Consider the following 116,255-nt stretch of genomic DNA (forward strand, 5'->3'; position numbering starts at 1 on the left):
CTCTGGCAAAGCACAGCTCAAGGAGAAGCCTGTGCCCTGCCAGCTCCTGTCAGATCAGGCCGAGGGCAATTAGGGGACAGATGTACCATGCGTGGTGACAGCAGCCACCAGCTGCTACAGAGCCTCAGCCCGTGGAGCTGGGGGGGCAAACCCACCCAGGTCTGTGTGAGCCCCCAGGGAGAACAACCAGGGGAGTGGGAGGGCAAAACCCCAGTGGGAGACCAAAGTAGGGGGGAAAAATCAAAATTACATTGGATAAAGTCCTGTATTCAATGGTGAAAGAGCTCAGGTAAGACAGGAATAGTTTATTGAATGTGTTTTTATCCATTTAGGACAGTATTTTAGAACGGGGTGGGAAACACAACGGGCTCTCTGTGTCTCTGGGGCTGTGGTTATATCATGCTTTCGATGGTAATTTCTCCAGGGCCAAGAAAACAGATTAGTACACAAATCACTTTCAGTTTTACTCCATTTTGACATTTCAGGGTCTCCAGCAGCTTGGCATCACTCTGCGAAGCCAGAAATATTTGTGTGTTAAAAGTGTGTTTTGAATTACAAATATTTCAACGTTCACAAGAGGAAATTTAGGGAACCAGGAACATTCCTAGGCACAATTGCCAAGCAGTTTTTGGTGCAGGGCAGCCTCCTTAGGGGCATGAGGAGGATGTTGTGCCATAAGCACGGCATGTGGCTCCTTCTGTTCAGCCTCTCTGGAGTGGCTGGCTGATCAGGAGAGCAGATTCTCCTTGGGAAGCAGCAGTGCTGAGCTGCTGCAGCTCCAGGCTGAAGGAGTCCAGAGGTGCCGACCTGCATTTAAGTAAGGACAGTGAGGGCAAACTGAGCTGGCCCTTGGGATGACACAAGGGCATTTCCCCTCCAAGCCAAGTCTGCCACCATGCTGGTGTGTGAATTCACTCCTGGTGAAAGGTGCCAGGCTGACATTCAAAATATGGGGAGGAAGAAAAAAAGAGCCTTGCTCTTAATAATTCTTTCTCTTCTTTGTGCTGATGAAGTACAATGGGACATTTAAATCTGATTTTTATAACATTTTGCATTGCTATAGATCACGGTCTGACCTGAAGAAGACACTTTGTTCTGACTACAATGATATGATATTTCATATTTTAGTATTTTTTTTGTCTTCCCCGTAGTGTTTCTGTTGCATTCTGGCACAATCTGGGCTCCCTCCAGTGGTCAAGGGGCTCCGGGCTCCTGGCGTGGTTTGCCCAGGGGCTGGCACGGGGTGGCTTCGGGGCTGGCACCGCAAATGCCAACGGGAATCATGCCAGGACTGTGCTTCTCTCACCCCGAATCCCCCGCTGTGGGCATCCCAGCGGCAGCAGGAACATCCCTGCTCCGTAACCCGTGCTCCCTTCACGTTTCAGTGGAATGGCCTGAGCAAATAAAGATTCAGGCTCTGGATTTCCCTGCAGTTCCCAAAATGTTCGCTGCAGAAGGGGGAGAGGAAACGGGAGAGGAGAGAGAACTGGAGCAGGTCTGCTCAAAGACCCAGACACAACAATTTTTAGCAAAAAAATGACTCCTTTTTTTTTTTTTTTTTTTTTCCTTTTCTTGGCATTCCACTCCTCCCGTGGTATTTCTAGACCAGATCCTGACTTTCTCCTGCAGAAGCAGTTAATGTGGTTATTGTGGGGGACGAGTCTCTCTGAAATGTGCCATTTCCATCTCCCCTCCCCGACACAATTCCCGGCGGATCCCGGGGCTCGCTCAGCCACGGGTGCATCTGAAATCCCCGAATCATTTTTGGAGGCACCTGGGTAGGACGGGGATTCCCTCCGATGGCCAAGAGCCCAGCGGGGCTGTGCGGGAAGGTGTCCTGGAGGGCCGGGCCATGTCCATGGAGCCCCCGAGGGTGTCAGCCAGGTGTGTCCCTGCAGGTGTGTGCTCACACCTCTGCGCACACTGCACCCGGTGTGTGTGCTGGACAGCCGTGCACACCACATGGGTGTTCCAGAGAGAGGGATGTTTAAGGAAAGGGATGCTGGCAGAAAGAGGGGGGGCTCTTGGCAGCTCGGGGTGCAGCAGGAATGTTTAACCCCGCTTTGCACCCCTGCACCAACCCGCGGGGGTGAGTGAGGAGGGGTGAGGGGAGCCCCTCTGCACCCTTCACACCCATTTTGGGGGGCACAGCTCTCCTGCCACCCCCGTGCCCAGGGGCTGTGAGGAAGGGTGACTGCACCTAGTGCCGTTTGCCCGGTGTGTGTGAATGCACAGACCCCCATCTGCCCGGTGTGTGTGCATGTGTATGTGTGTGTGTGTGAATGCACCGACCCCCTTTTGCCCGGGGTGGGAGTGAACCCCCCTGTACCGCCTGGGGGGGCACAGCTCTCCCGTCCCCCCCCCCCCCCCCGCGGGGATGTGCGATGGAGGGAGGGGTGAACACTCCGGTGTGTGCGTGTACGTGTGGAGCCCTTTTGCACCCCTTTGCGGGGCGACAGCCCCTCCGCACCCATTTTGGGGGGACACATCTCTCTCGCCCTGTGTCCCCCCACCCACGGGAGGGCTGAGCTGCCGCTCGCCCCGCGGTTGGCACGGTGCTGTGTGTGTGTGTGTATCTGTGTGTGAGCACCGACACCCGTTCCCCGGGTGGGGCCGACCCCCCTGCACCCCTCTGGGTTGGGTTGGGGGGGCCCAGCCCCGCCCCCCCCCCCCGCGCGGCTGTGGCGGGAGGGCGCGCGCGCCTTTGGCGGGGGAGGGGGGGGTGCGCGCGGGGGAGGGAGCGGGGGGCGTGGCCCTGGGCGCGCGCGCGGCCTCGCCGCTGTTTGGCTGCGGCCGCCGCGCTCATTTGCATATCGGCGGGGGCTGCCCCCCCTCCCCGCCCGCGTCACGTGGTCGGAGGGCCGGGCCGGGGGGGGAGGGGGGAGCGCGGCACTTCCTGTTCGCGGCCAGCGCGGGAGGGGGCGCGCGCGGAGCCGCCCCGCGGTCTCGCGCTGCCTGGCGGGGCTCTGTCAGTCAGCGACAAAATGGCCGCGGCGGCGGCAGCGGCGGCAGCGGCTCCTCTGCTCCCCAGGGCGGCACCGGCGGCAGCGGCGGCGGCGCGGAGGAGCGGGGGACCGGCCCGGCAGCACTGAGCCCGGCACCGCCTGCCCTGCGAGCGGACGAGGCGAGAGCGAGCGGGAGAGACGGCGAGCGGCGCTGCGTCCCCCCCCTCCCCCTCTGCACCCCGGCGGACCGACCGACCCTGCCCGAGGCGCTGCTGCGGTTCCCCGGGGACACGCCGCCGCCTCGGCTGCCCCGCTCCCCGCCGCCCACCCGGGTCCCTGCCGGATCCCTGCGGAGGACACGGAGAGAGCCGCGGGATCCCCCCCCCGCCTGCCCGCGGATCCCGCTGCGAGCCAGGCACACAGACTGTCGGGTTTCCCCGCTCCCTCCTCCCTCCGTGAAAAGACTTTGCTGGATCCTCCTCCCCGGATCCCCTCCCCGCGCTCGCTCCTTCCTGCGGGAGCGGCTGCTGGATCCTCCTCCCGGCCCGGATCGCCCGCGGGGTCCCTGCGGAGCGCGGACCCTCCTCCCCCGGCAGACACCGCTGGATCCTCCGCCCCCCGGAGCTCCCGGCGGGATCCTCCTCCTGCCCGCAGCCCCATGTGAGACTCCGCATCCCCCCGTGCCTCCGCGGTGGTGGTTTATTATTTTTTTTCTTTTCCCCCTCCTCCTTTTATTTTGAAGGGGGGATCCATCTTAAAACTCTTTTCTGGATCCCAGATTCTCTTTTTTGATTTGCACTTTTTGAAAAACCCTCAGATGCTCCTCCATGTGGACTGAGAACCCATCAAGACACACACACGAGAACTCATCCCGATCAACTCCAAATCCTGGCTTTTCGTGGGTTTTGCTGCAACACATAAAAGCAAACTTGTATTTAAGACACACTCGTGCAAAAATTTAGCTGGGGACTTGAACGTGTATTTTGGTTCCTTGGTCTTGGTTATTTTTTTGTTGTTTTTCTTTTTTTTTTTTTCTCTTTTTGCTTCACTGGAAACCAGAAGCTTGTTTTGGAATTGGACCTGCTTTTGCTGCACTTCTCCTCTGGGCTGGATAACACTGAAGCTCTTTGCTTTTCTACTTGGATAGTGTTTTCCTGTTGATCTGTTGGGTTTTTTTCATCTCCTGTGTGGCAGACTTTTTTTTTTTTCCCTGAGGGGGGTAAACAAACGACGACAACAACAACGAAAAACTTAATTTTTTTTTGGCCGTGTGAGATTTTTTTCGTATTCATATTCGTGAAATTACGGGTACACTTACAAAAAATTAAAAAAAAAAGCATTAAAATAAGAAAGGAACACGTCAGAAAGACCCCTACACGGTAGACAAAATACTCACTTGTTTCCTTACAGCAAGACTGAATCGAAAGCTGCCAAAGAGCCCCATAAAGAAAAGACTAAAAGGTAAGAAGGGGTAAGAGCCTCTCTTAATCCGGGCATGGTAGAAGTTAACAGGGGAAGAGACCTGCAAAGCCGGAGCATTCCTCCTTTTTCACAAGTCTAAACTAATTATTATTATTTTTAAACTGCTTATTACGCAGCGAAGCAAGAAACACCCCAAAACATTTAAAAATCCATGTTACTCTTATATGATTTTTAAAAAATGACAACAACCTCCGGATTTTATTTTATTTTTTTTTAGTGCTAGAATTAATTCCGTATTTTTTTCTCTGTCCGGAATCGCTGCTGGGCCCTGAACAGCGAGCAGAAAGTGCCATTTGTGAGCATGCTGTGCCACTCAGACATGACATGAAGGCGGTTTCTGCTGCAAGGCATGACCGTGTGCTCTTGCTTTAGAACTTACACGTGTGAAAATTATCGCAGAGCGCCTTGGAAATGATCCCGGGGCTGGAAAAATGTGGGCATGGCCAGCAGTGCTGCCCTGTGGGCGAGCACATGAGCTCCAGCTTTGTCCTTCATGGCTGCTTTCTTTTAAAAGTTAAAATATCTAGATTTGTGTTATTTTTCCTTTTTTTCCCCCAGCGTAATGAGATTGTGAGGATCCGCAGTAATTTTCTCCTGAGTGTTCACAGAGAGATCTTGGTCTAAAGCTGGAATGTCCAGGGGGAGAGGGAATATTAAACAGAGTTTATTCCTCTAACTGCAACCCAGAAGGGGAGGAAAATGGGGAGGGCTCAGTTGTTAACCTGAGAAATCTTGAAACACTGGAAGTTTATTAATTGTTCGAGGCTTCTTTGTTTGTATCACAAGTTTGTGTCAAAGGTTAATCTTCTTAATATGTAATTAGTTGAAGGTTCAATTATGGGATTTATTGAACTCAATTGGGTTTTCCCCCCTGTTTTCCCATTAAAAATAATACTGCAGGTCTTTGTGGCTAGTTTATTTTCTGCTACAACTGGAGTGTATCTGCGAGAAGAGATTTATTCAATTATTCTAACAGCCAGTTTAAATTTAGAAATCATCTTTGGGACGTCATCCCCGTGTCTGTTGCATATTTTTCCCTCTCGTTTGCATATGTATGTATCTGGCGAATTATGCTAATTTATGTACAGAAATTTGCTGTGGACATTAGGCCGGTTAAGGTAATTAAAATTCCAATAAATCCCGCTGTTAGTGGGCTGGCCGGTGGTGCAGAGCTTTAAATCAGGTGGGTGTCGGTGGTGCTGTGGACAATGCCAGAGCGGAGGAGCAGCACAACATCTGCACTGCTGCTGGATGCGCTGGGAGAGCGAGGCATGGCTTCCAAATCCTGCCCTCCTTCCCTGCGGTGCGTGGCGGTTTTTTTGGTTTTTTCTTTTTTTTGGATTCTCCTACGACTGAGAATTTAAGTGGAGTTTCCTCTGGGATATTACATTTTTAAAAATATTAATTTCGAGAAGGTAGTGGGAAGGTACACACAGGTTCTCACTGCTTCCCCTGGTGTTTTCCAAGGAAATAGGAGGTGACTTGCAGTGGGTGCAACCTGTGCTTAGCACATCACAGTTTCCCAGAGCCGCTTTCCTCGGGTTCAGCAATCCCTGGGATGTCTGGCTGGCTGCTCCTGTGTGTTATTTGTGAGCTCAAAATGGTGTGCTGAGCAACAGCCCCCGGATGCGCTGGCGTCCCTGCTCTGGTTTCTGGAATTCTTTCCCGAATGTGAAAGCATCAGTGATAGCTCAGTGAGGAAAGTGCAGGTTCGGGCTGCCCTGGGTACCCTGTGCTGCTTCTTGGGTGTTGGATAACCCAACCTAGCTGCTTCTGAGCCCGGGACTCAGTCTGTGAAAAAAGCTCTGGTAAATCAGATTAATTTGAACTTTTTTTTTAGGGAAAATGAGTGCTTAAGGGCACCAGCAGTAGTGTAATAATGCCTTGTGTGGCTTTATCCTTATCTTCAAAGGGGAAGGGATCATTTGTGACTGAAATGATCTGCCTGGCTCTCTGAGATGAGGAAGGTTCATTACAGTGCAGCCCCCGGAGAACAGGTGCTGCCATAGGGAAAGCTGCTGCAGCCGGGACTTGCTCCAGGGTGAAAGGGATGGCTATTAGTAGGGGCTGTATTTTAGGCAATATTTTATACTTTTGTCTAAAGGTTTTGTTTGTAGCAGTGAAAGAAACGAGACAGGCAAACCTTTTTATTGAGAGCTCCAGCAGGATATATTTAGGATATATTAATGTTGCTGTTCTGTGTGTGGATTCCCATATTAACAGATTTGAGTCTGGGTATCCATCAGACTAGGAACTGTTGTTACACGATGGTTTGTGTGTGCTGTACATCAGCTTTCCAGCACATGGAGCTGTCAGCGTGCAGGGCATCAGTCCCAGTCTGGGAATGTCCTTGTGGGCAGCCTTGGGCTGTGCCATTTCCCCGCTGGCCACAGCACAGTGCAGTTTGCTCTGGGACACTGCCCTTGGGCTAAAATCCATTTGGGGACTTTGAGGTTCACCCTCAGCCGTGGCTTCTTGTCTTCCTCCAAAATCTCTCTGACCACCTGTGAGTGGATGGGCTTGCCCATTGCCAAGCCTGCTGGACCTTGCTGGGATCAATGAAAACCCCACCTCTGCCTTCATTTCTGGGATTTGTCTTTTCTAATAAGGTAACACCCTCTGCTTTTGATGAGTTGAGATCTTTCACTGATGTTTCAGGTAATTCTGTACTCTTTTTGCTTGAAAGAGGTTTCTAAAACTTGGAAAATAATGAGATGGAATTTCCTTAAAATGAGAAAAACATAATTGGGCATAAGACTAGTTTTGATCTGAAGATTCTTTGTTGAAGTTCTCAAAGCTCCCATATTCCATACCTTGCCAAGTATGAACTAACAATAAAACAAGATGAAGTGAAAGGTTTTGTCAAGCAGGGACATATAATCTCCTTGTGTGGTGGAGCAAACTGTTGCTCAGTGGCGGTCTTGCAGAAAGCATAGCTTTAAATTAGTCTAGAGATAAAACCGCTTATTTTTCAGTTTTTCATTCACTTCATTCAGAAAGGGCAGGAATTTATTGACAGAGTTATTGCCTGCAGTTCACTCAGAATGACCTACACTTCTGCAGCCCGCTCAGATGCTCCACGCCATGGAGACTCCTTTTCTCTTTGCTGTTACATTTATGAAAAGCCCAATGGCAGCGCTTACTTTCAGTTTTAGCTGTGAAGACTTAACCAAGAGCGGGGGATGTGGGAACGGGTAATATGTTAACTTAGCAGCTGGCCTCGCCGAGATAAACATGCGCTTTTCCAAATGCTGTCATCTGGCCCCTTTCCAAAACAAGCTGAAGGAGGAGGTCAGGGGTGGAGCCATCCCCTGCTTCAGTAAAAAGAGGCTTTCATTTGGAAAGAATTGCCAGATCATATTGACTAAAAGAACTGCAGATTTAAAATAAAATGACCAGACCTTTCCTGGGTAAACCAAAATGGTCTCTCTTGATGAGTTAAATTTAAGTGCCTTGTTACAGTGCTGCTTCTCTTTGAGGGTTCAGCAGCTTCAATGCAGAGTGCATATTTCTGGGTTTTTTTTATGTAAGACTTTGAACCTGACAGCTGATGAAAAATGTATCATCTTTGGTTACAGTAGAGACCTGCAACACAAAAGTGCTATTGTTTTAATTGTTTAAAATTCAGATTACAAGATAATGGTAATACCATTAGAAGGTTTCCCCTTGGCCCAGAAGCTGCAGGTAGGAGTGTGTCGATCCCTCAGTATTAAAGATGAATGATAAGGAAACCTCTTAAATGCCTGTGACGCTGCAGTCTAGCCAATTTAGGATCAGCTGATGCCTTCTAGTGATAATGGCTTGAGGTTTTCAGCTGTATTGTGAAGATATCAGCCAGGGCAAATAGTGTTTAGAAGTATACTTTATTGAATGGGGAGATGATCTAGAAGTGACAGTAAATTGCATTACTAAATGATCTATGTGCTCTGCGCCGTCTCTTCACTGGCAAATGCTGTTGGTAAAATGAAAGATGGTTATTCTTAATGTATGAAAGCAGAGGAATCCAAGTATTATTTGATCTCCCTTTAGGAATCTGTGCTAGTTGGGCAAATTGTCAACTGAAAGCATGGCTAAGTTGTACATCTTAAATGCCAAAAGCAGATGTACTTAGGCTTATTTGATCATTCCTTAATCATGGTTAACTTCACTGTGGATTCCCAAATACAGTTACACAACTGTGTTTTCTGAAACTTCATTTGTGCACCTTCCTACCTTGTCACTACTATGTTTTGAAATCTCCCACCCAAGATGAAGATGTCTGGATTTGATGTAAACAAACTGCTTGTTCTTGCACAGAACAGTCACTGTGCTCTTTGAGGTCGTGTCAAAGATGGTGGAAAATGCAGCACTGCTCTGAAATATGCATCTGATTCTTTTGTCTTTTTTTAGAAGAGTAGCATGTCTCTCTCTTCCTCCCAATGAAAAGGCTTCTGTCACTGAAGGCAGTGTAAAATAACTGTTCTTGTTCGGGGTACCAGGCAAATCTGAGTGAGTTTTGCTCTCAACCCTGGGTGTGAATCAGTGCTGTAATTTTTCAGCACTGAGGTCTTGAACGTAGTTGTAATTCAAGTTCATAAAATATTAGAAGCCCTGACAGTCCTGAGGTCTGGTTTCTGGAGCTCTTCCCCGTGGGTTTGCAGCCAAGGATGGCTGAGAGGGAGAACAGTTATCTGTGCTGCAGCAGTGATGGTTTATGGCTGGGTGCCCAGATTGTCTGGCTTTGCACACAGCTTTATAGTTTGCCTTTGAGGGCTGTGGAGGAGGTGGAAGTCATTTGTAATAAACAGCTATCTGCAGCCTGCTTTTTCTGGGGTTGGAAATGTACAGCCATTTAAAAAATTGCAAACTAGATGTGCATTTACTTGGATTTCAGTCCGGAACTTCTATGTTTTAGGAGCTCGGTTATGAGAAATGGTAACAATTGCTTATTGCTTTGTACTGAAAATACCTAATATTTATCCTTTGGATGTTTGGGCTGGTTTTTAAGCTCTGCATTGCTAGACAAGGAGGTTTTTCAGGTTTGATTTTTTTTTTTTTTTTTTTTTTTTTTTTTTTTTTTTTTTAGAGAGAGAGAGAAAAATTGACTTGTCAAATCGGTTGGCATCCTTTGTGGTAATTAAGCCCCAGAGAAAAATATGTTTATATATCTCAAAATAGTTATCATGCAGCTACCAGCTATAGGCTCATTTATGAAAAGATAACAGCCACCCCCCTTCCACCACAAGGAAAACAACCACCCTGGGCTGTGTTTAGTGGCTGCCCATGGGCGTTTTTGGGGGGAGATCCGTTCTTCTCACCCCTTCTCCCAGTTTCTTGTTCATGAGGTCTGTGCATGTTTTCCCATGCTGATTTTCTGGAGGGATGGTGGTGCTGTCTTTGTTATGGTCTTGGTCAAGAGGAGTCTCTTAGAATGGCATTACCTGGTTTTTCTTAGATGTGCTGTTTTCCTTCTTATTCCTCTCTTCCCTTCCTGTGTTCTGTATGTACAAAGTTCACAATTTTCTCGCTCATCCTGCATTTCCAAGCATCCTGGTGGGAAGTGGGAGAGCTGTTTGTTTTGGTGGGGGGATAGGGAACACTTGCTGTGGTTTGGATACATTCTGGGTGGTCAGTACGTTCACAGATCGATTGTTAGTCCAGGCTGACTTCTGCCAAGTCTATTTTAAGCTCAGCCAGATATCTGTGTTGTGTCAGTCTGATTTCAGTCCTGCTCAAACCTCCCGACTCTCAGGTCTTTTAGCTCTTCAGAATTCCAAAGTGTTTTCATGGCTGATGCTCATGTCATTCATTGGTGCTGACAATGGAGATCCTTGTTTTTAAACAGTAGCTGGTTACTGGTAAACAAAAGAGCATCGACCCAGTGCTTTAACACAAACCATTCTAGAAAAAAGGAGCAGTTCAGGGAGAATGCCAAGGGATAAAAAATCAGCTGTACAGATGCATAATGTGCAATGTCTCATTTTCCTGTGTTCCTACAAGGTCAATAATAGACTGTAAAAGGTGGTCTTGGTGGTGTCTGTAATGTTTTTACTTGAACTCAGTGTATCTACACAGTAGCCTTGAGGATGATCCTGCACATGAAATATGAAGCTAAAAACTTCAGTAGCATAACCTAATGCAGGGTGTGTGTGTAAATCAAGTCTCTTTACACAAGTGTATTACCAAAGGCAGGAGCAGGATTCCTCATTATCCCTCTGCTAACATCATTCTGTCCATCTGCAGTTCTCAACTTTCCTCTTCCCTCAGTGTTTTCATCACACTTACCAAGTGTACAAACTTAACAGAGGAGAATTGCTTCCAGTGTTTGTGTTGTCTGAATTTTTACCACATTGTCAGCTTTGAAATGGGTGCTGCAGCTTGAAATTCTTTCTCTTACAAAAGATGTCCATCTCTGCAAATCTAATCATCCTTATCTCCTTATGCTGCTGTGACTAGAATGCTGTAAGTGCCCAGAACTGTACCTCATTCCTGTTTTGTGATGCAGGAAAAATTGCTTTTAGTTAAAAATAACTTGTTGGTATGTGTGCTGTTCACATCTTCCTGCCTATGAAATTATTTGGTTTCTCTTTGCTGATGTAAACAATAATGAAGTATATGTTTATCTTAAGTCTTTCAAAAATAAATTAATATGGAAGATGCAGCATCCTCTGATGAGGAAGGAGGAGAGCCTAGTGGTAGCAAACTACATGCTATTTAATGTTTTCTAATATCATAATAAAATGTGTCTGATCCAGGTGTGGAGCTACATTTGGTCTCTCACAGTAATAGAACTGCTGCTGTTAAGGAGCAGAGTCTCTGTATAAATAGCACTGTTTCAGGTGAAAGATTTATTATCTGGGACTTAGTGGAGCTTGGTGAATGTGTAATTTTTGCTATTTCTATTCTTCTAATCAATCTCATAGAACTCAACTCCTTCACTTGAGAAAAGAATGGTCCAAGTAAGTCTCATTACACCAACAGTGCATTAGAGATGTCAGTCTTTATACTCTGCTACCACATTTACATATAATAATTGAATAAAGCAATGGTTGGCTTAGTGGATGGATGTTTGCGTAGTGATTTGCCTAAAAAAAAAGACCCTCAACTTTAATTTTTTCTTCCATTTGTGAGAATGAAATGTACTTCACGAATTTCCAGGTGAAATCCTGCAGTGATGACAAAACTCATTGCTTTTGAAGCCAACAACCCAAACTGATAGATACAATCGTTTTTATCTGGGTGATATTGGAACGCTGATAGTCCAACTGCACTGAAATTGTGCTTCTATCCTGCCCCATCCCCAATCCCTCAGACAGCATCCAGACAAGCAAGAGCTGCTCTTTGTGGAATTCTGTCTGCATCTACTGATCAGATAACATACTTGGAGACATATTGGTTATATTTCTGAGAATATTTGCTCCCCTGGGTGTTTCTTACACTAAATGAAGGCATAAAATAGTTATTACTAAGATCATAATTGACCATAAATTGATTTCCAAAGAGGTATTTACTGCAACTAGTTTTCCTGTCCTGGAAGATCATTTATGGCTATTTCCTTTCCCCAGCTCTGCCCCAGCCTGTCTCTCCTCCCCCATGGAGCTGCTATTCATTTGCTAAGTTGAAAAATGGATGGTGGGCCATTGTGATGCTGGGTGTGATATTCTAATTTATGCTTTTGCTATGGAAAGTGGAGTAAAGGAGCAGAGAAGTTTGTTTCCATTAAGTTCATCAAGTTTTAAGGATTTACGCTTTCAGTGCTGCAGAGCTAATCTTTTAAACCGTGGTAGGTTTGTGGAAGGAAAGTTGCTGGTATGGATTATGCTGTTTCCTTAATTTTGGATGATAGGATATATCTTTGACTGAATCCAGTTTCCAGCCTAAAGATAGGTACAGAGTAATTGTTTCTTATCTTACTCAAATTATGTTGCCATCTTAATTTTCAAAACAGCCTTGCAGCTGAAGATACAGTGGAACAAAAACTTGAAAGCTTCAAAATGTATTAAAAGCTTCAAAAAGTATTTTCTTTAAGTTAAATGATATGATTATGGTGAACAGCATTTTTTTATTTTTGTAGTAAAATACTGGGAGTGTATAAAGTGCACAAACCAAGTAGATTTTCTTCATTTGTGTTTAAACTTTCCCAAATTTGCAGTGCACAACTTTGAGTACAGTTTATTAGTCTATAGTGTGTTTTGTCTTCCTTGGCTCAGATCAAATTTGGTGTTAACCTCCTGCCGAGAATTCCAGGACCCCTGACATTTTATTGTGACTCTTGATTAGCTCACCAGGGTTCCTGCTAAGAATTCTTCTTTCATTCATTTGATAAATTGAATTCCCTATTCACAGTGCCTTTAAATAGAATGGTATTTGGAAAACTTGAAGACAACAGCTTGAATGCTCAATGAGCTCACTCAGCAAATTTGAAAATGCAGAGGAAGGAAATTATGGGTTTGTGTATTCTGAAATCTTCTAAAAGAGTAAACATCTTACAAAAACTTCTATCTCCATCATCATACTTGCTTTAAGTGTTTTTCCCATTTGGTTTCTAAGATAAGGAGTTCTTTTGATGTCTCTTTTCCCTTTTTCATGTTGTTCTGCCTTGTTGTGTCAGGAGCTGTGCACTCACCTGAGCTGTCCGTGTGGGAGCAGGTGTGATGAGGTGACACAGCACAGAGGGACTTCAGCTGCCCAAGGCAATGTGTGTGTGTTGTGGTGTGGAGAGAGAGCACCTCATCCTTCCCAGCCTGGGCTCACAGCATGAGGAACAGTGGCCTTGTTTTTTCCTGGTTGTAGGTCTGGAGACACCCCCTCCCTGTGGGGCTGCTGTCCTTTGATTCCCCATCCAGCTGTCTCCTGAGCTCGCTGAGGTTGGGGCTGCAGCAGTGTCTGCATCTCCCTCCAAGTGACTCCTGAACAGCTCAGTGCTGTGGTAGCAGAGACTCCATCCTCTGGCTCCCTAGAGATTGGCTTCTACAGCTTCTGCCACACATCTAAGAACTGATTTTAATATCACAGGGAAGCCAGGGCTGGAGGGAGCCTTAGGTCATGTCAGATGGGCAGATGAGTGCTCAGCTCGAGTGACTATGTGTGTCTGGTCTTTGCTGCTCTCACTGTCCTGCTGCTGTGTGTTGGTGTTATTCCTGGACATGCCTGGTACAGTTTCCCTGCCTGTGGGTAGGAATGAGGGCAGTGTGTGCATTTTTCCACTCTGCCTGTGGCAGGAAATGTGCCTGAGCAGAGGTGTTGCTCACCTTCCTGGTCCTGTTTAATCACATGGAACCACACATGAGCATGGCCACCCAATGGACCTGTGTGCCTGCAGCTGCTGAAAGCTGGGCTGCTTCTGCTGAAGGTGTCAGCACCACCTTATCCCAGAATAAGCACAAGAGCAGCACCATAAACATACCTGTCTCCAGGGGAAATTCTGTTTCCTACTTTTTGATGCTGTTGGTCGTGTTGTTCAGCCCCATTTGTGTGAGAGCACCAACCTGATCTTCAGCTCTGGCAATATGTGTTTTCACTTGCTGCTGACAAAGTGATTTGGCTCAGAAATAATTGAATACTGGCACCTAATTGTGATAGAAGGGGCAAAGGAGGATTAGGTGTGTTGGAAATCTCTACAGGCAAAAAGGTGTATCGTTGTAGTTACACAAAGAGACTTTTCAGTTGTTTTCAACAGAGGAGCATAAAGGCTTAGCTGTGCTTGCTGGAGGGCTCTGAAGGTTTGCTGCCCAGTGCTCCCAGCTGTGACCTGTCCCTCCTGACCCCATTGTCCCTCCAGAATGACAGGTGACTGACTGGCTCCACCAGCCTGTCCCTGGGAGGGGTCAGCTCTGAGCCTGCGTAGCAAAACATCCTGTGGAGCTGCTGCTCCTGTTCCAGTTTCCTGAGCTCCTACATTGCAGTATTCCTGTGCAGCTGCCCCAGGAAGCAGTGCTCCTCTAGAGTGTTCTTGGAGTTCAGCTACATACAGCCAGCAGCTTGCCTGTGGATTGCTTCTGCTCCTGGGTCAGCTAAAGGGTGACACTTAGTGAGGGGCTTTGCCTCTGCTGGCACAGGGCTCTCATCTCCTGAAGTATTTACAGAAACCAAAATAGCCAACAGTATCTGGAGAGACAAACATGCTGTGCTCTTGCTGAGCTGCTGGATTCCAAAGCTGTTTTCCTTTGTGCATTATGTCCCAGGAAGATTGGGGACGAGCTGTGGAGCAGATGCCAGATCAACTGCGGGTAACTATCACCAGGCCTGGGAGGGAGGCAGTGCTGGGACAGTAAATCTGGCTATCTGCACTCTTCACACTGGCTGGTTTAATTTTTCTATCAGCCCATGTTTGCTGGGGGAGGAGAGTTGTTTTCATAGCATGTTTCTTGCTGTTTGTAGCCTGCTTTGAGTGATGAATTTAATGCAAGCTTTTTTTTTTTTTGGAGTGTGGGGCTTTTTTCTTTCTGTCCTTGTATAGCCTGAGTGGTGCCCATGGTGGGGTACTTAAAGTCAGCAGATTGAGTGAGCAAATTCTGGTGTGGTTCATGCCTGACATGCATAAATGGCTGAGTTTGGTGTACAGTTCTAGCCCATGCCCAGATTTTCCTACTAACTCTTTAAGCTGCCCCATGTTGGAGCTTATATGTACACGAACAGGCTTGCACTGTGGAGAGCAGCACCTTCACAGGAGAGGGGATGAACCTGTGTGGGGCATCCCTGTGGCATTATCTCCATGAATCTCTTTATTTGGATGGGAACTTCCATGATTGATCAGGTGATTGTCCTCACTTGCTGTGCTGTGATTGGTATCATGTGTCTTGGAGTGCAGTTATCAGATTGCTTTTAAATAAAAGGTGTCTGGATGATGAGTTCCAAGGGTGCAGTTAATGCTTTCCTGCTGCATGGGAACAGGCTGGAGGCAGGCTCCACCTGAAACAGGGATGTGTGAGTAGGAAATCCTCTGCAGTGACAGCTTTGCTCTGCACATCCACTCTGGTGTGCACTACTTAGCAAAGAAGGGGTAACACACACCTGAAACCTTCCTGGTTGTGCTCCCCTCAGTACCCATCCCTCTCAGCTAACACACCAGCAGAATCTGGAGTGTTAACCAAAAGGAAGTCTCTAGATGAAAAACAAAAACTCCAAGCCCTGCAAACGTTCACTGGGACTTGGCAGTGCTGAGATCTGGGCTCTTCAAACTTCTGCCTTCCCAGTCATAGTTCATCTGCATCCTTAGTTTATAAAACGTTTTCTTCTCTGGAATTTCCCCCCTCTCCCAGTCATTGGTACTAACCACTAGAAGCTAAATCAAGGCCAGGTCGGTGTGCTTTTGAGAAATATCTTGAATTGAATGATAGTAACTACCTGTTCTGCTTAATTTTGTTCTAATCTAATCTACTTGAGTGGTTATTTACCTTACATGTACGTAAAGGAGGGTTAACAATAAGTTAACATTGGATTAACTGGAAACTTCCAGTGGGAGCCCAGGTCCTGCAGCACACACCAGCTGGAATTCTCCTTTTCTCTCCTTGGGGTTCTGCCAGGATTTTATTGCTCTTCAACCAATATTCCAAAGTGGCATCTCAGAAACACTGTGTGCTAATTCTGGAAATGCAGCCTTGAGACAGAGCATGGAACAGAAGCTCTTTCTGATCCTGGAATTTCGATTTTATAGGTTGTAGGAGAAGGAATTTTAATTTAATCTCTTGGACAACCTAAAATCTGCCTCCAGTTTCACCAATTTTAATTGAATGTGTTGCTTTTCACACCATGTTCTTAGCTAATGCTGGGGTGTTTTTGGTTGGTTTTGAATGGCAGCTACACTGTGCTCCTGCAGAGACTCCAAATTTGGTGGAATTTCTAAGTGGCTGCAGGAATGCAGCTGCTGCCCCTGTTCTGGAGATCAGTTTTGTGTTGCACACTTCAGGATAAGTTCACCAGGAACTGGAGGTATCAAAGTCCCAGCCCACATCTGTTAGCAAGTGGATGATATCTTGATGTTTCAGAGAAAGGAATCTTCTGTCAAGGCAAATAATCTGTTAAGGAGGGTTAATTGCAGCACAGGAACATAACTGGACAGTGAGAAACCTCAAAACATGGGATCAAGAAATCATAAATTGAGGTCAACCAAAAACTCTAATTGAACTTCATTTATGACTCCCCACAGGAGCAAATTTGCACCCAGACTTTCAAATTGCAGGGTGTTGTTTCAAGCTGTGTGCTCACATCTGTGCATGTAACTGTTCCTGTCCTTATCCTGTCCACAGTGCTGTGGCTGGGGGGCTTTTCCCCCATAACTCCTTTAAAAGGAGATTGTAGGAATTCACTTTGTAGAGCTGGGTGGAGGCCTCCAGTTCCCTCTCTGATTGTTTTTGTGTCTAGGAGTCAACGTGGCCTTGTATAAGTGTTGCTTCATAAAAAGAAATCTTCTTTTCTTTTTGTGTTTTTCCTCTTCTCCAAATGTGTATTTATAAAGACTTGGTATACATTTTAATGTTAGGGCTTTTTAGAATGCTGCAGTGTGGAGGATTTTTCTTTTCACCTAATCCAAATCTTCTTTGTTGCAATTTAAATTCAGTGCTACTTACCACAGCTAAAGGAAAAAGATTTTACTCCATGCTTCTCTTCCTGTCTTTAACACCTTTTTGAATAACAGGGTTTTGTTCTCTTTAGATTAAGTGAATCCAAGATTGAAGTTTTTTCCTAGGGCCTGGACTTTTTGATTTCCTTGGTGCTGTTTTCTGGTCCCTTGCTGCAGATAGTCCCAGACTGGACCCAGCACAGCAGCTGATGAATTTCTGACCATCTGTGGCATTGTTGCTTTGCCTTTGGAGTGAAATCCCCTGTAGCACCTGCTTTTTTTCCTCCCCAAAACTGATGTTCTACCACTTGTTCCCTGTGCTGTATTTATATAGGATTTTTCCTGCCAGACATGGTACCCTGCACCTTTTCTCACTGATCCTCTGCCTTTTTTCTGCATTTTGAGTTCATCAGGGTGTTCTGAATATTGTCCTTCCTTAACTGTTTTGCAGCCCCATGACTTGATATATTCTGGAAATTTAAGTAAGTGGACACATTTTTCCAGCAGCAAAGTGGTTAATAAAAATTTTGCTGCTGAACATGTGGTGCGCTACAACAAAAATTCACCCAGTCCCTGCCTTGTGGGAGGGGTTTTGTGGGTTTTTAACTGTAATTTTGTTATGTACCTTAAAATTATTAAAAAATAGTTCTTAAAACTATCCAATAATAAAGCAATGTTATTCTTACTAACAAAAGTCTCCATGTGGATTGAAAAGTCAGTTATGTAGTTGGGTTGCTTCTCTTTCCTCTTTTTCAGAAATACCTGGGACTAGGCTTTTTTTTTTCTCACCACAAATAATTGTTAGTTTTTGCGGATGTTTTTCTCTCTTCCCTTTTAAGTTGTATGCACAGTCTTTGCCATCTGCTGCTCTTCCAGAGTGCCATCCTTGCTTTAAGGTAACCTGCAGTGAGTCAGGCATGGCTGTCCCTGTACTAAATGACAGCAGCCCCAGCCAGTGGGGAAACATCCCATTTCCCTGGGAATTTTTAACTGTTCTTACCTTTGCTGGCCTTACTTCATCTTTGAAATGGTAGCAAAATGTTTAGCTCCATCTTGTTTTCTTCCCTGCCATTTCATGTGAGTTTTTTCTGAGAAACCAGATCATTCAAATTTTGGGTAAAGGGACTTGTAAACACATCTTGAGTGTCCTGCCTGGCGCTTTGGGAAGGGAGCCAGAATGGACCATTGCAGTGTTGGGAGTGGAGATCCTGGGACAGGAGCTGTGGGTGCTTTGCTGCCCCTGGCACCAGCTTGGCCAGAACCCCATGAAATCCCTGGGAGAAATCCCTGGGAGAAGTGTCGTCATCTGCGGCTCCGCACCGGTGCCGGTGGTTGTTGGCCATCTGTTCCCTGCTGACCTCTTTAGGGAGGGCTGAAGCAGAAAGAAAAGTACTGTCACTTCAGCCCTCTCAGGGTCATCTGTCACTGCTCCCCCTTCCCCACTCAGAATCAAAACTAATATTTCCTCTTGCATGTTAATGAAGCACTTAAAGGTTGATTTGTTGTTGCTTTTTACTCGCACAGTGCTCGTATTTTTCTGGCCTTTCTCGATTAGTCCCCCTGTGTTTGTGCTGGGTTTTTTCATATTTCCTTCTTATTTATTTGACCTAGTTTTGCATGCTGCTTTCTTTTTTGAGGTGATTGGAGAGCTTGTAATTAGGGACCAGCTTGACTCTTCTTGATTAATGACTGAGCCTGGATATCAAGGGAACAAAGCTGGCACTTTAACAGTCACACCAGCTCCTTCCCTTCACCCATATTTACTCTGGAAAGGTCACAGAGCTGGGCTGTGTAAAGATAAAGCAGGAAACAAAATTAGCAATAGGCAAATACAGAATTTTGGTTTATCTGTTCCAGCACTTGGGAAAACAAGCATTGCTGATGACCTCTTGCTTTGTGCAGGATTCCTGCCATACATGTGGATATCTGCATTGGTGTTTAGATTCCTGGTGGTTTCCAAGAAACAGCAGCTGCCTCTTCATATGGGACAGTATTTCAGGTGTCCTGAAGGAGTCAAAACCTGCCTTTCCAGAGCCTGATGTTCTTTTTTTGATGTTAATTTTTGATCCCATTTCATCACCACCCTTCAAACTGTTTTCAGCCACTTCCTTCTTACAATCAGATCTTGAAGAATGTCCTAAGTAGTAATTTTCTTCCTTTCTGTTTGAAACTGTTTGATACCAGATTTGGAGAACTTGTCTTTGAGAACTTGAGTCTGTTCTGTCCAAACCCTCTTTTATCACCTGTAACAACACATGGATCTATTAATTCCTTCCATAAAGCCTCCACAGCCTGTATCTGGATGATTATTTGCCAGTTCCTTACAATTCTAGTTTAAAGATTTTCTTTTTTTCCATTATTTTCCCTCCCATCTGCACTGTTAGGAAAAATGTCTGTGCAGGAATGCATGATGGCCTCTTGTATGGTGAGGGAAGTTAAAACCAGAGCAGTTGTGTGCAAGTTGTAGGATTTCTGTCAGTAAGAGCAACTTCCACAACTGTCAAGGGAATTTATTCCAGCATAAAGTAGGATTTAAGGTGCAAGAGGTATCTTGGAATTGAAGTATGGTGACAAAGACATCTGTGGGCAAGGATTAGGAATGCTGTGCTGAAAAGACAGTTTTCCTCTGTTATTAAATAGTGTCAGTATCTTGCATATACAACAAAATTAATGAGGTTGTTGAGGTTTGGAGCAGTGTGACAGAATGACAAGAGAGACAGGTCTCTGTTTATTCCTCAATTACTGCAAAAAATTCTGAACTCTGAAACACTGCATGGGCAATAACACAAATGGACTGTACCTGAAGGTTGTTGAAGAACACTATTCCCAAAGGAATATTGCAAAATGCTGTCAGAATGTCCCCTCAGTGCTGATCCCCAATACCAGCTGTGCCTTGAACTGTGGAAGCAATCCAGCTAGAAAACTCAAGTTCTTACTTAGCTTAAAAAATAAATCAGCCTAGATTTGTTAATTTTTTAAAGGGATTTGTTAATTTTTTAAAGGGATTAATAAACCTTTCAGCAGCAGGCACTGGCAGGCCAGAGTCACAGTGCTGGAGATGTTGTGGCCATGACCTGCAGCTCCTCTTGCTTTCCTGTTCTGGGAGAGCTCTCAAGCACATGCACTTTAAAGATAACCTTGGGTTAGGCTTGGGTTTCATAAGCGATTTGCAATCTGTGAAAACACCACTTCATTCTGTAGTAAAACTCCTTGCTCATAAAAATGCCTCCCAACTCAGATCCATATGGAAGAACAAGGCAAACTCCTCCAGGGATATTCTGAGACACTCCTGCTTTAGAACATGAGCTTTGTATTCATAAATGTTTTAGCGTGTTTCCTGCAATAAAGATTAAATTGTCGCTCAGGAAGTAAAGCTGCAACATGTGCTTTTGACAACGTAATCCAACTTTATATAGCCATGTTTTTATTGTTTTCCTTTTGTTTTGCTCTTAGATGACTAATTTCTGCCTAAAAGTGACAGCAAGGGTTGCCATCTGAGGCTGCTTGGAGCTTTATTTCTATTTTAAGCATATTTAAAGCACATGTATTCAGAAGTGTCATTATGTAAATCAGTTTTGAAAATTGAGCTCCATTAAAAATTACAGTATCATTTTCTGAGCTAATCTGAGGCTATTTTAATCTCAGAAATGAAAAAATAACCCCACAACCAAACCTCAGGTGTTTGTGAGGAGTGGCATTTCTACTTCTGATGTTAGAACTGGTGTGCTAATATGGTAATAAAATATGTTATATTCTTGGTAGAGCAAAATGTTTGCTCTTCTTGGATTTGGAAAATGCACTGACATCATGCCTTGCCTGGAAGCAAAAACTGATAGTGGAGTCCTGTGTAAGGAATGATTTTGGCAGTGGTGAAAATTGATCCCCAAAGTTGCACACTTTAAAGGCTTGGCTGGACCAAGAAAGGTTGGACCAGGTGATCCTTAAGATCCCTTTGAGCCTGGTATTTTAGAAAAAGAACTTGATATCAAAAAAAAAAAAAGAGTCCTAACAAGGAACTTGGGTAATATGTGCTTTTATAGCTTAAGGAAAACTCTGCATGTGAAGCAAAGTGGTGGTGGTGGTTTGTTTTTCTGTGTGGTTTTTTGTTTTTGTTTTTAAATACTGCCCTGAGTATTGAAGGGGATTTAAATGTAACTGTGGTGTTCTGGAATTGCTGTAATGGCGTGAGGTTTCTTAAGTACTAGCAAGAGGAAACCAAAAAGTTTCTCATTTTACATGAACTTGTTTCATTCACCTGCTTTCAAAAAGCAAAAAAAGCTGAACTTCCTCTGGCAATAGTCTGGCAGCTTGGGGGAGTTCACTGGAACAGGGCCTTTGTAGAGTCTGCTGTGACTTGGGTAGGGAGCACTGCAAATGAAGGGACTGGATGTTGTTTCTTTGTAGTTACTGAGATCCTGGGGACTTCTGTTCTGCACTGAGCTAACAGGAATAAAGGCAAATCTATTGCAGTTTCAACTCCGTTTCTTTTGGCAACCTAAGTCATCACTTTTTGCCAAGTCCTGGAAGAAGCCATTTCAAAGTAGAGTTTCAAGCACCTTTGTCTTAAGTGCAATTTAACACAGAGTGCAAATCCCCACCTGCAGTCCCTAAGGGTGGATGTTTCCCAAACCTCAGTTTGCAGTACAGGGTTTAAAAGGTGGCCCTTTGAACTGGCATAAGCTGAGCAGTTGTGCAGGTGGTGAATTTTTGGTCAGGAGGTGGATCAGTATTTAAAAAACAAAAGGCTGATATCATTTCAGCTGTGTGGACCTCCAGTGGTGCACCAAGAGCTCCCAGATGTGCCCAACCTCTGGCTGCTATTCCAGACCCCGGGTCTTGCCATATCTCACTTCTGTAAATAGTCTGAGTGCTGTAAAGTGTCTTAAAAAGGCACTAACACCTAAATGTAGAGCTGTGAATTGCTTGCTGTAGTGTTTATAGTTTGGGGTGACACAGGGAAAGGGAATCTGCTTTTAATTTAGTCTGGAGCTCTGTACAGGGTCTGTGTAAGCATTAAAGCATCTGCAGTGGCCAGGATCAGTATTTTCAGTGGAAAAGCCAAATCCCAGAATGCCCTTCAGCACCAAAATATCAAAAGGCTACCATGTTCCTTTTTTTACAACAAAGGGAAACTATGTAGGAAAATGCAAACTTATTAAGAGGCAAAATGTTTCATGTTTCAGTGTGCAAAATATGAAGAGTGGCTTTCGCCTTTAGGTAAAGAACAGTCCCACACATTGTGACCAAAAAAAAAAAAAAAAAGAGTTTTGTAACTCTTTTTTACAGCAGAAAATCCAAACAAAGAGGAGGGAGGGGGACTGCAGGCTTTGGCAAGTGAAATGTAAAGCAATAGTAAATTAGGCTAAAAGTGGTCTTGAGGAGTAATTGGAAGACATTGAATCTAATAATAGTGATGTAATGGCTTCAACCCATCAGAAACAGGCTTCTCACAAGATCTGTAAGGTTGATAAATGACCAGGACCTGAAGAGCTGTCAAGGAAGATAAAGTAGTTATAGAGAAGTAAATGAATTATTTGCATTGGTATTTATTGAAAAAGATGTTGGGGAGGGTCATTGCTATAACCATTTATTTCAGTGATGGACATAGGAAGCAGAGAAAAGAAGGTTTCAGATAGGTTTTCTTCTTGATTTGAAATGACTCAGGTTAATTTTTAATCAAAATGATACTGGAGCAGTCTTGTTTTGCTTTAATGCAAATTCTTCAGCTAGAATTTATAGGATGAGGACAAAATATGATTATTGGAATTCATCTGGGCCTTAGTTTACAATTCTTGAGAGCAAAATTGATGTGTATGGAAAATTAATGCAGCATGTGTTTGATCAAAAAGAGAAAAATAGTTGCAAAGTAATGCACTTGCTCATGATTTTCAAGGTATATTGTGAATCACAGCTGCTGAAAGCCAGCAGAACTTGCATTAATTACTTGGGTTTGTTGCTTTTTTTTCCCACTTTCAAACTTTCTTCCCTAGAATATGCTAATATTAAGCAGTGCTTATGAATGATTGTGAAAAGAGGTTCCAAATAAAATCTATCCCTTCTGATTTCTCACTGCCTGCTGTTTTATTTATTGTGAGTTTCAATTTTGGAACAGCTCTTTTTTAGTGCTTTTATTGCAGCATTAGAAGCAGCCTTTTTTAGACATGAGATGTAGAAAGTTAGCAATGCAAATATGGATTATTCACCTTCCTGGAGAAACTTCATCTTACTGAAAAGCTCTTCCTAACCTTTGTTTTTATCAGGGAGAAAGAACAAGAAACACAAGAAGAGGAACATTTGATGGAAGAAAAGAAAAAGAAAAAGCAGGAAGAAAAGAAAAAGAAGGAAGGTGCTCAGAAAAAGGTTTGTTCATGTTCCTGTTGCAATGGATCCCTTCACTTTTCAGTGGGAGTGTGGGTACTGATGCTGCAGCTTCACTTGTGGGGGTGAGCCTGGCACAAGTGGCCATTGCCACTGGCTGGGGAGAGGCTGTGGTCACAGAGCCCTGCCCAGGCAGCTGTGCCAGGCCTGGGGCACTACCCCTGCTCTCCAGGCCCTGCTGGGAAGGGGCTGCTCCACACCTGGCTCCTGTGGCCACTCCTCTGCCAGAAGTACAGTAATTTCACTATTATAGGCTGCACCATTTTGACTAAAATTTTGGTCTGAACCCAAAGTGTGGCTTATATGTGGACAAAGAACGAAAAGTTGCTGTTTTAGTTTGCAGGACTGCTGAGAAAGGCAGGAGCTTCTCTTTGAAATGGAGAATGGAAACCCCCTCCCTCCAAATTATTATAATTTGGAAATCAAGGGGCTTTCAGGCAAAGACATGGGAATTAGGAATAACAGTTCTTTTCTAGGGAAATTAAAATAGAAATACAGTACTACAAAGAAACAAACCCCAAACCCCAACAAAGTCAGAGTACAACCTGACACCTGTCAGGCAGGGTGTTGGCAGCAGTCCCATTCCATGGTGGCTGCATCCTCCTGCAGTGACAGATGTGGCTCAGCTGGAGCAGTGCTCCTGTAGCAGGTGCAGTTTCCCTCCGGAGCTCCAGTGGGGATGTGGAGAAATCCGGTTTTCCTCTGGAGTCCAGTGGAGAAAGGGGCTCCCTTAGTGTCCCAAAACCTCTGTTTTTATCTTGGTAAGAAATGTTGGGCTCTTCCCCCTGGCTGGGGCAACTCCCAATGCGATGCAGTAATTTTATCAGTGCCACAGTGGGACTCAATGGCCATGAGCAGAAAATGACTGGCTGGAGGAAGGATGGGTTGTGAAAAGATAAAGAACAATGCCCTGCCTGGTTTCAGTGGATGGCCCATTAGCAGAATATCTCCCATGGAGGTAAGGATCACTGCCCCCACCCTCAACAGATGGTGATAGAACAGATACCTTTTATCACACCCTGTATTGTAACGTGCAGCTTGTAATCGTGAAATTACTGTACCTGCATCAGTCCCAGAGGGATCCCAGGCTCGTTTCCACTGCTGGGCATTGTTCTCCCTCATTTTCTGGATTGCACAGTTAGTTTAAATTTGAAATAAGAATTGATTACTGTTTTTTCTTGTATAAAAAAAAAGGAGTAGATTCCCAGAGTAAAAAATAAACAGGTCCTCTGTGAAAGCTGCTAAGTGTGGGTGGATTCACAGGGACACTGGACAAAGTCACAGGGGTTAATTCTGCTGAGACCTCAAGAGTTCACAGGCAAGGTGTGGGTCCAGAAAGCCTCTGACCCTCAGGAGAGGGTGCATGAGGCTGCTGCCCTCTCTTTTCATTCTTTACACTGCTTCTGTGGCATTTGATTCTGCCTTCAGTCAGACAGAAGTTGCCATTCCCACATTCCTATCACATAGAGTTAAACTAACATTCTCTAGTCCCTAAATGAGGCAAATACCTGATTCATGTGAGCAGTTTCTGCAAAAAGTTAGGCCTGCAGCCCTATAATTATTAGGTATAACTTGCAGTATTGACAAGTAGTTGATTTGTTTTGTTCTTTTCTTCTTTCAGGCTGCTGAACAAAAAACCAAAGGTAAATTCATGTTTATTCTTTGTGAAATGTTTGCTATTTTTATAAACTTGTTTAAAAAATGTGCTTGTACTTTTTGTTCATTGTGTCTGTTTAATGAGGGGAGTATATCTTAGTAGGATTGTTATGTTCCTAAAGTTTTATTGGGATTCTCAGCATAAGCTTTGGCTTATCTTGCTGGGTATTCTGCAGCAGCTTTTGACAAGAATATATGGATTAATTTTCTGTGAACCATAACACAGCATGTGTCATCTCTTTTGTCAAGACAGATGCAGTTTTCCATTTAGTTGTTAGTAGTTATTTATCTGTTTCAAAGACAAGTAATTGCCCCTTTCCCCTTGCACAATTCAGCTCAATTGAATGTGTAAACTCAATTCATGGAGCTTAGGAGAAACTATTTCCCCTGCTGCCACCACTGCCTGTTTTTCTTTCTGTGTGGGTTTTTTCTGCCTGGGAAGTGAGTGGAGCTGGATTGCAGCAGGGTCAGGAAGCAGCAGAGGTAAGGAATGCCTTCCCCTTCGGGGGCAGTGGCCTGCCAGGTTCCCTAGGAGAAAAGGTAATGAAGCTGTGCCTTTCAGAAAGGTGAGGAGAGAGGCAAGGGAACATCTCTTTTCTGCAGCTGATGGCTTACAGATCTTTTTGTGTGGTCTGTCCTTTGATTTGAACAGTTTTGAACCAGCTCAAGTGCATTGTCATTTATTGGTGGGTAATTAGGTGCCAGACAAGCAAGTGGAGCTTCCCAGAGTCCCAAAGGCTCACAACTAAAGAGCCAAGCCTAACATAGGGGGTAGACTGAACAACTTATGTTTCAAACACTTCTTATGATTTAGTCAGCTGAAATTAAATATTACTTCACTAATATGAATTCAGAAAAATTAAGTAATAACTGTATGATGAAGATACTATAACCATAATTTATTCAAACTCTGTCCTTTCTAAGTTTTTTTAATGTAGAAAGTAAGAGGTCAGAAATTTCTAGTTTGAATTCTGTAGCATCTGCATTGTAGTTCTATCTCATGCAGTTTATAACACTGGATTTTGCTTTCAGGAGGATGGAGCAGAGGTATGTGAGTCCCACCAAAACTTCAGTACCTAAAAAACTTTGGAATTAAGATACATGAGAACAATTTGTATCTAAATGGAATATTTCTGTTTTCATTGTATTGCTTGTTTTGTTCTCTATATCACCTTGTTTCTGTATGAAGAGATTTCACTATACTATAATGGATTATAATGACTTTTTAATATCACAGTTCAGCAGCAGATGTTTTTGCTGTCAGGGTAACTAAATTCATGTTCACATGTTACAGCAGTGGCTCTTCATTTCTGTTACTAGTGAGACACAGATCCTTCTGCTTTCCCTCTGTGGGATGTTACTATTTCTGTCTCTGTTGTGACAGCTTTGCTTTTAATTGCTTGAAGCTGCCACGTTTAAGTTTCTAGTTAATAACTTTAGTTTTTCAGGTATGCTTGTGAGTTCCTTTTAAACTTAGGAGCTGCATTTCTCCATCTGTTGGAGCTTTTTGGTTCACTATCCATGTGTTTAAGCATCTTTTACTGCTATAAAATATGAATCAGGAAGAAGACAGCAGTGAGTAAGGATAGTTATGTTAGAGATTAAGCAGCTTTGGCATTTATTATTTCATCTGTCAGCAGCAGTGCTGCAGCTTTTTGTGGTTCAGCATCATTGGAAGGGGGAGCCTGTCCTACAGAGAACCCAAACCTCCTGTTCATGCTCAGGGCAAGGGCCAGGGGTTATTTACAGTCCTGGGAGTGACCCTTCTTTGAATGTCCTTTGTCTGGCAACTACTCCTTGCTTTTCAGGTTGTTCTGTGGACTTTATAGTGCAGATCCTTACATTTATGTTTAGGAGAGATGTGCATAAGCTTATGAGAGGTAGCAGGAATTTCTTAAAATATAGAAAATATTAATACAAAATTAATGAGAGGAAAAATTGACTGAACTCTTTTCCTACAATATTCAGAGATGACTGTAAACTTTATTGGAGTGCTGCACCAAGTGCTTTATTTGGATACATTTTCAAGGTTGAGTGACACATGCTACTAGAACTAAAAGGCAACACAGGGATTATCATTGAATTTAGTTAATTTATTTCCTATCTGGGACACAGCAATTAAATTAGTTGTGATGATAGGATGGCAGGGTAAAACTGAGTGAATGGACTGCAGCAGGTAATGCATGCCAGTGGGCAGGAAGTATTAAATCAGAGATTAAAGCTGGACTGGGACTGCACATTTTGCAAAATGTAGATTTTGGTAGGTGAGATCTTTATAAATATGGCTTAATAGAGCTGTTTGTGATAACTTTTTAAAAAATTGCTTAATTTGATGTGTGTGTCACTGAGTTCTGCCTCTGGGTTGCTATGGCAGTGAGAGGTGCTTGCACCAATTGGGTCCTAGTAGAGAAAAAAAAATCATATGAGTGCAGGTGGGATCTGGAAGGGTTTTTCAGTTTGTTTTTCAGCTGCCTGGGGCAGGGTGTTTGTACAGTGCCTTGTTTGCTCTCAGCACTGTTTGTGGAGGGGAAGGCACTTTGCTCAAGTGGGAAGGAAGGGCCAGGTGCTGGGGCTTGAGAGGGAGGGAGGGGTTACTCTTTGGGTTGGCTTCTGTGCTGTGATCAAGGTCTGATTATTTTAAATATATAGCCAGTTTTTCACGGATTTGTCTGTCCCAGAGGTGTGGAGTTGCTGTCCTGGCCTGTAATGAACTGGTGTGTGTTGTACCTGCAGCTCTGAGCTGCTCTGGGCACTGCTGAGGCCTCAGGAAGGAGAAGGGAAGTCAGAGGAAGGAGGTTTCCTGTGGGCTGTGTTTGTGCTGTGCTGTCAGTCCAGCCTTGCTCTGAGGCCTCAGTCCCAGCTGAATGTTTCCATTTGTGATGTGGAGCACAAGCCCCTTCCAAAACAAACAGGCATTTCCACCCTTAGGGAAAGGTATGTGGCTGCTGCTGGAGTCCAGGGCTGGGAAATGCTCCCTCACACAGCCCTTGCATCCACTGAAACAAATTATTTTTCTATTTAAACAATGATCCAACCCTTTAAGTCTTCTCTACATAGCAGCTTCTTCAGTTTCTATTTTTTTTTCCCTGCAACATTGTTTGCCTCAGTATTTTTGTGAGGCTGGATGTTTTATAAATACCCTGTTGGCAACAATTCTGGAGAATGTGTGAAAGGAAGAAAGATTGGAGAGCTGATAAAGACCTGAAATGTTTCTCAATTACTTGAAAACAAATGAAAGTAGTCTTCCTGTTCAGCTGGAGAGATGCACTGCAGAATTAGATGAGGTGGGAAATGAGCAGGTTTTTATTGCACATTCAAGTTGTTGTTCTTTTATGGTAATTTTTTGGAGAGCAGGACTATTGAACACAGGCTATTAGTGTTTATTTTACATATGTAAACTCTTGCCAGTTTATGTGCACTTGATCAAGAAACTTTGTATATAAAGGCTTTTCTAATGAAAACATTCAGCTGTAATTGTGAGCTCTGTTCTGTATGGTGAAGGGTCACTAGTATGGGATTGGCTGTTACTTAATAACTACAGGGGCTTTAAGGGAGCTGTGCTTGTCATAAATCCTACCAGGGTGTGTTTTACTGCCTGCTTCTCTTCTAGCCATCCTCCTGCAGGTTTAGTCAGCACAGGTGATCAGTTCCTTGCCTGCTTCACTCCCATTTCAGCTGAATGCACTTGTCTAAAGCTGATATAAAATAGCTTAAGTGGTTTGTTACTCAAACATCCACCTTGGTAATTGAAAGGCAAAGTATCCATCCAACCCTACAGCATTATCTGCAATAAAGGTAAGTGCTAAATCTGCAAACAGAGAAATAAAAGGAGTCAAGTCTCTACACCACAGTTAGTCTAACACAGAAAGTATTTTGGTAAATATTTTTATTACAAATGTTAGCTGGAAAATATTTGTATCCCTTTACCATAAAGCAGAGATGGTCAATCTGTGCCTCTTGCACCTCCATGATCCTTGTGGGTCTGTCTGGCATGTTCATGGGACCAGGAGGGGAGGGGAGAGCTTTCCAAGGGGAAAGTGGGAGTTTCAGCTCACTGCTGGGGGATGGTGAAGCAGGATTGCAGAAGCTGGAGTGGCTGCAGTGATCCTGGGGTTGATTCAGCCTGTCCAGCACTGCCTATCCTCTGTTCCAGTGGGGCAGTGGCTGCTGAGCTGAGCATCATTCCCTTCCATCTGTGGTGTGCTGTGGAGCTGCCCCCTCCCCCAGGCTGTCTGGGCTCTGTGCCTTGGGACTCCTCAGTGTGAGATGATTTTAATATGCAGCTGGCAGAGTCAGGGAGCTTGTCTGCAGCCTGGGAGATTATTCTGCCAAGGTTTACACTTTCATACATTTGATTTTGGGGAATTGAACAGAGAACACTTCACAGTGTGTGGTTGCTGGGTGTGGCACCAACTATTGTGTTGTCACAAATGTTGGCATACTTCCTTCAGGTTATCTGTTATCCCACAGGCAGTGCTGTTTATTTTACCTGGAAGAACATGGTCCACTCTGTTATAAATGAGAGTTAAAAGCAAAGAAAAAATGGATGAAAATATCTGAGATCCCATCCCCTGCTGTGGCATTTCTGTTGGGATGACAGGAGTAGCAGCATACCTGTCTCCAAAGGCTGGCTTATTTTCATTTCCAAATCAGCCATGTAAATTATTGCATATTTTAAATTGATTCTTTACTTACCCTGCCTAAATGGGCTGTTAGAATGTTCTCTGCTTGTGCCTGTGTGTGTGAATCACCTTCCTGTAACCTGCATTCTGCTCATACAGAAATGAAGTTTGTGTATTGATAATGTGCTCCTTCTGGCTGTGGTATGTTATTGCTGTTTAGTGGTAGTTCCACAGGAAAGAAGGGAAAATGAAACTTTTTAACGAATCTCATCAAGATTTTAAATAGAATTACGACAACATGTAACACAATCAGTCTTTTTTAAAAGGAAAAGTCTTGAGTTTTTCTGGTTCCTGTCATAGGAACCAGCAGAGGCTTTTTCCATAAGATTAGAAAATGTGTTCCAGCCTACAAATCAGGTATGATTTACAACAGATTTACAACCTCTGACTCATTTGAGTATTTATAGCTTGTGCTTGAATATCTGCCTCTGTCATCTTGTTAGTTAAGTGCTGTGTTTGTACTGAACTGCTGCACATTGTAGTGACAAAATGTGCCATAAATCATCATTGCAGAAGGAGGGGGAGCACTGCAATAAGTTCTTCAATTAGATCTTAATATGCAGTCACTTGATAACTTAATGATAACCTGTGGCCATACGTTAAGGCTTTGTAGCACAAAAATGTTTTCTTTTTGATAAACGTTATCATGGGGGTGTTTTGCTATTATAAGTATCTTTAAACAAACATGAATTTGTTCATAAAACCCACTGAGATATCACTTCTCCGATAGAGGAGTAATTACCATTTTACAGCCTGCACAGAATAGAGGATGGAGGTAATTTGTGAGTCCAGTACTGGGTGAATAGGAGTAGAAAATGCAAAAAGATTGGAGCAGACAGGAGGAGCAATTTGCATAGTCAAGGAGACAAAAGCAAGAAGGATGAGCTGGTAGAGCTGGAGTTAAATATTAGAAAAAAATCCCTTTGGTTTTCTACCTGCTTTTCTTTCAAGAGGAGTGACTGACAGGCAGTAGTGCAGTGGTATTTAATAACCTTTTTGCTCTCACAAGTGCAAGAAATATGAGTATCTTCAACATTGCCATTGTGGAGGAGAAAATGTAAACAGTAAATGTATGAATAATCTTTAGTAAACTTTAATTGGGTTTGTAGCTCTTTCTGTGTGTGTCTTGCTGGTTTGCAAGTCAAAGGTGCCCAAGGAGAGATTTCCATTGAGAGTTGGTGTCTTTTTGTAGGAGAGAGGGTTTGGCAGAGCTGGACACCCTGAGCCCTGCAAGCAAGCACTGGCAGTTCTGAAGGTTTAAATCTTCTGTAGATCCTGGGAAGCTGCAAATTCCCCAACTTTAAAGAAATGCTCTTTTCAGACAACAACACACCAAAACAATTAGTACAGGTTTTTAGGAAAAACATTTATCTCTTAAAAAAAACCCAAACATATATCTCTGGGGTTATTTGAAAATAAAAGAGTAACCATGAAATATATTCTTCCTAATGTACTCCAAGTTTGAGTTGGATTTACAGGACAGCTGCCCCCTCAGAGGTGCTTTGATGTCAGTGCTTGCCTTGTGAGCTTTGCAGATAGCTGATCTGGGAATGGAAAAGTAGCTAAGGGCTCAAGTAGGTACTCCTAGTTCTCCTCAGGTAGTTTTTATTCTCCTTAGAAATGGTCTGTTGCAGTTTGCTGTTATGCAAATTTGGGCATAATTCTCGTAACAGAAATAGATATAAGAGAAATAGTTCATAACAGAAATACAGGCAGAATAATATTTTTCTGTTTCATCAGTTAGGAATGATATGGGTTTATCAGGTTGAGGATGGCAAGAGCCTGACCTGTAAATAGTGAGTTCTAGAATTAGACAAAAATAGGAGCTTTCCAACACTAGACACAGTTGGTTAAAAGCACTTTTCAAATGCTCTGGTTGTAAGGGTTGATGTCCTGCTTGAGGGCAGCAGGACAACGTGTACATCATCAGATTTCTCTTTACATGGGCCATTTGTAGCCTAGGACGTTTTCCTTTGAAGAGAGAGTAAGCACAGATTGGGTAACACCAGCCTGGCTTTTCTGCTCTAGACCTTATTGTCAGGGTGTCCCTTGGTGGGAGGTGCTCTCAGATAAATCCCAGTTTGCTTTCTCAGCAGCAAAACTGCCAATACAGTTGTTGACAACTGGATATTTTAGAAGATAAATTTTAACCCAGCTGCACAATGATAATGGTGTTGGTTATGATCAAGCTGCACGCTGGGTTATGGGTATTTATCTGCCCACAGTGGGTGCTTTGCTCCCTGCTGCTGTTCCCCAGTGCAGAGTGTGCAGCATGTGGGCTGTGAAATGGTCAAACTACTGCTCTTCTGGCATTGCAGCAGCTCAGGCATTGGCAAATGCTCTATGCTTCTGTCAGTCTGCTTGTAAAATACCTGTTTTCCAATTATAAATAAAATGTTGTCTGCTATTTGCCCTCCATCAGAGCATACATGGCCCAGCATTTCCTCTGGAAGATGCCACTTTTGTACCTGCTGATAGCAGCAAACGCCCATCCCACATCTCCTCCCCACCAGCAGTGTGTGATTTTTAACTTGGGAGTGACTTTACAGCACAGCTCACCTGTTCATCAGTGTGCTTCTTTCTCCCTTTACTGTCTGAAGTCTGTTGTTCACTTTTATTCTTCTTTTAAAGAAACATGTCCATGAAGGCAGTTTCTTCTCTGTCTTGAGGCCTGGCTCACACAGATTTTCATGCACAGGGCAGCTAACAGTTTCCCATGAAAAAATGACCTATCAGCTTTGATTTATCTGCAGTGTGCTGACCACTTTCCATTATTAGATTATCATCTTGCTACCTGGAGGAGGCTTGTAAGGCATATAAATATAATGTAGATAAGATCTGCAAACTGTGAGCTGGAGGAGAGGTTCATCAGGAAATGTATTAGCTCGCTTTGGTAATGATTGTTTTGAGATACACGCCGGGTTTCTAAGGTTACCTGATCCCTTCCTTGGGAAGGATGAAATCCACTTTGAACTGTAACACTAGTGCATGCTTCTGGAACAGTTACCATACAAATGCTGGGGAGGGTTATCTTGGGAAAAGGAAGGGAATGAAAACGTGATTTTGATTCTTTTACACTGTGTGTGAAGCGTTTGGCCTGAGGGACCTTGTGTTCTCTTCTTGTCTATCTGGTGTTGACATTCCTCTGCTCTGAGAACCCTTGGCTTCCCTGTGTTTTGCTAGATTATTTGAATGTTTTTTCCTGAGTTGTTGAAGGTGGTAGCCCATACTTTACAAATCCTACAGGACTATTTAAAATGTCTGTTCAGCCAGCTCACACTCAGGTAAGTGCTCCGAAGCTTCTGCTCAGGTGTGCATCGTGCACCTGATCCTTCAGGTTCTTCCTGAACTGGTTCAGGCACTGCAGTGTGCATTAGCATCTGGAGAGGAGGTGACTTTCCCTGCAGGCATCCTGCAGTGTGGGGTGGCAGCAGTGGCTCATGCTCAGCTGTCCTGTGGGACCTGTGTTTAACAGCAGCACAAACGCCTCCGACGCTCCTGCTGCACCCCCTGTTATTATTGCTTGCCCAATGGGAACAGCTGAACTTGGTGTGACTCAGGCTCCTGCTGGCCTCTTCTCATGTTAACAGAAATTGCTCTCTGTTTTATCATAGTCTCCTGAAGACCTGTCCTCCTGTTTCCAGGATGCTCTTAGTGTTTCAGACATAATTTCTGATTTGGCTGCCGTTGCTATCTTTGTTTCATCAGTTTTTATGGAGCCAACCAGACTCCTCACCTTTAGGAGGCTAGCCAGGCTCTCATGAACTTCTGTTTTGAAGCACATGAGTTACTAACCTGGAGAACTGATGATTCTTCAACTCCATTAAAAGTTCAAATGCCACCTTGAGGTCTTACTATCACAAGACTAGGTATCCCTTTAGATGAGTGAAAAGGGATTTAGATCTAACCCTCTCCCCTCTCTCAGACAAGCCCAATAGATGTTCTTGAAAGATGTTTTGATTTTTGTTGGAAAGGCATCTTCATATTCAGCCTGTCTTTCCTATAACTTAAGCCCCTTCTTTGTTGGCAGCTTGGCCCAGGAGAGCTGGTCTTCACTGCAGAGGCCTTTTTGTGTCTCCTGTTTTTAACTTAGCAGCCTGTCCAGTTTTCCCTTGTGCTACTGTTTTCAGGCTGTTTTTCAAACCATAATAATTTATGTTTTTCTTCTTTGGAAGTCCTTCCAGTTAGTGCAGAATTATTTTTTAAATGCAGTATCTGTATGTTGTGGTTTAACCCCAGGCGTGAGCTCAGCCCCTCGCTCACTCTCCCCTGGCAGGATGTGGAGGAGTAAAAGTGAGAAAACTCGTGGGTTGAGTTAAAAATAGTGTGATAAGTAAAGGAAAAGTCACACACACAGTCAAAGCAATGCAGGGAATTGATTCCCCAGATCCCATGGCAGGCAGGTGTTCAGCCATCCCTGACAGCAGGGCTCCATCCCAGGGAGCAGTGCCTGGGGAAGGCAAACACCATCACTCCAAACATCCCCATCTTCCTCCTCCTCCCCCAGCTTTAATGGTGATCATGCCACCATCTGGTGTGGAGTATTCCCTCAGGTCAGCTGGGGTCAGCTGTCCTGGCTGTGTCCCCTGCCAGCTCCTTGTGTCCCCCCCAGCCTCCTGGCTGGCAGTGTGGGGTGAGGAGCAGAACAAGCCTTGGCTCAGCAGTAATGACACACCCTGGGTTATCAGCACAAATCCAAGCCACAGCCCCACACCAGGCACTGTAAGAAAATTAACTCTGTCCCAGCCAAAACCTGCACCCTGTGATTGGGGTTATTAAGCAGCCTTTGAGTTCATCTCAAACAGTAAGCAGTAGAACATAACCTGCTGCTGTGTGCAATAAAAGCTAAGGCTGATTTCTGTTCTGTGCCTTCCAGGCTCACCCCATTTCATAGCTCTGTAATCCATGCTGTTCAGAGCAGTGCTAATTCTTCTCTTCCACTTTTCTGTCCCTAAACTTGGCTTACCATGAGAAACTCCCAAGTTTCAGGTACCTTATTCTGTAAAGACCTCAATTTGATAATGTGCTGTTTCTTCTTCACTCCCCATTTCTCCTGTTTAATCACTACCCATTTTTCCCCTGCAGGTAGTCTCCTGAAGTATACATTTAAATATATTCCTTGCTTTAATTTCCCCAAAGTTTCCACTGCAGTTGTTTGGGCTTGATTGTCAGACCATGAGAGCCCCTCCTGCAGGTGCTGGGGGTGTCAGGCTGTCCTGTCCTGCACTGGCAGTTGTTTCCTGCTGTTCATGTGACCATCTAGCATTCCCTTTCTCATCAGGAGAAAGTCTTCAGGGTGGAATAGGAAGAAAATAATGTCTTCTGTGTCACCTTTTGGACATAGGCTCCATCTTGCTACAGTTTCCATATCTTCCTGACAGTTTCCAAGAGTAGTAATTTAATTTTTTTTTCTTTATCGTATAGTTATCTCTAATCTTTCCAGTGATCAGTGTGGGAAATCAGGTGAGAGGTTGTCTTCAACCTCCTCAAGTTGTTCGGCTGTTCCTTCTCAAAAAAAGATCTGTGGAAGACTTTGTGATTTGGTGCCTAAGACTTTAAAAAAGTGTATAGTTACAACGTAAAATCTGTGGATAATAACTGAGATGCACAGTACCATTGAACAGTTAAGTCCATAATCCCATTTTACTGATACCTGGGATGTAGGTGGGATGTTAAAGCTCATCTTGTTCCACCCCACAGGGTTGTCACAGCCTTAACTCCCGTTTGCTGGAGATTCAGGGAATGTTTTAGTCCTTATTTACCACATTTTAGTGGCAGTGCTACCTTTCCTCTGGGTGTTGAGCTGAGCTGGTGCTGGGGCTGACGTCATTGTCACCCTGTGGCCAGTGGCAGATGTGACAGCTCCGTGTGCTCCCTCTGCTGTCACCAGCTGCCTTCTCAGCACAAGCACAGCTTCTTCCTGAAAACTAAATAATGGATAAAACTGAATCATATGGTTCAGAATTCTGGGAAGTGATTATTTAAATAGCCCCCATTTTTGCCCACAGTGTCTTGGTGTGTTGTGAGTTAAAGTCAGGGTTGTGGGGACAACACAAACACCATCAGCTGGCAAATTGAACTTTTTATTTACATGAGAAACTGGAAGCATTGTAGATTTGCCTCCCAGCTGTCTCTCCTCCAAAGTGCAAGAATCTACTTTAAAAAACAAACTTAATAATGCATTGTTAGATAGATCTGCAGAGCCATTAAAGGGCTGTTATTTTTGTACCCTGCCTAGGCACACATGGTGGTTTTTACTCTTTTTCCTCTTTGTTTGCGACTGGCTTTACTGCAAGATGTTTTCATTTTTTCTTCAAAAAGCAGAAATGAAACTCACTCTCTGGAAACTGAACACACTCATTGAAAGTGTGGAATTTACCCATAATGTGAGGGGAGAAAGAATCTTAGGATGTCACTTATTAAACCAAGCTCTATTTCTTCTTAAAATGCTGGTGTTACTTCTTTTAGCTAAGTCTAAGCCCATTTCTATGAAATAAGTGTGTGTAATGCATGTGCAGTAATTAGATATTCCTTCCTAGTGAGGGGGAGACATGTGTCTAAAATAAACTGAGCAGAATTTTTGAATTAAAATGAAGTAATAATATTAAGTTATTATTAGTAATCTTTATTAAAACATCTTTAATTTCTTTTAACATTCATGTAATAGAATCTGATTTACTGGGAGTGGCATTTAATTAATTTAATTCAATTTAGAGAGTTAACTCTATTACATATTAGTAGAGAAAATTACCTCTGAACAGTCATTTCTCACTGGTGACATGCAATAAGTTAATTTAGCTGGGAGTTCGTTTGGGTGCATTGTGAGTTCTTGGTGAAAGTTGCTATGGTGACAACCCAGGGCTGTCACTGGGACAACAACCCCACTGCAAGCATGGGATGGAACCTCTGGGCTTGTTCTTCCTGCTCAGGTTGCTGCTGGAATCTCAGGAAGAGCTTTGCTGGGTACTGCTCACTGAAGGGGTGTCCATGAACTCACTTTGGGTTTTCTTCAGAGTCCCCATCAGGTTTTACTCTGCTTTTCTTTAGGAAATTTTCCTGAAGAACCTGAATAGGAGAAGGTCTGTAAGCTGCTGAACTGCTTTCTTCACGTTTCTGAATAATTTAAATCCTGTTTTTCATATTAATGCACGATGGCACTGGAGGCATGAGAAAATCTGTTCAGCTTAAACTGAATTAATGAAGAGTTTGCTTCAGATTCGGTGTTGAATCAGAAATGAAGAGCTTGCTTTAGACTCTCCAGGTTTGACTGTCAGGTAGATGAACTCAGAGTTCCAAACAAAAACCTTGCAGGAAGCTCATTCAGAAAAACACTATTGCATATGAAATGTTATGTTTAGGTTTAAAAGGAAGTATTAAAAAACGTGAAATATAGTTTTTAAGTTCAATATATTTTCTTCCTCCCCCGCTATTGCAGATCTGTATGCATACTTAAACACTCATTTGTTTGTTTTATCTCTAGAGCATGACTTTAATTTAATTGGGTTTAGCTGAATAAGGAATCACTCTTCATTTTAGGCTTCAAGTTCTCAGCTGCTCCTTTCTGAAGGCAAGAATGACATTTTCATGTCCTTCAAGTGCTAGGAAATGCTGCATCCAAAGAAGGATGTAGAACTGCATCCAAAGAAGGATGTAGAACCCCAAACAGGTTTTTATGATAGAAAATCTGTGAAATTTTATTAGTACAGTCCCCTAATGATAATAATGATGTCCCTATGGGTTCTGTATGTTAAAGACCTACTTGCTCAAAGCAATGATTTTCAAAATAATTTTGTGAAATATAAATGAACACATCTTCAGTTATCCTCATAAGGAGACTAGATTTTAGCATCTAAGGCCAAAATATTTCAGGTTTACCTTTAACTGAGTTGGCTGCATGCAGAATTTCTCAGGGTGATGCTACCTGAAACTTGGAATAAATCCACACTGCCCGAGGGTGGGGGAAGCTGCTCCATGCTGGACACTCAGTTGGCTCTGCTTCAGTTTTTCCTGCTGACTGATTAAAAATGATAGCTCAGAGAACTCTACACTATCTTTAGAGCTGTAATATAAACATATTAGGTCTTCTTTTGAGATAGAATGTGAACTGGAAGGGTTATGCCAAAATTACAGAGGCCCGTTACTGGTTGCTCACAAAATCGTTGCTGTTTTCGTGTTGCACATTAAATACTGATTTGGTACCATAAATGTCCGTGACAGGAGGGCTGAGGCTGTGTGTTTGCACAGGCCTTTAGTCAGTGTGACATGTGTGCCCAGTCCCATGATGCCAGCAGCACAGGCAGTGTCAGGCAGCATTACACTTCCAAGCTGAGCAGCAGCCCTGTCATCTGCAGGCAGTCACAGCGTGCTTCCATGGGCATGTCTGAAAGGAATTACAGTGATTACATGATTATAAACCGCACATTACAGTACAGAGTGTGATAAAAGGTATCTGTTCTATCACCACCTGTTGAGGGTGGGGGCAGTGATCCTTGTCTCAGTGGGAGATGTTCTGCTAATGGGCCATCCATTGAAACCAGGCAGGGCATTGTTCTTTATCTTTTCACAACCCATCCTTCCTCCAGCCAGTCATTTTCTGCTCATGGCCATTGAGTCCCACTGTGGGACTGATAAAATTACTGCATCCCATTGGGAGTTGCTCCAGCCAGGGGGAAGAGCCCAACATTTCTTACCAAGATAAAAACAGAGGTTTTGGGACACTAAGGGAGCCCCTTTCTCCACTGGACTCCAGAGGAAAACCGGATTTCTCCACATCACCACTGGAGCTCCGGAGGGAAACTGCACCTTGTACAGGAGCACTGCTCCAACTGAGCCACATCTGTCACTGCAGGAGGATGCAGCCACCATGGGATGGGACTGCTGCCAACACCCTGCCTGACGGGTGTCAGGTTGTACTCTGACTGTGTCAGGGTTTGGAGTTTGTTTCTTTGTAGTACTCTATTTCTATTTTAATTTCCCTAGTAAAGAACTGTTATTCCTAATTCCCATATCTTTGCCTGAGAGCCCCTTGATTTCAAAATTATAATAATTTGGAGGGAGGGGGTTTCCATTCTCCATTTCAAAGAGAAGCTCCTGCCTTTCTCAGCAGACACCTGTCCTCCAAACTAAAACAGCAACTTTTCATTCTTTGTCCATATATAAGCCACACCTGATTATAAGCCACACTTCGGGTTTGGACCCAAATTTTAGTCAAAATGGTGCGGCTTATAATCGTGAAATTACTGTAAATAGCACTGCAGCCTGCTCCCCCAAACCAGACATGAAATACCTGGAGCAGCTGTATTGCTGCTTCCCAGGAGAAAAATGTGCCTGTGTGTAGTGATGTGATGTGTCTGGGCTGTTGGGCCCAGGGTGTGCCCACACTCAGGCTTGGGTCTCCCTGGACACTGAATTTGGGCACACAAAATCACACAGGCTGCCTGCACACCTGGCAGCTCAGAGGTGCCCTGCACACATTGATCTCTCTGTCCACCTTAGGATATTGGTCTGTAGATACACACTGGCAATTTCCAGAAAAAACCAGAGAATCCTTACCTTCTTTCCAGCTCAAATGTCAAAGTGGAAACAAAGGTTGTGCTGCTGTAGCATGAGAGCTCAGTGTTTCCAGTTGTCCTGGGTGGGATGGCAGCAGTGACTGTGCCCTGGGACATCCTGAAACTCCAGGAACATCCACCCTGCTGGACAGACCGTGGGTACAGCACTTATTCCAGGTGTGATTCAATCTGTGCACTGTGTGCCAGCACTGAGTGATTTCTGTAGAGGCAACCCCAAAAAGCAGTGATGGGGTGTGAGGTATCACAACCACATCTGTGTGAAACTGGAAGCATATACACTGGAATTCACTCTCCAAACCCCAGCTGAAGAGTGGGCTGTACCTGTAGATCCATCACTGTTCAAGGTGAAGAAAATTTCAGGCTCTTATATCCAGTAAAACAGTGGATACTAACAGAGGCTATCCTCATTTTCAGTTTCTTAAAAATGTACTTTTTCTGTGAATTTCCATGTTTATCTGTTTGTGTGCATGGTTTAACAATTGGGTTTCTCTGTAAAGAAGAAATACTGCTCAGTCTGTGCCTGGAAGTGGTCTGTGGAAGGAGGAAGAACACGTCTGCTGTGATGACTGTGTCATTTGTAAATCTGTTTTTTTAAAATTCTTTTGCATATGAAAACAGTGTAAAACATTTTCTAATGAGATTAAATGCACAGAGTCACTTTAAAATTGAAGCATTCACTTCCTGGGTCTGCCCAGACTTCTTCTCTGGCTCTGTATGAAGTTATTTAATCTGTTATTATATGCTTGAATATTCCCACTGGCACTTGCAGTGATGATGGTGTTGGTTTTGTGTAATTTAACTTGAAGCTGTTTCCTGTCTTCTGTGACTCTTTTATTGTGTAGTTCCTGCTGGGGGAACCTTGCCTGAGGAGGGTTTGGAGGTGAGATGGAGGTGAAGGGGGGAGCACATGCCCATGGCTCCTGACATCCTTTGCTGTGTTCCTGAATTGTTGGGATTGTGTTTGTGATGCTCTCATGTCCTGTTGAGATAGAACTTATTGTGTTCCTCTGGTGGGTCTTTATACAATTAGTTGGTGGACTTCAGATGTTCCTGAATACTCTGGGCAGGAACACAAGATATGAATTCTCTGTGAAGAGTTCTGAACACTCTATAGGAAAGTCTTATAAAACCTGAAAATATTCTGCCAGCATTTCTAACCACTTGCTAAGAATCCCTCTCTTAATTCTGAGCTGCCCTCTAACTTAAATTTTACAGTGGTAATTTCCTGCTCCAGTTAATTCGTCTCAGCAATGACTCTTATCTCCCTCCTGTCCTTTTCAGACAGTTGTTAATGCTGTTGTTTCTTAACATTATTAATATGAGTGATTAAAAAATTCTAATAGCTTCATTATTTTCCTTTAGAATAGTCAAGTTCTCTTTTAAGGCCAGTGTATTGCCCTGCTCTGGAGGTGAGAATTGCGTTTGCAGGAGTCTGAATTCCAAGTTCAATGTGTGATGATGTGTTAAAGGAAATGTGCCTGTGCTGAGATGTCAGAGGCTTCAGGACAGAGAGCAGCTTCTGGTTAGGTGAATTCATTTCTTTCTTTATCTGCTGCTTTCCAAGGGGCAGCATTTGGGCAGGCTGTGTGCACAGGGATGTACATGATTAATACTGGTATTGCAGCTCCCAGCGCCTGCCCATTGGAGAGCTCTCGCTTGAAAGGAAACAGATGAATTGTTAAGTCTTGAAAGTTACCATCTGTTATCAGTTCTATCCTGCAGGAATGCTGCTCTGTGAATTTAACTGTTCCATTGCCCACAGACCTCCTTCCTAGCTTGGGCTGCTGACTTGGAGGCCTGGTGTGTACGGTCCAATTTCTGCTCATCAATTAGCTGATGGCAAAGCCCATGTGTGTGCACTCAGAGCTTTCAATAAACATGAGAGAGTTTGGCTTGCAGTGGGAGAGCATCATATTTGCTTTGGATTATCAATCCATTGTTGATGACAACCTATCAACCTAATTAGCTGTACCATTTTTAATGGCACAGCTAATTAATTGTGAATTTAAAATTAAAATTATAATCAGTGCTAACGGAGGAAAGCAGTGAGGAAAATATTAAAACTCTTAAAAGTATAAGTATTCTTCACAAGATTGCTGCATGTGACACCAACCTGAATAATGTAGAATAGGATTGAAAAAAACTTAAAAATTCATGTTGAGTCACCCAAAACAGGTTTTGTATCTTTCTGTCAAGAGAAGTGTTTGTCACCCTCTCCGCTGACAGATCTGAAAGAAAAAAATGTAGATGCTGTTCCAGAAAGGGAAACAAAATTTTGTGTGTGAGCTCTGAAGTACTGAAGAATCTATGTTTTTGTTAGGAACTTCTCCATCTCTTAGGAGAAAAGTTCAGTTTGTGACTAGAGTTGGGCTCTGACCCTTTGCTGCACAGAAGTTCTGCCTCAGGGTGGGCTGGGCTGGGCTCACACAGAGGATTCACCATGGTGCTGAAGGGATAACATGTCACTCAGGATTGATTCAGTTTCAAATTTACATTAATCAAGAACAAAATGGAGAGGATCTGCAAGTCAGGCTGGTGAAGAAAGGCCACATCTGAAACTTATTTAAAAGCCAGCAGAAGCTGGGGGGAGTGCTGTGAGTATCAACCTGAGAGAAAAAGGATTTCTTTGTCATGGCTGAGGGAGGTGGGAGAACTCAGTAAGATGGATTTGGAGCTCTGTTTTACATGTAGAGTGGTAGAAAATGTGCTCTAAAGGCTCTTGAGAGGTCATCTATTCCATCCTCTTGCCCTGAGACAAGATCACCAAACCTGTATCATGTCTGCAGATAATCCTTAATCATCCTTATTGTTGGAAATGTAAGTTTAAATCTCCCTGACTGCCATTTAAACCCAGCAAGCCTTGTCTATTCACTGTGGGGTGGAGCAAATTATTTTGTCCTCTTTCTGTGTATTTTTTTTTAAATTTGTGTACACAGTGTCTTGTAGATTGTCTGCTCCATTACCCCTGTCTGCTGTGGTAGTTCCCTTTTCCAGATTTCCATTTCCTTTGTGCCCTTTTCAGGTGGTCCAGCTCCATCTGGGAGAGAGATGCTCAGCTGTGGGCACAGACAGGGAAGGCTTTGTGATGCCAGGCTTGAGATGGGCTGCTGGGTGTTTATCCCATTCCACCACTTGGCTTTTTAATCTTCCTGATTATCTTTTCCTCCTCTCTGCTTTGTGATCTGTTAAAACGTTGCTTCTTTTTCTGCAGAACTGCTGTGGGGCGAGTTGTTTGCTGTTCTGCATTTAATTCCTCCTGCCTAATGCCGTGACTTTCCTTATTGAATTGTAGTAGTTTTGTCACATTGCTTCTCCAGTTCCTCACTGCTGAGCTCTGATCCTGTCACACAGCGATCTGACCACCCCCATCTTCCTTCTCCCATCTTGGTGTCATTTGCAGATTTAATAAGGATATTCTCTAGTCCATCATCCAGCTGTTAACGAAATATTGAACAGCGTAGGCTTGGATCAAGTCCCTGTGGAATCACTTCTGAAACATATTCTGTTTTGACAGCAAGCCATTGATTCTCCCAGAGAACATTTCAACCAATTTTACATTTTTGCTCACATTTCCCCACTTTGCTTATGACAATATCAAGTAAGAATGTCATTTCAGCAGCCATTACACAGTTAAGATCTATGGAGTGAGCTTTGACTGGTGGGACATGGGTGGGAAATGTGAGCCAACAGACAGAACTTGCTTGAACTGGGGTGAATGGCTGGGTCTGAGGAGCCAGGGGTCACCTGGATTTGTGGCTACATTGCTTAGGGTCAGTGGAGGTGGGGAATGAAGTCCTCAATGCTTCTCTAGTTCATACTTTTGCATAAAATCAGCAGTTAAGAAGGTAAGACCTGCTGTTGTTGAGAAATCCTAATAATGGATTTAGAAGTTTTCCATGAACTTTGCAGCTTTATGTTAATTCCTACTCTGTCTTCCAGTTGCCTGGCAAAAAATAAAAAATCAAGTCCTGTGTAGAAAATTCAAGTTGGTAGAAGTGAGAAGTCTGTCAGGAGAAGTGGGTTATAGATGAGATTTTAGAACTGGGGTGGTGAAAGACTCAGGAAGGAAATGTTGTGAAAGACAAGAGAAGAAAGTGGAGAGGAAACGTCTGGAAGAGGAAGCAGAAGAAATTGCACCATGGTCAGCTGTGAGCAGGGAAATGAAGTTAAACCAGGAAAAGACTTTATTTGTTCTGGGTGTTAGATAAATGATATAATCAGGAATTGGCCCAAAGTCAAGGCATTTCTTTAAATAAATGCTGACAAAGTTCTAAGACCACAATAACACATGTATTTTTATTTTGATGTCAAACAACAGCTTCTGGTTACATTGTTAAAGCCATTATAAGTTTTGGAATTATCTTGCCATTAGACTGCAGGGTTTTTTCCCCTAGAAGTTCATGATTTTGGGGGAAGGAATAATCCAGGCAGAAAATTTGGCATTTGATGTGTAGAAACACTAGAAGTGGGTTTTATGCAATCGTTCTGAGCACCTTTGCTGTTGCCAGCAGATGTCACTGTGGATAGCAAATCCCAGCACTTAGGAGACAAAGGAGGTAATTTGCTAAATGAAAATTCAGCCTTTGAAAGTAGATGGGGGGGGAGCAAGAATTTTTTCCTGCACCAGACTTGTGTGAGCAAATAAAAATGGGTTTCTCACTAATGAGGACTTGTGGTTTTGCCCACTCCAAGGCTGTGTTTTGTGGCTGTCTTCTCCCGACTTGGGTAAGTTCCTGGCGCTCTGGGTGACCTCAGAGGGGGTGGCTGTGGGATTGTGCTCCTGCTCAGCTTTATTGGGAAAACCTTTGGTGTTTGGAGGGAGCTTTAAGCAGCAGTGGATGTGCTGCAGTGTGTGTGTGCAGGGAACTGGCCGTGGAGGAAGTGGCTTCATTAAGGTTGATTTGGAGGGGGGAGCAAGATGAGGAAAAAAATTGCCCATATGATTGGCTGGGAGAATAGCTCTGAATTATGGGATCCATCTGTTTCCTGTAATGAATTCATAAACCCATCAAACAATGACCTGAACGAATTGCTGAAGGAAAAAAAATAATACACTGGCATGATATGTTTAACGCAGTGAGGCATTGGCATTGTATAATCAAAAATTCTCCTCACATCCAGCACTTTGTAATGGAGCTGCTGTGTTTAATAGAAGCTGTAAATAAATCCTGTCACAGTAGCAGCCAAGAATGCATTTCTGGGTTTAACTGTTTCTCTTCTGGAATGTCTGCTCCTCGAAGGCTTTAGAAATACAAGTTTTATAGAGCTGGAGTGGGGGATTCTGAAATACAGAGAAATGTTAATGAGGTGAATGAAAGGAAAAAGCTGCCATAAATCAGCATTATGTGGCTTAACCAGTTTCTTTCATTTATGCATGTTCTTTCCTTATGTCATAGAAATGTACTTAAAAGCTATTGTTGTAATTGAAATCTGTTAGACTGATCCTATTCATTATATTAATAAAATCCACCTACAATTGCTCGTAACACTTTTTTATGCAGTTGGGATTCCCGAGATTGTAATCATCAAAAAAGCATATGGAGTAATTATTGGATTTGTTTGGGTAAAATTGGATTAAGAAGTTTAGATACCATTAAGTACTGATAATTATTACAAGCAAGCTCATTGTTTAGTGTATGTACAGCTCAGAATGGAGAGTAAGCAGATACCCATCACAAACATCTTAAGAGCAAGCAGTCTCAAGGCTTTCATTTTACGCCTTTAATTGTATTTTTTGCAAGAGGCTTTCCACTTAAATGTTTTTGCTTTAGCTCTTTAATCACGTGCTGGTTATGAAAATCACTGGGTGTTAAATCCTTTCCCCCCCCACGATTTAAACAACATTTTCACATTCAAGCAAATTTAGCCCTAAAAGCCGTGTTTGAATCCTGGCTTTGCAGCAGCCACCCACGTGCCATTAGCTGTGACAGTGGATTCCCTGCAGGTGAAAGGGTGGACAGGCTGCTCCAGGGCTCTCTGTGGATTGGCAGCTCGGCCCTTGGGGCTGATGGAAGGCAGAGCTCCCAGTGCCCAGGCTGCTGGGAGAGGCTCCTGCTGCTCTGCCTGTGTGCCCTGCAGTGGGGAAAGGGCTCTGTGCGCTGCAAGGGGCACCCATGGTGGCAGGGTGCACCCTGCAGGGAGGGGCATGGCTCCAGGCTTTGCAAAGATGCTGATATTGCCAGTATCACACAGCAATTCATAATTAGAATGTCCAGGGCAGACACTTGGAACATTTGGTATTTCTCGCAGTGCATATCAAGTGAAAATTGCTGGTTAAACATTGCTGAGGATTGCTTTTAGAACACGGCTTTGAAATATATATTCTCTAAGTATTGTTGCTGTGTTTGAAATCTAAATTCCAGCCTGGTATGAAGGTGGAATTTAGGGCTGAAGCCCACTTGTATGATGTTGTTCACTCTTCTTGCTTTATTCCCTGCCATTGGTGTAATTAAACAGCTACCACGATTTGTAGACAGTATTCTTGCAAGAGCTTCCATTCAAGTACTCTTTAAAGAGATTTTGATGTAAAAAATAAAAATTACTTTGCTGTGTTGATTAGAGAAAAACAGTAGCATGAATATGCAGAAATATTTTAATTCTAAAGTACAGTGATATTTTAATTTTCTTTATTCTTTGTTCTTTTCTCTCATCTGTGATTCAGATATGTAGAGGGAGAATTCATTCTAACACTGAGAAAATGGGTTTCTCTGGCCTCACTTTTATGATTAAACACCTTTGTTAGTTTACATTAAAGTGAAAAGTGTTGTCTATTCTATGACTTAGTGATTTTTAAACAAATACATGTGCACACCTCTTTGGAAGTATCAGATATGATATATATATATATACACACAATATTGAGAATATAATGCTTTTAAAAAGCTGCCCATCTTGCTTTCTAAAATACATTTCCAATTCATTAATATTCCTCATGAAAATCTTGGGGCCAGACAAATCCCAGCTCTGCTGGCATGGTGCCAGTGAGTGGTTTCCATTCTCTTGTCCTTGTCCTCCTCTTCCCTGGCATCCCCTCTCATGTGCTGGCACCAGGGGGTGTGTGCCTGCTCTGTGAGCTGAGCTGGAGAGCCTCCCTGGCTGCCATGGTGGGTTATTTTTGGGTGATCAGCCTGTGTCTGCAGTGCTCTGGGTGAGCCTTGTGGTAAATGACTTTGCAGAAATCCTGAGTCCTTCAGGTTTCACTGTTTGTAAATGTTTGCATCTCTGTGATGGTAGTGGTAGTAGAGGTAAATGCTTATATTGCTGTAACAGTTGTAGCAGAAACAATAGGAGCTAAAACAAACCCATTACAATGAAGTCAGAGTTATTTTCTGTCATGTGAACAACAGATCCAGTTCTATTGTGGAAACAGAATAGTTTTCACATACATGTTGAATATGCAGATTTGCTATTTGAAAATAGTTATTCTGAATTCCACAACACTTTCTATCTACTTTTTAAATTTCAGTTTCCAAAAGTGATTGTGTATTTTGAACAGCTAAGGAAGGCTTATTCTCTGCTCTTCAGATATTGGTGGTACTTCACATTTTTATATACTTAGAATTCCTTTTTTTCCAGATAGAATCCCAGGTGAAATTATTTAGGCTTCCAAAACAAACATCTTGGAGAAGTGGAGGGCTGATGGTTCTCTCAGGCTTTTTGGCATATTTTTGCTTGGTCAAGTCCCTGCTTGCTTTGAACCCACCCTCAGCATTCCCTTGGTGCTGTTCACTGCTGCAGGAGTAGAAGTTGTTTGGTTTTCTAGGGGTGTCAGAGCCCAGACAGAGGCTGAACATGGATTTATAGTGTTTGTGACAGAAATGAAGCAGCATTTGAACAGTGTTCTTGGGCACAAGGTGTGACCAGCCCTTGGGTGATGAACCCTGTGTGTCTGTGAATGAGCTGGAATTTTGCACTTGTTGGGCTTGGCTTGTGATGAGCTGGAGCAGTGCTTGCTTCTGTTCATCCCAGAAGCTCCAAGAGTTTCTCTGGGTGACCAAAGAGCTCTGGCAGCTGCTGCCAGGCGAGCTGAGCCAGAGCTGCTCCATTCTGCCTGTCCCAAAGGGACCTGGCACTGCCAGGGGACACTGGTGATCTGTGCCAGGTGTGCAGGCACATCCCAGGGTGGCCTGGCTGGCTCATTCCAGACTGGATTACTGTGGGGGTATCAGATCTATGCTGGAGTGCAGATGTTGGTGACTGCAGTGTCCTAAGGGTTTGATGCAAAGGTTTGGCTAAAGACCACAAGGAACCCAAAGTGAGTGCTGAATAAGATGGTGGATCAGGTCTTCTAGCTTGTTTGTTTGGGATCTTATTAGAAGCCTGAAGATGTTTGTTGTCATGGCTGTGGGCCCTGGGATATGCTGTTAATATTTGCAAGGTCACCCCCAAAAGTGCTGAACTAAAAGGGCAGTGGGGGCTCAAGGGGTGCACTTTAAACGAGCATGTTCAATACCAAATTGTCAAAGTTTTCTTTTGTCCTCCCTCCTGTTTTAAACCATACAGATGATTTGTTTCAGTAGGGCATAAAAGCTTCCAGTACCATCACAGAAAGTAAACCTACACAGAAAGTAACACACCCTGCCAACTTTTCAATAGCTGCAAAACAACCGTTTACCACTTACAATAAAAAAAACAAACCTGATAGCTTTTCAAATCCTAAACCAATGATTATTATTTTCTTTTTGCCCTAGTGCCAGAACCTATTAAGACCAGTTTAAGCCAGCCCCAACCTGCCGGTACCGGTACCAGTACTTCCACCAGCACTCTCACCAACAGCAGCAATGGCAAGCGCGCGTCTGCTAACGGGCAGCAGCCTGCGGCGTCCCGATACCTGCCCCGAGAGGTGCCCCCCCGCTTCCGCCAGCAGGAACAGAAGCAGCTCCTAAAGAGGGGGCAGCCACTGCCCAGCGGGGCTCTGAGCGCCCCCGGCCCGGCGCCGGGCACGGCAGCAGCGGGAGCCAGCCCTCCTCCTCCTCCTCAGCAGGGACAGCAGCATCCCAGCAAGGCCCAGCCAGGTAAGAGCTGCTCCTCCGCTGCCAAGATTGTTCTGAAATTCCATTGGAACGTTGCAGGCCTCACACTCTGGCACAATGTGCTGTTTCTGGCATCCACTCGTAGAAGATTTTAATGCTCGGAGCTGTGGGGTCTTCTCCAGTTGGGTTTTTACCCTCATGTTGGTTATTACTTGTTCTACAGCACAATGTGCCATTTCTGGCATCCACTTGTGAAAGATTTTAGTGCTTGGAGTTGTGGGGTCTTCCTCCAGTTGTTTTTTTTTTTCCCTCATATTGGTTATTACTTGTTCTCCAGCACAATGTGCCATTTCTGGCATCCACTTGGGAATGATTTTAATGCTTGGAACTGTGAGGTCTTCTCCAGTTGGGTTTTTCCCTCATGTTGGTTATTACTTGTTCTCCAGCACAATGTGCCATTTCTGGCATTCATGTGTAAAAGATTTCAGTGCTCGGACCTGTGGGGTCTTCCTCCAGTTGGGTTTTTCCCTCATATTGGTTATTACTTGCACTCCAGCAGAATGTGCCATTTCTGGCATCAACTTGGAAAGGATTTTAGTGCTCAGAGTTGTGAGGTGTTCCTCCAGTTGGCTTTTTTCCCCCCCCTCATATTGGTCATTACTGGTACTCCAGCACAATGTGCCATTTCTGGCATCCACTCAGAAAAGAAAGATTTCAGTGCTTGGAGCTGTGGGGTCTTCTCCAGTTTGTTGGGTTTTTTTTCCCCCTCATCAGTTTGTTGGGTTTTCTTTTTCTTTCTTAATGGATCTTCAGGAAGTGTAAATATTTAGTGATGATTCTTACAGAAGCATTGGTAATTTGGGTATTTACAAGTCATATCTATCATTCTGATAATTTTAATGCCCCTCGAAAAGTGTTTTGTATGTTTGTAAATAAGGAATAGGAACTTTGCTTATGTTCTGTTGTGGCATTTTTATACCTTTGCTTGCTTATGCTCTCAATTATTATTTTCACCTTAGGAAAACAATACTTTAGGAAAAGTAGTTGAGTGTCTTAGGCCTTTCTACCACTTCATTCTGTCCCTTGTAGGTCACAGAGTGGTGTGAGTTGGAAGGGACATTTCCAGCCCCCTGCCATGGCAGGGACACCTCCCACTGTCCCAGGCTGCTCCAAGCCCTGTCCAGCCTGGCCTGGGACACTGCCAGGGATCCAGGGGCAGCCACAGCTGCTCTGGGCAGCCTGTGCCAGGGCCTCACCAGCCACAGGGAAAATTTAATCCAAATATCCCATTTAATTCTTCCCTGTACTAGTGAGAAGCCACTCCCTGTGTCCTGTCCCTCCATCCCTTGTCCCCATTCCCTCTCCAGCTCTCCTGGAGCCCCTTCAGGCCCTGCAAGGGGCTCTGAGCTCTCCCTGGAGCCTTCTCCTCTCCAGGTGAGCACCCCCAGCCTGGCTCCAGAGGGGCTCCAGCTCTTGGAGCATCTCCATGGCCTCCTCTGGATCTCCTGCTGGACTCTTTCCTGCTCTCCATCCTGATGTTGGGAGCCCTAGAGCTGGACACAGCACTGGAGGTGGGGTCTCAGACAGACACACATTTCTTTGGCTGTTGGAAATAGGATGTTGAGGAATAATTGTCTTCATTTTCCTGAAGCTGCTGATGGGAAATAAGCAGCTCTCTTCTTATTTGCCCTCCTGTGCTAGAGATGGTGTGAGCTTTGCAGTAGAGATGAGCTCAGTGGTGCACATCCCCTTTTCCATCTCTGCTTTGTGGGGATGTCAGGCAAGGCAGGGACTGTTCTGGCATACAGTTATCATGGCTTAAAAAGTGATCTGGACTAAATCATAAAGGAGGGGTTTGATATCTTGAATATTTGTCATTTCTGTGTGATCTCAAGTGATTCTCATTATCACTCATTAGCACTGTCAAACATCATAAAATTTGGATCTGAACTGTCTGCAGTTTTTCCCTTTGGGCATTAGCAAATCTTTCACTCTTTTTGCTGCTGAGCAGAACTACAGCAGAGAAAATTCTTTGGTGTTGTCCTTAGAAGTTTTAGTAAGATAAGAGAATAATCTCTCTCTGAAATTATGACTTCTATAGTTATCAAAATACATTTGAAAATGCCACTCAGATACTCCCTAGAAACTCAAAACTGAACAGACAAAATGGAACAATTGATTATTTATTAGAATGGTTCTTTTTTAGGGAGGAAAGAGGTTCTGCTTCTGTATTCTCAAGTATTTGGCTTTGGTGAGATGGAAAGTAATCATTTCCCAGCAGTTCTCTAACTTTTCTAACAACAATCTTCCCTGCAAATCCCAATTCATCAGGGATGGTTCTGACATTCTTGGCTTCTGGTAGTTAGGGAAATGTTTGTTAACTGTCAGACTAATGTTCTGTGTCAGAGATATGTTTATTACTTTATTTTCAGAACTCTGGAACCATAGAAATCATAGCATATCCTGAGCTGGAAGGGACCCACAAGGATCACCCAGTGACAGACCCCCCAAAATCCCACCCTGGGCATCCCTGGAGTGGTGTTCAGGCTCTGCTGGAGCTCTGCACCCTCTGGGGAAGAACCTTTCCTGATATCCAACCCAAACCCCCCTGGCACAGCTCCAACCATCCCTCAGGTCCTGGGGAGCAGAGATTGGAGCTGCCCCTCTCATCATTATTCATGTGGCACACACAGCTGAAGTGGCTCAGGCTGCCTGAGGGTCAGGAGGTTTCTTCCAGGCATCGTTGTAGATGTATCTGAAGCATCTGTGTTTGAGTTTAATGAAACAAAGGCCACTGTAAATCATAACATAACTCATAAAAGAGCTTTGCTTGTACAAGTGTAGCACGAGCTGTCTAACTTTGATCTTGCCAGATGCATTCCTACCTTGAGGCTTTATTTTTTTCCCAATTCTTATTTTAACTTGCTCTGTGTGTAGTATGTCAGCCAGTTTGGTGACCCTCAGCAGATGTTTTACACTGTTGAATTAGTTCAGGGGGTTTTATTTTTTGCTTCTTTTACTCTTCTTTGGAAAAATTCAGAGTACAGTAAAAGGTAGTAGAAATGAGAGGAAAAGAAACAGTGCAGCAGCTTTTCAGCTTCATTTTAAATTATTGCTCCAAACAAGTTAACTCAGATCAAACTCTTAGCAAAAGTGTTACTTAGCATCATAATCATGGAATGGTTTGGGCTGAAGTAAGCTTAAAGCTCATCTTACTGCACCCCTTGCCATGGGCTGGGCACCTTCCACCAGACCAGATTGCTCCAAGTCCTGTCCAACCTGGCACCAATGTCTCACCACCTTTAGAGGGGAGAATTTCTTCCTAATATTTCATCTAAACCTACCCTTCTTCATCTTACAGCCATTCCCTGTGTCCTGTCCCTCCATCCCTTGTCCCCAGTCCCTCTCCAGCTCTCCTGGAGCCCCTTTAGTCACTGCAAGGGGCTCTGAGCTCTCCCTGGAGCCTTCTCCTCTCCAGGTGAGCACCCCCGGCTCTCCCAGCCTGGCTCCAGCCCTGGGAGCATCTCCATGGCCTCCTCTGGCCTTACCACCCTTTGAGTAAATAATTTCTTCCTCACTTCAAATCTAAACCTGCAATTTTAATTGCTCAATAGCAGTTTGTCCATAGAGTCACAATTATCCTGTTGCTCTTTACTCTGTAAAGTCAAAATAAAAAGTTTCAGAGTCACCACAAGATCTGCACACCAAACAGGATATTAAACCAAATCTTAGCTACCGTTTTGTGTGCTGACATGAGGTGGTGTTTTGAGATTTCAGTGATGGCCTTTTCCACACAGAAGGAACTTGCTGAATTCTGGAGCTCTTTCCAGCAGGTGGAGCATCAGCTCATTTACTGACTGCAGGCCCAGGAGGAAAAAAATAAATGTCCAGCTCGACTTGTAATGACAGCAGCTCTGTGCCTGGCTGCCCTGGGAGGCCAGGGGAGGAGTATCTCTCTCCTGAGAGACCTTTGCAGCCATGAATTGCACATTTCACAGTCTTACTCAGTCTCTCTTACAGGCTTTTGTTTTCATCTTGTCGAGCATAAAGAGCAAAGAAGTAGGAAGAGTACCCAGGGAAGGCCAAAGCTTTTTCATCTCAGCTGTTGGGATTTGAGTGACTGTTAGATTTAGAAAAAATAGGAAATTCTATATCCTGTAAACATTAAATTTTCCCCAGAAATCTTACTCAAACTGGTATGTTTTTGTGAATATGAAAATGAAGAATTTTAAACAGGAGGATTCTCACTAAGAAATATTTATTGAAATAAAGCTTTTTGCCGTCTTCCTTAGCATCAGTAGGAGCTCTTTCCTTTAAATGTCTCTCTGGCTCCTTGGGTATTCCATTTACTGAAGAGTCTTTGCAGGTAAAAGTTCTCTGGGGAAATGATGGGAAGGAACAAAAAATTCAAACTTGTCCAGAATTGTCTGCCTGAACAGCACCTGCACTGTGGGAGGGGGATCCCTGCAGGGGCATTACTGGACATGCTCAAGGTGTGAATTCAGTGATGCAGCCGTGCTCAGGGCTCCCTCCTGTCCTGCCCAGAGCCCCTCACACCTGGGCTGCCTTCTGCACAAGCCAGACTGGCTCCTTGAGGCTCACCATGAACCACAGCAACACCTTTTTATGGGTGACCTGGGCTAATCCAAGAGTCAGGATTGCCCTATATGAGCATCTTGTATCCAGAAGATGCTTGATGTGAGTTCATGTCTGTAGCATTTCTTCTTACATCATCATGTCTCTTCAGAGTTAATTTGTAATTATGCATCTATAAATGAGGCTCCTTTCAGGCCTCATTTATAACTACCCAGGCACAAGGAATACTGTTAGAGAGTCATTGCCAGTCTCTACTAAAAATCACACTATTTTATCTCTTTATTCTCTTATCAGCAGCCCCTGTTATCTGCTGCCTTGGCCTATCCAAAACACTTATCAGAACTTAACTGCAATGTCATGAATTAAAAAGGATGTTCTGCCAATGTAAGGCAAGTGGGAATTAATGGCCACTAATATATTCTTTGTCAGGTTTATCACCTAGAAATATCAATGAAGTGGATGAGAGCAGGGATTTTTTGTTTCTCTCTTAAGGTAATCTCTAAAACATTAACCAGACAAACTGAAATTAAAACATTTCAAATTGCATAGAATATTTTAGAAATCTTACCCCTTGAAAACAGTCTTTTATTCATTGTTAGCTATTATGGAACTGTTTTCTGAAGTACTTTGGAGTAGAATAGTTACTTGCCTGGAATGTCTGTATTGAGCTACAGAGTTTGTTCTTGACCTGCCTCCTCTGTAACCCTTTCCAGGATTACACTGAGGAAAGATGTATCTCTACTTTCTGAGCAATATTTTGTTATCTAGTCTAGATTGTTATTTTTACTTAAAGATGAGACCCTTTATCTTTTCCCTCCCCACTTTGCCATCTGACTCCACTAAACAGGTGAGTGGTTAACTTCCCTCATTAAGGTGTGAGGCATTTTCCTATTAATTGAATTATTGGAGTGATCCTTTGCCACGAGGTCTAAAAGAATTAGGATAATTTCTGGAAGAAACCATGGGAGATTAAAAATAACAAGTAACAGAGATTTCTTAGTTTCTTTACAAAAGATGAATTTTACATAGGAGTCTCCAGGCAACCAGTGTGTTTGATGATTATTAGAACAGAGATCAAAAGAAGTAATCAGTTCTCCTCCAAGATGCCTTTGACTTTGCTGAAATTCAGCACTGTGAAACCACCATCTGTCAACTCAAAAACCTACCACGTCCTGCAGGAGTCAGGGTGGAACTTGTGCCCATCTTTTTATTGGCAAGTTGAGTATTTTGCAGAACAGATCCATATTATTTGTTTCCAAAGTGCAGAAAGAAATGAGAGCAAGTAACTCCTGCAGTAATCAGAATGAGTAAACACACCAGCATTGTGGCAGCTCGAGCTACACTCTTAATTTGTTCTCTCTGTTGTTTGTTGTGAAGTGAGAATTTGACAGCAGTTACAAAGAGAGATTCATTTTTTGCATGTGGGCTGATGCCAGATTTTGTGCTGAACTTTATTCTTCTTTTTTCTGGAGCTAGAAGGTTTGTTTTGTGTTTGAAGATTTCTTTAGCTGCAGTTGAGATTCATGCTTATGTGGTGTGAACCTTGAAGTGGGCAGCTGGAAGTTGCTGAGTGCTCTTCTGTGGCAGGTTAACTCTGGTTATAATCTCTTTGTATTAACTTTGGTTTTTGATAATTTGTTAGGAATCAAGATTAAAATATGCTGGTTACCGTTAAAGTCATGTCTGACAATACTCATTCCAAACATCCAATCCTTTAACTGCAGTTACTTCAGAATTACCACAGACTGGGATATTTTATATGGTTGTAAAGTCAAATTTGGAGAAAAGTTTTAGGGACAGATTATCTTGCCCTCTAAAGCCAGTCAGTATAGTTGGAAAACACTGAAAAGCTTTGACATACAATTGTTTCATCAGATCCAGCAAGGTAATGAAGATCTTTCTTCTAAAGTCAGGCTTGAAGAATTCATCTTGAGCAGTTCAGCTCATTGTGATTTGTGATGGCTGTAGGTAAGGCATGCACGTGCCAAAGCAGTTCTGAAATATATTAATAATGTTTAATTTCAAAAGTCTGAAATAAGATTTAGCTTGATCTCCTGGAGGCATTGCAAACAGGCTGAGCTTGACAAACAAAGCACATGTGAAAAGTGCTTTTATGGAAATGATTTGCTGAACTTCACCTCTTTGGGCCCATATTCTGCAATTCCATTAGCAGCATATCTTTGCTGGCAAAACATTACTGTGTTTTTGCTTTTAGTTGGAAAGTTGCACAATTAAAACCAGAAACTTTTAAAATGGATTTATTCTGGAGCTCCCAGAGCACAGTTTTCCATATGTAATAGTTAAATTACTAAAAGCTTTAAAGTAGAAATTAGGTAATATTTATTCATTGTGTTTGCACAGTTCCTATGTATATAATTTCACACTTTATACAGAAAATACACTTTAAAAAATCTCCATAATACCTGGAAGATGTTCTTCATGGTGTCATGTCTATTGATCTCAAATGAAGAAAGGAATTGGCTCTTCATGCTGCTTCAGTGGAAGGTGAATGTCCATAACAAACACAATTCCATCCTGCCAAGAAACTCCTGACAGCTTCAATCCTTACACACATTTCTGTAACTCTTGGAGCAGTTTTCCTACTACTGGGATGAAAACATGGGGAAAATTACCAGAATTTGGCTTGATTACATCTTTTGCCACTAGTCTCACTTAATTAGTGCTGTAAGGGGGTGTTGAGGTGTAAGAGGTGATTGTGTTTCTGTCTTCTCCTGTTGTCCTCAGGGCTTTGTTTAGCATTTGGTAGCACTTGGTGTGTGACTGTGGCCCTGGAAATCAGGCAGCATTCCCAGAGGTCACTGGTGCCAGGTGTATATTCAGACAAAAGGAAGATTTTTTTATCCAACTGCACAGTTGTGTCATCACTACTCCATACTGTAACTTTGCCTTTCTGTTGCCTAGCACTCTTCTCCAGTTGGTCTCAATCAAAAGTTTATTGAAGGCTGTTGTTCAGCTATCCCCTTTGGCATAACCTGCTCTCCACAAACCCCAGTGACTCTGCATTCCTCTCCTGAAAAGTTCAACATGCACAGAAATGGCTGCTTTGGGGTTTTTTCCCCTTAGGATCATTCTAACAGTTACTCTGATTTACACTTCCTCAGTTCTAACTTTCTCACCTCGTAACATTGGTGGACTTTTTTCTCTTTTAAGAGTTTTCATACTCTTATGCCACACTTACGCCACACAAGGCCATAAATGTAGCAGATAACACAGATAAGGGATCTAACCTGTGGTTCTGTCTCCTGGATGATGAAAATTTTCTGAACTGCAGTGACAAGAAAGTTGTGAGAAGTGAGTCTCAGCTAGTTTAGAGTTTTGTCTCCCATCAAAATTTTCAAAAACTCCTTATAATGCTTTGAATACAAGAAGTGGCAATCTCTGTGTAGCCCAAACATGAGCATTAGGAATGAAAAATTACGGTAAAAACTCATCAGTAAACTAATCTTTGGAACAAATTTTTCTGTATTGTGGATGTTATCTGGCATCAGGCAAGCAGAGCATGAAAAATAAATCTGCTGCTTCAAGTCTCTTTGACAGTGATTAGAATTTTGCACAGGGAGAAGGAAAAATAGAAATCTGCAGAAAGGTAAATAACTGAGGTGCTTTTGTAGTTCTGCTGCCCTCATTTTCAAAGAGTGAAGCAAAAGCTTGATGGCTCGAAGGTGGCTGCTTTTGCTTCAGGAGCTGCAGAGCTGCATCTCTTCTCCACCTTCACTGTGGCTGGCTGTGCTGCAGGGACAGCCAGGGACAGGAGTTGTCCAGGTATTTGAGGAAATCAAGGTCAGGAAATTGCCTGGCAAGGTGGTCAGATGTGCAGGTGGCAGTTTTCTAATAAAGTACATGAAGGGACCAAGTAGCAGGACCTGTCCTGATGATGGAGAAGTAAAAGTAGAAAGCAACTAAGGTCCAAGTGACCAGGGAATAGGTAGGAGTTTAGTCCTTGGGAAGAAGAGAAAGTCCCAGATACACATGTGAAAATTACAGGAAATCTGAATTTGTACAGCTCAGGAATTATATATAATGCTACTAGAAAGAAATAAAGACATTCCTAGCAGTTTGGAGGAAAAAAAGCCCCAAAGAATAAAAGGTCACTCAGTCATAAGTGAGTCAGTAGTAAAAGGCAAGGTCAGTGGGACAGAGGGAACCACTGATGGATGGCATCAGGAATACTTTAAATACCTTTCCCCTTCATCTGTAAATTTAGAACTAAAGCTACCTCAACTTAGAGCACTTCAGGAAATAGAGTGTCCAGTTGTCTGGAAATGATTACATTCATAGTAGACTAAGCAGAGGATAGATTGGAGCAATGTGGTCACTTTAAGAGTATGAAAACTCTTAAAAGAGAAAAAAGTCCACCACTGTTAAGAGGTTAAGAGGTGAGAAAGTTAGAACTGAGGAAGTGTAAATCAGAGTAACTGTTAGAATGATCCTAAGGGGAAAAAACCCCAAAGCAGCCATTTCTGTGCATGTTGAACTTTTCAGGAGAGGAATGCAGAGTCACTGGGGTTTGTGGAGAGCAGGTTATGCCAAAGGGGATAGCTGAACAACAGCCTTCAATAAATTTTTGATTGAGACCAACTGGAGAAGAGTGCTAGGCAACAGAAAGGCAAAGTTACAGTATGGAGTAGTGATGACATAACTGTGCAGTTGGATAAAAAAAATAAAGAAATAGGAAAGTTTCTTTCTTTGACCAGAGCAGCTCTGTAGTCAAATACAGGTGTGTAGGTCTCACGCTGCAGAAAGGAATTTGGTCACAGGGTAAACTTGATTAATGTGCTAAAAGGAGAACAGTCACTGAGGGCTAGAGGCAGCACTGCTTCCTGTGGGACATGTGGGATAAGGCCTCTGAACATTCCAGCTGGAGGTACTGTGCTTCAGAAGGAACCACTTGGAAAAAGCAGAAGAATGCAACAGGAATGGGTAGAGATCTTGGAGAAAAGCCTTGCCAAGAAGGAAGGAATTGGAGCTGCTGAGTGAAACGAAGATGGGAATTGTAAATGCTGAGATGCCTAAATGGCTGCTGCAGGGAAGGAAATTACATCTTCTGTGTGCCTGTGATGGATCAGATAAGAAATTATGGGCTTCAATTTCAACAAGGAAGATTGAGGGTGGACATTAGGAAAATGGTTGTGTTATGAAAGCTGTCTTGAGAAGTGAGATAGAGCACTTGGGAATGTGCAGGCTCCGTTGCTGGAGGCCTTTCTTGCTGGGTTGGGATAGTGTTACCTTGTGTGTCTCAGGAATAGTTCCTTAGACCAGGTGAGTGGGCTGCATCCCCACTTTTAGTCTTCAGGTATTAATAATAGTGAATTTCAAATTTATGAGACACATTTCCCATCTGAGTGGGTCCAAGATAAGAAGGGAACAGATGTGCTGTGCCATCACTGTTGGTTGGAAGCTGCATTTCATTTTACTCCCAAGCTTTTTAGTGGGCTCTGACTCATTTCTTCCTTGCCTTTCTATGTACCCCGACTGGTAAAAACAGTCCCCTTCAATAGGTGCCCTATATAACTACAGTAATTTCACGATTATAAACCGCACCATTTTGACTAAAATTTTGGTCCAAACCCAGAAGTGCAGCTTATAATCAGGTGCGGCTTATATATGGACAAAGAATGAAAAGTTCTGTTTTAGTTTGGAGGACAGGTGTCTGCTGAGAAAGGCAGGAAGTTCTTTTTGAAATGGAGAATGTAAACCCCCTCCCTCCAAATTATTATAATTTTGAACTCAAAGGGCTCCCAGGCATAGATATGGGAATTAGGAATAACAGTTCTTTTCTAGGGAAATTAAAATAGAAATACAGCACTACAAAGAAACAAACTCCAAACCCTGACAAAGCCAGAGTACAACCTGACACCCGTCAGGCAGGGTGCTGGCAGCAGTCCCATTCCATGGTGGCTGCATCCTCCTGCAGTGACAGATGTGGCTCAGTTGGAGCAGTGCTCCTGTACAAGGTGCAGTTTCCCTCCGCAGCTCCAGTGGTGATGTGGAGAAATCCGGTTTTCCTCTGGAGTCCAGTGGAGAAAGGGGCTCCCTTAGTGTCCCAAAACCTCTGTTTTTATCTTGGTAAGAAATGTTGGGCTCTTCCCCCTGGCTGGAGCAACTCCCAATGGGATGCAGTAATTTTATCAGTCCCACAGTGGGACTCAATGGCCATGAGCAGAAAATGACTGGCTGGAGGAAGGATGGGTTGTGAAAAGATAAAGAACAATGCCCTGCCTGGTTTCAATGGACGGCCCATTAGCAGAATATCTCCCGTGGAAGGATCACTGCCCCCACCCTCAACAGATGGTGATAGAATAGATACTTTTTATCACACTCTGTATTGTAACCCAAGACAGTAGCCAACACCCAGATGTGTGTCTTATAATCAGGTGCGGCTTATAATCGTGAAATTACTTAAATTGTAGTTGATTACAGAAAGTTTGTCATATTTATAGGAAAAATACAAGGAGCCCAGTTATGACGTATCATTTTAACTAATGGAAATGTCAATCATGTGTAGTTAGTTTTAAAGGAATGTAATATACCACAACAACAGTTCCACTTAAAACCATTCTTGCAAAATTGACTCTCAAACCTAGTTCCTGAGTGCATTTGAAATAATTTTCTTAATAGAAACAAAACCAAACAGGTTTGATTTCTGTTTATCTGTTGTTTCTGAAATGAGGTTGAACCTGACCAGTACTCAGAGGCTATTGCTGAGAAACAGAGAATAAATGTCTTCAGGAGGAAACCAGCTATTTTCAGGATCCTTCAGTGGAGCAGTTCTCGAGCCAAGAATAGCAGCAGCGATTGTGCCTCGGTGCTGGAGTGGCAGCGACCCTGAGAGTGTGGCTGGAGCTTTGAAGAGCCATTGGTGTGAGATCCAGCACAGAGCAGTGACAGGAAACAGCAAAGTTGAAACGTGCCCCATTCACCACGCCATTAATATGTATTTGGGGCAGGTAGGAGGGGAAATAATCGTAAATTGGACATGCTGGAAGTTTGTGTGAATTAGCCTTCGAGATTTGCGTGTGGGCACTGATAAAAGCCCTCTACGGGCAATCTCGGGATTTATGGCGATCTTTAGGCCCTAAAAATGTAAAGCTGACCCCATTGTGCTCGCCCTGAGTGCTGCTGTGCCTTGGAGGGAGCTGGGGCGCTCGGCCCAGGGTGTTCCAAGATGGTCGGTCCCGCTGTGAGGCAGCGCCCGCTGCTGCCGCATTGTTCGGGCAGCTCTTCCCTGCTCCATAAACAACCGCGCTACTGATTAATGCGCTCGCGTTTGCCACTTAGAGCTGGTTTAGATAGAGGCAGGGAAGTCATTAAGGGCTTGGCAGCAGTCCAGGGTACATCTGGGACTTGGGAGCTGCCGCTGGGGCACGGAGGAGGGCGGCGGGCGGGAGCTGGGGCAGGGGAGAGGACGCTTGGCACAGAAGGAGCCAGGGCAGGGAGGAGAACCAGAGGCAGGAGCTGGCACTGGGGCTGGGAGGAGAACACTGGGCAGGAGATGGGGCTGGGAATGGGAGGAGAACACTGGGCAGGAGATGGGACTGGCAATGGGAGGAGGACACTTGGGCAGGAGATGGGGCTGGGAGAGGGAGGAGGACACTGGGCAGGAGATGGGGCTGGGAATGGGAGGGAGGAGAACACTGGGCAGGAGATGGGACTGGGAGAGGGAGGGAGGAGAACACTGGACAGGAGATGGGGCTGGGAATGGGAGGGAGGAGAACACTGGGCAGGAGATGGGGCTGGGAGAGGGAGGAGAGCACGAGACAGGAGGCAGGAGATGGGGCTGGGAGAGAGAGGAGGACTCTGGGCAGGGTATGGGGCAGGAGAAAGGAGGAGAACCCCTGGCAGGAGATGGGGCAGGAGGAAGGAGGAGGACACTGGGCAGGAGATGAGGAAGGAGGGGAGGGCTCCAGGCAGGAGCTGGGGCAGGAGAAGGAGGAGAAGTCCAGGCAGGAGGAAGGAGATGGGGCAGGAGAAGGAGGAGAAGCCCAGGCAGGAGGCAGCAGCCGGGGCAGGCGTTCGGCAGCGCCCGCGTCTTCTCTTGGCTGACTTTCAAAACGGCAGAAAAGCAGCTACGGGCGCTAATTGTAGCTGGGTCCTGAAGTGAAAATGTTTTGTGACAGTTGAAAGAATTTAAAGAGGAAGGAAGATCGGTTTAGTGTCAGCTGCAATTAGATAATCAAAGCTTAAAAATCCTGCTCTGTTGATAGCTTCACCTAGAGCCGGGGAGCGGGGCTGGGGAGGGGGAGGAGGGCTGTGCGTGGAAAGGGCATTTCCATAGCCAGTGCAGCCGAGGCCCGGCCGGGCTCGCAGGTTGTCTGGGCGCGCTCGCACACAGAGATTTTCTTGGCAGCTCTACAGGATGAGGCTTACACTGTACACAGCCGACATATTGAAGCCGGGAGCCCTGGAGAGCGTAGAGGCAGGAGTAGAAACAGCTCTGCACACAATGTAGCGTCTCCTAGGATGGTTGGGCGGCTCCTTTCTTCAGGTATTTTATTACCCATCAGCCCTTTTTAGAGCCAAAAAAAGAGAGAAAGTAACCCTAACCCTGAGAAAATAGCATCTGCTTCTGTTAAATCAATTTATTACATAACATTTCAGCGAGAGAGCAGCAGCACAGCGTCCTGAGCTTTTGGCTGCGTTTCAGGTTTGATAAAATGGCGTCTTCGCAGCGAGCTGCTTGTAAAGATATGTTGCACTGAGCAGAAAAATGCAATGATTTGGTGTTTTCTACTGCTGCTTTTGTGTCGGAGAGGTAGCATTTAGTGGAAACTCTACTAATAATGAAAAGTCTTGTTTATTTTTGCTTGTTTTCTTAATGCATTTGAAAGCTTTCAGCATCAGAGGGAAGGAACTACGTTTGAATGTCGTAGTGCAGAAAATGAAAAGGGGATAACAGGCTTTCCCCCGTGAGGGCTTAGCTATGGTTTAGTTTTAAAATAAATAAAGCTGCTTTATTCAATGCTTCCATCTCTTTTCTGCCTTTCCACGTTATGTGTGCTGTGCAAGATTTCAGCTTCCTCAATCCATGAGACTTGTTGTGAGTGAGCTTTGTAGGGGTTCAGATAGATGCCAGTTTTCAAATCTGTCTCTGTGCCTAGAGCTGGATGCAGCAGGTAACCTGAAATGTTAGCACTACAGTGCCCAAATTTTCTGCTTTATTATATTCTGTGCTTCAAAATAGATGCTTATGTCATGTTTTCTTTATGAAATTAGGCTACATTTAATTTAGCACTTAAAATGTTCCCAGCAATTCCCATTTAATTTAGATTTGGAAAAACTAATTTATAATATTTTAAAGATCTGCTCATGTTGAATTGAAAACTATATTTTGAGGGGGGGAGAGAAAGTAATTTGCCCTTTTTTCCACATATTCTGACTCAGGATCACTAACCTTTGTGTGCCAAGGAAAATCCCCAGCAGGACTGTCAGTGGCCCTTGGGATTTTTCTGTGTTCTGCATGTCAGAGCAGGGAGCACCGTCTGTCATCTGTCCTTTGGGCAGCACAGGGCGAGCCAGGGGGTCTGGTTGTTGTTACGTGACAAACGTGGATTGAAAAATAAAACGAGTAATGAGAGAGGAGTCACTGTTAGATCTGATTTAAAATGGGGTGAGCACAATTTATTAATAATGTTCCATTAAAAGTTCATCCCAGGCTTTGCCATTTCGTACCCTGTCTGTACTTCGGTTCCAAAGTCAGCTGTGTTATAGTTGGGGAGACAGAGTTTTATTGCACAGCATTTGAACTATTTACTGCAATGGAAGCTATGAAGATACAGTTACTTTAAACTCAGCTGAATAAAAGAATTAAATATGGTTGTAAATGGGATTTTCGGAGGAGGTGGGAAGTTTGGGGTCAGTTGCTTGTGCGGGCAGAGTATTTTGCTTGTCTAAGAAATGCATGCAACAGCTTCTCCCATTTCACTCCACTCATATTTTGCATTTGTAATCTATGTAAACACTAAACTGATTTTGTAACTAATTATTCATTACCCAACACAGCCAAAAATGTTTCCTGTTTTTAATAAGTACTGAATTGAAGCTGGTCAAGTATGTTGGCTACAGTACATAATAGCACCAGCAATCTCCTCCCACCCCATTAAGGATATTATTTAAAAAAAACAGCAGCCCAAAACAAAACAACCCTCTCGTGCTGTTGGTTATACTGATCAGAGCTGTGCATTTTTCAGGTCATGTGTATGGTTGCTGTTGGACAGAAGTTCTGTGCTTGTTAAAAACAAATTTGAGCCATTATCCGCAAATTAATATTTCCTTCCTGATGGCTGAAGAAATGTTGTTGATCAGGGGAATGATTATTTTATAAAAGATGCATAATTAAGATTTTGAAACACAAAGTATTAATTTAAAATTTGTTTTCACTTTGTGGTGTCCCAGCACTAGGATTTGCTAACATGGAATACCTGTGATTCCTGTTCTGTGTGCCTTGTTTACAGTCTTTGCTAAGCTCATCAAAGGAGGGATAGAAATGCTTCTGGTGGACTCAGTGCTTTTATTTCACATCTTTGCATAAATAAAAAGGAACCAATTTTTTAAAAAGAAGAATTTTTAAAATGGGTTTCCCATTTCAATCTCAACAACTTTGAAAAGAAAATAAAACATTGAGAATTTCAGTGAAGAGTTAGTTTCCTAGAAAGTTGGAGGAAATCTGCATTTAACAAAAACCAAAACCAAACAAACTGGAAAATTGTATAGATTTAATCATATAAAATATTTTGCATTCATTAGTTTTTCCAAATGTTTAAGGTCTTTACAGGTTAATAAGACTGTGCTACTCATTATTTGTTTCATAGCAGCAAGCCTCTTTTAGGTAAAAGAAAATGAAAAAATGCCTTTTTGTTATTTGCTTCTAGAGACAAAAATATAAAACTTACTCTCTCAAAGATCTGTATTCGAACTCTTGGTTTGTCTGATAGTTTTTGCAGGTTGCTGTTCATTTTGTGATTTTTTTTCCCATTCTCTTCATCTGTCCTTTTTCTCACGAGCTGTATGGCAGCAGCCTTTGGTGTCAGAACCGGTTGTTGCAGAGGGTGTTGGACACTCTGAGCTATTGCACAGTTTTTGCTCTGGTTTTTGGATCCATGACTCATGGAAGGCACCAGTGGGATCCCACTGCTCCAGAGGGGATGGCTAATTCCACATCCCCTACACAGAATTACTGTAATCCCTGCCAAGCCACCACTTTCAGATCAGCCCATTGTTGGGGGAAGGATCTGAGCCTTGGGAAGAGCAGCTGTGATGGGACAGCAAAGGGAGCTGGAGTAGCTGTGCTTGGCCAAGCCCAGGCACTTGGCCATTTTCTACTCTTAATATGGACATCTCTTGGGTTTTGTAGATCATCACGATTTTCTTTTCTTCTTGGATTCTCTTACTGCTCCTCAAGATCTGGTCTCTTATTTAATGAATTGTTTTGCTCCCTAAGCTATTTTGTCATCTTCATTCCCACCCCTTCCCTTTATTTTGTCTCCTAAGTGCTCTCAAATTTGAGCACTGCCTTAACCACCCTCTTTGGGGGAGAGGAGGAAGGAACTGATTGAACAAACAGCTCCATTTCATCTCATTTTGTCAGCCATGGTGCTGTTCCTGTGAGTGCTGGAGACATCCTGGGCGCTCTCCTGATCCCCCTTCCCACAGCTCTGCTCTCCAGCAGCCGCGCACGGAGCTGAGCTTTCAGCTCTGCCAGGACCTTTCATTGGAACAATGGATTTCCAGCCACTTTCAAATCCTTCTGTCAAGGCTCAAACACAGCCCTGAGTTGAACCACCCACAGGGCTGAAAAAAATCTCCTCTTATCTGATTCCTTGGTTGCCTCAACTTCTTATCTTCTGGCCTGGCCTGCTGCTGCTTTTTTCCTTTTGTTCATTCCTACTCTGCTAAGAATGTTCCTTGGCTCATTTCTCTGACCCTGCTGACCCTTTTTAAGTCCTTTCACAGCCTGCCTTCCCCTTCCATGTCTTATCAGAGATTCTGGTCTCTGTTTAACACCTGTGGAGCAAATCTAGATCATCAGGTAAATGATCAACATGCTTCCTGAGCTCTGTAGCAGTGGCTGTATCCAGGAATAACAGGATGCTTTCTTCCTTTCCAACCAGTGCACATAGAGGAAGGAATCCAGGTAAATCCAGGTGGTTCTGTTCTCATTCTTTCAGATTTGTCGTGGACTTGTCAATTGTTATGGCAGAAATTTTTCCCTGTGAGGGTGCCCAAAGAAGCTGTGGGTGCCCCACCTCTGACACTGACCAAGGCCAGGCTGGACAGGGCTTGGAGCAGCCTGGGATGGTGGGAGGTGTCCCTGCCCATGGCAGGGGTGAATGAGATGATTTTTAAAGTCTCCCTTCAAACCCAAGCAATTCTATTTTCTCTGATTATTTAGATCTTTCTGTGATTTAGGTCTTTTCCTGGTATCATGAGAAGATAGGTGATGAACTAAGAATGTTTTCCCTTCCTTTCTCTAAAATTCTTTCTTCCGCTTCAGTTAATTTAAATTTTAAAAAACAAGCAATCTGGATTGGTTTAGCATGTTATTTCTTCATCTTGCAAAATCTTTATAAGGCAACCAAGTAATCACCTTAAAAAGCTACAGGTGAAATGTGTGAACAAGACTTTGTCAGAGAGAGAGCTTTTTCTAACCTTGGCAGTAATTTTTGCAGTATCCGAACACTTCTAATTAGAGGAGCTAATCGCACCAACGTATTTGTGATTTAAATTAATTCATATTAGGCATTTGTTGTTAACAACTTGTTTGGGAGATTTGTTGCATCCATCTTCCCCACAAAAATATTCATTTTATTCACAAATCACAAAGAGCAGAAGCCACGTTTTAGCAGATTTAAAGCAAGTAAAAATAATTGACATCCAAAATTTGTTACTTGGGTATGTGCAGGCAGTTAAGAGGAACTCGTCTGCAGATTGTCTTTTATACAGATCTCTTGGATCAGACTGAAATACTTGTTACCAAATTCCTATCAAAAGAAACTAAGAGAAATAATCTTGTACAGAGCAATTGGGATGGAAAGTAAATGCAAAACCTTGACTAAAGCTTGAGTTCTTAACATGAGACGTGTTGTGTCTTCCAGTTTATCATCATACCAGGGTGAGCAAGCAGGTGCTCAAGAGCATTTGGTTAATTTTTTGAGTTAGTGTCTGTGTTTGAGGATGTGGCAGTGCTGAAAAGGCACAGCATCACTTTTCATTGGCTTGGGGACACAGGGGATTGTGTGTACAAATCCAACATGATGTTTAAACCTCGAGTAAAGCCTGTGAGAGGTAAGTTTCTTGACAAAACTGTCAGTTATTTAAAGATGCCCAAGTTCTCTGCTAAAATATACATTAGTGGTGTTTGTAACTGGCACCTAACAGTAAAGGTTGCTGTCTGTATTTGTTTCTCTATTTCCAGGAAGGGCTGCAAACCTAAATGCAGTATAAATTTAGTGTGTTGTGAGTATGTATGTAATATCTCAGGGCAGGCAGACATTTTATTGGATGCTCTTGCTTTGCTTTGTATTTCTCTGAAGAATGAGAATTGAGTCAGAATAAATGGTGTCTGCTGGATATTCTTCTGTGTTTTTTCCAAATTTGCTTTTTAGACTTTTCACATAGATAAGTATATTTGCTCTTCTTATTTATTGCCTGCTTATTATTTTTACTGGTACACTGGGGGCTACAAAACATTTCCTCTGTTCTGAAATGAAATTGTTTAGTTATTTTAATTGAGAGTCTTGCCAGATTAAAAAAAAAAAGAAACCAAAAACCTGAATAAATTAATATGAGCATCGTGCTCCATTGTAGTGAGGAAAATTGCTGTATTATGTTAGAGAATGTACTCTAAATTTTAGCAGAATGTAGTGTTGTAACTAGTGATGTAAAACAGTGCTTAATAGAGGGCTTTTGCAGGGCTTGAACAGTGGACTAATTTTTAACCTTGGATCCTTTCAGATCTCAGCCACAGTGGATTGGGAGACCATTATGAGAATTCCCACTGGGGACAGCAGCCCGCTTTCAGGAGTGAAGGCAACTGCAGCTGGGATAAAGTGATAATAGACAGGACTGACAAGGAAGCGTGGCCTTCCATTACCGGAGCTGAGACTGAGTCTGCCTCAGAATGTACTACAGACACTGACTCTGCCTCCAACTGTGGCTCAGAGAACAGTAGCATGGCTACAGGGAGTGCCCAAGGCAACTTCACTGGACATACAAAGAAAACTAATGGCAATAATGGCGCCAACGGAGCACTCGTCCAAAGCACTTCTAACCAGAGTGCCCTTGGAGCTGGTGGAGCAAACGGCAACGGCAGCTCGGCCAGGGTGTGGGGGGTGGCTGCGGGCTCCAGCTCTGGCCTAGCTCACTGCTCTGCCAGTGGTGGGGATGGAAAGATGGACAACATGATGGGAGACGGTAGAAGTCAGAACTGCTGGGGTGCTTCCAACTCGAATGCTGGCATTAATCTTAACCTTAACCCTAATGCCAATCCAGCTGCCTGGCCTGTACTTGGACATGAAGGAACTGTGGGAGCAGGCAACCCTTCCAGTATTTGCAGTCCAGTCAGTGCCATAGGTCAGAACATGGGCAACCAGAATGGGAACCCAACAGGCACCTTAGGTGCTTGGGGAAACTTGCTGCCGCAAGAGAGCACAGAACCACAAACGTCCACTTCTCAGAATGTGTCTTTCAGCGTACAACCTCAGAACCTTAACACTGATGGACCAAATAACACTAACCCCATGAACTCTTCACCAAACCCTATCAATGCAATGCAGACAAACGGACTGCCGAACTGGGGGATGGCCGTGGGCATGGGGGCCATCATCCCGCCCCACCTGCAAGGCCTTCCTGGTGCTAACGGAACAGCGGTTTCTCAAGTCAGCGGGGGCAGTGGTGAAGGAATGGGCAGTTCAGTATGGGGGATGTCCCCAGGTAATCCTGCCACAGGAAACAGCAATTCTGGGTTCAGTCAGGGGAATGGAGACACTGTGAACTCAGCATTAAGTGCTAAACAAAACGGATCCAGCAGTGCTGTGCAAAAGGAAGGAAACGGAGCGAACGCGTGGGACTCGGGGCCTCCCTCGGGCCCCGGGGTCCTGGCGTGGGGCAGGGGCGGTGGCGGGGTTGGCACTGTGCATTCTGGAGCCTGGGGCCACCCCAGCCGCAGCGCCAGCAACGGTGTCAACGGGGAGTGGGGCAAGCCCCCAAACCAGCATTCCAATAGCGACATCAATGGGAAAGGATCAACAGGGTGGGATAGCTCGAGTGTTACCAGTCCCAATCCTGCCATGCAGCAGGGCAATGAACAAATGAACTCTTGGGCCAAAGCTGCAGCATCTGGCACCACGGCTAGTGAAGGAAGCAATGACAGCGGTGGGAGTCAAAATGAAGGCAGTACTGGGAGGGAAGGGGCTGGAGAGGGCAGGAGGAGAGACAAAGGGATGATAGACCAAGGGCAAGTTCAGTTGCCAAGAAATGACCTTGACCCCAGGGTCCTGTCCAATACGGGGTGGGGACAGACCCCTGTGAAGCAAAACACTGCCTGGGAATTTGAAGAGTCCCCAAGGTCTGAACGGAAGAATGACAATGGAACTGAGGCCTGGGGTTGTGCAGCTACTCAATCTTCAAACTCAGGGGGGAAGAACGATGGGTCCATCATGAACAGTACAAATACCTCTTCAGTATCTGGGTGGGTCAACTCTCCACCGGCAGCTGTTCCAACAAATACAGGTTGGGGAGACAATAACAACAAAGCACCAAATGGCCCAGGGGGGTGGGGAGAGTCAGCAAGCTCTACTACTGTTAATAATGCTGCTGCTGCCAAAAGCGGCCACGCTTGGAGTGGGACCGCAAATCAGGAGGACAAATCACCTACCTGGGGTGAACCTCAGAAACCCAAATCTCAAAACTGGGGAGATGGACAGAAATCAAATCCAAGCTGGACTTCAGGAGGTGGAGACTGGACAGATTCATCATCTGTTCCTGGACACTTGGGTGATGGGAAGAAGAATGGATCTGGATGGGATTCTGATAACAGATCGGGGTCTGGCTGGAATGATTCCACAAAGTCTGGGACCAGCGGGTGGGGGAATGGCACAAACAGCAAGGCTAATACAGGTACAAGTTGGGGGGAATCTTTAAAGCCAGGCCCCCAACAAAACTGGGCTAATAAACCCCAGGACAACAATGTGAGTAACTGGGGAGGAGCTGCTTCTGTAAAACAGACGGGGTCAGGGTGGGTTGGTGGGCCAGTGCCAGCCAAACAAAAAGAGAACTGTGAGGCAACTGGCTGGGAAGAGCCATCTCCACCGTCCATTCGCCGCAAGATGGAAATCGATGATGGTACCTCAGCTTGGGGCGACCCAAATTACAACAACAACAAGACTGTAAACATGTGGGATAGAAATAATCCTATAATTCAGAGCAGTACCACAACCAACACCACCACCACTAGCACCATTATCAACACCAACATGGTTGAACCTCAGCCATCGCACCAGTCAAGTGCCCAGCCGAACCGGTCCCCGCTGCTTGGCCCAGGTATGACAACAGCTCTGTGAAATGCTTCCTGAAGCAGGGTTAGGAGATACTTTATACCAGTACCAGTTGCTGATTGCTGTCTGTTGTCTCAGGGTGTTGGGTAGAAATCCTGTATTTATGTCCAGAATATGTTTATTCTTCTATTTTGAAGCAGTCTTTTCTTAAGGACAGAATGCATGGAACCTGACACAAATGTAATAATCCAAATGAATGTAAGGAAAGCTTGAAACAGTGTTTGGTTCATAGCGTGGTAGGTTGTTAAATTGTGGATCCATATTTATTTTAACATCTCTTCCACAGTTACTTAACACCTTTTAATTCAGCCATTTGAGAGGGTTTTGGCAAGCCCTTCTTCTGTTATTTGTCTGCTGTCCCCACTGCGCAGGCTCAGTGTGTTTAGACAGTCTGCATCTGTTTCTTTTCTGCAAAACATCTCTTGGCAACAGATGTTTGTTAACAATTGCATGAATTGAGGCTGCTGCTGTTTCTCTGTCCAGTTTGTTGTCTTTTATGAAGAAATGCTTCTCTTCTCAGGGGTTGGGCACGGGCAGCATCCTGGATTTTGTGTCCTTCTCAAAAAGCAGGACTTGTTCAAGATGTTAGTATTCAAAGTGGCTGAAGTAAGGTTATCCTAACTATAGCTGTGTTTCAAATACAAGGTTTTAGGCATTTAGGAATTCTTCTAATCAAAGGCAAGGTGCTTTTGTAGACTAGCAGCAAGGAATAAAAAAACATTAAAAAATGGGAAAAATACTTCAAAGAGAGGTGCTTAAATAAAAGTTACACTAACAGCCCATATCTATGTTATGGCCACAGACCTCTCTAAAATAAATGAATCATGCAGTATTCTTTCAAATTCTCCATCTGAGTTTTTGTTTCCAAATTTTTGTTTCACTGTGGTTATGGCTAAGTACTGACTTTTTAACCACACTTTTCTCCAAGTGGGATTTGTTCTCTCATTCCCATCCTTTTTCTCTTTGATGTTTTGGAATGATTCAAATTTGCTTTAATGTCTGTATAAAAATAGCCTTACGTTCCCCACTCTGGTCAAATATTTTAACAGTAGAGGGTACCTGTTTTAATAAAATAACATCCTCCAGAAGGAGAAATCTTTAAATGGCTTTGTACTTGGTCAGCCCAACATATGTGACTAACTTATTTAATCCATATTTAAAACTTTACCCATGAAACAAGAATTCAGATTCCTGAATGGTAATGGAAGTATCATGAAAGTGGATTTTTTGTTGGATTTGGGTAAGGTTTTGGTTTTCATTAAGGTGATTTTTGGAGGGTTGCATTGGTACTTGTAGAACTGTACATACACAACAAAATAATGTTATAAAAATGATTAACACCTTGTCGAGGAAAATTTATCAGTCCTGAGCCCTTCAGGTTTTAAAAATTGAATTTAAAAGCTGTTGTTAATCTGCAGTGATTGCTTTGGAGAATGGACAGTGGCAAAGGAAAGGTTCTTTGAAGCAATGTTTGCATATTCAGGAAGCTCCCTATGAACACATAACCAACTTGCTCAAGCCTGACCAGGTTAATGTGAGTGTTTGGCTTCTTGAAGAATGTGAGCTAGAAAGATTCTAGAGTGTTTTAAGATGAGCAGATCTTTTATCTTCTCTATTTGTTTTTTCAATTTTCCAAGATAAGCAAAGCCAGCTCTCAGAATATACTTAAATCAGTAATGCAAGCAAGTATGAAATTAGTAATAGTGAAGACAATTTAAAATATAATTCTGATATTAAAATCTAGATCAAGTTGTAGCAGGCATGAATTAAGCCTTATGTTATGTATTTTTGCTCCATACAAAGGCCAAACATGGAAATCTTTGGAAGGATTTTTGTCGGCATGGAAGCAGGGAGCAGTCCCTTGTGTCTGGAGCTCTGCCTGTGTTTACTTGTGGCTGTGCCAGGAGGGGCCATGGCTGTGCTGTCTCCCCCCAGAGCAGTTCCAAGGGATCCCAGTGACCCCTCTGGGGTGCAGGGGCCCCTTCTCCCCGTGCAGGCAGCACATGGCAGCTGCACAGAACATCCTCCTGCTCCGGGTGCAGATGTACACAGAGCTGAGACATCTACAAATCATCTCCCAGCTGGGACTGCCAAAACATGGGAAGCAATAGTGAGCTTCCTCCTCCCACGCAGACAGGGCCCTGCACTTTGGAGTTGTGCTCTTTAACTCTTTTTCCTACTCCGATTCCCTCTCCGCTTGGCCGTGCATTTCCAGCCTCTGCAGGGAGGGAGACACGAATCCTGTAACCAGGATTCTGCAATCCTCACCCAAAGTTCAGCCAGCAGCAGTTCTTTTCCATGCAAAGCATGATTGTGTTATCAGGGCTCATCTAAAATCCTGCAGCTCTTGGGGTACCATGGGCATTTTGTCTCCTGCATGGGTCATGATGTGCTCTGCCAGTCTCATTCAGGGAATAGAGTGAATCAGGAATCACGGATTCCATTCCTGTGTGAGCAGGGAGGAGTGCTGTGGATGGAAGCTGTCACAATGTCCTGCAAGCAAAGGAGTGGGTTTTAATTTTGCTGCACAGCACTAGTTAGGGGTTCACAAAGGATTAACAGTCCCTTTTGGCGTTGAAGTTTATGCTTTATTAGTTTGGAAATAGAGGCCAAGTTATAGTCTTGTTATTCAAGTTGTCACCCATCCCCAGAAGTTCTCCAGATCCTTTGAAGGCAGAACTTAAAAGCCATTGATGGGAAGCAGATGTTGGTAAGCACTTAATGAAAATAAAGAATGCTCTAAGGAGTTTCATTTTCCATTGGAAAAGAAGGAGAAATAAAGAGGGAGGAAAGGGATAGATAATGTGATAGATACAGTCCTTTCTGGCAGTGGTGAATTACTTAGAAAGATGAGCAGAAAGCTGGTGGGTTTGAGTTAGACTGGGGTTTAATCTAAATAACTTTTGCTTAATTCTTCCCAGCACTTCTAACTCATGCAGCTTTGATATGAGGGGAATAAGAAGTGAGAAAAAGTTTTGCAAGCAGAAATGATTAAAAGGGATTTTTACATCCCAAATAGCATCAGATCCTCCCTCCAAGTGCTGAGGAGTGGGCTTGATGCTTTCCTGTTCTCATTACATCAGGAGAGCCTGGCAGGGTTCCAGCATCCTCCAGCTGAGGAAGGAAACAACAGAAGATAACACAGGCTTCCCTGTAGGGATTGTAGGTCACAAATTAAGGTCTTTATGGTTACTGGAGAGCAAGGAGCTTAAATTTTAAAAAACTGAACTGGGTGTAAGTTCTGGAAGCTCCAAACGTTTCTGTTCCTTTTATAATCCTGTGCCACTAAGTGGCAGCTCACGTGTCTGTGTTTGTCTTACTTTGAACTTCCATCAGAATGGATTTGAAAGCAGCTCAGCTTTGGGCTCCTTTAGGGTGCTCATGTGAAAACCTAAAACCCTGGGTGCTCAGCCTATGAACAGTCAGGTTTTGGGGGGCAGCCAAGTGATGCTGAGAGAGCTGCCCTCGATTTTAACACAAGGGTGATGTCACTGCTGAAACTCAAATTGGAGCTTTCTGAATGCTCAGTGATGAGCTGGAATCCCTTTCAGAAAATGAGGATTTGGAAGATTAAGAGATGTAGGTGGCTCTTAAATGTATATATAAAACCCAGAATAACTAGTGTATAATTAGTAAACAACCTCTGTTCTGCCTACTATAATCTTTTTTTATCTGTATAAGGTTCTGATATTTTGGTTTGCCTGTATTGTGCTCAATGTGCTCTGGTATTTATCACGGACCAACAAGTTAAAGGAAAACAATTTCTGCCATCCAAATAGCTATAGGGTTATTTTGAGGGAAAACAACTGCATCCTGCCACAACTTAGTTAACAGTTCACTTTCCCTTGAGGATTTCCTGTTGGCTGTGGCCCAATGTTAATTATGTTTTTATTTCTATAAAACAAAGCTCTGCCAATGTGTCCGTGTTTATTACTCACTGTGATCTTTTAATTTCTTGCAATTCTAATAATGTTTTAAAACTTCAGTACTAAAACCTCACTTTGTTGCCAAAGAAGCCTTTAAATGGAGCATGTTCTGTTGCAAAACAATATTCATGCAGATCTGAGTGGGTTTTAAGGAGCTTTTTACCAGGAGAGCTTAAATCTTTCATCAGAAAATAGGAAATTTTCTCCAAGCAGAACTTTTGAAAATGTTTGTCAGGTTCAGATTTTGAGAGCACTCAAAGGTCTTGGTCTGCCTTCCCAACAGCTGTGGAGAGTTTTGCATCATTCATTCAAAAATGCAGCTTTATTAATCTTTAAACTTCCTAAACAGAATCATTTGGAGTCATAGAAAGATAGCACAGAGAAAGTAGCATGGGGACAGCAGTATTTACACAGAGGGGAAACAGGTTTGCAATTGAGAAGTACTCCAGAATTTACAGAGTAGCTTTTGCAGTGCACAGGTTATTTCTCCAGCAGCCTTCAGGTTTTATTTACTAATTTCCTGGACTTAATTTTATCTGTTAAGATAGTTTGGGAAACTTTTTGCTGATTTATTTAGTTTGCTTTTATGTACTTGAATTATTTTCTATTAGTAAAGGCTGGGTCCCCCATTATTTGTCATCCCATATTATTTCCTGCTCAGTGCATTTAAAAGCACTTAAAATAATTTGGACATTACACATCTGTGGCCTTAAGTTGAATTTGTTGAATTTATAAGAGCAACAGAGGAACCAGGGTTTTTTTTGAGATTTTTATTCTATAACTTAGCGCACTTTGGCTTTTTAATAGATGAATTGTGTTTTAAGGATGATTTCATAAGCTGAATTGGGTAGAGGTTCCAGCAGAGGTTGCATGAAGTCAGGGAGATGTCTGCACTGAACCTGTTTGCAGGCTGGTTGGTGCTGTGGAGATGTTTTGTTTTCTGTTTCATGTGCCTGCAGTTAATCTTTTTCAGCTGCCAATGAGATTAAATACACACAGTTGTCTGCCAGTTGCCTCCTGAGTAGTGAGGCAGAAATTCAAATAAAGCCTCCTTTAAATAAAGTTGGCTTGAAGATACAAGCAGGAACCTTGAAATAAGCATTTCAGGTGCAACACCAAGGAAGCTGTCACGTTAAGTACAGGTTCATTTAGGTACATCTGTGGATCTGCCAGTTTATCTTCTTTACACACCTTAAAATAACCAGAAATGTGAGGTAATGTGAGCCTAAACCATGGTGGTTTTGTTTCAAATGGAAATCACTTAAATGAAACAGTGACATTTTAGGTTGTTTGAGGAGCTTGCTTTAAATTCAGTGCCTCTTGCTGGTAAACAAGGAGTTTTCTGGAGCTGCAGCACATCATGGCCCTGGGTTGTGCCACCTGCACTTGCATCAGTGTCTGAGAGAGCTGCAGTGGCTGCAAGGAATAGAGCCTAAAATAAATCTGGAGTGATGCACAGCTCTGGGCCCATCTATGTGATTGTTTTCTCTACCAGGCAATATTTGAGTTGTTATTGGCAATGGGTGTTGCTGCAGCTTCTGGTAACAGGAATTCTGTGGCACTCAGTGAAACATTATTGTTTGGTTATTCCAGTGTATTTCAGGGTACTCTTAGACACTCCCTTGCTATTGCCTACCTATTCTGAGTCTCAATTTGTGGACAAAATGCTGTTCCTGCTTCTTGAAAGCTTTCCAGAGTATTTTTATAGATACCATTGTGGAGCAAAGAAAGGAAATAGTGCTGTGGCAAAGCAGCATCTGGTCATTCACTTACAGAATACTCATCTCAGTAACATTCATCTCCAATGAAAAGAGAACAAGTTCCTGATTTAGCAGCTGAATTATCAGTGGAAGTTTTAAGCAGACTGAATTCTGCAATATTTGTTGAGATCTCAGCTGCCATGTAATGGGATGTAATTTTTTCTATAATTGTAGAAAAATAGGTTAGTGTCAGGTGTCTGTAAGAATTTTGTTTCCTTGCCTGTTGTGCCTCTCTTTGTGCATGTTGACAAAGTACCTTGAGCTCCATCCGTGATCCAAGTCCTCTCTCCAGAAAATCTCTGACAACGATGGTTGTAAATTCAGTTTCCCCTTTTGCTGTGTGGGCCAGTGTTGCTGTGTATGCTCAGGAGCCCTGTGGCTGTTCCTGCCACGTTCAGCTGCAGGGCTGAAATCGTGTCAGATGGATTTAAGCGCATTACACTCAAGCCAAGCCAGACTAAGGCTGTTTCTTTGGAGTAGCTTACGTCTTCCACTGAGTTAATGTAACTCTGTAGGAAAACAATGGCTTCTACCTGCCATTCCCTGTGGTTTGAGTATGAATCCTAATTGCAGTCTTGATTAGTCCACCTTTAAGTAATATTTATGATAATGTAGAGGGTCAGTGATGAGGGGTAGGTCGGTAACCATGAGCTGTAATAAAAGCTTTAAGGAATACGTTCAGCACAGATAATCTTCACTCAAGTGGGAACAATCAAACAGTAATCTTACTGCCAGGGCATGAGAAAAGAGATTTTATAGTTTGTAAAGAGTGAAAAGGAATTAAAATAGGTTAAAATCTTTCAGTGAAGCAAGGCCAAGCTCGGACTGGGGTCCTGGTCTCCAGAATCGTGGGCAGGAGGGAGCAGCTCTGCTTGGGACCAGTGTGGTGCTCACTTGGCAGCCTGGTTGCTTCTGGCTGTGGAGAAAAAGCCTCTTCTGTGTTGACAACTTGGCATTAGTATTGAACTGAGATTCTTGAGATCAAATTTAAGGGATTTGTTTAAACACACTTAACTACAATTATTGTATGTACTTACTGATTCATGCTCTTTCCAGAGAAACTCTTGAGTAAAATGTAAAGTTTTTTGGAATTATTTGATGAAGAAACCTTTCCTCTCATCACTGTTCTCCTTGCCTTGCTCCAGCAGGCTGGGGAGAGATGCCTGCTGTCCACACCAAGAGCGAAGCTTCCTGGGGAGAGCCCTCCTCCCCTTCTGCTGCAGTTGATAATGGCACTTCGGCCTGGGGGAAGCCCCCCAGCAGTGGGACCGGGTGGGGAGAGAATCCTGCCGAGCCAGCAGGGACCTATGGAAGAACAAACGCTCCAGCTGCTGCCCCAGCACTGTGCAAACCAGGTACACACAGGGGTGACACTGTCCTGGCAGGGCAGGGGGTTTGCTCCTGCCACTTCTGCTTTTCTGTGCCTTTCAGTCTCAGGCTGCCTTCGTGATTTCACTCTCAAAACCCTGTTGGCTGTCACAAGGCCACATTAACCCAAATACCAAATTAATTAAAAAATACAAATATAGTGCATCTATCTGTAAATTTAAAGGAGTAGTTTTGTGTGTTTGGAAAGCAGAACAGCAGAGGTGCAGAAACTCTGAAACTGCAGAAGAATATGACTGGGACTTAAAGCCTTGGTGTCTAAAAGAAACCTCTATTGGGATGAGAAGCAGTGAAGAACAGTCAAGATAGAATTGACTCTTGTAGGAAAAGCAACACCTGAGAGCCACTATTCAGAAAACCTCATGTTGGCTTAAACTGAGTGAGTGGGTGTTTTCTTCAGCCATTAAAACTGTTGCCAGGTTCAGGAGCATCCTGAACTACTTCCTGCTTCGTGATTCCTGACTCATGGTACTTGATAAATATCCTCCATCTCTGAATTTCCTGAGGGCCACAGTGATTGCTTTAGACTCTCCTCTTGGCTGTGGAGATTGCCTGGAGTTTCACTCCTGCAAAATACCATAGTGAGACGTAGTTAGAAGTCCCAGAAAACATAAAAGGGGAGTGAGAGCTCTTAAGATGAGTAATCCCAGCTTTAAACAGAGTAAACAGAATAAAATGGACTGAGGTGACACAACCTCATCACTGAATATGAAGCGTTCCCTGCAGCCCACGAGCTCCTTTCAGATTCCATTCTTCAAGCTGGAAATGAGTTTCTGAGCATTAATGGCTTTGAAATTGGGTTTGTTCATGGAAGAATGTGGTAGGTAAAATGGTGAGATTCACTGAAAGCAGAACAGCACTTAACAAATGTGTGCTCATACTTGGGTTCCTTGTTCCTAGGAGAGTGGAGTGGCCATGACCACAGATCTGACTGGTTCTGGGAAAAGCAGGACTTGCAGTTGCTAGGTGTTTTCTTCTCTAAGTACTTTCATGTTTTTTGGTAGTTTCTCAGAAGACATTCTTATAATTTTAATGCCAATTAAGCTATGTGATCAACCTCTTTATCTCTTGAAAATACTCATGTTAGCACACTGGATATGACACAAAAGGGTATTTCTGTAAAATTTGCAGGAAACTGAATACAATTTTTTCTTTCCCTCCAGCTTCAAAATCTATGCAAGAAGGCTGGGGCAGTGGTGGGGATGAAGTGAATCTCAGTACTAGTCAGTGGGAAGATGAAGAAGGAGATATGTGGAATAATACTGCTTCACAAGAGAGCAGCTCCTCCTGTAATTCCTGGGGGAATGCCCCGAAGAAAGGACTTCAAAAGGTAAGACAAAAATAAAGACACTCTCCAGCAAGAGTGGAATTAGTGTAACATTTGTAGAATAAGTTGTCACAAATTTGCTGGTGCATTCCACCTGAAATTAAAGCTCTGACACCTGAACACAAGCACAGCTTGCCACTACAGTGGTTCAAGTACAGCCTACCTTGTTTCCAGGGGAAAATGGGAGATCTTTGAATTTGGGCATGTCAGATGCTTCGGGAGTTTTGTTGTTGTTGCCTTTGTTTTCTCTTAAGTTTTATAAGCTTCCATGTATTCTAAAGAAATGATAATGTATTAACAGAAGAGGAGAAGGTGTTATGGGGGCTTTCAGACACTTCCCATGGTGGTGGAAAAGCAAACAGTAGTTTGTGATGGAGCTGTTTAACAAAAAAAGCTGTTTTCTATTTGTGAGGACGGTGTGTGTGTGAGAACAAAGCGAACTTGTGTTAATGCTGCACTCAACTGAGAACATAGCCAATTGTGTGAGGAAATTTTCCATTGCACAGTCTTTATTTCAGGACAAGGCCAGGCTGTAACTTAAAGGAATTGGGAATGCATTTAGCCACTTTGTTTGTTATTCCATTAGCCAACAGTTAGGCCGGTGATTTGATCAAGTATGGTTGTTTCTTGTACTGTCCGCAGCCCAAAACAAATCCGCGCTTGTCCCTTGGTACTTTCTGGAGAACTGAAAGGAAGAGACTTCTTAAGGATTTTGTGATAGAAAAGCTGCACAGAGATCTTTTAAAGGTGTTTATCTAGACGCTCTTGTTTGTTTTTAAGAAAATACACTGAGTAACATTCTTAACTTCAAGGTTGCAAACTTGTTTTTGGGAATGTTTTTCAGGAAGTGTTGTACTATTTCAGCTTTATTTCGTTATATTTTTCTGCCAAGGATTAAAATGAAATCTGTAAATTCAAAGGTGGCTTTAATTCAGTGGCCAGCAAATCAAATACTAAATAGTACACTGAACACCTATTCAGCTGAGATAAAATTTTACACTTTTGGGGGAAGAGAATCGTAGTCGCGTTGCTCGGAGGGTTCTTCAATACTTTCTGAATTAATGTACTAATACATCTTTCAGTAGCATGTGTTATTAATAAAAACCACTTACCATTTCTTTTATGTACATCTCACTGCAATGCACGTGGCAACCAGCCCATTAATGGAATCTCCCATTTATTTACTAAGGGCATGAAGACATCTAGCAAGCAGGATGAGGCCTGGATCATGAACCGTCTGATAAAACAGCTCACAGACATGGGCTTCCCTGTGAGTAGTGCTCAGGCAGCACACTGTGCCTTAGCTTTTAGCTTGTACTTCTGACTGTGGCTGTTTCAGACTGTAGCTACACCAAGATCTTCAGTCTCCAGGCTGGGAAGTAGCCCTGACCTGCGTTTAAACACATACTGTGATTTCAGAAATCTGCTCTGAGATAAATTGGGGATATCCTTTCCATGAGGACGTTTATAATATTTTGAAGTTCATGGTTTTATAGCAACAAGTATTACTTTGAGCTGCAGTAATAATCCCCTCCCATTCCTCTTTTTTTTATTAAACAGTTGAAATGTGAGTATAGCTGGGTTGTTTCTTGGAGAAAGTCATATCATTGTGATATTTGAGTTGTTCAAGGAAAACAGGAAGAATTTCAAACAGAACAGTGTGTTTCACCTTGTAGAGCCAGTACTTCCTTGACAAACTGAAATACCTGAATTGTGGGAATTGCTGAAAGCGGAAAAAAGCATGCACAGACATTATTTAGGCTGCTGAGTAAACATTAAACCCAATATTTGAGAGATGTGTCTGTTTTCTCAGGTTACTTTGAAATCATAGGAACTGATCACTTCCTCTTAACATAATTCCTGTTTTTGACAGAGAGAGCCAGCGGAAGAGGCCTTGAAGAGCAACAGTATGAATCTCGATCAGGCCATGAGTAAGTATCTGTGTAAGTAACTTTTTTGTCTTTAAAGCAACACAGGAACCCTGCATGATTCTGAGCATTTGATTATAGTCAGACCAACTGGATAATATTTATTTTCTTCCCTTGCTTTTGTAAGCAAGATGTACAGTAATTTCAAGATTATAAGCCGCACCATTTTGACTAAAATTTTGATCCAAACCCGAACTGCGGCTTATAATCAGGTGCAGCTTATATATGGACAAAGAACGAAAAGTTGCTGTTTTAGTTTGGAGGACAGGTGTCTGCTGAGAAAGGCAGGAGCTTCTCTTTGAACCGGAAAATGTAAACCCCCTCCCTCCAAATTATTATAATTTTGAAATCAAGGGGCTTTCGGCAAAGATATGGGAATTAGGAATAACAGTTCTTTACTAGGGAAATTAAAATAGAAATACAGCACTACAAAGAAACAAACCCCAAACCCTGACAAAGTCAGAGTACAACCTGACACCCGTCAGGCAGGGTGTTGGCAGCAGTCCCATTCCATGGTGGCTGCATCCTCCTGCAGTGACAGATGTGGCTCAGTTGGAGCAGTGCTCCTGTACAAGGTGCAGTTTCCCTCCGGAGCTCCAGTGGGGATGTGGAGAAATCCGGTTTTCCTCTGGAGTCCAGTGGAGAAAGGGGCTTTCTTAGTGTCCCAAAACCTCTGTTTTTATCTTGGTGAGAAATGTTGGGCTCTTCCCCCTGGCTGGAGCAACTCCCAATGGGATGCAGTAATTTTATCAGTCCCACAGTGGGACTCAATGGCCATGAGCAGAAAATGACTGGCTGGAGGAAGGATGGGTTGTGAAAAGATAAAGAACAATGCCCTGCCTGGTTTCAGTGGATGACCCATTAGCAGAATATCTCCCATGGAGATGAGGATCACTGCCCCCACCCTCAACAGATGGTGATAGAACAGATACCTTTTATCACACTCTGGATTGTAACCCAAGACAGTTGCTGACACCCAGACATGTGGCTTATAATCAGGTGCAGCTTATAATCATGAAATTACTTATTTCTCTGAAGTGCTGTTGGCAGTTCAGCCAACAGAGAGTTTCCTCTCTCTGCCTCACCTTTTCCAATGTATTCCCCTTTCTGTGCAGGTGCTCTGCTGGAAAAGAAGGTGGAGATGGACAAGCGTGGAATGGGAGTGACCGACTATAATGGAATGGTCACCAAACCCCTTGGCTGCCGCCCACCACCAATCTCCAAAGAGTCTTCCATGGACCGCCCCACCTTCCTTGACAAGGTAAGTCCAGCTGCAGGAACGTGCTGCACAAGTCCCAGTGTGCACAGTGTAGAAATTATTTCCACTGTTTGCTTAGAAAGAAATGTGATAGATGCGGCTTTATTCCCTTTCTTGTCTTTTTTCAGTCTTGTGGGGAATTCAGTCCTTGTGGAGAGGATCAATGATTTGATTCTCACATAGAAGTAAAGAATGATCATCCCCAGTTTTACATTTGAAAACTTGCTAAGGATTCAATAGCACAGTGGAACTAGAAATGGAAAAAAAGAGCAAAGAATTAAGCAGAGGAATCTTGTCACTCTGTGAGTCAGTGACCCTTGCCCAAATTCACAATCAGGCAGGACCAAGGCCAAAATCTTCCAGGAATTAGGCTCTTATTTTCTTTCAGTTTTGAGCTTCTTAGAAATTTCAGTGAAAGTTCAGTACCTAAATACAAAGGAGGAGTTCAGGTATTTTTGTCAAGTCTCAGAGCAAACATGCACAGTCATAAACAGCTTCTGCAATGAGCTTCCCTTTCTGTGACCACATATGACAAATTTTCCAGCACTATTTAATGACTGAGGAAAAGGCTCCAGAAGTTTGTGATGTCCAGTATTCAAAGTGACTAACCAAAAGAATATATGGAAAAGTGCAGCCAGATCTTCAGTAGGAAATGAGATTTACAGCCTTGACAGAAAGTCCTGCAGAAACTTACCAAATCACCTAAGAATCCTCCTGAAAATTATTGATAAGTAAAGAAGAATCTCAGATGTCATTCTCTTTTTCTGGTTATTTAAAGGTTCATACAGATGGGTGGTGGAGGATTCTGAGCACAGAAATCAGTGCTTTTGACAAACTGTGCTGAAATCAATTCATTTCACATGATCTGTGTACAGGGTGCAAGGCAGTAATGATAGCCACTCATATAAAGTTCATTCTTAGCCATGGCAGACTTTAATGAATGTTCTAATTGAAGGCCACAAAGATGCATTCATGCCAGTTAGCCTTTCCTTTTCTTGGATTACAATATCTTCAGCAGTAAAATCCTTGCCAGAGAGAGAGGTGCATTATGTGCAGCATGATGCATAATTCTGGAAACATATGTTAAACAAAACTATTGAGAAGGGAGTACTAAAATCATTAATATTCATACAGCAAGTAAAATCTATCAGTCTAGGCATAATCTGTCACAGTGACTTGGCTCTAACAAAGGAAATAATCCCACACTGTATTTGTTAGCTATCACAGTGTTGAGCAACTTGCTAAGTGAATTAAATAAATATAGTTTCTACTCTAAGAACACAGGTTTTTTTTTTTCCCCAAAGAAATTCTTTCCAGATTTACAGCTCGTGCTTGTAGAGGAACTCCTCCAAAACCTTTTTGCCCTTTGAGGTGCTGTTTCAGAGCATGAGTCTGGAGCTGTCTTGTTTGTGCTTAGGTCATCCTCAGTGTGGGACAAAGCTCTCCACATAGCTGGACAGAGCACTCCAACATCCCTTGTTTTACTTACTGCTTTATCAAGTCATCATCCTTTTGTTGGCTTTGCTTAATTTTCAAGAAGTTCTGGCAAGGTTCCTCTTCATGAAGTTGTAGTTTGGGTTGGTGTGCTCATTGTTACAACTCTGTCAGCTCACCTGCATCGAGACTCCATCATTTTTCTCTAAACTGCTAAAACCAGCACTTGCTATATTTTTATACATTTGAGGATGGAATATTTCCAACTCTGACATTTGCTTCTGGACCCACTGAATTTCCTGTTATCAGCAATTCAACATCACCTTTGAGTGTTTGCTTTCTCTGCTTGCTGCAGGTACTCTTTATTCCTTGTCACACAGAGTCAATCTTCATTACTCAGTGCTTTGTTAATTTATTATTTCTCAGGATGTTATCTTGACCTGTAGCACTATAAAAGGACAAGAGAGAAAATCCCTTGAGTGTCCTTGAGGGAGTAAAGATGCAGCCCTGATAAGTGATCCCAACCACATTATCTCACACTTGGCGTGCTGTCAGGTTTCCCTGAGATATTACCTGCTGTCTTCTCAGATTTGTAAAAAACACATGTCAGATTTGCCTGGAAGCATCCTTCAAATATCAGAAATAAGCCTAGAGAAGAGTTTTTTTTTCAAGTATAGAGTTTGGCTTGGGACTCTGAAATTCTCACCTTGCTAATGAAGTCTCCTTTTCCCTACCCTCATGGTCAGTGATCAGCTCCTCTTCTCTACTGCTGCAAAATCCAGGTCTACAAGCCTTGATGTCTCTTAGCTGCAATCCTGTTCTTCCAAAAATCTTCTGACTAGACCTTTTCCTTGTTTCTGATTTGAGCATAGTGTTTGTTGGGTTTTTTCAGCCTCATCCTTCACATTCTGAGCCCAGCAATCTCTGGGGAGCGTGGTTGGTTTTTGTCTTTAGGACAACAAGTAGGATACTGTATTAGTGTGGAGAAACTCTTTTTAGATGTCACAATTAGATAATGATCACTGGGATTTTAAAGTTGTCTGTTAAATTCTTCTTTCCTCCATCTCTGCCACCTGTGATCCAGTGACTGAAACCATTTTCATCACCCTTTGTATGATGAGCACTTCATTGAGTATTGCATTTCCTCCAGGTTTCTTTTGCCTAATTCCTGTTTGATTTAAAGATAATTTTTTAAGATGAGATTTCATTACTTTACCTTCCTCATTTAGGAAAGGATTTTTTTTTTTCAATCTTTTTTTTAAGAAGTCAGTGTGTATTTTCTGCCAGCTACTGACTGTATAAAGACCTCTGGCAGATTCCTCAGCCTCTCATCTGTCTGTTGAGACATTTTGATTCATGAGGTGGCAGTTGTTGGCAGGTGACTGCCAGGGTGTCCAGGCATCCTCTGCTAAATTGTCCATATCTCATAGGGCTAAAACTCTTTGAGTAAATCCACTTGCATTCTGTCACATTTACTATTTGAGACTATTGTGAGAGACTTCCCAAAATCTTAAAAAACACCAGTGTGGTGTTTTGTGTTAGATAACTGGAGTAGGAAACACTGCTACATGTAGGATTTTATGGGTGTGTCAAGTCCCTTTAAAAAAGTTAAAAGCAGTGCTGGATTGAGCATTAATCTGATGATTCAATTTTTAATTGAGTAGCCTGAGGAAGAAGTGTAACATAAATTTGTAAGAAAATCACTGAAGAGGAAGGGTTAGGTAGAAAAGGTTGTTCTTCAGGAAACAATTATTACTTTAAGGATCCTGAGAAATAATGGGTCAGAAACCACAGTGAGCAGTAAAATTGTCCTCTAGTCTGGCTTAAAAATGGCTAAAGGGTGCTTTAATTTGACCAACTAAAATACTTCATGTTACACGAATTGATTTTGGTTCAGTTATAGAGCACAGATTTGTGCAGCAGAATGCAACAAATTCAAATTAAATAAAACAGAACCAGGTGAATATGTACAAAGTGTTATAAACTTACACAAAGCTATTTGCTGCAATTCAGCCAAGGAACACACTTGTGAAGGAGTCTGGAAATGAAATCCCTGGTCTCCAGTGTGGCTTGTCCTTCACCATCCTTGGCAATGCCTATTTCCAAATTGAGAAAAAATCATGTCAGTAAGACAAGGCTTGAATAAATTTGGGGGGCAGGGAGGGTCTTTCATGGTCAGTAGGTCTGTTCATACAGGGAGCAATCACATCTGAAGGGGAGAGTAGGCACCAAGCTTGAAATTATTTTCACTTTGAAGGGGGAAGGGTAGAATTGTAAACATATGTCTGTGATCTAAAGAGAAATCCTTGAACCTGTTACTGTCATGCAAGCTGCAGTTGTTTGTGGAGTGTGACTGATGTCCAGTAGAATGTAAAATATCTGAAGCTGAAAGGCCTTGGGGATATCATTAGAAAATGTCAGTGTCCCCCTCAGGATAGTCAGATAGGATGTCAAGTGTCACTTTGCCTGATTGTAAAGAAACTTTTCCTTTGCATCAAAGGAGAGCTGTAGAAAATGCGTTTTTCAGGATTAACTTAAAACATCTAATTCACTGAGCATGCTTGCTGCATGAGGTCATCTGTTTGGGTATGTGGTAAGCAGACTGGGCTGCTTTTTGAACAAAGGAGGTTCACCAGTATCTCACAGTCTTCTGAGGCATTGAATGTATTGGCTGAAATAACCCAGCTCCTCACCTCTTTGAACACACTGCCTGAAATTCAGCAGCCCAGCACATTGCAAATTAAATCTTTCTCTCTGTGCCTGTTTTTTTGGAGTACTTTGTACACAGTGTCATTTGATCATGCTTACCGCAGGCTTCTCAGACATCAAAGCACAGTTTGAGCTAGAACTCAGTGCCCCACTGAAACATGAGCAGAGATCTACCTGTTTGATTGGGGGCTCTCTGATTTGATATTCTGCCTTGCTGTTTGCCCCCCTGGGGCTGCCTCACGCTCAGCCGTGGCTCCTCACAGCCCACTTAGCACAGGGGGCTCCTCCTGCCTGGCTGAAATCTGCCTCCTCCTGGGGATGTTCAGGAAGGCTGCCCAGATATTGTCATTGCTGGGTTTGATGGTTTGTGTTCATTGGCTGCCTTGCAGTGTAATGTTTCAGAGTGGGGTATTAATAACTCAGCGCTGTGTGAATATTAAAAGAGGCTCATGTGTCTCAGTTAGGAAAGGGGATTAATGCAAAAATGCTTTTTTGAGAGCAGAGCTATGATGTGGAACCAAATCCAGACTGGTGTGGAATAAGCTGATGTGGCCTTTCCCAAGTTTTGGGTTTGTTAAAGTGCTGGTTTATGTCTGTGCTCTGCGGAGTTTTCCAGACAGAGGGCTTCCCTGGAATGTGCTGGGCCTCTCCCCCTTCCCCCTTTCAGTCTGGTGGAAAAGAAAGGAGAAAACCTAAGTGGGGAGGAGGCAATGGCCACATGATAGCTCTGCAATCAGCTGCTGAAATCCCTCCTTTCCTCTGAGAAGGTGGGTGGGGGGATTGTGCATTTGGGGATTAAGTGCAACCAAGTTACCAAAAGCAGTACCTTAATCCTGTTTCTCTCTTTCTTCTCCCTTCACTCCATGCTTTCCATTCTCTGTTACTCATCCCTTTTTTTATTTATGTGTCTCTTTTTATCCATCCACGCCTTTCTCTGTCTCCATGGGACTCTGTTTTGTGCTGTGGGCTCCTGGCACCGCACACAGCTCACCCTTTCTTTCTCCAATCAGGATGGCGGCCTAGTGGAAGAGCCCACTACTTCACCATTTTTGCCTTCACCAAGCCTGAAGCTCCCCCTTTCAAACAGTGCACTCCCTAATCAGACCCTGGGCGGGATTGCCTCAGGGCTGGGCATGCAAAACTTGAATTCTTCTAGACAGGTAAGGCTGTTGGGGGAGATCCCAGGGGAATTTGGCTCTCGGAGTAGCTGCTAGTGCCTGTCAGCCTCTTCCCCAGGAAAAACGGGTTCAAACTGGAAGTGCTACAGCTTTGTTCATGTCAAATATCAGAGGACGAGCTACCTGCTGTGTAAACACTTCACCTTACAGGATATAAAAGATCTGTGTAGCTGTAATTAGCCTGCTGATGACACATATCAATCTAGAAGAGACTGTGGTGCTGTGGATTTATACCCCTGAACCCTGGTGTGGCTCTGCCTTCATTGATGGGAAATGCCTTTTTTTGAGGCATTGCTAATTGTCACAGACTTTTAAGGCAGTGAGATTGCTCTAATTCATCCTTCCTGGCTGATACAATTATTCTGTGATGAGATGAGGGAGAAGTGATGGGAGCTTTTTTATTCCTGCTCCAAGTGTCAAGGCATCTCATAGTTTTAACAAGTGGCAAGAAAGAAACTGGGCTTCCATCACCTGGGTCAGATAGAGCATCGAGTTAAGGGGGTGTTTTGGCCCCTGGGTAGAACAGGCTGAAAGGGAAAGAAAAGCAGAGGAGATTAAGGAGGGGGAGAAATTATAACCACCATGAGAGTGAGAAGCCATTAAGTAGTGTTGATTATCACAAGGTTATTTTTGCCATCAAACTGAAGTCCCAGCAAAGATAGGAAATAACAACACAGAAAAACTTAGTCATTCTGTTGTGGCTCTTTATTATGTATATTCTTTTAAAGTCAGTTTTCTTAAGGCAGTACTTGTCCAGCACTTACAGTCCATTAAGCACATCTTTCCAAAGCAGTCTCCACTAATAGCATGTCCATTATCAGTAGCTTTGTAAAATGACTAAGTAAAAAAAGTGCTTAGCCAGCTGGAGGATGGGGTTACTGTGAGTTTAATGTCTCCGTTCTCCTGTCTCTTGCTGTACAAATATGAACATTTTTGCCAAGTACTTTAGATTGCTCATTTTGTGACCCTCCAGGGTTCTGCATCCTTATAAAAGCCATCTTCAACTTCAGCTGCCTTTTGTTGAGGCAACTGTACAAAGTTTGGGGAGTTTGGGATGTTGGGTACATGGCAATCTTTGCCCTGCCCAATTCTAAACCTGGTTTTCAATACACTTTGTGTGTGCTGGTCTCTTGATTGGTACCTGTCATAATCACTGAGAATAATGCCTGCACAGACAAGAAACACCCAGGTCATGTGCTGAGGGGTGCCATTAAGTGCCTGTGTCCCTGTTGTCCTGCTGCAGATACCGAGTGGCAATCTGGGTATGTTTGGCAATAGCGGAGCAGCACAAGCCAGGACCATGCAACAGCCGCAGCAACCGCCAGTGCAACCTCTTAATTCATCCCAGCCTAGTCTTCGTGCTCAAGTGCCTCAGTTTCTATCCCCTCAGGTCAGACAACACCTCACTCACATTTCCCTTTCCCTGGAACTCTTCCCACGTGCTGTGTCATACTCCTGAGGCTTCGTAGCCACTGCTGCCTGGCTGTGCCTGTGTTATTTATTTGTTTCCTAGGCAGAAGATGTGGCATGGCTGAGGTGTTCTCACATGCATATCATATAATTACCTCTGAGAGCACGTTCTTGTGCTCCTTTTTACACAATGGTTTCTGAGGAGCTTGTTCTCATCTCTTTTTTAATAAATGAACGCTTGAGTACAGTTATTATGATTGTAGTAGAGCCTCTGATATTTTTCTGTTACTTCTGGTGACAGTAACATTTTCCAGCTGATGTGACTCTTACTAAGGGCTCACACAGTTGCCACTGTTAAAAGTAAATGTACATTGTTCAACACTCTTCTCTTCTGTAGGTTCAAGCACAGCTTTTGCAGTTTGCAGCAAAAAACATTGGTCTCAGCCCTGCACAGTTAACCTCGCCAATTAATAATCCTCAGCATATGACGATGTTGAACCAGCTCTATCAGCTGCAGCTGGTAAGTTAAAAGATGTGGCAGATAAGCTCTAAATCAGAATTGAAGGCATTAAGATAAAATAGGAGAATGACTAAATTTTTAAATGACATGACAGATCTTCAAAACAATCAGCTGCTGATTTCTTTGGTAAAGTTTCTTTTTAAAGAAACACAATCTTTTTTTTTTTTCTTTTTTTTTTTGCCTTGGGCTTTATAAATAGTCATTTGTGGAATAATTATCCTTTACAGCTGATAAGTGGAACTAAAAGTCAGTTGTCTTCCTAGTGGTATGAATAACACAGTGTGTTCTCAAACAGCTCTGGCCTGTGTGTTACATGTCAGTAGAAAGATTAAACTGGGCAAAGGTGTCACAACATAACAGAAATCTTGGCAGTGCTGGTCACCTGAGCTACCTACAGAAATTCTTAATTTGCCTCACTGGAAAATAAAGTTTAGGGTGAATTTCCTTTAATTAATGGACTGTATATTAAGCGTGTCATGTGATAAGAACTACTTACTTCAGTGTGCTTTTGCTGTGTTTGCAAATTTTACATCTATATTTTAATGTATATGAAAATACTTAATTGGATTTTAATAATATTTTAAAAAGAAATACTGTGAACTCAGTATTGGCCAGGTTTAAACATAAAATTACAGATGACAGACTAGTTCAGTTGCTGGTCTCAGTGTGCTAGTCAAAGTCTTTTATTAGTAACAGTGTTTGATACTATTACTCATTTCTGATTATTTTCTCTAGTTCTGAGGAGCACAGCATTATTCTCAGTACAGTACCCAGAACAGTACCCAGCTACTTGGAAAATATCTAAACAGAATTCCTTTGGATTTTGAATTAATGTGTTTCAGAGAAATTTACCTTGTAAAAAAAATTGCTACTACTTGAAGCTAGCTACTTGAAAATTTTGGATGTTTTTCAGGAATAAAGCAGCACAAGTGATTTAACTACGAAGTGTTGCCAGAAATCAAAATGGCCAAACCAAAAATACCTATTGCTATTTATAGTATTTGTATAAGGCCATAAACTTAATTTTAATTTTTGATTTGTGTTACGGTTATTTCAGAAAAGAAGTAGGTTCCTATCTTTAATGACCACTTTTTGCCAATGTGGGACTTAAATAAATGTATTATAAAATGCATTTATAACAGGGTTATTACTGTTGCTTCATGGAGTGTTCTCAGAGCATTGCAGAGGTTGCCTTTTCTGTGTTGTGGTGAGCAGAGCAGTTGAAGGGGGGTGTTGAGCTTGCAGTGTTGTGTGTGTGACTGTGCCTGTCCCTGTCCCTGCAGGCGTACCAACGTTTACAAATCCAGCAGCAGATGTTACAGGCTCAGCGTAACGTTTCCGGACCCATGAGACAACAGGAGCAGCAAGTAGGTGTCCCTGCCAGCTCCATCTCTGCTTTAGGCTTTGCTTTCAGTAGCTTGGAGAGGCTCAGTGGCATTACACCAGAGCAGCTAAAGCATCCTGAAATCAGGAGTGCAGTGCATGGCTTGGGTGCTGGGCAGGGAAGGTGCCGAGTGACAAAGCTGATCCACAGCCTTGCTGGAGGAAAGCTCTTCAGCCCTTTATGCAGCCAGTTTGTGTTTGTAAGGATATGTAACACAGTGTGTTATCTCACTGTAGAGAGAGGCAGAGAAGGGCAGTGTGCTTTGTGTGACCACTGACAGTTGTTTGCTGTTCTCCCTGCAGGTTGCACGTACAATCAATAACATGCAGCAGCAGATCCAGCAGCACCAGCGCCAGCTGGCCCAGGCCCTGCTTATGAAGCAGCAGCCTCCCCCTCCACATCTATCTTTGCACCCCTCTGCAGGCAAATCAGCCATGGATAGCTTTTCACCCCATCCCCAGGCTCCCGGCCTTCCTGACCTGCAGACCAAAGAGCAACAGTCTTCACCGAACACCTTTGCTCCTTACCCTCTTGGTGAGTGTCCTCACACAGCAGCTCCACACAGGGAGTCCATCTCCTGAATGCACCTCAAGATTTTGCTCCACAGTGTAACAAAAAATATAAATATAAATACAAATATAAATATAAATATAAATATAAATATAAATATAAATATAAATATAAATATAAATATAAATATTTATTGAATAGCATGAAATGACAATACAAAGTTGTACCTATGTGGCTTACTTGTGTGTACAGATGTCAGAACAGAAGATTTGCCTAATTAACTACTTCTGTGTGTTGCTGTTTATGAACTAAATATAAATTCATGGCATCATGTTGTAAAATAGAAAAGTGTCATATTGATGAACAGGAATATCATCTGGGAAAAAGTTGTGTAAAGTCATCTTTCTGCTCTGTCCAGCACTGGTGATGCTGAGTTTTGGTCAATGTACTTCAAGAAATACGTGGATTAGTTCAAAGGATTGCAGAAAGATTGTAGTGGAGGTGATTAAACGTTTCAAAACCACAACTGTTAAGGAAAAAATTAAATTCTCTGCTCAGTAGTCTAAAGAAAAGATTTAAGATACTTGCAAGAATCTTTAAAAACGTAAAGGAGAGCTAGGAAGATGTTTTCTTGCATTTCTTAGTGCAAGAGGTAATAAACTTGAGTTGCATAAAAGGAGATCTGGTTAGACATTAAGGATCACTTGGTTTAAGCAGAGTACTGGAGTAAGTTATCTGGAAAGTTCCTGAAATCTTATTCACCAGCATTTTGTGGTGGGTTTAGACATAGATCTGTCAAATATGATTGAAGTAAAAAGAATTGATTAGGCCTGGATTCAGAGTGAACACAGCAACCTTTCAGACTTGTTTGGTGTGTGATTGTTTGATGTATGCTGCAGACTTCCTTTATGACATAAAGGAATTAATTTAATCTCTTTGTGCCTCTCTTTATGCTGGGTACAATAGTATTGCCAAGCTTTATCTGCCATGCAGCAGTTAAGAAGATAATTCTGACTGCTGTTGTGGCTGGGAGCATCAGAAGGCAAAAAAATTTGTGAATTAAAGGCCTAAGTCTGAGAGGTTCTTATGATTTCTCAGCTTTCTGTGATCTGCTAACATTCAGGATTATATATCAAAAAAAGACCCAGATTCATGCCACAGAAGCATGTCAAAATTATTCCCTAAATAACAGTCTGAGTGGTTTTGTTCTGTGTATACAAAATAGAAGCCCAGTTAGTGCAGAACCTGATCTGATGAACAGCAGCTGTTTGTCTGACCTTTAATTGGTTCTTTTTTGGGGGAATTTTTAGCAAAATGAAGTGGCAGACATCGTGGGGGTGTGCTGGGGAGACATTAGGAATATTTTAGCTTAGCCATGGAATGGTGCAAACTGGTTTAAACACAACATTCCAGTTCATTCTTCTGAGACAAGTGAAGAGACTGCAAGTAGAAACACTGACAGCTGTGAAATATTATCCCTACATCTTGTTCCCCCCCTTTTCAGCAAAGTTTTAAGTTTTCTGATTCATGGGAGCTCTATGGCAAAAGTGCAAAAGTTCTTGAAAATGTGCTTTGAAAATGCCACACATGCATACAGAGATCTGAAAATCAGTGTTGAGTACAGTAATTTCACGATTATAAGCAGCACCATTTTGACTAAAGTTTTGGTCTGAACCCGAAGTGCGGCTTATAATCAGGTGCGGCTTATATATGGACAAAGAATGAAAAGTTGCTATTTTAGTTTGGAGGACAGGTGTCTGCTGAGAAAGGCAGGAACTTCTCTTTGAAATGGAGAATGTAAACCCCCTCCCTCCAAATTATTATAATTTTGAAATCAAGGGGCTTTCAGGCAAAGATACGGGAATTAGGAATAACAGTTCTTTACTAGGGAAATTAAAATAGAAATACAGTACTACAAAGAACAAACCCCAAACCCTGACACAGTCAGAGTACAACCTGACACCCGTCAGGCAGGGTGTTGGCAGCAGTCCCATTCCATGGTGGCTGCATCCTCCTGCAGTGACAGATGTGGCTCAGTTGGAGCAGTGCTCCTGTACAAGGTGCAGTTTCCCTCCGGAGCTCCAGTGGTGATGTGGAGAAATCCGGTTTTCCTCTGGAGTCCAGTGGAGAAAGGGACTCCCTTAGTGTCCCTAAACCTCTGTTTTTATCTTGGTAAGAAATGTTGGGCTCTTCCCCCTGGCTGGAGCAACTCCCAATGGGATGCAGTAATTTTATCAGTTCCACAGTGGGACTCAATGGCCATGAGCAGAAAATGACTGGCTGGAGGAAGGATGGGTTGTGAAAAGATAAAGAACAATGCCCTGCCTGGTTTCAATGGATGGCCCATTAGCAGAATATCTCCTGTGGATCACTGCCCCCACCCTCAATAGATGGTGATAGAATAGATACCTTTTATCCCACCCTGTATTGTAATGTGCGGCTTATAATCGTGAAATTACTGTAATTCTTGGATTTCAAACACAGCTTTCCAAGCCCTCAGTGTGTGATTGATAGCTAAGGATCTCTTTTCCCCCCAGCTGGACTGAACCCGAACATGAATGTAAATAACATGGACATTACTGGTGGTTTGTCAGTGAAGGACACTTCTCAGTCCCAGTCTCGCCTTCCTCAGTGGACACACCCCAACTCAATGGATAATCTGTCTAGTGCTGCTTCTTCGCTTGAGCAGAACTCCAGCAAGCACGGTAATGTCCCCTGGCCCCCTGCCAGCCTGGCTTTGGCTCACTGCAGCCACAGTGCAATTGGAATTATTTCTCTCAGGTTCCTTTTTGGTGTGAGTGCTCACAAATGGTTTGTACCAAGCCTGTGAGATTTCATAGATAATTTCTGCAGTGAAGGGCTCGCTGCTGTAACTCCCTGCATGCAGTGTAGGTTTTGGGTTTTTTTTTAATTTGTTCAATTTTGTTGCTGGGATCATGGAGTTCAAGTAAAATAAGCCTTTAGTGTTGGCAAAACAAGTCCCACAATTTTCCCCTTACTCCAGACCTGCATGCCTTCCATGCAAAAAAACTTTATACTGGCTTTCTCCCACAATTTTTCCAGTATCACCAACTTTTCCCTGAACAAAAGTATGATAGATTACATAGTTACTCAGCCTAGACTTAGGGGCAAAAACTTATTTTTCCAGAAGTGATTGCTAATCTTTTTGAACACCTTTATCCCTAACGCCTCCAGTATCCTGAGCCAGTTATTCCTTTATTTCCTGTACCAAATGTATCCTCTTAGAACATGGGGCTCTGTTAACTTTATTATATCCTGGATTTTATTATGAGCAGCATGAATTAGTTCTTCTACAGCAGTTTTTTATTCTGCAGGTAGCTGCACTGCTGATGCCAAATTGTTGTTCGATAGTTTGTAGGAACATGAGAATTTCAAATCATCCATCCTGTCAGCACTGAATGCCATGGGAAGGATGAGATGAGGGTTAGTCCTTGCTGTGCTGTCTCAGCAAGTTCCTGTTTACCATCAGTGTGATGATTTGAATTATTTAGTCTCTTTTTGGCAGGAATTCAATGCAGAATTCTTTAACTTGAGTGTCTAGATTGTACCAGCAGTGTCTCAGCTGTAATCCCTGCTGAGGCTTCAGATGCTGTTAAGCTTGGTTTACTGTGTTTGCATTTTAGTTTTCTTTATATCTTTAATACAAAAAGAGAAAAAAATAATAATTAAATATATCCTGATGGAATTCCATAGCCACAATGCCCATTTGACTCCTTGCAGGTGCTATCCCTGGAGGTTTGAGTATTGGTCCTCCGGGAAAGTCCTCCCTCGATGACTCCTACGGCCGCTATGATCTGATCCAGAACAGTGAGTCTCCTGCCAGCCCACCTGTAGCTGTTCCTCACAGCTGGTCACGTGCCAAATCCGATAGTGATAAGATTTCCAATGGCTCCAGCATAAACTGGCCACCAGGTAACACAGTGCAAAGCCTTGCTGTTGGACTGATACCCCTAAAACATTGTTGGGTGGGTGTGGTGAGTCCTGCTGATGCACGGCAGCTTTGGAGGATTCTGACTTCACACACACTTCCCTTTTGATTGTGTTTGAAACAGAGTTTCACCCAGGAGTGCCATGGAAAGGACTGCAGAATATTGATCCTGAAAATGACCCTGATGTTACTCCTGGCAGTGTTCCCACTGGGCCTACCATAAACACCACGATCCAGGATGTGAATCGCTATCTGCTCAAGAGTGGAGGTAAACACACAAATGGCTTCCACATCTGTGCAGACTTTCTGTTCCCTTCCAAAAAAGGGTTGACCTCGTTTGTTAGAGATACAACTTTTTTTATTGCATGTGATCCTAATCTAATAATGCTTCTGCTCGGAACTGTCACTGAATATCCCAAAATAATTGTTTTGAAAGAAGGGATTAAGACATTTCTTATTTTCCATGGGAATGTAAATATTTTTATATTGGAAAAGGCTGTGAGATGTAATTTAAACTTCTGTGGTCTCTGGAAGTTTTTCTGACCTGTATCACATGATTTTGAACAAGATTTTCTCTCCACACTGCCCACCCTCCTCCATACACTTTGTGAAATTCTCAGAAGACTCAATACAAAAGTTCCACAGTTGTTGCTGAGACAGCAGGCTTCTGGTACACTAATTAATTGTAGCTTTGTTCGAAGATCAATAAACAAAATAAATTAGAACTGTTTTATCTCCAAAACCATAAAAGAAAAAAAATTGGGAACTGACTAGTAAACTAGCATTTCCCAGTGCTATTTCCATTCCTTTTGTCTTGGCAGTGCTTACTTCAGAATAAAAAGGGAATTCTCTAAACAAGAAAGCATTGTGACTGTGCTACTTGTTAGCTACATGTGCTGGAAGTTGATCAAGGGAAAGGTGGCTTGGTTAATTGTGATCTGAGTGCCAAAATAGCCAATTTATCTGCACTCTGTCAGAGCACTGCAATTGGCACAGGAATAGCATAATCAGGCTGTCCAGAAGGACCTGTCAGGAGTAAAAATGTGGGGTTTGTTTTAACTGTTACATCTGTGGTACCAGCACAGATTGTAAATCAGGGCTATCCTTGAAGTGGGGGTCCAGCTCTGGGCTTGTTACCTCAGGCAAGGGATGTGAAACATGAGGGAAAGGAATCCAGTGTTGACTGCCTGCAGTGATTGTGGTTGTCTCTTAGCAGGAAGCAGCCTTTCTTTCAGCTGAAACGTGAAGTATTTGGGTAATGAGTAAGCTTGGATTAACTTCTAATGAATCCAGAGTGCTTCAAGGGGGATGGGCAGGTTTGAAGTTATAAAAAGAAAAGCTGTAAGATGTAATTCAGTGACACTTCAGATACACTGCACCCCAGAAATACTCCCCAGGTCAGAAACCTAAACCTACAGAGCTGTACCTGAAAATTCAGATAGTATCCACTACTCTGCTTTAGTGAAGGAATATTAGCTCTGTTGGTGCATAATCTGCCTGTGGAATGAAGAAATAACTCCTCTCCTTCCAGAGTGTCAGCAGAGATGTTCTTTGCAGCATTAAACAGGCCCTCAGGAGGTCAGACCTTCTGAAAAGCAGTGCCTGTGGGGGTCATTGTGTGTTCTTTTCCTCATTAGCTATTTAGCTTGGTAATAACAGAATTTTAATACAAACAATAGTTGCAGAATCTTTGTTTATGCTTGTATAACTACAGCCTGAAGCACAGAGCTTGTGCTGACAGAGCTGCTCCCCAGTTAGAGGGTCAGGCTGTGGGGTGTGCTGTCCTTGCCCTGTGCACTTAAAAACAGGCAAAACTTAAACTTTTGGATTGGTTTTTGCTTTGCCCTGTTTGCTAATGAAGCTTTGGAGGGTCAGCTTCTATGAATCAGGACCATTTTCAGCTCTGTGGGCCTTTGAATCTGCCATAATTCCATAGCCCCTGCCTGGGGAATAGATTATTTCCAGTCAGGGCTGATACAGAATTCTGCTGCTTGAACCTGATGTCTGTATTGGTGTCCCTTGGAGCACAGGGAGTCTGCTTAAGGTGAAGTTTGGTTGGTTGCTGTCCCAGTTGAAAACAGAGCTGTGTTTTTTACTGAGCTGTGAGGGATGGGGTTGTTCTTCACTTACTCCCTTCTACCTCAACACAGTGCTCTTTGCTACAGATCTCACCTGTTTTTATTAGCCTGTTAAAGATGTTTCAGTATCACAGCCCATCTCCATGTGCCAGGAATGATAAGTCACCCAGGACACACACTTGATTTTGTTGGTGGCTAGAGTGAATAATTCCAGCTCTCCTGGTCTTTGCAATGAAGATTTTTGATTTTGTGTTCACTTTCTTTCATTTGCTGCCAGTAATGAAATTGTACATATGCTTAGATAGCTGCTCAGATTGTAAATGATTTACTGAGGTGGTTTTGTGCTATTTCATTTATGTTATCAGTTTGAGAAGAGATTGCTGAAATATATCTTTGCTTTTACTGGAAGTCTGCAAGAATTTAAAGATACTTGTGGGCATTAGGATGTAGGGGAAGTGTTTACCTTGAGTAATTTAGGACAGATCACCCATGGTAAGAGGTTAGTTTGTCATACATATCTCTGCTCATCTACAGTTGCCATTGCCTAAGTCAGCTGGCAGAGGACCTTTATAAATGAAGCCTGTTCCTCTGAGACTAATCACTTTAACACTGATTTTTTGAGTCATGTATCTTAAAGGAAATGCAGAATTTACCTTCTGCATTACAACTGTGCCTGTGCCAGCTTTCTTCTCTTTCCTTCTAAAGACTTCAGCCTCACTTTATCACACTTCAGTAACATTTCATTCCTAGACTTCAGAGACCAGGCTAATTAAGGAGAATGCCTTGCATGGTTTGTACTTGCACATAATAGATTTGCTTGTGTCACACCAAACATCATTATGCCCATCTTTCTTAGTTGCTTCTCTGCTGGTTCTGCAGGGTCATCCCCAACATCATCTCAGAATGCCACGCTGCCTTCATCGAGTGCCTGGCCGCTTAGTGCCTCCGGCTACAGTAGCTCTTTCAGCAGCATTGCATCTGCACCTAGCATTGCAGGTACGGCCTTTCTGCTTCCACAGCTTCTGCATTCCCAGGAAAAGGCCCCAGGGAGTGCTGGCCCAGTGCTCTCAGGAGTGCTGCCCCAGGCAGGAGTGTGTTTGTGGCCCTGAGCTGGGTGGCAGCTCTCCTGTCAGCTCTGCGGTGGGGAGTGGTGGATGGTGTGCCTGGGATTATGCTGAGGAAAAATGGATTTGTTCCACTTGCTGTCACTCTTGGCATCAAGATCCTTGGGGGAGGAACACTGTGCAGGGCCTCAGCAGGAACAGACCCTCCCAGGAAGGGCTGGTGTGAAATTTGTGTTAGCTCACTGTTAAAAGTGAAACATCTTCAGCCCAGAAGAAGCTTCAGTAGTACCTCCAGAGGGTACTTTTTGCATGGCTCTGAGGGGTTGGGTTTGGGGCTCTTCAGTGTCCTTTAACAGTCAAGCCAAAGCCTGATACTCCCCTATATGGCTGAGTTTGTGGGTGAACTAAATAATTACCCCATTTTCTTTACTGAGCTCTAAATTCTGGAGCTCTTTTTTGTATAGCATAGAAACTTTGCTTGCAAACTAGCTGCCTAAATATGCAGTTTGTCCCCTTCTAAAATTATGTTGGGCTGTATAGATGGATTAGATAAGAAAATGCTGATCCACTGAAACCTCCCCACTTCTCTGAAAGTGCAGCCTCCAGGTCAGGCTGCAGAATGCAAAACAAAAAGGGCTTGTTTGGGATGTTTTCCTCCAGTGAAAGGAAAAGAAAGAACTGGCTTGCTTTTCTTTATCTGCCATGCATTTCTGCTTTATTTGCTGCCCTTTTTGTTTATTTGTTTTCATTTTTGCAGTGTCATCTAATGTTTGTGTTACCCTCATGAGGAGTAGTGACACAGCAACACCTGGCCCGTGGTGCTGTGCCTGTGTTGGGTGTCCCATCACAGGCTGGGCTGCTCTGAGCCCTCAAACTCAGACTTGCTCCTCTCCTCTCACCATCTTACACTCTTTAATGTCCTCATTGTCATTGTCAAATTACTGTTGTTGCTACAATTTGCCAGAAGATGGGAGAGTGGTTGCCCTTTTGCTTAAATTGTTATGATTCAATATGAAATAATTGAGTTAAATGATTTAGATAAATTGAGGCAATTTAGAGAATGTGTGTGTGTGTAACTGAGTCTGTGATTTTGCAACTGGTAAATTTGGCTTTGGGACTCATAAAATTACTCAGTGCCTGCCTGATGTCTTAAAGCACTGATCCAGTATAAACTTAAATCTGCCAGTTCTAGTTTTATAAAAACTTACAAGATCTTTGCATTTTGGACTTTATCAGACCAAATATTTTCTTGTTCTCTGCAATCAGCATTAAAGCATTAGGGCAGCACAGTCACAGCATTATTTGCTGGGGCAGAAGATGCAGGTCTGTGTCCTTTTCAGTCCATTCCAGCCCTCCATGTGCTGCCAGTGTTGGTAACAGCAGGACTGTGCTGTGACAGGGAAATTGGGCTCTAATTGCACAGCATGTGTTGGTATCAGGAGGAAAGACAGGGATGTGTAAGTCTAAAGGTGAATAGAGATTTGTTTCATTATCCATTATTTAAATCAATTCAGTCTGCCCCTCTGAATGCTATACTGTGCCTGCTGTTCTTGGGTTTGTGTTACTTTATAAAGCTTTGAAATGGCAGGAACAGCAGTAAGAGTTTGAAAACTGACCAGGGAAAGAAGAAGCAAAGACTGACAGGTTGTGGTGTGGTGTTATCTTCTGAAGACTTAGTTTTTCTCAAAGATACTTGGAAAAAAAGAGTATAGGTTACTTCAAATATTCAGAAATAAAGTTTTTGTTGGTCTTTGGTCTTTAGAATTTTAATAATGCATCAGAAGAATATATGGGTATACTGAATTCTTTATATTGGGTAAAATGAGTTGTGCAAGAAAAAGTGTTAAAGTCCTGCTAAACCTTTGAGAGAGACAATCTGAAGTGTTTCATTATAATTTTGGTGAAACCAGATTTCACCAAATACCTATATCCATTTTCTGCACTTTTCTCCATGTACCATCTTGTACAAGAAAATGAAGCAGTAGATTTTCAAAAGGGAACTTGCATGTAGCAGGCAGTGTGAGGTTCACTAAACACAGAAGTGCTGGTAATTGTAAACAGTGCTTTAAGTAGGTTCAAGGAATATAGAATTTCTAGCACTGCATGGTACAGAAAAACAACAGGAGAAGTTGTTCTTTTCCTACTGAGAAGCTGCAGGATGCAGCCCATGATACCCATTAGTGAGGAATACCAAATGTGCTCTTTCTCTCTTGCAGGTAAACTGTCAGACATCAAGTCCACGTGGTCCTCTGGCCCGATCTCTCACACCCAAGCCTCTCTGTCCCATGAACTCTGGAAGGTACCCAGAAACACTACAGCTCCAACAAGACCTCCTCCAGGCTTAACCAACACCAAGCCATCCTCCACGTGGGGTGCCAGTCCCCTGGGCTGGACCAGCTCTTACTCCTCTGGTACTCACAGCTCTCTTCTGCTTCCTTCTCAGCATTGTCTGCTTCTGCTCTGTGTGTGGGGCTCCAGAAACCAGAGCTTTAACACAGCTGGACTGGTTCTGTTCTGGGGATGCATCTCCTGTCTCTTTATTTCTCTTGGAATAAGTTCTAAATGCAGCATCTTTCAGTTGGTCATGTTAATGATTTTACTCCCAACCAGGATTTTTTTTCCCCAGTTCCTTCATTTCTAAAAATGTCTTTCAAACATGTGTTGTGTTCTGTGGTGTGATCTAAGACTTCAAGAGGAGCCTGTGGAATTTAGTGTGGAACACATGGATGTGAAGCATTTAGGACCTGATGGCATTGCAGGGCCCTTAGGGAATGCCTGAATTTTTTCATGCAGGCCTCTTTTTTAATATGCCTTTGTTTGCTTTAATACAAATATGAGAAGCCTTTGTTTGCTTTAATACAAATATGAGAAGCCATGGATCCAACTATATATACATATCAATATTTAAATATCTCTATCTATATAAATACAGATATATATGCAGGAATTACTCCTATTTTATAAAGCTGTATTAATAATCTACTTACACTAAGTTGAGAATTAAATGTTTTTCCCTCTTCCTGCTATTTTTTTTGGGTGTTTCTTCATCCAACCCCCACCTGGAAGGGCAAATAAAGCAGCTCCCAGGATTTTCTCTGGAGCACCCACAGGATCCACTGAGATTCTCAAATGCCACTCATAAATATCAAGCTTGTACAGCTCCAAGCTGTAAAGCACCAGGCTGAGGTTGTTAGAGCAGGTTTTGTTGGTTATGTCCTTGTATCTTCAATCAGGACATTGTCAGTGCAGAAATACCTGTTTTGAATAAGTCATACACATTAATCTGTCATTGGCAAGAGAGCAGAGTGCTGCAGTGCTATAAAAATCTTTATTAGGAAGCAGCAATCTGAGCTTGGACTGCTCAGAACTGCTTTTAAAATGTGTCTTCCAGATTAATTCTGATGCATCCTGAGGACCCAGTTTGTTGCAGTGCCATACCTGCATCTGTTACTTCCCTAATGGTTACTCTGGGAGTATGAAAAATGCCACAGATCTTTGAAATGTAACAAGAGCAGCTTTTCATTCAGAACATTCCTTCCAAGGGAGGCAGTAAATCAGGATGTGGGGAAACTGCTGCAGGATTTGTTTTCAGCAGCACTGAGGCTTGTTAGTGTGTTGTGATGCCAGATAAATTTGCCTGTAAGGTGCTCTCCAGAGACTGTGATCAAATGTTTTGTTGTGGAATTTGTGTTGCAGGTTCTGCATGGAGTACTGACAGCTCAGGGAGAACAAGCAGCTGGCTGGTTCTTCGGAACCTCACCCCCCAGGTAACTGGAATTGTACAAAACTGGGCAGGAAAAGACACTGGAATTTAAGAGATGAGTGAGAACAACATTTAGCAGAATTGGCCATTTGATTCATTTGAAAGAAGAATAATTATTCTACATTTATTGCAAGTGTCTGTCTTCTACAGGGAATTTGTTAAGTTTTCAAAGTGCAGTCAAATTAAGTATGAACTTCCAAGCCTGTAATTAGTCATTCAGGGGGCACCATTTCTGTGTGTGTAAGTTTGGAGGTGAATGATGTAGTAAAACACAGATATGTAAAATCTGATTTTTCTATGGCTTTTTGGGTTCTTCTCATCTCTCTCACATCCTCTACTTGTCCTTCATGGTGTCATTCCAAAGGAAGAACATAAACCACAAAGCCTTGGATGCAGATATGCAAATTAATATTGGGGAAAAATTAATTACATTTATGAAGTGTGTTTTCCTCTGACTTAACTCTGAATTTCTGTGGACATCTAATGATAAATATAATTTGTATAACCTAAATTTGTGCACTGGACTGTAGGGAATTCTTAAAAGGACAGGATGTCTCCCTCAATGCAGAGAGCAATAAGTGTGTAATTAAGTAAGTAATTTCACGATTATAAGCCGCTCCATTTTGACTAAAATTTTGGTCCAAACCCAAAGTGCAGCTTATAATCAGGTGCGGCTTATATACGGACAAAGAACAAAAAATTGCTGTTTTAGTTTGGAGGACAGGTGTCTGCTGAGAAAGGCAGGAGCTTCTCTTTGAAATGGAGAATGTAAACCCCCTCCCTCCAAATTATTATCATTTTGAAATCAAGGGGCTCTCAGGCAAAGATATGGGAATAGGAATAACAGTTCTTTTCTAGGGAAATTAAAATAGAAATACAGTACTACAAAGAAACAAACCCCAAACCCTGACACAGTCAACACAACACAACCTGACACCCGTCAGGCAGGGTGTTGGCAGCAGTCCCATTCCATGGTGGCTGCATCCTCCTGCAGTGACAGATGTGGCTCAGTTGGAGCAGTGCTCCTGTACAAGGTGCAGTTTCCCTCCGGAGCTCCAGTGGTGATGTGGAGAAATCCGGTTTCCCTCTGGAGTCAAGTGGAGAAAGGGCTCCCTTAGTGTCCCAAAACCTCTGTTTTTATCTTGGTAAGAAATGTTGGGCTCTTCCCCCTGGCTGGAGCAACTCCCAATGGGATGCAGTAATTTTATCAGTCCCACAGTGGGACTCAATGGCCATGAGCAGAAAATGACTGGCTGGAGGAAGGATGGGTTGTGAAAAGATAAAGAACAATGCCCTGCCTGGTTTCAATGGATGGCCCATTAGCAGAATATCTCCTGTGGAGATAAGGATCACTGCCCCCACCCTCAACAGATGGTGATAGAACAGATACCTTTTATCACACTCTGTATGGTAATGTGCGGCTTAGCGACTTACAAATCGTGAAATTACTGTACTGCTTTTTTCCTTTCACTTGTACTCACTCTTCAGCTTTTAAACACTTGCTAATTAAGCATTTAAAGTAATCTCACAGTACCCCAGGTAACCTTTGCTGCCCTTGCCTCCCCAGATCGATGGCTCCACACTGCGGACCCTGTGTTTGCAGCACGGCCCTCTCATCACATTCCACTTGAACCTGACCCAAGGGAATGCTGTGGTCCGATACAGTTCCAAGGAGGAAGCAGCCAAGGCCCAGAAGTCTCTGCACATGTACGGTTCTGCTCCCCTTTTCTTTTGTTACAAAGCACAGAAGATGTTTTCTTAGCTGTAACTGATCACTAGTTACTTCAATCTTGATTTTCAAGATTACCTGATGAGAGAGAAAAGTTAACTGGGGGTCAATACTGAATAAGAGGGCATTACAAAACTTTATTCAGCATAAATCATATCCTCAATTAGGACTTGTCACCTGTAACGACACAAGGAATTTGTAAGATGTGATAAGGATTCCAAAGGAAGTTCAGGGAGAGCACAGGAGAAGGTTTTAGCTTTAGAGAGAAACAGGGAGGGTAATGATGAATAAGGAATGTGTTTGTGGTGGTCACCTTTTTTAAAGGAGTTATTAGAGATGTGTATAACAACAAAATCTGCTTTTTAGGAGCTTTTAAACCAAGGGATTAATTGGCATAAAGGCTGAAGAATTGGAGTGGTAAAATCAGTGCCATTGAGCAGGATGGAGAATAAAGAGAGATGTTTCAGGAGAATTACTTGGGTGTTTAGAGTTGGAAAGCAATTCCCTTTATCCACAGGTTATAGCATGAGCACAATGAAAGTGCTGAGGCAGTTGGGAGCATCATTTGGTTGGAGAGCTTCTGTCCTTACTCCTGAAGAGAACTGAGGCTCCAGGACATGTCAGTTAGAGGAGGTGGTCTCCACGTGTGTGGATTTGGGTGTTTGTGGATGTAGGAAGGTGGATGAAAAACAGGACAGAGCAGGCTTGGTTGATGAGATGGTTGAAGCTCACTTTAGCCAGCAGAGAAAGACCAGAGGCCTTGCTTGACACGTTCCACAAGAATCTTTATTTCATGCCAAGGGTGGTCGAGCAGGATTCTCTCAGAGACAAAGGAGAGACAGTCATATTTATAGGTTTAGGGGGAATTCACACTACAGCCAATAAAAGTTTATACAAAGAACAGCATCCAATCTAAGTGAGAAGTTCTAAAGGTGAACTAACCAATTACACAGATTAATTTCTAATCAATTATCTTCCAAAGTGCTAGGAGAGTGACCAAATTCTTAAGGAATTTGGCTCAACCTTGGTATCTAGGAAACCTTATCTATTATAGCAAGTTCCAGGGGCCAGGGGAAGATGGCTTTGGAGGAATTGTATCATCCACACACACTCATGGTTTTAACTCAGGTCAAAAGCAGTGTTCTCAGGGTCAGCGCCAGACAGCACAGAAAGTTTTCTGGGATCCAGCAGCTCGGCACCCCACACCTCACATGTTGCTTACCCCCTCAGGTGTGTCCTGGGCAACACCACGATCCTGGCGGAGTTTGCTGGTGAGGAAGAAGTGAATCGATTCCTGGCGCAGGGGCAGGCGCTGCCGCCCACCTCCAGCTGGCAGTCCAACACTGGATCCACCGCGAGCCGCCTGGGCTCCTCGGGCAGCTCCCACGGGCTGGTGCGCCCCGACGCCGGCCACTGGAACCCCCCGTGCCTGGGGGGCAAGGGCAGCAGCGACCTGCTCTGGGGGGGGGTGCCCCAGTACTCCAGCAGCCTTTGGGGACCCCCCAGCGCCGACGATGGCAGAGTCATCGGGAGCCCCACGCCCCTCAACACCCTCCTGCCGGGGGATCTGCTCAGCGGGGAGTCCATCTAGGAGATGAGAACACAGAGTGGAAATAACAATCATCAGCACTAAAGGAAAACAAAAAATTTAAAAAAAAATTTAAAAAAAAATTAAAAAAATGGTAACCCTTTCCAGTCCCGGGCTTGATGAAGAATCCAGCTTTAACCATGAGACTGGCAGCCCTCCTTAGTACCTCTGTCCAATATCGAATCTGAAACTGCAGAAGTCCTTGTGAACTGTTCCTGAAACAGTATGGGCTCCTTTGGTCAGTGTCACATGCTAATGACAGGTTTTACTTTTTTCATGGCTTTTTTTTTTTGTTTTATGTCGTCTTTTTATGTTTGTATGGTGATTTTTCAAAACCAAGTATAAAAGCTGCTTAGAATAGGTCTATCATGAAGGGCACTTTTCAGAATTTGGGCTGGAAAGGGTTATTTTATCAACTGGGGAGGGTGGGAAGGGGAAATGAAAGCCTATTTAAATGAGCCTGTGACTATTATGCACATTACAGAGGCGGACCCAATAATCAGAAGGGGTGAAGTGTGATATTTTACCATTGGTACAGACAAGTGACGAATCCAAGTGGCAACTCTGGACTGTACAGGTTGAGAGGGGGGGAGGGAGGGCAGGGTTGGGGTATCTCTGTGTCCACTACTCCCATGGATCTGCCTATGCACATTGTTTCATTACTTTTTCATGTCATTTTTTTAATCCCAAAAAATATAAAAAGTAAAAAAATTATAAAAAAAAATCAACAAAGAAACAAAAAAAAAACTTAAAAAAAAGCAACAAACCATATCAACATGCAAATACTTGAATCCAGCAGGCCAATAACAAAATGTGAACACTTTCTAAGTTGAATTATTACACTTCCAGGTCAGCATCAGTACACAAAAAACAGGCTCTAAGAATTTTTTTTTTAAAGTTCAGACTCTATGTTTTTGTTGGGACAGATGTGAGTGTGTGTGTGTGTGTGCCTGTGTGTGTGTGTGTGGTTTAACTCAACGTGTGAAGTTTTTTCCTTTGGTTCAGTATATGCTTTTTATTTGCTCATTGGTCAAATGTTTAATTGTTATTAGCTTCTAACTTTGCACTGAGTGTCCGCAGCCCTTCTTGTAGCTAATCCTGTAATGGTAAAAACACACAAAAAACAAAAAAAGAAAAAAAAAAGAAAAAAAAATGGAAAAAAAAAAAGGAAAGAAACTGATAGAAGGGGCCGGCGACAATTCACGTGTAAATGTTTACTCAAGGACTCTTATTGCATTTTAAAAATTACAGTGTGTATCTCTGGAGAATAATATGTATATCTACCTTTAGCGGCTTTTTATTGTGGACTAATGCAAGAAAATTATTACCGGAGTATTGCACCATTTTTCCATTCGGAATATAAAGTTTAAAAAAAAAAAAATACTCTTGTTGAACTGTGGCCATAGATAATTGTAAAGAGTTGATAGTTCCCTTGCAAGCAGGAACAGAAACAAGCACTTGGACATAAGTTTTGACTGCTTTTGGAGGAGCCAGGAGTTTTGGCTCCCACCTGTTTACAGACCTTTTTTTCTCCTTCAAACTTTAAAATAAAAAAAGGAATTTAAAAAAAAAAAAAAAAAAAAGAGAAAAAACAAAACAAAAAAAAAGACTTCCATCGTAAAGAAAACTATTTTCAGAATGAAGATATGCTACTTCAGAGCTCTGGGATTGAACAGTGTTGTTGTATTATCCTTTTCTTTGGCCATTGCTGTGTACTATTTTTGTTGTTGTTTTCCTCCTCTTCGTCAAAGTGGCGAAAACTTTGTGATCACTATCTTGCACATGGTGGAAGATGTCTCAGGAAAGCCGGGTTTCCCGAGGAGCAACTCCACACCATTTCATGTATTTTTAAAACCCAACTCCTAGCACTGAAGATATTATTAAAAAACAAAATAAAATAAAAAAAAAGACAGTAAGAAAGAAGAAAATACCTAATCTAATGTGTAGCAGTTACATATTTACCAAATAATGGACTCAAAAGAAATAGATGTTTGAAGAGTGCTTTATATATTAAAAAATCGCTTTATGTTTAAAAAAAGATCAATGTTTTTGATTGTTTTGAAAGGAAGAAAGACAATGGAATAACATACACTTCAAGTATGTTTTAAAAATTATATGAACATTGTGCTCCCTGCCTGCTTGGATCAGGAAACTTGTGCATTACATTTTTTTTTTTTTTGGAAGATTAGCTTTTTAATGGTTTTATCAGATTTAAAGGGTCCTGCAAGATTGCAAATTAACAAAAGCTGGTTTTATAGAGGATCATGAACTATGCACAAACTGGGTTCAAGACTTGTTTTGTTTTGTTTTTATTTCCTCAAGTTTTAGTAGTGTATTTAGCTGAATAACCTTTCCTCAGAGTAATTGCATCTCATTGCCATTACACGCCTCCTACATATATATTTTATATATCTATACACACACACACTTATATAAAATATGTATGTGTGTATGTGCGTGTTTACATACAATTTTCCATGCTGAAGTTTAGCATTGAGTTGTAGAAAAACTCCTGATATTTTCAAATTGGGAATGAAAATTTCTGTTGGAGGGGTTTGGGGGGAGGGGGACAGGTGGGTTTTGTTTTTAGGGGCTTTTTTTTTTTTTTTTTTTGCCTTTCCTTTTGAATTAAAGATGTCTGTAACTCTGAGATTAAAAAGAAAACCAACAATTGTGGCTTTTAATGTTTATTCTCCTCATAGAATGTGATTGTTAAAAGAACATGCACCGAAAGTTGCTTTCAAGAGTACGAAGATTCTTTGAAACTTAATAAATTGCAGTTTTTTCTTGGCTGTTGAAATAATGTGTATTTTTCTTTTATGCAGGGGATACTAAATATATATATATTGTTAAATCTGTGAAGGTATTTCATGGAAGGAGTTTTAATTTTGAATGAAAATGCCGTGTACAGCCAGGCAAACCCCTCCTGTCGTGGTCACCCCTCTGCACTCTGCTGGTGACACTCATGAGCTTTGCCATCAATGCTTTGCACATCTCATCCAGGGGCAGCAGAACCCATTTTTGTGTTCAGATTGTGCTTTTCTCATCTCTCCATGTTCTCCAGTAACACAGTGGGTGTTTGTCACCCCCTCCAGCCCTCAGCTCCACCCCAGTTTCTGGCCCTGGATGTCTCTAAAGTTCCACTGATCTTTTTGGGGCGAGCAATAGCCCCTAAAAAGGGGAGAAACAGCAAAATCTTCTCATGTTTGGCCTTGCAGGGTTTGAGTTCAGGAAGATGATCACTGTTTGTAGGTTCTTTGACCCCAGAGATGCCAAGCTGGGGCACAGGGGGTGCAGGGCTGGGGTTCTTGGGGAGATCCCAGCCCTGCTCCAGTCCCTGGGTGTTCTCCTCCCCCAAACCAGTCCCTGAGCCATCCCTGGCACTGGGGCCACTGGTGCTCAGCAGGGCTGGCCCCAGGGCTCAGGGCTGGCAGTTTGTGCAGAGGAGCTCATTCCCCAATCCATTTAGGAAGGAAAATCTGGCATGAGCAGCTGGATTATTGAGAGTTGTTGTTATTGAGAGTTGTTCCCAGCCCTGAAGCACACCCACACTTACTGGGGTTGTCCACGAGCCCCAGTCCCATAGAAAGGCCCAGGGGGGCAGCTGGGTCTGAGCTCTGCTGGCAGATATGATACAGTTTAAAACACTCAAATCCAGCTTTGGGGGTAACTTCTCTTATGGAAACAGCAAAAATTCCCAGTCTGGAGCTTGTTTTGGCAATTTGACTGATCTGGCCTCAAAATCCCCAAAGCCACAGCTGTTTTTTACTAGAAGCTGCTTCCCCTCCCACCTCCTTTATTTTTCCCCACCCCTTTCAGGTGTTTGTAATGAAACTTAAATGAGAGTTGCCTTTTCTTTTCCTTCTCGGATTCTTTCTTTGGTCTGTGTTTTGTTGGGCATTTTGTCCTTGGCAAGCAGGGAGTTTTGATGTCTCTGGGCTTTGTTGCCAAGACATTGAGGTCCCTGATGGAGTCAGATGATTTATTCTTCCATGAGGTTGGCAGCAACAACTTTTTATAAATCAGATGCACTCTTAAAATTCAGAACCATCCCCCAACACATTAAAAGAAATTTCATAAATTCAGAAATTTCTTTTGGCCAAAATCAATCTTTTAGTGTTTGTGTAGCTCTTTTCTCTTTTTTTTTTTTTTTTTTTTTTTTTTTTTTTTTCAGTGTCATTCTTCTGCTTCAGTGCTATCCAGTATTTCTTAAATTGTAAAGAAAGCTCCTGATGATCAGGATTCAACCCTCTGGCTGCAGAATCTTTACAGGAAAGCATTTTTAACACTTTGTGTTTTGCTCTATATTGCATTTGCTGTACCCTCCATGGCACCTTCACTGCATGGCTCCCTGTCTTTAGGCCAAGAGAATTTCTCTTTCCTAAGTGGTCTCAAACTGTCAGATTTCTTAGTTCTTTGTCTAGTTTGTGGGTGGCACTGGCAGAGCAGATGTTTTGCTATTCTCCAAGAAATATATTATTGTTCTTGCTAATTCAATATATGATTGTGTATGTGAAGGAGCTTTTTAATTAAAAACAACAAAAAAAATGTATGTGGCTATCTGTATATGTTAAGAATTACTGGAGTTGGACGAGCCTGGGAATGGAATTGGAAAACATTTCAGGGTTTGGGCTGTGGCTCCATCAGCACGGACAGCCCGAGGTGACCCCGCTGTCCCAGCAGGACGTGCCATGGGGAGGAGGTGACAATTGTCCTGTTTGTCCCCCGTGTTTGTTCTCACTGTTCCCCGCCTTGGAAACGAGTTGTTTGTAAATTTTCCTCTGATGAAAACGTGGTGCAGTCACCATTTCAGGGTTATTAAAATGGTATCAAACATGATGAAATGGGAGATTGCTTTGCTTTCAATAAATGTGGTTGTGAGTAAAGGGGATGTGCCTTGAGCTGCCCTGGGCTGGCTGTGTCCCATCTGTCTGTCCTGAGTTAATACTTCATGATTTTAAATGTTCATTTTGTTCAAGGGATGGTCTTGATAATATTCATAACAGTGTCAGATATCTCTGTAATTTTCCTGTTGTTCCACCTCCTGGATTCTTTGCCCACTTCATAATTTATCTGAATTTATTCTTCATTTATACTGAAAACATGTTCAGGCAGACTGCAGACTTGTGTGGCTGATGGTGTTGGAAAAGAGCAGATTCTTTCCATTTTTGCAGTAGGCCGCCTGGTTTTGATTGCAATATTCAGGCTTTATAATTATGTTTTACTCACAAGAGCAGGAAAAGCTCACTTTTTTCATTATTTTATCCTATTTCAAGCAGGAGCCACTTTTTCTGCCTTTTCCTGTCACTTGTCTCTGTCCCTCCCATCTCTTCCCTCCCTACAGATGACAGGGAACTTCTGATAAAGGCAGAGGAGGTGATTATTCCACAGGTAAAGAATGGCAGCTTCTGCCTGTGTGAAGTCTGGAAGTTGCCTAATTAGAGCTGTAATCCCAGTGGGAGATTGAGCAGAGGCAGAAAATACCTGAAAGACAGAGGAGGGGCCAGACATCAGCCCCCACAGCTGAGCAGCCCTCGCCTCTTTGCTGGGATAATCACAGATCCTGAAGGAGAAGATTGCAAATAGCTCTGATCACCCTGTGGTGCCTTTATTGATGGGTATTCAAAAAAACTGCCAGGATTTGTTTCCCAGCTGCCTGAGCCTGCAGCATCCAAGGTGGGATGAGCTGGTGTGGGGAGGGGGACAGGGCTGGAAGGAATTGCACTCATATCCTTTATTTCTTGCTCCTCAGCTTTCTCTGCCTCTTGGTTTGTGAGTTATGGGTTCCACAGTAACCTGACTGGGAGCACAGCTGGGAGGAGTTTCAAAATCATCCCCCCAAGGCTGCTTCAGCACCTTTCTTGGAAAAATCCCTTTTCTGAGGGTTCTTCTGAAGTTGGGCACCTGGGCCAGCAAAGGAACCTGGTGACTGCATTCTAGGACAAGTCTTTGGACACCCCTTGGTGCTGCTTTTGAGCACAGACATTCAGTGGGTTTAATGGAGAATAAAGCTTTAAAACTCTGCCTGCAGCACAAAACTATTTTTTGTTATTTAGTGGGAGTTAAGCTAAGCTCTCATAATATGGAATTTAAGACACATTGTAGGTAATTTTTGCTTCTGTCCTTAATTGGGACTGGACAGAAGGAGAAGTGAAGTATTAAAATATAACAGGACCCAGTACAAAGGTTGTGTCATCCAGTACAGAGATCTCACAGAGACAGTGATCCTTGTGCCCTTACAGCTCAAACATTGATTTTTGATCTGTTTTAGATGATTCAGGTATTCTAGGACACTGGAACCCACTGTGGGCACCATCTTTAGATGAGAGAGGAAAACTTTCTGAAGTGAGTCTAAAGGGAATTGGTTGAAGTCTCCTTTTCTACTTGGACCTTCAACGAAGTTATCACATTTTTCAAATGGAGTTCTTGTCAATACAAGACAACTAAAGTGCAGGATTCCCCTGGCATAGCAAGAATTGATGCTTTCTTAATAGTGGTTTGCTGGTTTCAGTGTCAGTGGGACCACAGAGGGATCAGCTGTGTGGGACCTGGGAGCAAAAATACCAAATCAGAGGATTTATGAAGTCTCTTACTCTTCTTTTTTTAATTTCACATATTTATCATGGAAACCTCTGAAAGGTCACGGTCTGCAAAACAAGAGATGGTTACTGGCACCTGGGCATCTCCTCATGGGTCACTGCAGCATGAGGACATCAGGGCTTCTACAGCACAGGCACCACTGGATTCTGCTGCCCTGGGATGATCTGCAGTGAAAAGCTGGGAAGTCACTCTGGAGATTCCTGACTTTTTGAAGGTGTTGCCTCTCTGCCCTCTGAGGCTCAGGGCTCTGCCCTGCAGGGCTCAGCACAGCTTTGTGCCCGGGGAGCAAACCCCACTCGTCTCTTTTTCTGCATCAGCCTGTCCTGTGAAGGCTCAGGGTCAGAGCTCCTGAGAGCTGCCTGGACACTCAGGGATGCAGGGCATGAGCAGAGGTGTTTGCAGAGCAGCTGGGGCTCCTCGCTGCATTCTCCTGGTTTTGGAAAGCCTTTGTATCCAGCACAGCTCAGCTGAGCTTTCAGCTGTCCATTAAAAGGCAAAGGACTGTAAATCCTCTTTGCAAACACTTCCAGCCCTGCACTGGGTGTTCCCTGAGCTCCTGCAATCTGTTCTGTCCAAGGAAGAAATCTGAGCCTGAGGCACGGTGGGCTGGTGATCACAGGGGGTCACTGGTCACTGGGACTGGTGGTCACAGGGGTCACTGGTCACAGGGGTCAATGGTCACTGGGATCAGTGGTCAGAAGGGCTGGTGGTCACTGGGATTGGTTGGGGTTTGCAGGGATCAGTGGTCACAGGGTTGCTGGTCACTGGGATTGGTAGTCAGGGGGGTCGGTGGTCCCAGGGGTCAGTGGTCCCAGTAATCAGTGGTGGCAGGGGTCAGTGGTCAGAGGGACCTGTGGATACAAGGATCACTGGTCACACAGGTCGGTGGTCACAGGGGATTGATGGTCCCAGGGATTGTGGTTGCAGGGGATTGGTTGTTGCAGGGGCCGGTGGTCCCAGGGTCACCGAGCCCCGTGCTGTCCCCGTCCCCGCCCCTATCCCTATCCTTGTCCCCACCCCTGTCCCTGTCCCCGTCCCTGTCCCCGTCCCTTTCTCTGTCCCTATGCCCCACCTCCGTCCCCGTCCCTGTCCCGCTGCAATTGCCGGTGTCCCCACAGGGTGGTGCCAGGGAGCCGCTCCCAGCGGTTTTTGGGCGGCTCCTTCAGACCGCTCCTGGCTTGGACACAATTCCAGCTCCGGGGTTTTGTGTCCCGGGCTGGTGTCCGAGGAGTTCCCTGTGCAGGAGGAGTTCCCCGTGCTCCGCGAGGTTCCATGGACTCAGCCATGGAATCACCGGGGCTGGAAAACACCTCCAAGGTCACGCAGTCCAAGGTGAACCCAGCACTGCCAAGGCCACCACTAACCATGTCCCCAAGTGCCACATCTTTATAATCCCCCCAGCGATGATGACTCCACCACTGCCCGGGGCAGCTGTGCCAGGGCTGGACAAACCTTTAGGATAAGAAATTTTCCCCGATATCCCACCTAAACCTCCCCTGAAGAAACTTGAGGCTGCTCCCCCTCATCCTGGGAGAAGAGAGCGATTCCCCACTCCCAGCTCCTTTGATCATTTCTGAGCCTGGGGCCAGGAGGTGCTGCAGTCCGGGGTGCAGCCCTGAGGATGCTCCCCTGCCCTCTCCAGAACAGGGAACTCAGCAACCTTCCAGGGTCTCCCACCTGAACAGCTCCAGATTCCGCGAATCTCCTGCCGGGAGAGCCCTGATGGGGCTCATGTGATGAGCTCTGCTCTCCGCACAGCACTCAGCGTTTCCCCGGCTGCGCCTCGCTCGGCCGGAGCTCCTAGAGACAAACACCCTTAATTACCCTCAGTAAGTGCCGCTTTTGGGTTTCAAATGTTTTGCTCTGCTCGGGTGTCCTTGGCGTGGGCGTTCGTGCCTGGCCTCCCATCAGTCAGGGCTGGGCAAAGTGCAGCCCCAGGGCAGCCAGGCTCAGCCCAGCTCCGGCCCCAGCCCAGCACACAAATCAAACCCCAGCCCCTCGCAGCCTTTGCTGGGATGTGCTCCATGGTGTGGAACAGAACAGGAGGGAGCACACGGAGCTCTTCTCCCAGCACATCGGTGCTGGAGTGAAGGGGGAAGCTGGGGAAGGGCAAGCACAGTTACAACGGGAAGATGCTCCAGATCTTTCTGGTGTTTTGAGAATGGGAAGAGCAGCCCTTGGGTCTGTGAGTTCACTGTGATGTTTTTTGGTAGAGAAAACAGCACCAGACAGCTCAGCACAGCCAGGGCAGCACTGGGGAGCCAGGGGTGTCCTGGCACATCCTCACTGCTCTGCAGAAAGGGGATTTGCAGAGCACCCAGTGCAGGGAGAGCAACACCACGGTCACCCTGCAGAGGCTGTGCCTTTGTCCCCTGAACATCTCCTGTCCCAGGCACCAGGCCCCTGCACACATGGCTGCAACAACAGCTCACCTATGGAAAACCAGCTCCAGCTTCAACCTCCGCTGATCCCCGAGAGCCCAGGCAGTGAAACCCCTCCAGCCCTGGAGATGGCATCAGGAGAGCAGCCTGGGCTGCCTGCCAGGACAGCCTGTGCCACACTGCACACAGATTTTCCCTGGATTCTGTGCCCCTGGACATGGCAGCAGCCCTGACTGCCCTGGGCCACAACCAGGGAGTCTTCCCTGCTACCTGCTGGATCTCCTGTGTGCTGGAGGCCTGGAGCGGCTGCTCTGAAGGCCAGAGCTCCTCCAGCTGCTGCTCCCCTGACCCACAGGAGCTCTGAGCACCCAGGGTTACAGATAACTGCTCTGGACAGCCCAGTGCTTCAGGGCAGAGCTGAGCCAGGGGCAGCCTGGATGGATGTCTGAATGGATCCTGCTCTCCCCAGGCCTTCCCCCAAAACCCAGCTGTTCTCTCCCATGGCAGGGCAAGCAGAAGGGCAAATATTGCTGCTCCCCTAGGCCTGTGTGATGTTTGCAGGGACAGCACCCCTCCATGCCTGGGCTGCAGCTGTGCTGGGTTCTGGGTCTGGGAAGGAAAAGCCATTTCATGAGTCCATTTGTTGAAAGAAAAGGAGCTGCAGGTGCTCAGCCCTTCAGCAGGACAGAGCTGAGGCACAGCTGCTCCACACCCCCCTGTGTCTCTGTCACCCCAGGACCTCCCTGATCTGCATTTTCCTGCTAAAGCCGAGCTGAGCAGGGGTCACACACAGACCCCTCAGGCCAGGAGACACCAGACCTGCTTTTAACCCCACTGAGCAGGGTCACCTCTTGCCCTGCTCTGGCCAAGAGAAGCATCACTGGAGAGCAGTGCAATGGGTGCAGGCAGACAGGGACAGGGCTGCACTCCTGTCCTGGCACAGATCCTCTGGGACAGCCCCTGGCACTGCTGTGGGTGCACTGTGACCTTGGAGCTGCTCTCCAGCCCCCTGCAGCCCAGCACTGCCTCACCCTGCATCTCACACAGAGCCCTGGGGACATCCCGAGGCACTGTCCTGCCACAGCCCCCGTGGCCAACCCCAGCCCCACACACGGCCCTGCACGGTCAGAGCAGGGTGACCACAACTCCAGCAGAGCCACCCCTGCCACAGCATTTCATGGGAGTGATGGAACCCCCCAAATCCACAATGATCGGAGAGGGCTGTGCAGGTGGGGGCTGAAGGGCTGAGGATCCCTGAACCCCATTCCCACAGCATCCAATCCCTACTGTATCCCTGCACCCCATTCCCACAGCATCACTGAACCCCATTCTTCCTGTCCCCCGCTCCCCCTGCATCCCTGCCCCCCGTCCCTACACCATCCGTGCCCGGCCGGGGGAAGCGGGGCTGGGGGCGGCCCGGGGGGCCGGCACGGCCGGAGGGGGCTCTACAAGGCTGGCAGGCATTGGGCGAGCGCCAATGGGGCAATGGAGAGCTCCTCCAATGGCTCCGCTCTTTGCTGGAGCCCGGCGCTGCAGGGGCACGAGGTGCGCCCGGAGAGCACCGGGACCTGCGTGCCAAACTCCTGCAGCTCCTGCATCACCTCCTGCACCACCTCCTGCACCACCTCCTGCATCACCTCCTGCACCACCTCCTGCATCTCCGTGTGCAGCTCCCGCAGCTCCAGTGTCTCGGTTTCCGCGCTGTTCCAGCCTCACCCCGCAGGTCTGGGCTGGGCTGGCGGGTGTTGGGGTCCCGGAGCCCCCGGGGGTTCCTGCTCTGCCCAGGGAAGGCAGCGATGGGCGCAGGGGAGAAGCTCGAGGGGCTCTGCCAGCCTGGGGAGCCATGGGACCCCAAGGGGAGCTGTTTCCAGGCCTTTCCATGGATGTCCTGGGGGGGGCTGGCAGCCAGCCTTGCCCATCCCGGCTCCCTCTTTTCACACTGCAGAGAGATTTTCCGTGTGCTAAAAGCCAAAGGGCCTGGTGCTGCTGATCCTGCATTACCCGAACCAAAATCTGCCCTGGGAGGGGTGGGACTGCTGCAGGGCTGGCTGGTCATGGAGAGGTGGACACAGGGCTGGGCAACCCTGGGCAGGGCTGAGCGTGGCAGGGACAGCCCTGGCAGGGACAGCCCTGGTGGGCACATCCCCGTGGCTGCATCCATCACACCCAGCCCTGCTGCAGGTGAGGGGCACCACGTCGGGCCAGCTGCCCAAAGGAGCTGTTTCTGTTCATTCCCTGCAGGCAGGAACCCCCTTTCCCCAGGGAGGGCTCCATCCTGAGCAGCTCTGCATGGCCCTGAGGTGCTGGGTGAGGGACAACGAGGGACATGGCTGTGACACAGAGGTGAGGGCAGTCTGAGCCACCCCAGCAGGTCCTGGTGGCACCCACCTGTCCCCCCCACTGTCTATCCCCAGCCCTGTCCCACACCCGGCTCTGGCAGGAGGATTTGCCTGTCTGGAGGGCTCTGTTGCGGCTCCAGTGCCCACGGGAGAGGTGGCACCAGGGTGCCACAGCAAGTGATGCCCACAGGGAGGCTGGGCTCTCCCTGCTGGCACCTGCTCCTCTGGGAAGGTGCTGGAATCCCCAGGTGTTCCCCAGCTGATCAGGGCTGCCATCCTGCTGGGCTGGGCTTCTGAAAGCTGCAGACCCCAAACTGCCTGCCTCCCTTGGGTCTGGGGGGTGACTCTAATCCATCCAGCTTTTATATCTCTGTTTCTGGTGTGTGTGTGTGGCTGCTGAGCAGGTTAAGTGCTCATTACAGCCAGGCTGGGCTGTGTGAGGGGAGAGTAAATCAGTTCAGGGCATGCTCAGCACAGCAAACACGGCTCTTCTGTGCCTCCCCCCGTGCCATTTATTATCTCCTTTTAACGTGTTTGTGTTTTTATTTCAGTGGATCAGCTGTCTTTTAATGGCTGGTTGTTATTTTCCATGCTCAGAGGTAAGAAGGTGTTTTATTGTTGGTCTCTGTTGCTTGGTAA

General features: G+C 43.8%; 1 protein-coding gene across 9 annotated transcripts; it reads left to right on the forward strand.

The window, feature by feature from the left end:
- Positions 1-3,078: 3,078 nt before the first annotated feature.
- On the forward strand, positions 3,079-107,096 carry TNRC6C (trinucleotide repeat containing adaptor 6C). 9 transcript variants are annotated; one of them, XM_033076442.2, is made up of 24 exons: positions 3,080-4,406; positions 23,229-23,328; positions 24,968-24,989; positions 47,947-48,270; positions 66,796-69,381; positions 76,227-76,436; positions 77,631-77,797; positions 78,437-78,541; positions 78,984-79,064; positions 79,668-79,725; positions 80,838-80,983; positions 86,110-86,283; positions 87,545-87,691; positions 88,109-88,231; positions 89,515-89,598; positions 89,918-90,149; positions 92,663-92,830; positions 93,867-94,058; positions 94,199-94,342; positions 97,032-97,148; positions 99,433-99,627; positions 100,913-100,983; positions 102,547-102,686; positions 103,939-107,096. In XM_033076442.2, exons 2-24 carry the CDS (start codon positions 23,266-23,268, stop codon positions 104,297-104,299), a joined length of 5,910 nt encoding a protein of 1,969 aa, XP_032932333.1. In that variant the 5' UTR covers positions 3,080-4,406; positions 23,229-23,265; the 3' UTR covers positions 104,300-107,096. The 9 variants fall into 9 exon arrangements, with proteins under 9 accessions (XP_032932337.1, XP_032932333.1, XP_032932335.1 ...); XM_033076444.2 differs by having other exon boundaries at positions 86,134-86,283; XM_033076443.2 differs by having other exon boundaries at positions 76,230-76,436.
- The last annotated feature ends 9,159 nt before the right edge of the window (positions 107,097-116,255 follow it).

The sequence above is a fragment of the Catharus ustulatus genome, chromosome 20 (genome assembly GCF_009819885.2).
Source record: "Catharus ustulatus isolate bCatUst1 chromosome 20, bCatUst1.pri.v2, whole genome shotgun sequence".
In the NCBI taxonomy this organism is placed as follows: domain Eukaryota; kingdom Metazoa; phylum Chordata; class Aves; order Passeriformes; family Turdidae; genus Catharus; species Catharus ustulatus.

What these genes read in the sequence shown, in the direction of transcription:
- TNRC6C (XM_033076442.2), top strand. Translation starts at nt 23,266, where the DNA reads ATGGAAGAAAAGAAAAAGAAAAAGCAGGAAGAAAAGAAAAAGAAGGAA. An exon ending in CCCAGCACTGTGCAAACCAG is followed by an intron (nt 76,437 to 77,630) that starts GTACACACAGGG and finishes CTTTCCCTCCAG; the next exon opens with CTTCAAAATCTATGCAAGAA. An exon ending in TCACAGACATGGGCTTCCCT is followed by an intron (nt 79,065 to 79,667) that starts GTGAGTAGTGCT and finishes TGTTTTTGACAG; the next exon opens with AGAGAGCCAGCGGAAGAGGC.